The sequence below is a fragment of the Schistocerca nitens genome, chromosome 3, assembly GCF_023898315.1.
Source record: "Schistocerca nitens isolate TAMUIC-IGC-003100 chromosome 3, iqSchNite1.1, whole genome shotgun sequence".
Lineage (NCBI taxonomy): Eukaryota > Metazoa > Arthropoda > Insecta > Orthoptera > Acrididae > Schistocerca > Schistocerca nitens.
The window spans coordinates 700,813,478-700,957,656 of record NC_064616.1 but is presented as its reverse complement, the minus strand read 5'-3'; positions in this window follow the sequence as shown (position 1 = coordinate 700,957,656).

Here is a 144,179-nt window from a genome sequence, read left to right as displayed (position 1 = left end):
CCGTTGGGATACAGCACGGCGTTTCGTATTACCCTCCTGAACCCACCGATTCCATATTCTGCTAACAGTCTCAGTTGGATCTCGACCAACGCGAGCAGCAATGTCGCGATACGATAAACCGCAATCGCGATAGGCTACAATCCGACCTTTATCAAAGTCGGAAACGTGATGGTACGCATTTCTCCTCCTTACACGAGGCATCACAACAACGTTTCACCAGGCAACGCCAGTCAACTGCTGTTTGTGTATGAGAAATCGGTTGGAAATTTTCTTCATGTCAGCACGTTGTAGGTGTCGCCACCGGCGCCAGCCTTGTGTGAATGCTCTGAAAAGCTAACCATTTGCATATCACAGCATCTTCTTCCTGTCGGTTAAATTTCGCGTCTGTAGCACGTCATCTTCGTGGTGTAGCAATTTTAATGGGCAGTAGTGTAGTTGCGTTACACGCCGCCACGCTACACGCCACAATTCGGAGCCCTCCAGCGGCGGGAACGTCGACCGAGTGATATGCACGGCACGCAGTACCTCAACCGATACTGAGAACAGACCGCCTTTTTAGCTGAGTAACCAGGGTGGATGGCCGCCATGCAGGGGACCTTTTTTCGATCCCCAGTACTTCCAAGGATTTTTCTTTGGTGGGAGTACTGGTATCAGGGTGCATTCAGCCTCGTGATGCCAGCTATTTGATCGAGTATCAGCTGTTCCACGGTCTGGAAAGGCTGCGAAGCGGCGGGGAGAGCGATGTGCTGATCACATGCCATACCGCATCCGCATGACGCCTCAAGACGGAGGGTGACACGGCGACCGGTAGACATAAGTTGGGCCTCCACGACATGACAAGGAGCTCATTTATGTTGAGAATAGAATGAAAAATTCGGAGGCATGACTTTTCAGGCCGCCATCATATATTCAATGTCTCTCTCTCTCCTCGTCTTAAACACACGTATGCTACCCGGGAATGTAACAGTTCATTTCAGGCTCTCTGATTTCAAAGCTCCATATTTTTATTACGTTCTGGAGTGTAGTGGACACACAATTACTGCGGGCATTACCCTCCTTCGATTACCATTTGATCCTGAAGCGCTGGCAGACTTCCGCTTTACTCTATTTCTGGCTGGTCTAAGACATCTCCAACCATAATGTCTTTCCACTTATCAAGTATAACGACATTATCATATATTATTTGAAGAACAAGAAAGGAATGAGAAGCGCCTTATCTGATATGGTGTAAAGGAGGAATCACTTAACGCTATTTTGCTCTCCCATCTAGTCATATGAATAACAGACGCTGCTGTATAATAACACCACCTTAATTTGTAATAGTGGACACTAGAATCAAATGATGGCAGCATCTGATGACACCAGTTGTTCAGCAAACCTGCGTTAGCCAATACTCCTGACACTACGGATCTTCCAGATAACTTCTTCAATATGCCGCTACAGTATTCTCAGCAACGTAGTATGCCTGTAAGTTCATTAATTGTCCTGAAAGAATAAAAAACTTGTTAGTATGACTGATTAACTGAAAGAGAATAAGATGTAATCCGGACATATGTAAATACCATTGTTTCCGTAGGTTTTTGGAGAGGCCATACATAACAAAGTACATATTATTTGATTCTGCCTGTAGGTTTCATTACCAACGGTATTGTCGAAATTAAAGGAAGAAGGAAAAACCAGATTAAGGGAAATGACCAGTTGGGAAGGTACTGAAGCAACTTTTAGAGAAACTAGCTACAGGGTCTTGTAGTGTACACGCAACACTGAGGCTGATACGGTCAAAAGATACAAAGGATACCGAGGATACTACGGGTAACTCAAGTACTGATTGAGCAGATAGAAGACAGGAGAAAAGAGAAAGATGAAAACAGTAGTGGCGATAAAAAAAATAAAAAACACAAGGTCAAAAATAAATTCAGAAGGCAAACGCTCAAAACCGGTGGATAGTATATTGATGCGATAAGTGGAGAAATATCAGAATTTAAGAGAAATTTTAGATATGATATGATATACCAGAAGGTGCAATAACAGAGAAGGAAACCTAGAGCAAGTGTTCTCAATGGTGGCATTGAAATATCGTCTGAGGGAGGATATCAATACTTGTATGGCCAAGAGAATGGATTATGTGTGATTTTTTTAGAAACTGAAGAGACAATAGCTGCGGACAAAAAGGATCTAAGCTTTTAAGGTTTAGTTGCTATGAGCAATTAAGGTAATATGAAACGGAGAAGTTACACGTGATAATAATATTGCCGACGATCTGATTAAGGCATTGTGGGACAATGGCGTAAACACTTCGACTGCACTTGTCAAAAAGATTTATCAAAACGGTAAATGGCGAAACAGCCTATCAATGATCGCACTACTAAACATGCCATCAATCTTATTACACATACTGGGAATTTCTAAACGTTTGAGGAACAAGATAGAAGAGGCAATGGAAAAAGATTAAATTGGCGTTAGAAAATGGAGGGGACAAGAGATGCCAAAGAAATGTTGGATTAACTGGCCTGAAACAGGTTAAACAGTTAAAATACCTGAGAAGTCTCATGACAAAATTTCCTTATTGAGCCATTGATATCTGTTGCTGGATTACCGTTGCCAAAGAGACGATCAAAAAAAGAAAACCTGTACTAACTGGGATTATTCCTAAGGGTTTACACTAAGGAAATAATATAGAAATTTTTTAGAGAGCATTGATATGTGGCGTTGGAGGATACGAAAGGTAAAGTGGCAAAAAAAAAAAAAAAAGTTGTGGTGCTGAAACGAGCTGAAGAATGGATATAAAATTTGGAAAATATCATTGACAAAAAATCCAATTGGTTAGGTCACGTTTTGAGATGTAATTGTTTTCTACATAACTGTACAGAAGGCAACGTAGAAGGGAAAAGTACGGAAAAGCCTGTTCGACTGCTAACTTCGAGACCAAATGCAAGTAGTTGTAGCTGAAGAAAAAGACGAAGATTGAAATAAATGGGAAAGAATAACCATAATCAAAATCCGAGGTAAAATGGGTTAACCTTCCCAACCTTCCATGGATCTTAAAGCAGATACTACGCTGTTGATGATAATCGTCGGTATATCGACTGTACCAATCTCTATCTTCCTGTAACTGACGCCTCTTGTAGTCACTGTAAAACTTTGATAAGGCACATCTATTTACGTTCAGACACTATGTAAAATAATGATATTTGTCTCTACTTCATGCTATGCCTACCGAAAGGGGAAAGTGTAGTAAAAACGATTACCCTTGAAATTTTGGTACACCTGCGCTATATGTTCGCAAAGAGTGTTTAACACAAGAGGCGTTTTAAACTGCTTAGCACTGCACAAGAAAGTGAATTTGAGTTCGTTAAGGAAAACTGCAGCCGTGGTGAGGATGAATTACCTTCTCCTTTCCACGATCTTGGAGTAGCATAACTCAAATCTTATTTGGTTGTGTTAACATAGGTTCTGTGAGGTATCTCGAAAAAACCTGATCACAATAATTTCCATCAATAAGAACATGGTAGATTACTCATTCTCATACAGCAGCTGATTTAGTATTTACCTATGTTTCACTATCAACTAGACAATAATTATGAATTAAGTTTGAATAGCCTGAACTGCGAACGAGAGATTGTCTTGCGAATTAACTTGAAATGACGTCTGGATTACAATGAAAAAGTGAGTGCCACTCGAACATGGTCAGCATGAAAGGTGATGGTGTTGTCAGTTTGCCGTTATCTGTGCCCGCAAAACGCATCAGCGGCTGTACATTCACGTAGTTGGGTCGTAATAAATGTATCACTTTTTTGAGCCCTTTCACTGCTAGCTTCAGACGTCCTGTTGCGTAAATGCCGTGCACAGTGAAACAAATCACAAAAGGAAAACGAATCGCAACAGTTACGATTCAGACTGCAACCATCGTCGTGACTGGCACTTGAAGTAATACCCGATAAAACAACGATGAACAAAAATGAAATAGGAACAACCAACTTTCTTATTGATTATTGCTACCTAAGACGAGAATTAAATGCCACCCGCTTTTTTATTTTTCTCCAAGTAACAAAGAGATATGTGAAAAATTGTAGCCTCATGGTAACGTAGGATGTTATTTTTATTATTAACATTAGAAAATACGGTGGTATTGTAAACATTTAATCTCAGTGGAACTAATTCGTTTTCATCTTTTAGTCACTTCTAATGGCACTTTTACTACGGATATTAGTGCCCAAAACGTGAGCATAATCGGCAAGATAGGAAAATGGAATTTTGAAAAGAGAGCAATCACAGTAAATACCCATACACATTGTAGCTAGTTGACCTCTTTCGTCTGGGGAAAAAAGGAAGGAAGAAAGAGTGTAACGTTCCGACGGCGATAAGGTCATTAGAGATGGAGCTCAAGCTGAAAAGCAAATCGGTTGTGCCCCTTGGAAGGGATCCTTCCAGCATGCGCCTAACGCAATTTTGAGAAATAGCGGAAAAGCTATATATGGATAGCCGGACATGGATTTCAATCATCTGACCACTAGCCACATCATTCGGTTGTTGTTAAGCAGTGATCCTGGGGATCTCAGGCTCGAATGTAGGTTATAAATCTCCTATAATAGCGTGTTTATTATGTATAAACGATCCAGTGATATGTGTGTGACTGTGTGCTGCGGCTGTAAATTAAAAATGACTCGTTGACGAAAGAAGAGCGGCACGTTTCGTCACAGGCCCGAAAGCGTCACAGAAATGCTCAGCCAACTCCAGTGGCAGATGCTGCAAGAGAGAGGTTCTGAATCACGGTATAGTCTACTCTTAAAAATTCGAAAGTGTACATTCCTAGTAGAGTCAACCAGTATATTGCTTCCTCCTACGTATATCTTATGAAAAAGACCACGAAGATAGTATCAGAAAGTTTCGAGCCCACTCAGGGGCTTACCACAAATCGTTCTTCCCGCGAACCATTTGCTATTGGAACAGGAAATTTTCCAGTTCTACCGTCCCGCTCCGGCGCAATATGGACAAACGTTGTACACTGGTTTGAGGTTCGCTCAAATCTCAAAAAAAAGGTTTAAACTACCACTACCAATACTTAACCTGGGGAAATTACTACTTGTGCACGCAGAATTGTCAGAGAAATATGTTGAAGTAAGTGCGGAATACTGGATAGTACAAAGAAAGAAGAAAAAGAGGAAAACCGTTCTCATTAGTATTGAACTATTAGATATGATATTGTTATGATACAAAAGTGGTAAAATGAATTAACATTCTAACAATTTATATATGAAATGTCATAGGGTAGTGCAGTAGGGAAGACTGTTGTACTTAGAGGTTAGTGTATCTAGAAAAACACGATGTTTTTGGTAGGTACTTCAATCTAGTGGCTGATTTTAGAACCACGTGAAAGAATGGACACTAGATACCGCCATAAGCAGTTCAATCCATTTTCTATAGTTTGTGTTGTTGTTAGACAACGCAGCATTTGCGTATATTTTTTCGCGTTCTATACATTTTAGTGTTGCATTATACATGTGTTACAGTTATATGGAATACACTAAGTAGCTCATATAGGAGACCGCGCATAGGAAACTACTGCGGCCCATACCTGAGTACTGCCCGAGTGTTTGGGGTCCCCACCAGGTCAGATTAAAGGAAGAGATCAAAGGAGTTCACAGGCGAGCATCTAGATTTGTTACCGGTAGCTTCGATCACCACGCGAGTATTAGGGAATCTTCGGAGGTAAGACGTCCTTCTTGAGAAACACTATTCAGAAAATTTAGAGAACCGGAATTCGAAGCTGACTGCAGAACGATTCTACTGCCGTCAACGTACATTTCGCGTAAGGGCCCCGAAGATAAGATAAGAGCATTGAAGACATGTAAGAAGGCATATAGATAGTCGTTTTTCCCTCCCCCTATTTGCGAGTGGAGCAGGAAGGGAAATAACTAGTAGTGGTACAAGGTACCTTCCGCCATGCACCATAAGGTGGCTTGCAGAGTATGTATGTAGTTGTAGATGTAGAAGATTACATCACAAAAAAAGACATGGGCTGTATCACATTAATTACTGATCATCAGTCGCTGTCGTTCCATGGACGCCATGTCTGAAATTAATAAATACCTTAATCTCAAACAAGACAACTAGAGACGATGAAATACTTTCTGAGTTACTAAAATCATTGGATGCTGCAGTAACCGTATAATACTGAATGTAGTGGTAAAACACAAAAAGATCCTCATGATTTTCTGTATATCGTCACATTATCCCTTTTTTTTTGTAGTTTAAAGTAGGCCTAATGAAAATGTACAAAGATACCAAAAGAAATTGTCTTGTAACAAATCACGGAATTAACGTTGAAAAATAAGAGAAGCAAGATACACGATGATAATTTAATGAATGTAATAATGAAGAAGACACAGTACAGAAGTGAAGGAATCTTATACTACACAGGATGCAAAATTATCAAGTTTGCTTAACCAAAGACAAAGAAAATGCAGTATATACAGCGACGACGAAAATTTTCTTCGGCAAGAGAAAGATTCTGGTGGCTAACGATGACCTGGAATTAAAAAAACCAATGTCTAAAACAGTTCAAATGGCTCTGAGCACTACGGGACTTAACTTCTGTGGTCATCAGTCCCCTAGAACTTAGAACTACTTAACCTAACTAACCTAAGGACATCACAAACATCCATGCCCGAGGCAGGATTCGAACCTCCGACCGTAGCGGCCGCGCGGTTCCAGACTGTAGCGCCTAGAACCGCTCGGCCACGCCGGCCGGCTCTAAAACAGTCATGTAATGGTTATTATTATAGGAAAATGAAACGTGAACTACGAAAAATAAATAAGAGAATATGACTTCAGAAACACTTGAAACATATTGCAACATGCAGATATTTTAGGACAACTACAGTGATGAAATGTCTAATAGATCAGTTTTGCCGGCCGCTGTGACCGAGCGGTTCTAGGCTCTTCAGTCCGGATCCGCGTGACTGCTACGGTCGCAGGTTCGAATCCTGCCTCGGGCATGGATGTGTGTGATGTCCTTAGGTTAGTTAGGTTTAAGTAGTTCTAAGTTCTAGGGGACTGATGACCACAGATGTTAAGTCCCATAGTGCTCAGAGCCATTTTTTGTTAAGTCCCACAGTGCTCAGAGCCATTTGAACCGTTTTTTTTAGATCAGTTTTAATTTTATGGCAGCTATCCTTGGCAAACTGAAAGAAATCGGGACATTAACGTGCCAGAGGCGTGTATACATGAATTGTATTGATTATATACAAAAGAAATCAACAAAATTCAGAGATACGCGTTTTTGGCACGAAGGTCCTTACATGACAACAGAAGACCTCTTGATAAAGTGGTGACTTCGAAATGTAGAATGGCATAGTAAAAATGCTATAAAGCAGCAGACCGATTTTTGTATTAACGTTTCCAGATAGTTTTAAGTAGAGGGTTCGACAAAGAACTTGACTAGACCAGTGGTCTGATATATAAATGTGCCCCGAGAGATCCAGCTTGAGAGACTATTAAGAATCAAGTGATTGTTATAGAATGGAGTAGGGACTTTCGAGTTACAGGTGAGGCATAAAACCAACTCATTGGCGTAAGTACATTGAACATTAGGCGGACGGGCTACGGAGGCCAGCAGGCTGAAGGCTGCGCGGAAAACCTCCTGCCTCCAGGCTGCACAGTCAGAGGGGTCATCTCGCAGCCGCAACCGCAGCGGTCAAAACAGGAATCCTCCATCTCTCCAGGCGCCTCTCTCGTCTGCTGCTATTATATTATTCCGTTTTAACCCTAAGCTTGTTGTCATATTCGTATTCTCTCTAATTGGAAATAAATTATATTTTTTGTCATTAAATACCGAAGTTCTTGCGTTGCTAAGTTAGTAATCTGAAGTGGAAAACAGGACTAGTGCAGTCAAACAAATAGTAGTGTTGTTATTAGACTTTCTTATAAACACATTGAGCTACCTCAGGTATCTCTAGCAAGTGGGCGTTAGCGAATTATCAGAAAATCTAGGGTCCGCAGCTCTTATTCTGTTGGTTTAGTGGCGCTGCCTTATGATGACAGGATCCCGGTTTCCATCCCCGGCTGGTTCGGACATTTTCTTTGTTCGGGTACCGGGTGTCTGAGTTGTCCCAATTATTTCATTTTATCTTCATCGATGCGTAAGTCACCAAGTGACGTCAAATAGAAGACTTTAACCAGGCGGCCGAAAACCCCAGGCGGTGCTTCCCGGCCAATAACGCCATACGATAATTTTATAAAATCTGACGAATTTTTTTGGTTATATTAATCTCGAACGTAATGGATATTACGCTCATCAGGAATGGAGAAGAAAAGCGAATTAAATTGTTTGTACTTGATAAATCAGTTATTTTTATAAGATAGTAAAAACAGACGTGTAGTTGTGACAAGAAGACGTTAAAACGGATGCATGTTCAGGGACGAACTAAATTTCCTTCGCAAGCTCCAAGAATTTGAAGACGATACTTGACAGATAATGTCAAGAATAAGAACACATGCCCGCAGATGAATTTTCGTTTGAAACGAACAAACGTGTAAATGGTGTGTTCTATTCTACCACCACAAAGTACAAGAAACTATTGATCACGTTCTTTTACGGATGCAGCAACTCTTCGACACCTACGGTGTTCATAGTGAACAATTTGTGTAAGCGGCTATTAATAATAAAATCAACGTTATGTCCTTCTCACTTGACTGACCATTTCTGCCCACTTTCCGTTTCTAACCCGTTACATAAGGAAACATTTCTATACGGCTCCCCTGCATTCACAACTACAGTTTTGCACCTGGTGGCCAAAATTGGAACTAAATCTTTTTCCAGCGTAACTCGATTATGCATTAACACATTAGCATATGTACGAAGTTACGATAATGGCAGCCCACACTGGATCTCTATGAGTAGCTGCACTTTAAGTACAACATTGCGTTAGTAATTTATTGCGACTCTAGTAATAGTTACATATTTAATCGGATAACTAATTTAGTAGTGAAACCCAGTAACAACTTCTGATATAACAACAGAATGGACGCCGAAATTGTATTGCAGTATGTGAATATTTTACGGTTCACTTTTGTCTTAGCGCCAGATATTAGTACTGATTCCTCTTATAAATCTAGAGAGTAATAGAGTACCAGTAGATCACTGTGACGGTTTCAGTGAGCAGATGTGGATAGGGCATTGCATTGTTCTGTATGTATGTTCCTATTACACAGACACATTTCTACATCAGACATGTGTTTCAGTTCGAATGTTGTCTATAGAGCGCCCTCTGTAAGTTTAGGCAGCTTAGGAGAGAAATTTAGAAATATCTTATGCTGCTTACTCGTTTCAATTAAAGTTTCTAATGTGGAAACAATGAATCAAATGTTCTCTGTGATGTTTTCCGCAGAATTGGTCTTTAGTTTCTCACTGAAATTTCACACCGAAGGCATACAGCAAATATCATCGTTTCCACATTCTACCATAAAGTAAGGTAGTTCTGTTGTTAAAATTTGGAACATTCAGTGCGAAATCAAAGTTCAACAGCAGAGGAAACCATAAATGGTAACGTTGACGACCCCCTCAAATATCGTACATTGTATTTATTTATAATGAAGATGTAATTTTGCTCGTTGAAAGAATCGTAAAGCATGTACGGAAGTTATTTTGCCCTAGACCTATGGACCCTGACAGATAATTTCAGTAATATATCTATATTTAACGTATAGGTTCCTGGTCTTCATTTTAGTAATTTGTGCTTTAGCAAGTTACTTGCAGGCGATTTTCGTGCCAGTTATGACGGTGCAAATATAACGACAATACAACATCCAGTCCCCGAGCGGAGAAAATTCCCTACCCGTCCGGGAATCTAGACTGCGGTAGTTGACCTAGCGACTGAGACACCACTAGATTAAGACACAAAGGAATTACTGTCATTGGCTGTGAGAGCGTATCGATTGAAATCAATGGATAAGGTTGCAAATATGTGCTGGCCTGGGGTTCGAACCCAGGTCTCCTGCTTACTAAGTAGATGCACTAAACCCTTTTTTTCCTTTTCTTTTTGTACTTTTTTCGTTGTATTTGGCCGTAGTGGACGTAACATAATATCCGTTGAAATTCGTGGTTGATCCCTTCACACAGTTTTCTCATTACAGAAACGAGCCAGTTCTCTAACCGAACACGCTGAGCTACCGTGCCGGCGCCAGTGAGCACTCCGAACACAGTACTTATTGAAACTGCGCAGACTACCTCTAGCCCCCCTTCCGTCACACGTAAATTCTCAACTTACCCACACACTACGAATATAGTATCCCTTCCTCATTATCCTCATTACTCGCTGTTCCCGTAAGAGTTCGAGACTGATGTGCATATGCACAGAAGATATCATTGGTCATCTCGCCTTAATTATTTATATATACAGGGTGATTATAATTCAGGTTAAACTCTCAAATCGCTGTACAAATAACACCACTGGTTAGAATGACGCCAAATTGCAACTGAATATTATCGGAGAAGGGGAAAACGAATGGCAAAAGAAACAAACATAGTTACAAAATGTAGGAATATATGGCGCTCTAGGCATCATAATTGAATACTTTTGACGTTAAACAAACTGTACTGTTCAAATGTATCTGAGCTCCTAAGGGACCAAACTGCTGAGATCATCGGTTCCTAGACTTACACACTACTTAAACTAACTTATGCTAAGAACAACACACAACAAACTGTACTACTCAGTGTGCATGGGTGTACAGGTGTGATACTGTTTGTAACGTAAGCCCATCCACCACGGCAAGGTCATATCACATTGGATGGGAAAAATCGGTTTTTAATTATCCTGAGGCCAAATACCGCATAAAAAGCATCACTCATAGCGGTTTTTAATTGTTATGAGGCCAAAAACAGCATAAAAAGCACCAACCACATCGATTTTTAATTGTCCTGAGGCCAAAAACAACATAAAGCATCAATCAAAATCAAATCGGATTATTAATTTCCGTGTTACTGGCGCAAAACATGTTCAGTATGCTGTCCACCGTTTTCTATAAGTTGATATCGAGAAACAACATGTTCCACAACTGATCGAAGTGTTTCCGGTTCAAAATGGTTCAAATGGCTCTGAGCACTATGGGACTTAACATCTGAGGTCATCAGTCTCCTAGACTTAGAACTACTTAAACCTAACTAATCTAAGGACATCACACACATCCATGCCCGAGGCAGGATTCGAACCTGCGACCGTAGCGGTCTCGCGGTTCCAGACTGAAGCGCCTAGAGCCGCTCGGTCACACCGGCCGCTACAGTGTTTCCGGGATTACGTTCAGAATGTGTTGCACAATGCATGCCTTCAGTGCAGCTAAGTTTGAAATCGGAACACTGAACCCATCTTTCAGTTAGGCCCACAGCCAGGAGTCACACGGATTAAGATAGCTGATCGGGACGGCCAGATTGTCGAGAAATGGCGGCTGATAATTCTAGCGTTTCGGAAATGGCGTTTCAGCAGCTGCTTAACTGGATTTGCAATATGCAGAGGTGTGCCATCTTGCATAAAAGTGATCCCATACACACATAGACGCTGTTGGAGAGTTGGAATGACGTGGTTGCGCAAAAGACACTCATAGCGCTAACCAGTGACGGTACAGGTAACAGGACCGCAAGCACCTGTCTCTTCGAAAAAAATATGGCCCTATGATAAATGATGCCGCAAACCCATACCACACAGTGACCTTTTCTGGACGAAGTGGTACTGGTTGATTTTGTGTGGATTTTCCGTTGCCCATATTCGACAATTCTGTCTATTAACATATTCTGTCAAATGGAAGTGGGCTTCGTCTGTCCACAAAATCTTCCATGGCCAATCATTGTCCACTTCCATGCGAACAAGAAATTCTAAAGCAAAGGTCTCCTTTTCTGGCAGGCCAACAGGAAATAATTCTCGCACGTGCTTACTTTTGAATGGCTACCAAAGAAGGATATTTCGTAGGATTTTACGCACCGTGCTCACGGGTATGTCCAATGTTCGGGCAGTGCTCCGTACACTACATGTTTGCGCACCACCACTCGTCTGCTCCTGCATTACTATGGCCACTGTTTCCACTGACGCCGAATCAATTCGTTTCCTCTCTCTACCAGGTTGCACACCAAAACAACCCGTCTTTTCGAATTTCCGAATCATTTTCTCCAGACCCACGGCAGTCATCGGACCAACGCCTTTTCTCAAACCCTTCAGGGTCCGGAACTTCTGCAGAGCGACGTGTGCACAGTCATCATTCTTGTAATACGGCTTTACAAGCAGAGCGCGATCCTCCGTTGAGACAGTCATGGCGAATGTTGTAGACGCGAAAGGAGAAAAAGCCGTGTACCCGGAGTGCTTATACCAACTTCAGTGGATCGTGCGGAACACAGGTGTTTCCATTTACGTATCCTGACACATACAGCGCCATCTATTTATCAAATTTCATACTATTTTTTTTCTTCTGCCATTCGTTTTCCCCCTTCTCCGATAATATTCCGTTGCTATTTGTCGTCATTCTGAGCATATATATGGTTCCATAACGAAAACACTGAGTAGATTTCTTCTACTACATCACGGCTAGTCCGCATCGGTATCCTCGTGCAAGCGAGCAAGTTCTCAGTTTGTAATGTCCTTGCCGTAGACAGGAGATCAAGCTGATAATTCCGTTGTTTTCCCTGATTCTACATCTACATCTACATCCATACTCCGCAAGCCACCTGACGGCGTGTGACGGAGGGTACCTTGAGTACCTCTATCGGTTCTCCCTTCTATTCCACTCTCGTATTGTTCATGGAAAGAAGGATTGTCGGTATGCCTCTGTGTGGGCTCTAATCTCTCTGATTTTATCCTCATGGTCTCTTCGTGAGATATACGTAGGAGGGAGCAATATACTGCTTGACTCCTCGGTGAAGGTATGTTCTCGAAACTTCAACAAAATCCCGTACCGAGCTACTGTGCGTCTCTCCTGCAAAGTCTTCCACTGGAGTTTATCTATCATCTCCGTAACGCTTTCGCGATTACTAAATGATCCTGTAACGAAGCGCGCTGCTCTCCGTTGGATCTTCTCTACCTCTTATATCAACCCTATCTGCTACGGATCCCACACTGCTGAGCAGTATTCAAGCAGTGGGCGAACAAGTGTACTTTAACCTACTTCCTTTGTTTTCGGATTGCATTTCCTTAGGATTCTTCCAATGAATCTCAGTCTGGCATCTGCTTTACCGACGATCAACTTTATATGATCATTCCATTTTAAATCACTCCTAATGCGTACTCCCAGATAATTTATGGAATTAACTGCTTCCAGTTGCTGACCTGCTATATTGTAGCTAAATGATAAGGGATCTTTCTTTCTATGTATCCGCAGCACATTACACTTGTCTACATTGAGATTCATTTGCCATTTCCTGCACCATGCGTCAATTCGCTGCAGATCCTCTTACATTTCAGTACAATTTTCCATTGTTACAACCTCTCGATATACCACAGCATCATCCGCAAAAAGCCTCAGTGAACTTCCGATGTTATCCACAAGGTAATTTATGAATACTGTGAATAGCAACGGTCCTACGACACTCCCTTGCGGCACACCCGAAATCACTCTTACTTCGGAAGACTTGTCTCCATTGAGAATGACACGCTGCGTTCTGTTATCTAGGAACTCTTCAATCCAGTCACACAATTGGTCTGATAGTCCATATGCTCTTACTTTGTTCATTAAACGACTGTGGGGAACTGTATCGAACGCCTTGCGAAAGTCTTGACTACATGGGAACCCGTGTCTATGGCCCTCTGAGTCTCGTGGACGAATAGCGCGAGCTGGGTTTCACACGATCGTCTTTTTCGAAACCCATGCTGATTCCTACAGAGTAGATTTCTAGTCTCCAGATTCAGTGGAGTGCTGGTAGACGTTCTTGGCTCCGTGAAGGGGCGGCAGCACGTGGAGCAGCACGTGGGGGCAGGGAGCACGCAGCAGCGGGACACGTGTCGCCGTCGCGTTGGTCCAGCTGCCAGCTGCCGCCGCGCCTGCTTTTCCCTCCTCCTGCTGACGTCTGCGTCTGACGCCTCACATCTTGCGTCACTGGCGTTCCGTGCTCAGACGGTTCAGTTTCAGGGTCTGGCGTACAGTCACTTTCTTCGTGCCTGTAATTTCTTGTTGCCTTATTCTGTGGTACAGTTTATGACAGCATAAGACGGACTACGGTAAACAGAGATTGATAAAAACACTGTAGATTTGCATAAAAAGTTAACAAGACTGTATCCAAAAAATACGCTGAATATATAACTTATTATCCAATCCGGCAATGTGTATCGTTACTGGTGCTGGAAAGGATCGGAAGCAGCTGTTCTCATCAATAAAGGAAATATATTCCCTATACAGGGTGAAAAGTATTTAAACCGACAAACTCCGGGAGGTTGTAGGGGACATCAAAACAAATATTTTTCCCTGGCGTCATTTTTTCCCATGAGGAGTATTTAAACCGGTAGAGGAAGATTCCTCTGGCGACAAATTAATTAAACCAACAAAAAAGTCCAGAGGGGACATATCTGAGGATCGAGCAGGCCATGGTACAGGACCACCTCTGCCAATCCACGTTTCTGGGAACCGTCGGTCCAGGAATCGACGCACACGACGACTGAAATGTGCCGGCGCCCCGTCATGTTGGAACCACTTGCGTTGTCTTGTAGGGAGCGGGACGTTTTCCATCAATTCTGGCAATGCTCTGGCGAGAAAATTGTAATAGTGCCTGCCATTTAATGGCCTAGGCAGCAGATACCGCCCAGTTAAACAGTCCCCAACAACACCGACCCACAAATTAACGAAGTACCGCACTTGATGAGCGCTAGTAACTGTGGCATGTGGATTATCCTCACTCCAAACATGCGAATTGTGCATGTTGAAGACTCCATCACGACCGAAAGTTGCTTCATCGGTAAACAACACAGAGGATGGAAATGTAGGATGCATTTCACAGTATCCCAGGTACCACTGCGAAAACTGTGCTCTGGGTGGATAATCAACTGGTTCCAGGTTGTGGACACGCTGCAAGTGCAATGTACGTAACAATTGCTCTCGAAGGACTGTTCTTACATTCGTTTGATTCGTCCCCATGTTACGTGCAATTGCACGAGTGCTGATTGACGGATCCCGCTCCACATGCTGCAAGACAGCTTCCTCAAATTGCAACGTTCTTACCGTGCGATGGCGTCCTTGTCCAGGTAATCTGCTAAATGATCCAGTCTCACGCAGACGTTGGTACACAGCAGCAAAGGTCGTCTGATGCGGGATACGGCGATTAGGATATTGTTGTTGATAAACCCGCTGTGCAGCTCGTTCGTTGTGGTGCACTACGTAGTACGTACCAAGCATGTCAGTGTATTAACTCCATGTGTATCGCTCCATTAGTAAACAGAGACAATGCACTACTACACTGGTGGACAGCAGTTACCTATAACTGAAGAGCGTAATACGCCCTCCAACAACTAAAGATCATAATACGGCCTCTAACAACTGAAGAGCGTAATACGGACTCAACGGTTTAAATACGCCTCGTAGGAAAAAATATTTGTTTTGATGTCCCTTACAACCTCCCAAAGTTTGTCGGTTTAAATATTTTTCACCCTGTATGAGTCCATCATTATGAATATTTTGTGAATAAAAGCATATAGATCGCGTAATGTAAAGGGGTTGTTCTGTGATGATGTTTCGAAGTTTCGTGGATGATGGGTAAATCTATTAGTTTGAGGTAAGGGATCCTGGTCCGGAAACGACCGAGTCGGAGGTTATTAACGAAAATCGTTCTTATACTTATGACAATGGAATACATGTACCGGTACTGTTGTTGCTAAGGTTGTAGGGTAGGTAACTTTCAGAGGTGGTGGTATAGGCCAAAACAAGGAAAAAGGCGCCAATAAATACGGACTCCTAGAATGCGTACCTTAAGGGCTATGGGCACTTGTTCAGTAGAGGCGACGCTTCTGAGAGTAGCGAAGAATTACAGGTGCTCGTAGCTCTTACGGCATGAATTTCACACGCTACGTTTAGGAGATATTTTTGTCTTGTTCTGGTCCATACTATCATCTTTGAAAGTTATCTATCCCATAATCTTAGCAACAATAGTACCGGTAGATGTATTCCACTGTCAGAGGTATCAGGTTGAATTTGCTGATAATTTTCGACTCAATCGTTTCCAGACCAGAACCCCTGACGCAAATGTTTTCCCTTCTCTACCATCCCTGAAAGTTTGTAACATCATCACGGAACCACGATGTATTTCTTTATTTATTACTGCCACCATCAGATCTGTAATTAACGTAAGATTACAGAATCATAAAGACCGACAGGTGTCCTATACAACATCGAGCTACAAAAGACGAAAAATTAAAAAGTTAATTATTTTTACTTTTCACTCATCAAAACTTAGAACTTGTAAAATAAAGTTCAACGTCGGTGTCAAGAACATACACCTAACGACAACGACAATTGATAAATTGGCACATAAAATGATACAAAGATGTAAGCTCTAGCCGACAGGTGGTGCTAGTGTGAGGGACGTTGCCTTTAATTTTTTTGGTTTCATACTTATAAAAAGGTAGACAGTCTTTAAATTACAAACATTTTAATTCCAAATATAAAACACAATTGAAAGGAGAATAGTTGCAATTAATTGCTGCCATTTGAAAAGTTAATTTTATATACAACTATACTCATTTAATTAATGTAATTTGTATGTTTGTAATAAAAAGACTGTCTTGCTTTAAATATGCAGGAAAGGAAGGAAAGGAATTGAAGGCAACTTCATCCACACTGGCGTCACCTGTCGTCTAGAACTTATATCTGTGTATAATTTTTTGTACGAATTTGTCGGATGATGCCCCGATTACGTACAGTTTATCGATGCTGCACTGATGTTTGGTTTGCAGGATCTAAGTTTTCATGAAGAAATATTTAAAAATAATTAACTTTCTGAAGTTCAACCTTTTGTAGCTTGATGCCTGTCTCTTTTTATGTTCCGTTAATATTAATTACAGATCTGACGGCGGCACTAGCAGAAACGGCGTAATAAATAAAGAATACATTAAGCAATGTAGACGGTTTTATTCACAAAGCAGATATTCTCGTCAACTTGCGATTTCTTTTAAGATGATGTGCCTAGGGTGTATCGCCTAAGACTAAACCAGATTCAACTGCTGCATCAGGTGATCTGTTCATAAAGTCAGAGTTGTTACTTGATTCAACCATTCTGTTCATGTTTTTCCACGAACTTCTCGTTCCATTTCACGCCAATGCAGGGGTGGTCTCTCAAACATCTACATCTATACCAGCTACCTTTCGGTGTTTGCCGAAGAGTACTTCAAGTACCGCTGTCTACCCCCACCCGTTGCGTGTTCCAGTCGCAAATACACTCCTGGAAATGGAAAAAAGAACACATTGACACCGGTGTGTCAGACCCACCATACTTGCTCCGGACACTGCGAGAGGGCTGTACAAGCAATGATCACACGCACGGCACAGCGGACACACCAGGAACCGCGGTGTTGGCCGTCGAATGGCGCTAGCTGCGCAGCATTTGTGCACCGCCGCCGTCAGTGTCAGCCAGTTTGCCGTGGCATACGGAGCTCCATCGCAGTCTTTAACACTGGTAGCATGCCGCGACAGCGTGGACGTGAACCGTATGTGCAGTTGACGGACTTTGAGCGAGGGCGTATAGTGGGCATGCGGGAGGCCGGGTGGACGTACCGCCGAATTGCTCAACACGTGGGGCGTGAGGTCTCCACAGTACATCGATGTTGTCGCCAGTGGTCGGCGGAAGGTGCACGTGCCCGTCGACCTGGGACCGGACCGCAGCGACGCACGGATGCACGCCAAGACCGTAGGATCCTACGCAGTGCCGTAGGGGACCGCACCGCCACTTCCCAGCAAATTAGGGACACTGTTGCTCCTGGGGTATCGGCGAGGACCATTCGCAACCGTCTCCATGAAGCTGGGCTACGGTCCCGCACACCGTTAGGCCGTCTTCCGCTCACGCCCCAACATCGTGCAGCCCGCCTCCAGTGGTGTCGCGACAGGCGTGAATGGAGGGACGAATGGAGACGTGTCGTCTTCAGCGATGAGAGTCGCTTCTGCCTTGGTGCCAATGATGGTCGTATGCGTGTTTGGCGCCGTGCAGGTGAGCGCCACAATCAGGACTGCATACGACCGAGGCACACAGGGCCAACACCCGGCATCATGGTGTGGGGAGCGATCTCCTACACTGGCCGTACACCACTGGTGATCGTCGAAGGGACACTGAATAGTGCACGGTACATCCAAACCGTCATCGAACCCATCGTTCTACCATTCCTAGACCGGCAAGGGAACTTGCTGTTCCAACAGGACAATGCACGTCCGCATGTATCCCGTGCCACCCAACGTGCTCTAGAAGGTGTAAGTCAACTACCCTGGCCAGCAAGATCTCCGGATCTGTCCCCCATTGAGCATGTTTGGGACTGGATGAAGCGTCGTCTCACGCGGTCTGCACGTCCAGCACGAACGCTGGTCCAACTGAGGCGCCAGGTGGAAATGGCATGGCAAGCCGTTCCACAGGACTACATCCAGCATCTCTACGATCGTCTCCATGGGAGAATAGCAGCCTGCATTGCTGCGAAAGGTGGATATACACTGTACTAGTGCCGACATTGTGCATGCTCTGTTGCCTGTGTCTATGTGCCTGTGGTTCTGTCAGTGTGATCATGTGATGTATCTGACCCCAGGAATGTGTCAATAAAGTTTCCCCTTCCTGGGACAATGAATTCACGGTGTTCTTATTTCAATTTCCAGGAGTGTAGTCCGTGGGAAGAATGATTTTCGGTAAACCTGCACACGAACTCTAATCTCCCTCATTTTCTCTTCTTAGTCATTTGGCGAGAGGTGTGTGGGAGGCAGTAACATGTTGATCTGCTCTTCTTGGAACGAACACCCTCAGTTTCAGCAGTAAACGTCTATGGGATGCACTGCGCCTTTCTTGCAGCCTCTGCCACTGGGCTTTACTGAGCATCTCCATAACGCACTCCCTCAGCCCAAACGCTTCGTGACGAAAGACGCCACTTCTCGTTGGATCTTGGCAACAAATCCCATTTAGTAAGTGTCCCAGACTTATGATTAACAATCGAGAATTGTTTTGCAAAGATGAATTACATTTGCTATAATTCTCCCAACGAATCTCAGTCGGGCACCTGCTTTTACTGCTATTCGTTTATATGGTCATTTCACTTTTGGTTGTTCCGGGTAGTTCCTCCTAGCTATTTCACGGTAGTTACTCTTTTCATTGATTTACCCGCCCTGATAACCACGCACGTTGGCATGGCGCTTCCAGGATTCAGGAAGGCGCTCCAGCCCAGGATCAAATCCGACCGGTGGATCAAAGGGACAGTGTACTGGCCAACCGGGATTGATTTCTAGCCGATTCCCACATCGAGCTAAGTGAATACCGGGCTACTACCCATGCAAACACATAGAAACGTAAAGAAACGAGGTAGGACTAGGAAAAAGAAGAAACTGCTTCCATTGATCTGACGCCAATAGCGTAATCGAACTTCGTCTATTTATGCTTAATACTCTTCATTTACTATCGTTCAGGATAAACAGCACCACGGATCTTCCAGCATTATCCAGTTGATCATTAATATATATTTTGGACAATAACATCCCTATAACACTCCGTTGGAGTACTCCCGAAATTACCTTTACATTTCATGAGGTTTCTTTTCTTAGTAGTGGAGTGATCGCTGATTTTGACCCAGGTGACGGATTAGAACTGGATCCTGGAACCGGACTCTTTCTGTTTCAACATAGCCACGAGATTGCATTCACAGTGTTCCAACTCTCATATTACACTACTGGCCATTAAAATTGTAACACCACGAAGATGACGTGTTACAGACGCGAAATTTAATCGACAGGAAGAAGATGCTGTGATATGCAAATGATTAGCTTTTCAGAGCATTCGCACAAGGTTGGCGCCGGTGGCGACACCTACAACGTGCTGACATGAGGAAAGTTTCCAACCGATTTCTCATACACAAACAGCAGTTGACCGGCGTTGCCTGGCGAAACGTTGTTGTGATGCCTCGTGTAAGGAGGAGAAATGCGTACCATCACGTTTCCGACTTTGATAAAGGTCGGATTGTAGCCTATCGCGATTGCGGTTTATCGTATCGTGACAGTGCTGCTCGCGTTGGTCGAGATCCAATGAATGTTAGCAGAATATGGAATCGGTGGGTTCCGGAGGGTAATACGGAACGCCGTGCTGGATCTCAACGGCCTCGTATCACTAGCAGTCGAGGTGACAGGCATCTTATCCGCATGGCTGTAACGGATCGTTCAGCCACGTCTCGATCCCTGAGTCAACAGATGGGGACGTTTGCAAGACAACAATCATCTGCACGAACAGTTCGACGACGTTTGCAGCAGCATGGACTATCAGCTCGGAGCCCATGGCTGCGGTTACCCTTGACGCTGCATCACAGACAGGATCACCTGCGATGGTGTACTCAACGACGAACTTGGGTGCACAAACGTCAAAACGTCATTTTCTCGGATGAATCCAGGTTCTGTTTACAGCATCATGATGGTCGCATCCGTGTTTGGCGACACCGCGGTGAACACACATTGGAAACGTGTATTCGTCATCGTCATACTGGCGTATCACATGGCGTGATGATATGGGGTGCCGTTGGGTACACGTCTCGGTCAACTCTTTCTCGCATTGACGGCTCTTTGAACAGTGGACGTTACATTTCGGATGTGTTACGACCCGTGGCTCTACCCTTCATTCGATCCCTGCGAAACCCTACATTTCAGCAGGATAATGCACTTCGCATGCTGCAGGTCCTGTACGGGCCTTTCTGGATACAGAAAATGTTCAACTGCTGCCCCGGCCAGCACATTCTCCAGATGTCTCACCAATTGAAAACGTCTGGTCAATGGTGGCAGAGCAACTGGCTCATCACAATACGCCATTCACTACTCTTGATTAACTGTGGTATCGTGTTGAAGCTGCATGGGCAGCTGTACCTGTACACGCCATCCAAGCTCTGTTTGACTCAATGCCCAGGGGTATCAAGGCCGTTATTAGGGCCATAGGTAGTTGTTCTGGGTACTGATTTCTCAGGATCTATGCACCCAAATTGCGTGAAAATGTAATCACATGTCAGTTCTAGTATAATATAATTGTCCAATGAATACCCGTTTATCATCTGCATTTCTTCTTGGTGTAGCAGTTTTAATGGCCAGTAGTGTAATTTCGTCCCGCTGTTGCTAACTCCACACTGCGTCTCCCACAATGTTTGAGACTAGTACTACTGTCTTTTATCTTCTCAATGTTTCCGATTATCTGACCAGGGTTTACCATAACAGAGATATTTAAACTGACTAACCCTCTTTTACTAGCAAAGAAGTAAGGAATCAGACACGATATTCCTGAAGGAACTGCCCTGACACACGCCGGGATTCCAGTTTGGAGCCTGACTTATATAGAAATATGAAAGTAGATCAGATTTTGTCTGTACGGTTGCGTAATGCGACCTATATGTCACTTAAACTTGCTTTGATACTGGAAATTAAATCATCGAGCTGGGCTCAGTTCACTTCCTCGATGGAAGAATGTGAACTCGAATGAGGAAGCAACACCTTAGAGTTCTGTTACCACAACTGAGCGCCTGGAGAGTAAGCGAAGAGGAGGTATGTGTTCGTTAATTACCGGGAAAGAAAGCGAAGCGTACCAAGTGCTGCTGCACAAGCTATAGTGGAGCAGACAATGAGCGCTGTCATGGCGCTCGAGTGCGTAGGGGGCTTCACTGGAGACGTGAGAGCGCAGGTTCACTTAGAGTGGAAGATTGTCATCCAACATGACGATCCGTCTGCAGACACCCGAAGACTAACTTCATGTCAAGTGAAGAATTAGCTCGCGTATAATGGTTCACCATTATACCTTATATTTGTTATATTGACCTATAGAATGCATGTCCACGTACTCAACGTGTCTGTAAACTCACAGCAATCAACGATATTTATACTTTGGGTAGGTTTGCGAATCATATTTATACTTTGGGTAGATTTTCTGTTTTGATAATGACTTCGGAGATCTCAAATTATATGTGAAGCTCTCCGTAAATTCCTTTTTCTCTTTCAAATCATTTACTTGCAATAACTCCTAGTATTTCGCAGATGACTGATGTCTCAAGAGACTGAAAAGCATCTTACTACGCCTTCTTCATTTCTGATCCTTGTTCCACCTAAATGGTATCCTCAATGTTTGTTTTTTCTTTGCCATTATTATTACTTGTTGCACTATACATTTAAAATAGTACAGTAGGAAGTAAGGGCTTTCAATTTAGATGTCGTTGAGAAGTTATCACTGAGTTTAATTTCCTACTTATTTGCGGAGGAGTTTGTGTGACCACTCATTGTAGACTTCTCATACGACGTTATACAAGGTGATCGAGGAGGCATGGACAGTATTTAGGGATATGACAGAAACTATCGTTTAAAGCAAAAAAGTCTAGTAAACATGGGCTTTATAATGCATTCCTCAAGAGGTATGAGGACTTCCTCATCTTCGATACAGTGAAACAAATATCTTCTACCGCTAACTGTTTGCTTTCCATATTTCGAAAGGAAGTATTATGAACAAAAAGAAATAAAAAAGGAAAAAAAATTCTTAGGGAACATGGGTTCCAAAATGCTTACCTTAAAAGCTAAGAATAATTGACGAGAAGAAGAGATGTGTTCCACGGTAAGGAAGATGAACAAATGCTCATAGCTCTTAGTGTATGATCGTGAAACAGTGATTACTGGATAAGTTTTCTTGTTTTGATCCATACTAACTCGTCTCAAAATATGGAAAGCAAAGAGCTTCGGGTGGAAGAGATTATTTTCACAGTATCAAAGATGAAGAACTGCTTATGACTCTTAATGTATGCATTTTAAAGTATATGCTTAATATACTTTTTTGGTTCGAGCGGTCGCTCCTGTCACATTCCCGAATATTGACAATGCCTCCTGGGGCGCCCTGTGTGAAACATACAATGGTTGACATACAGTTCTAATTTTCTCTTATTCTGTGTTATATTACTGATTCTACTTTAATATGAGACTTGACATGGCCTGCCTTTCTCCAGTTGTATCATTTGCTACGAGCTATTTGCTGACTTCGAGACTTTTGATGGGACCTTGCCTCGCGACCACTTACGTCATCAGTCAGAGAAAATAGTTCTCAATAGCAAAAGAAATAAAAAAATCTTTAAATGTTTTTGTCAAACCTAAACAATCTATTTTGCTAACTATTGCTCGCACGAGGTAGTACAGCGCGAAAGCAAGATGTTACCACAGTACGCAACATTACTCAGCCGGTTCCTGCTCTGTGGCTCCCATTGTCTCCCAAGGGCGCTCACGTTTCTCACGTTTAGTAAGGCTTGAGTCTGAAACATCTAAGAGACCACCAGTTACAAGCATGACAAACGGATAACGAAGTAAATGGAAAGCAGAAACATGCTTAAGACACGAGAACTTTCGCACAATTCTTTTTATTTTCCTTTTTTTTAAGACACGAGAAACACGAGAAACTAGGCTCAGAAATACTGGGTACATACAGCCAAGTAGTTAGTTGTGAGAGATCACTAGTACAAGAATCACGAACTCTATACATGCGCCATATGCAAAAATCATGGTAGATAATATAAGCCTCTACATAAGATATGGATTTTTCAAAGGCTGAAAAATACGCTACACTCAGTAGTAATGGTGAATAATTTTGTCATTTTTTTAATGTTATAAAATTTCCTTCACATGTCTTTCTCAGAGCTCATTCACTGCAGGAAATTTCGCGACTAAAGGGTAAGGATATACAGGGTGAGTCACCTAACGTTACCGCTGAATGTATTTCGTAAACCACATCAAATACTGACGAACCGATTCCACAGACCGAACGTGAGTAGAGGGGCTAGTGTAATTGTTTAATACAAACCATACAAAAATGCACGGAAGTACGTTTTTTAACACAAACCTACGTTTTTTTTAAATGGAACCACGTTAGTTTTGTTAGCACATCTGAACATATAAACAAATACGTAATCAGTGCCGTTTGTTGCATTGTAAAATGTTAATTACATTCGGAGATATTGTAACCTAAAGTTGACGCTTGAAACCTCCGACGTTCAGTTGCGTGTTGTAACAAACACGGGCCACGGTCGGCGAGCAGCATCTGCAGGGACATGTTTACGATGACGACCGTGTTTACGAGTGTGGCTGTAGCGCACTGTTGTGGTTTGGTCTAGCTGTCGCAGTGTCCGCATGTAGCGCTTGCTGCTATTGTTATTCTGCATTCGTCTCCGCACGCAGACCAACTGTAGTACACCGTGTTACCAGACGTCTGTGATAGTGTAGTGTTGTAGGAACTGTGACCATGGTCTATTCGAACTCTGAAAAGGCGGAGATGATACTCATCTATGGCGAGTGTCGACGAAATGCAGCTGAAGCCTGCAGGGTGTATGCAGAACGGTACCCGGACAGAGAGCATCCAACGTGCCGCACATTAAAAACATTTAACGCCAACTGTATGCAACAGATATGGTCGTAGCACGCAAACGGGTCCGTAACAGGCCCGTCACAGGAGAAGCGGGTGCAGCTGGTGTGTTAGCTGCTGTTGCCATGAACCCACACATGAGTACACGGGACATTGCGAGAGTCGGTGGACTGAGTCAAAGTAGTGTCATGCGCATACTGCATCGTCACCGCTTTCACCCGTTTCATGTGTCGCTACATCAGCAATTACATGGTGATGACTTTAAAAATCGAGTGCAATTCTGTCAATGGGCATTAACAGAGAATGCGTTGCCGTTCTACCTGTTTACCGATGAAGCGGATTTCACAAACCACGGGGCAGTGAATCTACGGAACATGCATTACTGGTCCGTGGACAATCCTCGCTGGCTCAGACAGGTAGAGCGAAAGCGACCGTGGACTGTAAATGTATGGTGCGGAATCATTGGCGACCACCTCATTGGTCCTCACTTCATTGCAGGGGCCCAAACAGCTGCAACATACATCGCGTTTCCACAGAATTATCTGCCAACGTTGCTCAAAAATGTCCCACTGGAAACGCGTCGACGTATGTGGTATCAGCATGATGGTGCACCTGCACATTACGCAATTAACACTAGGCTGACCCTTGACAGGATGTTCGACGGGCGTTTCATAGGACGTGGAGGACGCATAAATTGGCCAGCCCGTTCTCCTGATCTTACACCTCTGGACTTCTTTCTGTGGGGTACGTTAAAGGAGAATGTGTACCGTATGAAACACCATATGAAACAACGTATTGTGGCAGCCTGCGGCGACATTACACCAGATGTACTGCGGCGTGTACGACATTCATTACGCCAGAGATAGCAATTGTGTGCAGCAAATGATGACCACCACATTGAACATCTATTGGCCTGACATGTCGGGACACACTCTATTCCACTCCGTAATTGAAAACGTAAACCACGTGTGTACGTGTACCTCACCCCTCATGGTAATGTACATGTGCGTCAGTGAAAAAGACCAATAAAAAGGTGTTAGCATGTGGACGTAATGTGCTGTTCCAGTCTCTTCTGTACCTAAGGTCCATCACCGTTCCCTTTGGATCCCTACGTAATTCGGTTCTCTCCGATACACACGATCTAACAGCGGAGGAGTGGTACTCAAGCGTCAACTTTAGGTAACAATATCTCCGGATGTAATTAACATTTTACAATGCAACAAACGGCACTGATTACGTATTTGTTTATATGTTCAGATGTGCTAACAAAACTAACGGGGTTCCATTAAAAAAAACGTAGGTTTGTGTTAAAAAACATACTTCCGTGCATTTTTTTTATGGTTTGTATTAACCAATTACACTAGCCCCTCTCCTCACGTTCGGTCTGTGGAATCGATTCGTCAGTATTTGATGTGGTTTACGAAATATATCCAGTGGTAATGTTAGGTGACTCACCCTGTATAGTTCACTGAAAATTTATAACTTATTACTATTACTATTATTATTATTATTATTAAAGTGAGAGCAATCCGGAAATATCATATATTTTTTATGAAATGATTATAAAAATAACGATTTCTTACTTTATTTATATTACAGCTACAGACGAGGTCTTGAACATCCTCGCTGTACGGGAAAATCTGTGGCGTGAGGTACTTCCACATGCTTTTTGTGAGGGGGTAACCACTGGAGGTCAGATCAAGGTTGTAAGGAGGATGATCAAACAATTCCTATTTTAAACTTATTAAAATGTCTTAATTTTTCGTGGTAATGCGTGCACAAACACTGTCGTGCAGCCATACATTGCTGAAACTCAGTGCACCTTCATAGGTTATTTACCATTTCGCTGTACACTGTTTAAGTTTCTGTTTTGACTCGTTTCATAAACTTAACTATTAGATGCCTTAATTCTCACAAACGAAAGTGACCGCTATCTTTTGCAGATAGAGCGTCCGGCGACATTTTGCAGTTTCGGTGTTGAACGCATACAAGCGAATTCCAAAGGTTACTGTTCTAACTCGATAATCACAAAATCTATGTATCACCAGCTGTAAGAATTTTATAGAGAAAAAAATCGTATCAGTTTATACATAGTAACAGGAACAGGAACGAGCCCTTCGTTTGCCTTTATAAGTTTATGTACCAATCAAGCACAAAACATGCGATAGCCCAGACTTTCGATTACCACGTTGTAAACAAGCGTTCGTGAAACCCGAGGAAGGGAGTCCGGTATCTCCATGGTTGTAAACTGTCGATTTCTGTAAGTTCACTTTTCGCACAAGTTGTCGGTGACTCCAGATGTTCGTTCATTCCATGCCTTATTGTCCACAACAGTTCGTCCGCCCCCTAACAGGCGGTTCATAGTCTCAGAGCACTGCCACACAATATTCTGTCAATAAACTGCACAAGTTTATCAGCGAATGTCAGCCGCATCTTTCATTCCACGGATACCGAATTACAGCACGCTCTTCAGAGTCTAGGAGATTTGCAAATGCAGTGTCAACTCCACGCCTTTCTCGCACATGGCATGGCCTACCTTACAATATCGTAGGTTACATATTGTTGCGTAACGTCTTTCCCGTGCTGTGTGCTGATGGAGCTCATTTATTCGCCCTTTTTAATTATATAATAATAGTTATAGTTGTTATTATCGTAGCTATTGTTACTTATCTTTAGATAATTCTGCGCAGTGGTATGCACGAATCGTATTGTGCTGAGTCATACAGTTTGCGTAGTGTGGAAAAACTATGTGTTCAAAGAGATATGTCTGCTCTGAATTTGGATAAATATAGTGAAAGGCATAGAGAAAGGCAAATATATTAATTATATCTCTATCTAAAAGTACCTCTGGAGTACAAAATCCTATTTGAATTCACATCACTTTACTCAAGCGATCATTATTCTTGTTTCACGGGACTAACTCTTGCTGGATGGTGTTTACTAGATTGTAATAAACAAACAAAATAAATATCTATTAGCAATTATCAGTTTACGTTGTAGCCTCTATCTCAAGTAATTCTTTGGAGGTCTTTCAGTATATATTTTGTAACCATAACGGCGCATAATAGGATGTCATTAATGCTATAGCTGGAAGCAGCTATAGTTTCACGAGTTTCTTGGGGGGAACGGCGGAATTTTCCCAAGTGGTATCAACTATACCATTACATCACTCTTCGTGAGCGAAACAGATAAAAAAGTAGCGTTTAAAAGGCGAGTGTACGACCCGAACTAACAAGGGGAGGCCGCCAATTGTGAAATTCAGATTCGATTCATACTGCGCATAATAAAAGCTCATGGCCAGAGGTGTAATGTGGCAAAGCTCCAAGATGCACTTCTCAGCCGTTGTCGAGAAAATCGACGGTTAAAAGAAACCGCTGCGGTCAAATACTCTCTATGACAGCGTATAAATTACAAAAAAATAATAAAAAAAATTGCATGTGGCGAGATTCGATCCCACGACCTTTGGATTACGAACCCGAGCGCTTACTAAACTATTAGTGAATTGCTAATGCATGTTGTTGAAGGCAGATTGCTCTCCAATTGTACCGCCTCCATTTTTCCGTTTGTTTAACAGGGTGTACCAAAGCTCTCACGTCCGCACCAATTTTCGACGATGTTATAAGTTGCGCTAGAGACCGCATCTACCTTCTTTCGAAGTTATCAGGCAACTACGCCGTTATGCGGCGGCTCGTTTCGGCCCATTCGACACCTGTCCTTCAAGAGTAACGAGCGAGTAACGGAGTTTATATTTCATACCTGCCACAGCAAATTTGTGTTCGTGGGGTCTCTATTCTAATTCGAATGTTTGACTTACGCTATATGTATTCGTTTCGGAATATCGTTTCTACGTCTTCCGTTAACTATACGTAGTTAACATTATGAGGACAATTAATAACATTTATGAAATACAACTTTGTTTGCGGAAAACATCATGATGTTCGAAGTCGCCAGTTTTTCCACGACAAACGACTTTCGACAAGTTATTATATGCATAATTGTTGCAACAGATTGCCGGGAATATATATATATATATATATATATATATATATATATATATATATATATATATATATGTGTGTGTGTGTGTGTGTGTGTATGTGTGTGTGTGTGTATGTATACACACATTTGAATTACAAAAAACAAATACTAAAAAAAAAAAAGAATGCATGGCGCGAGATTACGATCCCGAGCGCTTACCGCTGCGCCACGACGCTGTAGAAAACTATTAATCTTAGAGAGTATTTCACTGCAGCGGTTTCTTTTAACTGTCGATTTTCTCGACAATGGCTGAGAAGTGCGTCTTGGTGCTTTGCCACATTACACCTCTGGCCATGAGCATTTATTATGCGCAGTATGAATCGAATCTGAATTTCACAATTGGCGGCCTCCCCTTGTAAGTCTAAGTGACAAATCTGTGAGCATTGTTCAACGAATTGAGTGCAAGAGAGGGCGGGAAGGTAGTCATTACGTTACTGCCTTTCAACAGAATCAGAGCACCAACGCTCAGCGCGAATTACTATCTTCTTTTCCTTCATTTAGCAATAAAGCACAACAACTGTTACATAAAACTGACTTATTATATTATCCATTACAAGTTAACACGTTTCACACACCAACCCTGTCTCTTAAAGAACGATATTCAGAGGACAAAAAATTTTGTGTGAATGCAACATATTCCACAGAGTTTATTCGAAAATTTTCTAAATCCCTTATAAAAATTTGGGATAATAGATGGTAACGTGGTGTTAATAATTTGAGGAGGAACCTTTAGCCGAAGATGAGCTGTTTTCGCGCTAAAGAAAGAAAAATATGCAAGAACGTGTTCCACTCTAGCGGGTCTTATAGGTGGAAAAGCGATATGTATTTACCATGATGCTAGCGGCTTCTGTATTTGTAACTAAAACAAGTAATATGGTGACACTGCCAGTCTAAGTTACACTCTAAGCTTACAGCATTCATGTGTCACTTCGCAGACTTCGTTTATTTTGTCCACTGATGGTCTACATCCTATTTCACTACTGAAACAATATTGAATATTCAACACAGTAACTACAATGCTTATTTGATTCTAAATTTAATAATTACCACAGTAAATTACTTGCTATTCGGATAGCGGATATTGAACGATAGAACACATGGTGTTATAAGTTAGGATCATCTAAGCCAAAAACAGTAGATCCTCAGGCATATTTTTCTATTCAGACCATTTAGAAGTACCCTGAACAGACAACTGGCTGTTCTTTGTTCATGAAGTTGAGATCCTGGACTCGCATTCGGGAGAAGTGGGGACCAAAATTTTCATCCGCGCCAGGGAATCGAAATTTAGGTTTTCCTTGGCTTTCCAAATCCGATTACTATTAATGTCAGCGTGGTCCATTTGGAGATGACGCTTCCAAGTTCCTACCACGTCATTGTTTTAACCGAATTTCTGCTCCGAGTCCCGATTTATTATGGACTTTGTTCTGCATTTTGTATCGTATATTGTTTCACCACTTTTGGAAATGGAGTGCTTCTAACAGTCATAATTCAAGTCCCAGAACAAGAATCCAGATTCCAGGTTTAAATTTTCAGGGGCTCTACTCATTTCGTCCTGCGCACTTGTTCATCTGTGTTTATTGTATGCTTCTATTTATAATGCTGTCGTGTATCCAGACACCATAAAATTCCAGCAAGATTTACGAGAAAAGCTGCCTTTGTATTTCTTTAATCGAAAGTCAGTTTTAACGTCAGTATCTAAACTAAAAACGTGGAAAAATATGTCTATGAATAGATATTTTGCGTCACACAGGACTAATGTGTGCGGTAGACGAACGTCCCCGTTCTATATCACTTGAGAATGGTACACTTCCATGCTAAGATCCACGTGCTCCACACCTCGACACACATGGAAGAATTGTATTAGTCAAATTGCCGGCCGGAATGGCCGAGCGATTCTAGGCGCTTCAGTCTGGAACCGCGCGACCGCTACGGTCGCAGGTTCGAATCCTGCCTCGGGCATGGATGTGTGTGATGTCCTTAGGTTAGTTAGGTTTAAGTAGTTCTAAGTTCTAGGGGCCTGATGACCTCAGCAGTTAAGTCCCATAGTGCTCAGAGCCATTTGAACCATTTTTTTTATTAGTCAAATTCTTCACCTTTCAAAGTTGTTATAGCTCTCAGGAATGCGTCCGATGTCAGCACTAAGTCTTTTTTTTCCTTTAGTTTTATGAGTGCCAAACTCAGATGATAGGTTCGCCTCATTATTTACTGACAAGGGGAGGCCGCCAATTGTGAAATTCAGATTCGATTAATACTGCGCATAATAAAAGCTCATGGCCAGAGGTGGAATGTGGTAAAGCACCAAGATGCACTTCTCAGCCGTTGTCGAGAAAGTCGACAGTTAAAAGAAACCGTTGCGGTGAAATACTCTATACGTGGCGCAGCGTTAAGCGCTCGGGTTCGTAATCCGAAGGTCGCCGGATCAAATCTCGCGTCATGCAATTTTTTTTTGTTATTAGTTTTTTGTAATTAATATATATATATATATATATATATATATATATATATATATATATATATATATATATTGCATGGGGGCTTAATTATAAAAGAATGCAAATAATTTTAATTCTCAGTCGCTGTACTGTCCGATTACGAAGTCTCGTAAACGGTTGGCCCTGACTAGTATTATTACGCAATCTGACTGCATAGAACTACAACAAAGAATGAAATGGAAATTTTCATTAACACAATTAATTAATTAAGTCCCCAGCAACTATAAAACCTACGAAACCAAAGCACAAGTGTAACTGTTCTGTGTGTGGAAGTATGACTCAACGTACGCATCTGGCACGGTTCTTCTTCAATAACACACGAAATTTTAAATATCATTTATACTGAATTAATTAAAGAAAATAGAAATACCATAATTACTCAAGAAAACCAGAATTACACTCTAATACAAGACCACAAGCCAGATGCTTTGTTGGCTGAACCTATAATGACGCATTATTTAAGACACTGAAATAATGAAAAAAACACAGAATATTTTACCTTCATATATATTGACGAAAAGCACTCTGATCATTACAGTATTTCCATTCGAACCATCTGCTGTCTATCCCATCAAACAACTGCATAAAACATGGAACAAGCACTCCTTACTACAACATCTCGACAAGCACACTCCACCACGACCTCTCGACAGGAACTGACTACCACGAGTCCTCGACAAGCACTGCCCACTACGACATCTCAATAATCACTGCCAGTGGAGGCGGCGGAACAATACTCTCTAGCGCGATCTCTGGCGCTGTGGCTCAGTGTAGCCACCTTTCATATGCCCTTCCTCCACGGGCTAGAATTTGATGGTATTTTTGCCAGCATTGGTGGTGAAAATACCACCAAATTCGTCAAAAAAATACAGACAAAAATAAAAGATAATATTAATACGTAAATATCATATAACTAGATAAAATTTTGGCTTTGCACTGACCTTTCAATAACCTAATATATAAAATACAGTAAGCAATACAAATTCTTTCATACATGTGACTTTACATAATAGTTTACACAAGTATTATGTGGTTAAACAATTCAATCAATAGCGTCAGCAATGACGAATATGTGCAGGTAAGAGTCTCATAACTTTTCACAAACAGTAATACACAAAAAATCAGTTTATACAAATATTCACATAAACGTTTTCCATAGCTCAAGAATAAGCAGTTGACAGTTCCAGCAGTAGCACCCAGCAATGGTCAACAGGTGCAAATACCAACAAGTAACATTATTTCAGTAGAAACAGTCCATCAGTGGCACCCAGTAATGTTGAATAGGTGCAGACACCAACAAGTAACACCATTTCAGTATAAGCAGTTCCATTAGTGGCACCAGCAATGTTGAACAGGTGCAGATGTCAACAGGTGACATCTTTTCAGTAGAAGCAATCCATCAGTGGCACCCAGCAGTGTTGAGCAGGTGCAGACACCAACAAGTGACATCATTTCAGTAGAAGCAGTCCATCAGTGGCACCCAGCAATGTTGAGTAGGTGCAGACATCAACAAGTAACACGATTTCAGTATAAGCAGTTCCATCAGTGGCACCAGCAATGTTGAACAGGTGCAGACATCAACAAGTAACACCATTTCAGTATAAGTAGTTCCATTAGTGGCACCAGCAATGTTGAACAGGTGCAGATATCAACAGGTGACATCTTTTCAGTAGAAGCAATCCATCAGTGGCACCCAGCAGTGTTGAGCAGGTGCAGACACCAACAAGTGACATCATTTCAGTAGAAGCAGTCCATCAGTGGCACCCAGCAATGTTGAGTAGGTGCAGACATCAACAAGTAACACGATTTCAGTATAAGCAGTTCCATCAGTGGCACCAGCAATGTTGAACAGGTGCAGACATCAACAAGTAACACCATTTCAGTATAAGTAGTTCCATTAGTGGCACCAGCAATGTTGAACAGGTGCAGATATCAACAGGTGACATCTTTTCAGTAGAAGCAGTCCATCAGTGGCACCCAGCAAATGTAGAACACGTGCAGACAGCAAGAAGTAACACCATTTCAGTAGAAACAGTTCTATTACTGGCACCCAGCAATGTTGAACAAGTGCTGACCGCAGTCCATAATATTCACTTTCACTAATCACACTGTTCATCAGCAGAAATTAAACATGTCCTAGTGGCACCAATCATGTAGAAAAAGTACAAGTAACAGTCCATAATATTCCCTATCACTAATCACACAGTTCATCAGCAGAAATTAAACATGTCCTAGTGGCACCAATCATGTAGAAAAAGTACAAGTAACAGTCCATAATATTCCCTATCACTAATCACACAGTTCATCAGCAGAAATTAAACATGTCCTAGTGGCACCAATCATGTAGAAAAAGTACAAGTAACAGTCCATAATATTCCCTATCACTAATCACACAGTTCATCAGCAGAAATTAAACATGTCCAGGTGGCATCCACCATGTTGAAGAAGTGCAGGTAACAGTCCATAATATTCACCATCACTACTGAGACAGTTCAGTCATGAACAATAGTTTTAATGCACATACAATTTCTTTAACAAATTATTATCAATGCTCTTACACTAAACATACAAATCATAATAAACACACAAATGATATCAGGTAATTGTCACATTAACTATTACAGTACACAATAACAGTAAACCTATAATATTTATGGGTGTCAGTGCAAGCCACAACAAACAAGTAAAATAATATTTAGGAGATAGGTTGGGATCAGTTCTCTGGGATTATAAAAGGAAAACACACAAAACACACTCACTCATCTTTCATCCACATTTAGTGCTACTGTGTAGTTTAATAGTGTTAACTGTGTAAATGCAATTCTGTCAAAATTTTATGTTCATCATGTGTATCAAGTAGTAGTGGCAGCAATGTATAACAGTCAATAATAGTTAGTCAACGTCATAGTCATCATGTCAAGACCAATGTTTGCCAAGCCAGATCAAAATGTACGGTTGCTGAACAACTGTCAGTGAGCCAAGATATGCAATTACTTCCTCTCTCCAAAAAAAAGTATGTACTGCTTATTGATTTAACAAAGTGTGTGTAGACAATCTTCCTTCCACTTTAGTGTTCTAGTCTGCCATCTTCATCCTCCTTGTTCCATATAGACCAACAAAAAAATATGCTCCTCACTTACTTTACCTCTTATCCACCAAAACTGCAATAATCATCAGCATCACATAATCTCAATACTTCAATAATACCTCTTACGTCTACATATAAACCTTATCATGAATATCATTTACCTTTTCTCTTGTCCACCAAAATTCCAATAATCATCAACTTCACATAATCTCAATACCTCAATAATACCTATTCAATACGTCGATACATATAAACCTCAGCACCAATATCATTTCACTTCCATAACAACTCTTTCCTCTAGTCAGTCTCCTCGAACAAGTACAGAGAAAATCCTAGTGCAAACTTCAATTCAGCATCCCATACAATCCGAAGACACAGTGTCCACACACAACCTCTGTGTAATCCATCTGACCCAAATTTTCTACTCATTATAAATTATAAGATACATTTTGGTTCCTTGTCCATCATTAAATAAAAGAAATGCATACATGACCTCTAACAGACTTAGTTCGAATAACTCTCAGTAATTAAGTACGATTACGGAGTGTGAATGATCATAATATTTCACAGTGTGTACACCACTTCAAAAATTATGGCAAACAGAAGCAAACATGTGGAGTATTTCTTGTGTCAAGTATCACTTCCTATTTCAATTGCTCACGAAGAATGCCGTGTAATAACTGTCAATGGTCTAAACCTAATGTTGGTGTGTCGTGTCGTTAGCTTCCTTCCTATTAGCATAAATTTATACCGCTTTCATAAAACCTCCAGCTCATGTGGCTTCTATGAAGTTTCTCGTACTAATGTCGTTCGTCGAATTATAGCAGTTCATTTTCTTATCTTAAAAATATCAGGCACTGAGCGTAAGCAAAACATGCAGTAGCGAGTAAATATACCAGTAGAGAACAGAATGTCAACAAGTGGATGCAACACAATTCGTACAGCGAGGCTCTGCCAAGCAAACAATCTATAATTAACACCATAGTGTGGCCTAAACTCCATGTACGTACACCTCATATCAGCATTTCTATATATAGCAAATTAAAGAATAGTTATGAGAACAAACAGAAATGTGTAAATATGCAATCCATACGCAAAGCAGCAAATATGTATCTTACATAATAAACAGGTCATTAGCATCATATCAGCATAAGCAAATAAATGTTCGTGTGTCATCTTAATAAGTAAACATGAAGGCGCAAGCAGATAAATCACAAAGCATAACTTACATACATAACCATAGTCAGCACAATTAATCAGTTGACAATTACAATTTAAATAAATAAGCACAGCAGGCACATAATAAAAAAAAATACGACGTCAGTGAAAAAGCATAGCAGCCAAGCGATGCATAATATACACGAGTAACAAGCCTGTTCATTAATCAATCATTGTCAAAATCAGTAAATGTACGCAAGCACGTCGCTTCACAAGTAAATTCATAGAACATGAAATCTAGCACAAAGTATGAATCACGTAATCGCGAGCAGCAAATTACGCCTAAAGTACGTACCTAAGTGGAAATATGTTACCTAAAAAATAAACTCAATTAACAGTTACCTTTTTTAGTTTATTACTTTTTTCTTCGAAATTACATTCTTCCTGAAATTTTCTCGATAGCAAGTCGTCTTAACGTCGGACACGCACAGAATTTACCTGAAGGTCTTAAATATTTTATACAACCGTATCCTGAAAAATACTGAACGTTAATAACATAATTTATAAAGTCACCATAGCTTTATACAGAATTTAGTCGGAGAAATTAGACTGTGTATTTGTTTACGTCTGTCAGTGCATTCGCACTGAGCGCTCGATCAGCTGTAGACGCGTGACGTAGAAAGTGATTGTTTGCGGTCAACGACAGCCTTGTGCGGCGCGCAGCCTTCACTGTTGCTTTGAGTATGCGCCGCCGCCAGAACACAGCGCGGTATCCTTGCATTCTCCGCATGTTTACGTATAACTGTTGGTTTCTCGAAAGTATGTCATTCCACAAAAATTTTAACGTTAGATATGTGATGTATTCCCTTAGAGCGCCGAGATTTAAGAGTTTCTACTTCAACAGTGTTATCATGAATAATTTTGCGAATCCTATATGGACCGTTATAAAGCAGAAAAAATTTGCGACACAATCCCTTTCCTTTGTGAGACAAACGGTGGGACTTAATTAATACCTTTTGACCAACTGACAAAAAAATTTTAAACAACCAGGACGTTTCGCTGATTTCTCTCTTCTAGCAGCCGCAAATGTAATATTTCGTAGAGCCAGGTTGACAACTTCAGAATGCCGCAGTTTCCGTGTAGGCGGAAAAGAAACGATTTCAGAAATGCGATTTGTCGGTGCTTTATTTCTTACTATCAATAGAGGTGGTAAAGAAGTTGAATCATTAGGGAGTTCATTCAGAATGTTTTGAAAAATATGAAGATACTGATCCCAAGTTCCGTGATTCTGATGACAATAAAGACGACACAATTTATTAATTTCTTTCATCCATCTTTCTGAAGCGTTAGACTGAGGGTGAAAAAGTGAAATAAAAATTGGTTTAATCTTACGACGCCGTAGAGTACGAAGCCAAACTTTAGAGCGAAACTGTGATCCATTATCTGATATAACCTTATCAACATGACCAACTTCTTTAAGAAAATGTTTGATGAAAGCATTAGATACTGAACGAGCTGTTGCTTTGCGTAAAGGTGTAAAACACACATATTTTGATGTCAATTCCACTGCTACGAAAATGTACGCAAAACCATTAGTAGAACGAACCACTGGACCGAACAAATCGACTGCAGCCATCTCCTTTAATTTCGCTGGAATGATAGGAAACAACGGTGCTCTGTGAGAAATAATTGGCGGCTTAGCCTGTTGACATAGTTTTCATTTGGCAAGAACAGATCGAATACGTTTTTCCATATTACTGAAGTAGCAATTTTCTCGCAATTTATGAAAGCATATTCTGGGACCAAAGTGCGCATAACTGAAATGTGTGTACCAAATCAATTTATTGACCCACTCATCAGGAATACAAACTAACCAAACAGAGTTGTCGACCGATTTTCGTTTGAAAAGAATATCATTGCGAACTAAATAATACTGTCTGATCGCTACGCTTTCCTTTCTCCTCCACTTCTCCTTAATGTCCTTCCAGATTGGATCCTTGTTTTGCTCCTTAGCGATGTCCTGGAGCGAAGACGAAATAAAATTCTCAAACGCAACACCTTGAATGTACATCAAACAATAATGGTTTTCTTTGCAGTCCTCTTCAGCACTTTGTTTCAAACCCATAGGTGCACGTGATAAAGCATCAGCAACAATATTTGAAGATCCCTGTATGTAAACAATACTAAAATCAAATTCCTGTAGATACAACGCCCATCGTGACAATCTTCCATGAGTTAATTTTGTTGACATAAGAAATTCCAGAGCTCGATGATCGGTGTAAACCTTAGTATGTCTGCCAAACAAAAATGTGCGAAATTTTGTGAAAGTTCAAACAACAGCCAAAGCTTCAAGTTCCGTAATCGAATAATTCTTCTCTGATTTAGAGAGAACACGACTTCCAAATGCAATAGTCTTCTGTACTACAACGCCGTTTTCTTCTATCTCTTGAAATAAATGTGCACCTAGGCCTTTGTATGATGAGTCCGTCGCCAAACAAAAATCTTTAGATAAATCCGGATGTGAAAGAAGTGGAGCAGCAACTAAAGCATCACGAAGTTGTTCAAATTCTGACTGAGCTTCCTCATCCCAACACCAGTTAGATTTCTTTCCAGATAGTTCACATAAACGAGGTGTGGCCAAATTGTCCAATCTAACAAAGCGTCTAAGAAAATTACAGACACCAAGGAAACTACGAACATCACGTTTTGTGGTAGGAACAGCATAATTACGAATAGCGTCTAATTTTTCTGGATCAGGAAGAATACCTTCTGTAGAAATAATGTGACCAAGAAATTTCACCTGAGAACGACCAAATTCAGATTTTTCCAAGTTCACTGTCATGCCAACTCGTGCAAAAATACGTAATAATGAATCCAAAATTTTGTTATGCTCACTCCAAGAACGTTTAGCAATAAGAATATCGTCAACATATGAAGTAATATTGTCACGAAGATAAACAGGTAAAATTTCATTTAAACTACGAATGAATGCTGCAGAAGATACAGTAAGTCCAAACGGTAATTTCCGAAACTGGTAACAGTTACCAAAGGCTAAAAATGCAGTATATTTTCTACAATCAGGGTGGAGTTCTATTTGCCAAAAACTTGCGCGCATATCAATCGTGGATAAAACTTTAATTCCATGGAAATGTTGAAGAAGTTCATCTAAATTTTGTGGACGGTCAGTTTCAGGAATATGGAGCTGTATCATCCGACTCTCTGTCCCCATGTAAACTAAGATTTGTCAATTTATCTGAAATCTCCTCAACTCTTTCCGATAAGTCACCTATTTTTTCTTTCTGTTTATTTACGTCTTCCGTAAGTGTCGCGACTCGGGTTTCAGTATTAACACATTTGGTAGTTAACTGTTCATATTGTTGTGTTAGGTTATTTATTCTGTCATTTGGTACGGATTCCTCGATTCTCTCAAATATTTCTTCCTTATCGTGTGCACGTTGTAAATTTAACTCTGAAAATTTTTGTACTATCACGCGATCTCTTTCTTCCTGTTCTCTATCCTGTTCCTTTTGCCTAATCTCTACTGCAATTAATCTATTATTGTGAGAATTCAAAATCGGTTGTACTTCTTCTCTAATTTCTAGAATTCAAAATCGGTTGTACTTCTTCTCTAATTTCTTTCTTTAATTCATCTTTCATGTTTTTGAAACATGTCCCTATTCGTGAATCTAACCGTGTTTCCATTGTTTCCATCTCTGTTTTAATTGTTCCTATTTGTGATCCCACTGTTTTTAATTCAGATCCCAACTGTGATCCTAGTGAGTCTAACCGTGTTTCCATTGTTCCCATATCAGTTTCTAAACGTGTTGTCAAAGTTCCCATCTCTGTTTTAAATTCATATCTTTGTGAGTCTAACCGTGTTGCCAAAGTTCCCATCTGTGTTTTTAATTCAGATCCCAAATTTAATATTACACCCATCAACTGCTCCGTGTTAACCTGTCCGAAATTCCTTTCGCCCCTATCATTTCCCACAAAACCAGCTTCCTTCGTCATAGCTGTAAGGCTATCTGTGTTCGATACTATTACAGAATCTTCTGCCGTTAATCTCGGATTCTGTGAATTTTCTGATTGAGAAAAATTTTGAAATGGTTCCGGACTATTTTCCCGACTTATTAAATTGTTTTCCACTTCATTATTCATGATACTGTTTTCCTCTGTTGGCGAGTTCGCCATGTCAACACTTTCGTTATTCTGACTATTCATCATTTTTGCCTGTTTCATCGATCGCGTAATCATTTACAACACATACAAAACTCGTCACTATATGAAAATTACCCACAATGACTCCTCATCTCCAACAATACCATTCACACGAAATGTTTCCCTCAAACACGATTAACGAACAATTGAAATAATTGCACTAATTGTCAAACCCGTAGACAAGACAACAGAAATGAAATTTTACAAAAAAATACCATTTGAAGAATGACAATTACCATATCTACACATGCAATATAGACTACAATTACTAAACTACAAATTACAACAACAATACTACTGTCTACTATTTTTACAATCAGAAGAATTCCAAGGGACGATCCTGGCAGGGTCGCCACGTGCATGGGGGCTTAATTATAAAAGAATGCAAATAATTTTAATTCTCAGTCGCTGTACTGTCCGATTACGAAGTCTCGTAAACGGTTGGCCCTGACTAGTATTATTACGCAATCTGACTGCATAGAACTACAACAAAGAATGAAATGGAAAGTTTCATTAACACAATTAATTAATTAAGTCCCCAGCAACTATAAAACCTACGAAACCAAAGCACAAGTGTAACTGTTCTGTGTGTGGAAGTATGACTCAACGTACGCATCTGGCACGGTTCTTCTTCAATAACACACGAAATTTTAAATATCATTTATACTGAATTAATTAAAGAAAATAGAAATACCATAATTACTCAAGAAAACCAGAATTACACTCTAATACAAGACCACAAGCCAGACGCTTTGTTGGCTGAACCTATAATGACGCATTATTTAAGACACTGAAATAATGAAAAAAAACACAGAATATTTTACCTTCATATATATTGACGAAAAGCACTCTGATCATTACAGTATTTCCATTCGAACCATCTGCTGTCTATCCCATCAAACAACTGCATAAAACATGGAACAAGCACTCCTTACTACAACATCTCGACAAGCACACTCCACCACGACCTCTCGACAGGAACTGACTACCACGAGTCCTCGACAAGCACTGCCCACTACGACATCTCAATAATCACTGCCAGTGGAGGCGGCAGAACAATACTCTCTAGCGCGGTCTCTGGCGCTGTGGCTCAGTGTAGCCACCTCTCAATATATATATATATATATATATATATATATATATATATATATATATTTGAATTACAAAAAACTAATAACAAAAAAAATTGCATGACGCGAGATTCGATCCGGCGACCTTCGGATTACGAACCCGAGCGAATTGCTTATGCATGTTGGTGAAGGCAGATCGCTCTCCAATTGCACCGCCTCCATTTTTCCGTTTTTTTAACAGGGTGTACCAAAGCTCTCCCGTCCGCACTGATTTTCGACGATGTTATAAGTTGCGCTAGGGACCGCATCTACCTTCTTTCGAAGTTATCAGGCAACTATGCTGTTATGCGGCGGCTCGTTTCGGCCCATTCAACATCTGTCCTTCAAGTGTAACGAGCGAGTAACGGAGTTCATATTTCATACCTGCCGCAGCGAATTTGTGTTCGTGGGGTCTCTATTCTAATTCGAACGCTTGACTTACGCTATACGTATTCGTTTCGGAATATCGTTTCTACGTCTTCCGTTAACTACACTTGGTTAACATTATGAAGACAATTAATAACATTTATGAAATACAACTTTGTTTGCGGAAAACATAATGATATATATATATATATATATATATATATATATATATATATATATATATTTGAATTACAAGAAACAAATACTAAAAAAAATTTGCATGGTGCGAGATTCGATCCGGCGACCTTCAGATTACAAATCCGAGCGCTTACCAATGCACCACGACGCTGTGTAAAAGTGATAATCGTAGAGAGTATTTCACGACAACGGTTTCTTTTAACTGTCGATTTTCTCGACAATGGCTGAGAAGTGCATCTTCGTGCTTTGCCACATTACACCTCTGGCCATGAGCTTTTATTATGCCCAGTATGAATCGAATCTGAATTTCACAATTGGCGGCTTCCCCTTGTGAGTCAATTTCAGACAAAGTAATAATTTCCTTAGCTGCCTGTGTTTCTTGTGTCTCATTATAAACAAGGTAAATAAACTAGTTGTATCTGATTTGCGCCAGTTCTCTGTTGGCTCGACCACTAAACTTCCGTCTTGAAAATAATAGCCGGCCGGTGTGGCCGAGCGGTTCTAGGCGCTTCAGTCTGGAACCACGCGACCACTGCGGTCGCAGGTTCGAATCCTGCCTCGGGCATGGATGTGTGTGATGTCCTTAGGTTAGTTAGGTTTAAGTAGTTCTAAGTCCTAGGGGACTGATGACCTGAGATGTTGAGTCCCATAATGCTCAGAGCCATTTGAACCATTTTTGAAAATAATATAGGAGAGAAAATAGGCAAACAAAGCTGGCTATGCAAAACTTTGGATACAGCATCGACAAGAAATCCTACTAGAAGTAGAAGAAGAAGCCTTTAAGGTTAATGATTTTTTAGTGATTTCTGCTAACAAAACTGGAGACGTGTGTAGAAAAACGGAATTTATTTTTATGACTTTCTTTAATTAGTTGTTTGCAACATAATACTTTGCGGGAACTCTTCATTGAGAAATTAAGTATTTATTGTTCAAGAAAGTGTAATGAGTATAATATTTAGTGTCCATCATTTGATCTGTTATAGACAATTCTTTAAATACGTAAGACGCATCCACAATAATATCGAAAACATTTTTTCCCTTCAAAAAGTTTGTGCCTATAGTTAATTACAGTAGTAGAAAGAGAAAATAACAACAACAACCATATTTTACTTTTGCATTACGCAAAAAGTAATGACGTAAACCTTTAGATATGAATATTAAAAGCTATTTTCAAAACAAAAGAAAATCACACTTTTCTGTTAACCATTTATAATGCATAGAAAAATATTTTAGTGGCTGGTGCAATATGTAAGTGAATGTGGTTAATATTTTTCCTGCAATGGCAAACTACAAATGTGTGAATGACCAGCATGTAAATTTGGAGGTAGTCAGATGATGTATCTGCATATATTTAGTTTGTAATGCACTGACATGTTCCACGTCATAGTGAATTATCGTGCACGTGAGTCACTGGACAGTCAACAGACGAAGCCAGCATACGACACATTAGCTGCCATTTGCTCATTTTACCACATCTATCTTAGGCTTGGCATCGTCTAACAGCAAGTTTGATGTTTCTGGTGTAAGAAATTGAAGGTCGTCAGGAGATTGACATCTCCACAGAAAGACGCCAATGGACTATCTTAAACAAAACTGTTTGCTCTACCCTAAATTTTAATTTTCCTAAATTCACACTTTTTTTGTATATATACCAGAAATGCAAGTTCCCCGAGCAGAAGTGGTGGGCGTAGAGCTACTGGCTTCACCTGGAATTCAGCATGGATGTTGTTTAATGGGACTGAAGGATTTACTTGATTTTAGTCAGATTGTATAAGCAACTCTGGCCGATACAGGAAGGTATGCATTCAGATTTCTCTTAGTAGTTGTTACGTGTTTTTAAACATACGAATGTGAGCATTACAAAAGTTATTCCTACAAGGAACAATTTTATTACACTGCAGCTTCTGAACATTAATCTACCCCACCCACTCACTCACTTTATTACACTAAAGAGCACGTGATACATGTATAACGTCACTTCATGATAAAACTGAAGGGTAGAAACGTTTCGAAGGGATACGATGATAACACTAAACATGTAAGGATAGAACTCCATTTCTTAATCAGACGGAGCGGCTATAGACTTTGAAATCAAATGAGGTCACACTGACCGACGCTACGTTATGTCAAGATTTCCATCAGGTTCAGCTTTTTCGCTTTGTTGTGCAAAAGCAGGACATTACTACAGAACTATCAAAATTTATGTTTTCATTTATAACTCTGAAACCGTTCTGCCAAGAATCCATTAATATGACTCGCAAATAATTGTTTAAGCCGGAAGCTGGTTGGCTCCTTTTTTAAAACAAGTCCGAAAATAGTGCGTAGTCTATTTCTGTTCACACGTCTATGGACGTACCTTTAAAAAACCACCAAATACGTTAGGGCGTAGCTGACCATTGGATTATCGCTCAGTACTTTTTTCCCCCACAGCTCCTCGGGTAGCTAATACCTTCTGGAGTCTCAAGGGCCGGGCCCGTGCCTGACAGAAATAACGGAGTGTTATCAGTTGATTTATCTCAGTTTGGTGGTAACAATGGGTGGCTCTACTCTATTAGCGCGGATGCTTATAAATTGTGTACAAGGGCAGTCGAAATTAGCTAGTACGGTTTGGCTGTAGACATTTATCACGCCGGAGGCGCTCAACTAAGACGAATTGCGCGTCCGGCCGGCAATGCTCTCCGCCCACAAGATTGCCTCAGGGAATCGCTGCCCATAAACTCAGCATCCGCTGAAACGTTTCGGAGGCCACGCTTTGTTATCAGATTCATCTGCTTTAATTTCCTCTCCACCGTGAACCTTATGATTGATTGCGACAGTGTTCGAGATTCGACAAGATGAACAAAGGAAATACGGTGTTAAACAATTACTTTTAATTGGATCACTCTAGTGAAGTACTAATAGTTGTTTAGCTTCGTTGCAATACTGCAGGTGGGTTCAAGAAAACGTATCAATGCGATAGCTCGTAAACTAAACATCAGAACCACCCTACGCCACAATTAGTGCAATTATTCCTCTGACCAGTAATGGCTTAGTTGAGCATTTAGTACTTTCAATGCTGTCCTAACGGAATGTCACCTTTTCCCTGCCTTTCTAGATTGAGAAGCAAAGCAATAACGTCTACAGTCATCGGAGAAGTCGTTTGATAATCGAGTACGCTGACCTGATTCCAGAAGTATCCATTCCTACCACTCAATGAGCCAAAACCGCGGTCACACGGATACAGTTTCAACCAAGATGTTGTTGCTTAACCCATGATGAAGCGTTCGCTCTTCTGTTTGCTTCTTTCTACGAAGTGATTAAATATCACTGGTTCCTGGGTTATGCCATACGTAAATGTAAGGAAGGAGCATCACTACCAATTTCTTAACATGTCGTCCATACGAGATGCATCGCAATGGCGTGGAATGCTTCAGCTATCACGACTTATCTGAAATTTAGTATATTAAAGCGAATGTTATCAGTATGAACTAAAATACAGATATGTCTGTAACCAGATATTTTTATTTTACGATCCCATGACGCTTTTCGAAGTATTGATATCATGTGGAGTCGATAAAAATTAGTATAGCATGAATATTTATATTATATGAATGATTTTGAGAACAATATCAGACACTGTCCTAACGTTTTTACATAATCCTTTTCAAAAGTACATATACACTACACGCTTCATTACGTCAGTTGATTCTGTCCCACAGACACCCGTAACTTTTCAGTAATGGAGCCAAACGCACGTTCATTTTCATTTAGAATAATTCATGTACATATATAAATTATCTTAGAAGAAAGATTAAGAAAAGGCAAACCTACGTTTCTAGCATTTGTAGACTTAGAGAAAGCTTTTGACAACGTTAACTGGAATACTCTCTTTCAAATTCTGAAGGTGGCAGGGCTAAAATACAGGGAGCGAAAGGCTATTTACAATTTGTACAGAAACCAGATGGCAGTTATAAGAGTCGAGGGGCATGAAAGGGAAGCAGTGGTTGGGAAAGGAGTGAGACAGGGTTGTAGCCTCTCCCCGATGTTATTCAATCTGTATATTGAGCAAGCAGTAAAGGAAACAAAAGAAAAATTCGGAGTAGGTATTAAAATTCATGGAGAAGAAGTAAAAACTTTGAGGTTCGCCGATGACATCGTAATTCTGTCAGAGACAGCAAAGGACTTGGAAGAGCAGTTGAACGGAATGGACACTGTCTTGAAAGGAGGATATAAGATGAACATCAACAAAAGCAAAACGAGGATAATGGAATGTAGTCAAATTAAATCGGGTGATACTGAGGGGATTAGATTAGGAAATGAGACACTTAAAGCAGTACAGGAGTTTTTCTATTTAGGGAGTAAAATAACTGATGATGGTCGAAGTAGAGAGGATAGAAAATGTAGACTGGCAATGGCAAGGAAAGCGTTTCTAAAGAAGAGAAATTTGTTAACATCGAGTATAGATTTAAGTGTCAGGAAGTCGTTTCTGAAAGTATTTGTATGGAGTGTAGCCATGTATGGAAGTGAAACATGGACGATAACCAGTTTGGACAAGAAGAGAATAGAAGCTTTCGAAATGTGGTGCTACAGAAGAATGCTGAAGATAAGGTGGGTAGATCACGTAACTAATGAGGAGGTATTGAATAGGATTGGGGAGAAGAGAAGTTTGTGGCACAACTTGACTAGAAGAAGGGATCGGTTGGTAGGACATGTTTTGAGGCATCAAGGGATCACAAATTTAGCATTGGAGGGCAGCGTGGAGGGTAAAAATCGTAGAGGGAGACCAAGAGATGAATACACTAAGCAGATTCAGAAGGATGTAGGTTGCAGTAGGTACTGGGAGATGAAGAAGCTTGCACAGGATAGAGTAGCATGGAGAGCTGCATCAAACCAGTCTCAGGACTGAAGACCACAACAACAACCACAACATATATAAATAAACAGAATGGACTGTGTCTTCAAAGGAAGATATAAGATGAACATTAACAAAAGGAAAACGAGGATAATGGAATGTAGTCGAATAAAGTCGGGTGATGCTGAGGGAATTAGATTAGGAAATGAGACACTTAAAGTAGTAAATGAGTTTTGCTGTTTGGGGAGCAAAATAACTGATGATGGTCGAAGTAGAGAGGATATAAAATGTAGTCTGGCAATGGCAAGGAAAGCGTTTCTGAAGAAGAGAAATTTGTTAACATCGAATATAGGTTTAAGTGTCAGGAAGCCGTTTCTGAAAGTATTTGTATGGAGTGTAGCCACGTATGGAAGTGAAACATGGACGATAAATAGCTTGGACAAGAAGAGAATAGAAGCTTTCGAAATGTGATGCTACAGAAGAATGCTGAAGATTAGATGGGTAGATCACATAACTAATGAGGAGGTATTGAATAGAATTGGGGAGAAGAGGAGTTTGTGGCACAACTTGACAAGAAGAAGGGACCGGTTGCTAGGACATGTTCTGAGGCATCAGGGGATCACAAATTTAGCATTGGAGGGCAGCGTGGAGGGCAAAAATCGTAGAGGGAGACCAAGAGATGAATACACAAAGCAGATACAGAAGGATGTAGGTTGCAGTAAGTACTGGGAGATGAAGAAGCTTACACAGGATAGAGTAGCATGGAGAGCTGCATCAAACCAGTCTCAGGACTGAAGAACACAACAACATATAAATAAAAGATAACAATTAGAAACGAATACACAAAACAATAAGTAATCTTTAATAAATGTTCTAGAACCATCACATCTATGCATCTATGCCTGTAACCTGAGGATACTTTTCGTTATGCAGTAGAGTAAAATTATAGTTGTGTTCCCTTTTTTTTTTTTTTTGACGTAAGCCCACCTTTAACGTTTCATTGTTATTTGTCATTGTAACTGATATTTAACAACACATAAAATGGTATCTTACCGTGATTGTAGGCCTAATTGTGCAACAACCTGGGCATCCGGACTTGAACGTTGGCGACTATTTAATTTATGGTCGGACATTACACTACAGTCACACGGAACATATTTAAATTAATTGTCACTGAATTTGCCTATCGTCACCAATAATAAGGTTCCAAGGTTCAAATGGCTCTGAGCACTATGGGACTTAACAGCGGAGGTCATCAGTCCCCTAGAACTTAGAACTACTTAAACCTAAGTAACCTAAGAACAGCACACACATCCATGCCCGAGGCATGAAGCGCCTAGAACCGCTCGGCCACCGCGGCCGACCCACCAATAACAAGGCCTAGTGTTCTGTATACCTAACGAGGTCTTTGAACAGCCGATCATATCATTTCAAATAATTCCTATTCAGTTCATTTTTTTTGCCTATATTGTGATTTTAAAACCTGTACAACAGGCAGGCTGTCGGCAACATTCTACGCTGCTCTTCAGCCATAGAATAGACAATGAGAAAAAACAGAAAGAATACACATAAGTTACATAATGGCGGGTAATAAAACAGTAGACACATAAATACAAAAACACGGAGCCGTTCACACTCGACCATAATCCACACTACAAACTGTTGACACGACGCACTAACGCTGAAGATGTCGATGGCACATGTGAACAATGGAGTGTGATGGTGAACACTAAACACAAAACACGACGGCACACACGAGAAACGGATGGCGGTGATCTCCGGCGCGCTGATGTTCACGTAACGTGTGCGAGTCCGGGGATCTGCCAAGAGGGGGAGAAGGGTGGGGGGGAGGGAGATGGGAGTGCAAAGATGCCAATGGCAGAGGAGATGGGAGGAGGAGTAGAGGGACGGGGGAAGCCTGGGGGAGGAGTGGGAAGAAAGGGAGGAGGGAGGGAAGGAGGAGAGAAGGGTGGGAGAGTGCCCAAAGGAAAAAACACAGGGAGTGGAGGATCAAAGCTGATGGGAGGGGTAGATGGAGGGGAGGAGTGCATCATCAGGGAGGGGGAGCTGGCAGAAGCCACCTTGGGAGGGGGTAAGGAGGGTGGAGAGATGGAGACCGGGTGGGACGTGGGAATACAGGCGCGGCAGTGGGCGGGGGTGGGAGAGGATGGATGAGACAGGCGGGTGAGGAGGATCGAGTTTACGGGAGGTGTAGAGGATCCGTATCTGTTCGAGGAAAAGGAGGAGGTGCGGGAACGGAATTAGGTTGTACAGAATCCGCGTGGGGGAGGGGAGATGTATGCGATAGGCGAGGCGGAGAGCATGGCGTACAAGGATCTGAAGGGATTTATAAAAGGTAGGGGGTGGAGATCCAGGCAGTTTGGGCGTAACAGAGGATAGGGCGGATGAGGGATTTATAGGTGTGGAGTATGGTGGAGTCCAGACCCCACGTACGGCCAGAAAGGAGCTTGAGGAGACAGAGTTGGGAGCGTGCCTTGGCTTGGATTGTCTAGAGATGGGGGGTCCAGGAGAGGCGACGGTCGGGGGTGACGCCAAGGTACTTAAGGGTTGGGGTGAGGGCGATGGGATGGCCATAGATGGTTAGATAGAAATCGAGGAGGCGGAAGGAAGGGGTGGTTTTGCCTACAATGATCGCCTGGGTTTTGGAGGGATTGACCTTGAGCAACCACTGGTTGCACCAAGTGGTGAACCGGTCAAGATGGGATTGGAGAAGGTGTTGGGAACGCTGCAGGGTGGGGGCAAGGGCAAGGAAGGCGGTGTCATCGGCAAACTGGAGAAGGTGGACGGGGGGTGACGGCGGCGGCGGCATGTCCGCCGTATACAAAAGGTAAAGAAGGGGGGAGAGGACGGAGCCTTGCGGCACACCGGCGGAGGGGTAGAAGGTGTAGGAATCCATGTTATGGATGGTGATGTAGGAAGGATGGTGGGAGAGAAAGGAGCCGATCAGACGGACGTAGTTAATGGGAAGGGCGAAGGTTTGGAGCTTGAAGAGGAGACCGGAATGCCAGATGCGGTCATAGGTGCGTTCGAGGTCCAGGGAGAGGAAGATTGCGGAGCGACGGGAATTAAGCTCTTCGGAAAGGCGATGAGTGAGGTGAACGAGAAGGTCATTGGAAGAGAAGGATGGCCGAAAGCCACACTGGGTAACGGGAAGGAGGCGGTGCAGGCGGAGATGCTGGTGGATGCATCGAGTGAGGATGGATTCCAGGACCTTGCTGAAGACCGAGGTAAGGCTGATGGGACGGTAGGAGGAGATGGCGGATGGTGGTTTACCGGGTTTAAGGAACATCAGGATACGGGAGGTTTTCCACAGGTCGGAGTAGTAGCCGGTGGACAGGACTACATTTTATAGCCTGGCCAGGGTGGAGAGGAAAGAGACAGGAGCTTCATGAAGGTGGTGGTAGGTGACACGTTCGTGACCAGGAGTGGTGTTGCGTTTTGTGCGGAGTGTAGCAATGAGATCCTGTGTAGTGATAGGGGCATTGAGTTCCGTGTGTGCAATGTTGTCCAAGTACTTGAAACCAGGTGCAAGGGGAGGGACAGAGGTGTCAGTTCAATCGCGGACATCCGGGAAGAGGGAGTAATCGAACTGGGATTTGTCGGGGATGGAAAAGACATCGGAGATGTAGGAGGCAAAGTGATTGGCCTTATTAAGGGTGTCAGGGAAGGGGTGATCATCATGGAGAAGAGGATAGTAGGGGGAGGATTTTGTTCCGGTAAAGCGACGGAAGGCTGACCAGAACTTGGACGAGTTTATAGGTAGGGTAGCATTTAAACGGGTGCATGTCTGTCGCCAGTCCCGGCGTTTCTTAGCCTCGAGCAAGTTTCGGATGTGTCGCTGGAGTTGCCAGTGGCGTCGTAGTGTGTCCAGGTCACGCGTGTGGAGGAAGGCACGGTAGAGACGGTGGGATTCACGGAGGAGGAGGACGGCCTGTGGGGTTAAGGTAGGACGGTGGGGGTGGATGGCGACAGTAGGGACGTGGGCCTCCATGGCCTCAGACAAGGTCTGCTGGAGGGTGGCTATCGACCTGGGTGGAGAGGGTATCCCGGTAGGCATTACAGTAGGCACGGGAATAATCATGGACGTACTTCGGGGGAGGGTCATTACAAGGGTCGGGCAGGGGCGACGACCGTCTGAAATGGTGAGGAGGACAGGGAAATGGTCGCTACCAATGGGCTCCAGGACATCCACCGTTATGAAGCCAAGGAGGTTAGGGGAGGAGAGGATGACATCGGGAGTGAAGTTGGATTCGGGATGGGTGTGCTGGGGATTGGGGACGAGGTCGCCTTGAAAGGACGAGAGGAACCGATGCCACCGCCGTAACTGGGCGGCGGAACGACTATGGATGTTGAAGTCGGCAGCGATCACGTAGGAGGAGAAGGTACGGTCAATGTGGGAGAGGAAATCGAAAGGAATAGGGGCGTTAGGGTGGACATAGATGGTGGCTCAGGTGACGGTAAGGCCGGGGAAGAAGAGACTAAGGATCAGGTGTTCGGTGGGGTCGGGAAGGAGAGGTTGGAGCCGAACCGGGATCTGGCGGTGGTGACCAATGGCAACTCCGCCACGTGCAATCGGGAGGGGATTATCGGAGCGGTGAAGGAGGTAGGACGAAGTGTGAATGGTGTGGTGGGGTTTGAGGAAGGTTTCATTGAGGAGGAAGGCATCCATGCGGTGGGTGGCAAGGGTGTGCAGGAAGAGGTTCTTGTTGGTGGGAAGGGAGCGGATGTTGTTGAACAGGATACGTTGCTATCCCGCCATGACAAGGTTTTAGACGAGGGTGTCAAGACGGGAGAAGGTGAAATGGGCCTGGTTATGGGAGTAGGTGGCATACATTTTTAGGTAAAAGACGGAACGGGCGGCGAGGGATATCTGTTGGAGAGTGTGGGGGCGCTGAAAAGGGTGAACATTTTGGAGGACGATGGTAAGGCCTATTCAGTTCATTTAATCCAACACATAAATATACCCTGACATGATACTTCTTTGTGTATCCCTATGATATATCATGGCAGCGAATAATCCAATTATAATCAATAAATCTGCAAGCACACTTATTCTCTCACGCATTCGTGTCACCATATACAGGGTGGTCCATTGATAGTGACCGGACCAAATATCTCACGAAATAAGCATCAAACGAAAAAGATACAAAGAACGAAACTCGCCTAGCTTGAAGGGGGAAACCAGATGGCGCTATGGTTGTCCCGCTAGATGGCGCTGTCATAGGTCAAATGGATATCAACTGCATTTTTTAAAAATAGGAACCACATTTTTATTATATATTCGTGTAGTATGTAAAGAAATATGAATGTTTTAGTTGGACCACTTTTTTCGCTTTGTGATAAATGGCGCTGTAATAGTCACAAACGTATAAGTACGTGGTATCACTTAACATTCCTCCAGTGCGGACGGTATTTGCTTCGTGATACATTACCCGTGTTAAAATAGAGCGTTTACCAATTGCGGAAAAGGTCGATATCGTGTTGATGTATGGCTATTGTTATCAAAATGTATGCTACTCGGAATCCTGGACGACATCATCCAAGTGTCCTAACCGTTCGACGGATAGTTGCGTCATTTAAAGAAACAGGAAGTGTTCAGCCACATGTGAAACGTCCGTCACGACCTGCAACAAATGATGATGGCCAAGTAGGTGTTTTAGCTGCTGTCGCGGCTAATCCTCACATCAGTAGCAGTCAAATTGCGAAGGGAATCGGGAATCTCAAAAACTTCGGTGTTGAGAATGCTACATCAACATCGATTGCACCCGTACCATATTTCTATGCACCAGGAATTGCATGGCGACGACTTTGAACGTCGTGTACAGTTCTGCCAGTGGGCACAAAAGAAATTACGGGACGATGACAGATTTTTGCACGCGTTCAATTTAGCGACGAAGCGTCATTCACCAACAGCGGTAACGTAAACCGGCATAATGTGCGCTATTGGGCAACGGAAAATCCACGATGGCTGCGACAAGTGGAACATCAGCGACCTTGGCGGGTTAATGTATGGTGCGGCATTATGGGAGGAAGGATAATGGGCCCCCATTTTATCGATGGCAATCTAAATGGTGCAATGTATGCTAATTTCCTACGTAACGTTCTACCGATGTTACTACAAGATGTTTCTCTGCATGACAGAATGGCGATATACTTCCAACATGATGGATGTCCGGCACACAGGTCGCATGCGGTTGAAGCGGTATTGAATAGCATATTTCACGACAGGTGGATTGGTCGTCGAAGCACCATACCATGGCCCGCACGTTCACCGGATGTGACGTCCCGGGCTTTTTTTCTGTGGGGAAAGTTAAAGGATATTTGCTATCGTGATCCACCGACAACGCCTGACACCATGCGTCAGCGCATTGTCAATGCATGTGCCAACATTACGGAAGACGAACTACTCGCTGTTGAGAGGAATGTCTTTACACGTATTGCCAAATGCGTCGAGGTTGACGGACATCATTTTGAGCATTTATTGCATTAATGTGGTATTTACAGGTAATCACACTGTAACAGCATGCGTTCTCAGAAATGATTAGTTCACAAAGGTACATGTATCGCATTGGAACAACCGAAATAAAATGTTCCAACTTACCTACGTTCTGTATTTTAATTTAAAAAACCTACCTGTTACCAGCTGTTCGTCTAAAATTGTGAGCCATATGTTTGTGACTATTGCAGCGCCATCTGTCACAAAGCGAAAAAAGTGGTCCAACTAAAACATTCATATTTCTTTACGTACTACACGAATATGTAAAAAAATGGGGGTCCCTATTGAAAACAACGCAGTTGATATCCGTTTGACCTATGGCAGCGCCGTCTAGCGGGCCTACCATAGCGCCATCTGATTTCCCCCTTCAAGCTAGACAAGTTTCGTACTTTGTAGTTTTTTCGTTTAGCACTTATTTCGTGAGATATTTTGTCCGGTCACGATCAATGGACCATTCTGTATACCGTATGTGTTCTGGCCGGAGGCAGTTCGCTCCGAGCTCTTGTACGTGCAAGTGCTGAATAAACCTTCGTTAAGTGAAGTTAGTGTTCGTCATTCATCTAATTACACCTTCTTCTACGTGACATTATTCTGGTGGAGACGCTAGGTATCTGAACTTGTGATAGCGCACGTTATCGATGACACAGTGGTTCCGATCAGGCCACAACAGAGCCGCCGATTACGTGGCGAGAAACCCGAGTTCTATCTATAATCAACAGATCGCAATCTATCGGAGACAGAAGAAGAAGAGGACGTTACGATGACAGCAACTGTGTGCCACCACATGAGACATCCTTCCGGGTTATCTGGTGACGATGGCCAAGATCCAAACAATTGGCTGAAGGTATATGAGCGTATAGCCAAATTTAACAAATTAGATGGCACGGTGTGTTTGGCTAACGTATTTTTCTTCTTGAATGGCACTGCCAAGCAATGGTTTGAGAACAAAGAGGAGAAGTTCACAAGCTGGGAAGTATTCCAGGCGGAACTGCGCAAGTATTTCGGCGACACACAACGACAGAAGTGCAAGGCTGAAGATAAATTAAAGTGTAGGACACAGCGTCCAGGAGAAACGATAGCATCCTATATTCAAGACGTCTTGGAGCTGTGTAAAATAGTGGATCCTAGAATGAAGGGGGAAGATAAGGTTGCACATTTCATTGCGGACATGTATCAAGCCCTACTCCTGGAGGAGGTTCCGACAGCAGACGACTTCATAAAATGGTGCCAGTATATCGAGACGATGCATCAGAAAAGAATTACACTCAAGAAGTTAGAACGGCTTCCTAACGTCGTATCGTTGTGTGTGACCGAGGAAGCAACTGATTTCACAAGTGTTCTTCGTTAAATAGTGACAGAGGAAGTTCAGAAGGCACTTGGATTGCACAGCGAGCAAAAAACCGAGACGCTTTAAGAGGTCATAAGGGAAAAATGGAACAGACATTGAACTCAATCTCTCGTCCTTCATTTCCCTTTAAAAAGGTAGAAAAAAGTCGAGACTCAGGGGAAGTTACGTTCCTACAATGCCGCATAAGGATCCTGTCTGGGCACGCGCCAAGGAAGACTGACGTCTGGACGACCCAGGATAACCAACCAGTATGTTTCCACTGCGGACGACCGGGACATGTGGTGCACTATTGTCGAGAAAGACGGCGGATATTTGATTACGCCCGCGCCAGAAGACAACAGACCGATCTTAGCCGAGGTCAACTCCGGGACGACGAAGATGAACAAGAAGATGTGGGTGCAGGACGACATAAGTCACCATCGCCGCAAGCTAGCCATTGGAAAGGACGCTCCCCAACACGGTGATCAAGGTTCCAACGCCGTTTAGAAGCTCCTGCCGATCACCCAGCCGCCGCAACCTGGAAAACTAAAAGGTACGACCTTATTTGGAGGTGAGGTCGCCGAAGAGAAAAATCCTATGCCACGATCACTACAAAAATGATAGGAAACTACGTCGATATCCTCATGGGTGGCCGATCAGTCCAAGCTCTTGTGGACTCTGGAGCATCATTTTCAGTCATTTCGGAGAAGTACCGTCGCCAGTTGCAGAAAACCGTACATCTACATTTATATCTACATGACTACTCTGCAATTCACATTTAAGTGCTTGGCAGAGGGTTCGTCGAACCACAATCATACTATCTCTCTACCATTCCACTCCCGAACAGCGTGCGGGAAAAACGAACACCTAAACCTTTCTGTTCGAGCTCTGATTTCTCTTATTTTATTTTGATGATCATTCCTACCTACGTAGGTTGGGCTCAAAAAAATATTTTCGCATTCGGAAGAGAAAGTTGGTAACTGAAATTTCGTAAGTAGATCTCGCCGCGACGAAACACGTCTTTGCTTAAATGACTTACATCCCAATTCACATATCATATCTGCCACACTCTCTCCCCTATTACGTGATAATACAAAACGAGCTGCCCTTTTTTGCACCCTTTCGATGTCCTCCGTCAGTCCCACATGGTAAGGATCCCACACCGCGCAGCAATATTCTAACAGAGGACGAACGAGTGTAGTGTAAGCTGTCTCTTTAGTGGACTTGTTGCATCTTCTAAGTGTCCTGCCAATGAAACGCAACCTTTCGCTCGCCTTCCCCACAATATTATCTATGTGGTCTTTCCAACTGAAGTTGTTCGTAATTTTAACACCCAGGTACTTAGTTGAATTGACAGCCTTGACAATTGTACTATTTATCGAGTAATCGAATTCCAACGGATTTCTTTTGGAACTCATGTGGATCACCTCACACTTTTCGTTATTTAGCGTCAACTGCCACCTGCCACACCATACAGCAATCTTTTATAAATCGCTTTGCAACTGATACTGGTCTTCGGATGACCTTACTAGACGGTAAATTACAGCATCATCTGCGAACAACCTAAGAGAACTGCTCAGATTGTCACCCAGGTCATTTATATAGATCAGGAACAGCAGAGGTCCCAGGACGCTTCCCTGGGGAACACCTGATATCACTTCAGTTTTACTCGATGATTTGCCATTTATTACTACGAACTGCGACCTTCCTGATAGGAAATCACGAATACAGTCGCACAACTGAGACGATACCCCATAGGCCCGCAGCTTGATTAGAAGTCGCTTGTGAGGAACGGTGTCAAAAGCTTTCCGGAAATCTAGAAATACGGAATCAACTTGAGATCCCCTGTCGATTGCGGCCATTACTTCGTGCGAATAAAGAGCTAGCTGCGTTGCACAAGAACGATGTTTTCTGAAACCATGCTGATTACGTATCAATAGATCGTTCCCTTCGAAGTGATTCATAATGTTTGAATACAGTATATGCTCCAAAACCCTACTGCAAACCGACGTCAATGATATAGGTCTGTAGTTCGATGGATTACTCCTACTACCCTTCTTAAACACTGGTGCGACCTGCGCAATTTTCCAATCTGTAGGTACAGATCTATCGGTGAGCGAGCGGTTGTATATGATTGCTAAGTAGGGAGCTATTGTATCAGCGTAATCTGAAAGGAATGCCGTATTCGTCGACTACAAAACATCTCTGTGAAGGTGACTAATGGAAAATATGTAAAACCTACAGGAAGATGTGTCATTCGTGTGGGTATAAGTTGCCATACACAGTCCTTAGAATTCATCGTCTTACAAGAGTGTAGTCATGACGTCATTCTCGGATGGGACTTTTTGAAAGCTTCTCAGGCAATTATAGATTTTGGTCGCTCGAAGATTATGCTAGACGAGATGAGATACTGTGGACAGGAAGATGTGATTCCGAGTGTGTGGAGACTATGCATGCTGGATGAAGTGATCATTCCTGCAGTCAGCGCTAGAAAGGTAACTGTAATGTTTCACGCCATGCATCAACCTATGGATCTTGTAGTGGAATGTAAGAAAAGCATACTACTGAAGAATAACTTGGTCATCCCAGCCTCTGTCGTCTCGTTTAAGAACGGATTCGGTGAATTGTGGATAGTTAACTGTTGCCGAGAACAGCAGATCCTTCCAAGGCGCATGTGGGTACCAAACCCCGAGCCGTTAATTTCACAACAGCTGAACGTCATAGATCCTCCCATGCCGAGTCTGTGGGTGAAATTAGCGCTGCCACTACGAGTCAAGATCTTCTAGCTCGACTATCAGCAGATCTCACTAAGGAACAACAGAAGAAGCTACTTGCCATTCTTCAAGAGTTCTCTGAATGCTTCAATCAACAGAGCAAATTAGACAAATCGACGGTGAAGCACAGGATTAGCACTGGAGACCATCAACCAAAAAGCCAGAAAGCATACCGTGTGTCAGTAAAGAAACATCGAATAATTCGCGACGTGGTAGAGAAAATGATGAAGAATGACATCATTCAGCCTTCGCAGAGTCCATGGTCGTCACCAGTGGTTCTCGTCAGGGAGAAGGATGGCAGATGGCGCTTTTGTGTTGATTACAGGAAGCTTAATAAGATAACTAAAAAGGACGTTTACCCTCTTTCACGAGTTGACGATATACTAGATGGTCTGAAGGGGGCTAAGTTTTTCTCAACCATGGACATGTACTCGGGATACTGGCAAACCGAAGTAGATGAGGATGATCGTGAGAAAACTGCATTCATTACCCCTGAGGGCCTGTCTGAGTTTAAGGTAATGCCATTTGGCTTGTGTAATGCACCAGCAACTTTTGAACGGACGATGGATAATCTTCTAAATCACCTGAAGTCGACGATGTGTCTTTCTTATTTAGATGACATTATAGTGCTTGATGAACACATAAAAAGACTGAGGGCCGTTCTTAAGGGTCTCCAACAAGGCGGACTGAAGCTTAATCCAAGAAAGTGTCTCTTTGGAGCAAAAGAAATGAAAATACTTGGACACCTGGTATCAAAACGAAGGTGTGCGGTCAGACCCAGAAAACGTGAGATCTATCACGGAATTTCCTATTCCTAAAAGTATTAGAGATGTGAGAAGCTTCCTCGGATTATGTTCTTATTACCGTCGTTTTATTAAAGACTTTTGTATCAAAGCCAGGCCACTCCAAGAGTTGTTAAGAGCTGATGCTAAATTTATCTGGGGCGGTGCTCAACAAGATTCTTTCGATGTGTTGCGAAAAGCTCTGACCACTGACCCTGTACTTGGTCTGTATGATGAGAGAGCACCTGCAGAACTACACACAGATGCCAGTGGGTATTGGCTCGGTGCTATTCTGGTGCAAATTTCGGATGGAAAAGAGACGGTTATAGCCTATGCTTCTAGGACACTTACAAAAGCTGAGAGAAACTACTCAACTACAGAAAGAGAATGTCTTGCTGTGATCTGGGCCATGTCCAGATTTCGACAGTATCTCTATGGAAAGCCATTCACAGTTGTTACAGACCATCATTAACTTTGTTGTTTGACAGGTCTTAAGGATCCAACACGACGACTCTCCAGGTGGGCACTACGTCTTCATGAGTATGACATTACCATAGTGTACAAAAGTAGAAGAAAACACCAAGATGCCGTCTGTCTCTCAAGCAAGACCATCAAGACTGTGATGAAAATAGCGACTGTCTCGCTGCACTCCAGGGTCTCTCTGCTGAGCGGAAGAAGGACGAAAAGATATCTCAAATTATGCTTGCCTTAAATAGGTGAAAGGACCATTTAAGGTAGTTAATGAATTACTTTCCAAGAAAAACTTTGATCCGTTTGGAAAGAGGTGGCTACCAGTGATTCCTAAACACATTAGATGTTCTACAGAAATTCCATGACACACCTGAGGCCGGACATTTAGGATTTATTAATACACACGATAGGATCCGCAAGAGATTTTTCTGGCCAGGTTTATTTGGTAGTATCCCTCACTATGTGTCGCACTGTCGAGAGTCCGAGAGGAAAAAGGCAGTTCCTCAGAAACCACCCGGTCGACTCATACCAATTCCACCAGCCAAAACGCCTTTCCAGTGTGTCGGAATTGACCTGCTCGGACGATTTCAACGTCTGCTAGTGGATTATTGTTTGCACTGACTATCTGACACGCTATGCCAATACAAAAACCGCGAAAACAGCCGAAGCATTCGAGGTAGGCAAATTCATCGTAGAAGGCATTGAATTAAAACACGGTGCCCCAAGGTCGTTAATTACGGATCGAGGGAAAGTTTTTCAATCGAATCTTGTGATAGATAAACCGTCGGTGCAGCATTACTCATCACATGACGACTGCCTACCATCCGCAAACTAACAGGCTTACTAAACGCCTTAATAATAACTTGGCCGACATGCTATCAATGTTCGTCAATGTTGAGCAGAGCAACTGGGATGAGGTGCTACTTTTGTGATGTTTGCCTACAACACCGCCAAATAATACACCACAGGATTTACGCCATTTCTCCTGGTGCATGGGTGTGAGGCGACGTCACGATGGACACTGTGTTTCCGTTACATCCTGATGACATGGACGACGACTACATCGACCAGGCGTTAACCAGAGCTGAGGAAGCTCGGCAGTTAGCTCGACTCTGCACGCTGCAGGCTCAAGAAAACGATCGCCGAAGATATGACGCGAGCCACTGCCCTGTTGTCTACCAGCCTGGTGACCTCGTCTGGATCTTCACTCCTGTCCGGAAGGTTGGTCTCTCTGAGAAGCTCCTCAGGCGCTAATTCGGACCTTATAAGGTTGTAAGACAGTTGTCTGATGTTACTTATGAAGATGAAGACTTCAACCCCGACACAAGACGACGAAAGATCAGAGACACGGTCCACGTCCTTCGAATGAAGCCCCATAAGGATCCTGCAACCCAGGGTAAATTCGAAGCTCCAGCGTCAGTCAACAAGCGGAAATGTGACGAAGAGCGCAGCGGCATGGGACGTTCTAAGAAGATCACCGCCAGGGCGAACATCAGTCATCGGCAGGACCGATGACTCGTTCCCGAACTAGGAGGACGTAACACCGAGACGCTGTTCTCTTAAGGACGGAGCAATGTCGCAGAAGAAGCTGAGTAGCACAGTCACTGTAGTAGATACTAGACTGTTGCATGGAGGGAACTATAAAATTTTAATTTCTATATTCGGTACGAGTACATTCTAGAAGTATCCACAAATGTCAAGAATCATTGTAGTGGAATGTTCTGTAACTGTGTATGTACCGTATGTGTTCTAGCCGGAGGCAGTTCGCTCCACGCTCTTGTATGTGCAAGTCATGAATAAACCTTCGTTAAGTGAAGTCAGTTTTCGTCATTCATCTAATTACAACTCGTTATACTTACATCAAGACAAGTTCGATTCGGTAATTTTTGTCATCTGCAAGTGCTCCTGCAATGATGGTACAATTTCTAGTAATATTATACGATAAGACTTTATTACTTATGTTTGTGTCCATAGTTCTTTTTTTTATGTATGCCACAATACGTTATGCTACAATATTATATGGCTCATGTCTGTGTTAATGACAGGTTTGTTTATCCTCCAATCTAATCTAATCATCATCATTTCCTTGGGCCTTTGTCCCTCTACAACGCGGGGTCGGCCTTATTACCATGGTTTTGGCGATCTTAGTATTGGAGGGTGGCCAGATGTCCTTCCTGTCGCCACCCCGTACCCCCCCCCCCCCCCCCCGGACGGAATTAGTATATCCTAGCTGCATGCGTCTAGTGTAAGCCAAGAAATAGTGCGAACGTCTTTAAATGTCTGCGAGTCGTGTTACTGAGGCGGGACATGGGGACCAGCGCGGTATTCACCCAGCGGGATGTAGAAAACCGCATAAAAACACTTCCAGGCTGTTACCCAAATAGGAAAAACTCCTCTATTACTTTAAGTGTCTCGTTTCCTAATACAATTCACTTAGCATCACCTGATTTAATTCGAATACATTCCATTATCCTTGTTTTGCTCTTGATGATGTTCATCTTGCACCTTCCTTTCTAGACACTGTCCATTCCGTTCGACCTCTCTTCCAAGCCCTTTGCTGTCTCTGACAGAATTACAGTGCTATCGGCAAATCTCGAAGTTTTTATTTCTTCTCCCTGAACTCTTCCAACTTCAAAATTTACTTTTGTTTCCTTTACTGCTTGCTCAGTCTAAAGATTGAATAACATAGGGGGTAGGCTACAACCTTGTCTCACGCCCGTCTAAGCCCCTGCTTCCCTTTCATGATTCTTACAACTGCCGTCTGATTTCGGTACAAGCTGTAAATAGCCTTTCGCTCCCAGTATTGTACTCCTACTAGCTTCAAAATTTCAAAGAGAGTATTCCAGTCAACATTGTCAAAAGCTTTCTCTAGGTCTACAAATGCTAGGAATGTAGGTTTGCATTTCCTTAACCTATCTTCTATGATAAGTGGTAGGGTCAGTATTGCTTCGTGTGTTTCTACATTTCTTCGAAATCCAAACTGATCTTCCCACAGGTCGGCTTCTATCAGTTTTTTCATTGTTCTGTAAAGAATTCATGTTAGTATCTTGCAACCATGATTTATGAAACTAATAGCTCGATAATATTCACATTTGTCAGCACCCGCTTTCTCTGAGTTCTAACTGAATGTTGTCTACTCACGGGGCCTTGTTTCGACTTAGGTTCAAAAATGGCTCTGAGCAATATGGGACTTAACTTCTGAGGTCCTCAGTCCCTTAGAACTTAGTGCTACTTAAACCTAACTAACCTAAGGACATCACACACATCCATGCCCGAGGCAGGATTCGAACCTGCGACCGTAGCGGTCGCGCGGTTCCAGACTGTAGGCCTATAACCGCTCGGCCACTCCGGACGGCTCGACTTAGGTCTTTCAATGTTCTGTCTAATTCTTCTCGCAGTATCATATCTCCCATCTCATTTTCATCAACGTCCTCTTGAATTTCTATAATACTCCTCTCAAGTACATATCCCTTGAATAGATGTACTTCTTCCACCTTTCAGCTTTCCATTCTTCGTTTAGGACTGGTTTCCATCGGAGCTCTTGATATTCATACAGGTGGTTCTTCCTTCTCCAAAAGTCTCTTTAATATTTCTGTACGCTTTATCTATATTTACCCTACTGATATACGCTTCTAAAGCCTTACATTTGTCCTCTAGTCATTCCTGCTTAGCCATTTTCTGCTTCCTGTCAATCTCATGTTTTAGACGTTTGTATTCCCTTTCGCTTCCTTCATTTACTGCATTTTTATATTTTCTTCTTTTATCATTTAAGTTCAATATCTCTTATGTTACCCAAGGATTTCTACTAGGCCTCGTCTTTTACCCATTTGATGCTCATCTGCCTTCACTATTCCATCTCTCAAAGCTACCAGTTCTTCTTCTTCCGTAGTCTGTTCTCCCGTCTATACATTCTTTGCCTAATGCTCCCCGTGACACTCTCAACAACCTCGGGTTCTTGCAATTTATCCATGTCCCATCTCCTTAATTTCCTACCTTTTTGCAGTTTTTTCAGATCTAATCTACATAAATAATAAATTGTTGTCAGAGTCCACATCTGCCCCTGGAAATGTCTTATAATTTAAAATTTGGTTCCGAAATCTCTGTCTTACCATTATATAATCAATCTGAAACTTTCCAGTGTCTCTATGTCTCTTATTAGTATATAACCTTCTTTCATGATTCTTAAACCAAATGTTAGCGATGGTTAAATTATGCTCTATGCAAACTTCTACCAGGCGGTTTTCTCTTTCATTCCTTTTCCTAGTCCGTATTCACCTGCTACATTTCCTTCCCTTTCTTTTCCTACTATCGAATTCCAGCCCCCATCACTATTAAATTTTCGTCTCCCTTAACCATCTGCATAATTTATTTTACCTCATCATACATTTCTTCAATCTCTTCATTATCTGCGGAGATAGTTGGCTTATAAACTTGTACTACTGTGGTAGGTATGGGCTTCGTGTCTAGTTTGGCTACAGTAATGCGATCACTACGCTCTGCGTACTAGCTTATCCTCATTCCTATTTTCTCATTTACTATTAAACCTACACCTGCATTACTCCTAATTGATTTTGTATTTTCACCTGACCAGAAGTCCTTTCCTCCTGTTACCGAACTTCACTAATTCCCATTATACTTAACTTCAACCTATACATTTCCCTTTTTAAATTTTCCAACCTACCTGCCCAATTAATGGATTTAACATTCCACGTTCCGATCGGTAGAATGCGTTTTGTTTCGCCTGATAACAATATTCTTCTGAGTAGTTCCCGCCCGGAAGTCCGAATGTTGGACTATTTTACCGCTCGAATATTTTGCTCAAGAGGATGCCATCATCATTTAGTCATACAGTAGAGCTGCCCTTGAGAAAAATTACGGCTGTAGCTTCCACTTGTTTTCAGCCATTCGCAGTACCAGCACAGAAAGACCGTTTTTGTGATGTTACAAGGCCAGATAGGTCAGCCATCCAGACTGTTGCCGCAGCAACTACTAAGAAGACTGCTGCTCCTCTTCAGGTACCACTTTGGCCTCTTAACAGATACTCTTACGTTGTGGCTGAACCTATCTGTATCGTTGAGGCACATATGCCTCGCCACCAACGGCGAGGTCCACGTTCATTGGCGGAGGGTAAAATCAATATCTTCCTCAAAATTCTAATATGCATACGTGTTCGTTTTCCCCATTTTATATTTTTTGAAGATATTGATTTTACAATTTCTTCACAAAATATAAAATGGGGATTTTACAATATCTTCACAAAATATAAAATGGGGAAAACGAACACGTGTGCCCAAATAATGCACGTTAGAATTTTGAGGAATGAGCAACTGACAAAAGCTACATGCAAACGTATTAAGATTTTGTGTACAGTAAAGGTTTTAAGCCTTCAAAAAATTGTCTGCAAGCAAGATGCAGCTGGTCATTCAGTAAATTTCCGTCTATAAGCTGTAGATGTTTAAAGATCTCTAATTCTTCCTGAAAATCCAACTTGCTCCCTTTGACTTCTCTGTATAAAATAACTGTGTCTTCCAAATTTTTCTGGGTATGGTTAGCAATCGGTCAGGTTCGTCAAACGTAGAGTTATGTATATTCCCACCGTCAGTAATGTGACTCGACAGGGTAACGATGAAATTAACTTGGCACATTTTGACACTTGTTGGTGTTTAGTATGATCCGTAGTATGTAATTGTGGGTTAAGGTGGTCCAAGCAAGAGACGACGCGTCCTTCTCAGAGGCCTCAGCGCCATATGCATTGTCTGCTTTGGAGGCCTAGCGCTCCCAATTGGCGCCAGCTTGACCCAATATGGCACACAATAGCGCATGCAGTAGACGTGCCCTACACACTGTATCAGATGGCATTGACATTTATCAAGGCCTACAGCGATATGGTGCGTGAAAGCTGACCGTGAATGTTTCGCTAATAACTATCCAATTTATCTCTTTTAGTTTCATTGTCGTATCGCACAAATCGACTTATTCACCTGTTTGTCAACCCCATGTTATGTAAGTTTCCATTCCTCCCTCAGAGCATGTATCCTATTTTCAGTTTCTCTCTATCTGAGTAAGCAAAGAGAAGAGAACTTCTCACATTTCCTGTTAAATCCTAGTTTTTATTTTCAGCCCATATACTGTTTGTACCCGAAGTAGCTTCCTGGAGGAACATATATCTTATATGCACAAACAGCGTCTGACTTTCAGATACAAAATTCTGTTCCTATTACTACCTTCTCGTACAACTGTACCAAAGTTTTCAGAAAATTCTACAGTTATATGCTGTAACGGACATAAACGGAAGCTTTTGACTGGTATGATTCATTATCTTATTTTCACTCCAGTTGTTCGGGTGTGGTTTACGAGCGCTCTCCACTCGTATCTTGGCCGTGCGGTTCTGGGCGCTACAGTCTGGAGCCGAGCGACCGCTACGGTCGCAGGTTCGAATCCTGCCTCGGGCATGGATGTGTGTGATGTCCTTAGGTTAGTTAGGTTTAATTAGTTCTAAGTTCTAGGCGACTGATGACCTCAGAAGTTAAGTCGCATAGTGCTCAGAGCCATTTGAACCACTCGTATCTGTCCGTGCACCATTCTTTTCTCAGCTGACACCCCTTGTTCCTTTATCGTCCTTCACTTGATCCACTCATCTCTTCCTTGGTCTTATTACCGTTCTTCTACCAATCACATCTGCGTATAGCCATAGTTGCCTGGACCATTCGTTTGATATGGCCAAACCATCTCAGACGGGTCTTTGTCACTTTTGCTTTCAGTTTCGTGTACACTGCAGTTTCTTCCCTTGTTTTTTGTTTTTCATTTCTTACCCTACCCGTCTAGTTTTCGGTACCATAGTTCATAGGAACTTCATTTATGTGGCTTGCAGTTTCTTGTCGTCCTGTTAGGTAGTTGGGCAGGTTTCTAGACCATACGTTATTGCTGTAAACAACGACTGAGGAGGGTCTGTTTTCCTCTACGAGGCACCGTGGGGCAGAGGCCGCCCGGTCTGGCGGGCATGTCACTATGTGAGTAGAGTGGTGTTGCTTCTGACATACTCCCACCAGATTATGGAAATGTACTCACATCAGTTTAGTTATGCAGTGGACCTAAATTTCTGCAACGTATCGCCTACCTGCGACATCATTATGATCCACATGGTAAAACAGTTTGCTTTAAAACGCAAAGAAAATTCGGGAACGATAGTCGGTCTCGAAATGAACAGTTCCATGACTGTTTATTATAACACCATCTGCATTATTGATTCAAAATTACTTTTGTGAATTTTACCACTAAGGAAATTAGAAATTTAATTAGATATTTAACGGGAACAAAACTGTTTCGTAATAATTCTCTGTCAGTGTTGTAATCGTAATTACAGTGAATTCTTAGCACATTATTTACTCGTTTCGGGTCAAGTCTGCGTCTGTCGAAGATGAGGTTCCATGCCGACTAAAATATCTTCCGCTAGCCACATTTGAGACTAGAACACAACATTCGTCTAGCTAAATTATATATCTTGATGGCTCTGAGCACTATGGGACTTAACATCTATGGTCATCAGTCCCCTAGAACTTAGAACTACTTAAACCTAACTAACCTAAGGACATCACACAACACCCAGTCATCACGAGGCAGAGAAAATCCCTGACCCCGCCGGGAATCGAACCCGGGAACCCGGGCGCGGGAAGCGAGAACGCTACCGCGCGACCACGAGTTGCGGACATATATCTTGAAAAACAGACTACTGTTACGATTCAACCTCTGAAGTGGATGGTCGTCGTCACCACTATCCGTTAGGGTTGAATACGAATCAATCGGTATATTGAGTATGGCTTGGTGCACAGTATAGTCACCTCTAAAACAGACACTACAGTTTCTTGCAGGTGAGTGCGGCTGACATTCTCTCGGCGGCAGCAAAAAAACATTTACAGATATCACAAAAACAAAGTAAGATGTTATTGTCACGTTATAGTTTTGTTCTAGCTTACCTGTAACTGAGATTTCGTCATAGATTCGACATAAAGTATTTGACGTCTCACCTCTGTCAGAAAAGGACATCATTGTTAATATCTGAAGGACAGCCACAGAAATGTTACCATTCTGTACAGACGTCCGAATTAGGATTTTTCTCGTATATGAGACGGAGACAGCGCACTTTCAGCATTCGCAATTTCTAGTTAATTGACGGCAATACCTCAGCTGTACTGTACTCTCAAAACGCTAGTGACACTGAAACTGGCGTTTTGCAGTTAAGTACAATTTTCATTTGCTGCAAACGCAGCGTGGATTAGACGAGAAAACCAGGTGTATAGTAACCTTCAGGCACTACGTTAGTATGAATTTTCAATTTATCCACCCATAACAAAACATGCTGAACTGTAAGACACTTCTCGCCTTCAAGCACTTCTGTTGGGCCTTCGAATGGCTCTGAAAATGTCACGAGTGTTGTTATGCAACCAATAAGTTTTTCAGAGCCGCCCCTCTCCGCAAGAATTTCCGTGATTTTATCGCGTAGTCTAACGACAGAAGGCAGAAACTATTCCTTCTGACCTCCGTTTCTAGCTTCAGGCATCTAACGAAAATCTCTCTCAAATACCGCAACGACACCGTATTTCGCAACTGAGAATATATCCTTTCGAATCAAGTTCCGCCCTTGCACTCTCCTTCGTCTCTCGTTCACGCGCCATAATCCTGCAGCGGGCGACGGAGCGCCCATGGAGTAACTGGAGTAGACAGTCGGGCTATTCGAGCATGAGACGCTCGAACGAGCATCAAGGAAGTCGAATATCGTTACTCCCCACATCCAAAACGGCTGTGCTGACATCTGACGGACACTCACGGAACTACATGCATGCAGCAAGTCGAGCGAGCATAAACGCCTCTAGCAGACCGCTGCTCTGTATTTTCCAGCTTATTTTTCCTTTCAAATATTCAAATGTGTGTGAAATCTTATGGGACTTAACTGCTAAGGTCATCAGTCCCTAAGCTTACACACTACTTAACCTAAATTATCCTAAGGACAAACACACACACCCATGCCCGAAGGGGGACTCGAACCTCCGCCAGGACCAGCCGCACAGCGCCGGAGAACCCCTCGGCTAATCAAGCGCGGCGATTTTTTTCCCTTTCTTGTTCTGCCTGTTGAATGAAATTTCAACCGTTTTTTATTTATTTATAGTTATACCGTATTCTTTTACTTGGGCAGACTCTTCTGGACTTCCGTCTCTATCTCATCCAAATTTACTACGTCATCTGGAAATGTGGTTTGATGTCCTTATTGCTTTTCTGCTTCATTTCCTTCATAACTTCATCCATGACAGCGATAAAAACTAATGAGGAAAGAACACTGCCTTGTTGAACTACTTTAGTTATTTGGAACAAATCAGAATTCCCATTTGCTGTTTGTATGCAACTGCAGCAGCCTTTGTAAAGCATTTTAACTTTATGAATTACGCTTGTGGGTACATATCCCACCATTCTTCCGTTCTCCCATATGGCCTGCCATCGGAAACTATCAAACATTTTTTTCAAGATCTAAAAACAGAGGCATAAAGTATCCCAATGATTTTCTATCAATATTCTGAGTACCAGTATGGAATCTCTAGTTACGTGGTGTTCCCTGAATCTGTACTGCACTCCCTGTAATTGTGGTTCTGTTATTTTCCTCCAATATTTTCTCAAACATTTTCAGATCATGGAACAATAGGGGGAGTCCTCTATAACTGAAACATCGATTTCAACTTCCTTTTTTGGGATTATTATTGTAATTGAGTTTTAACTAGCAAGTTCGAATGACTGACTGGCATCAGGCTGTCATGAACTGATTCACTGTACACGGAACTTGAAGAACCTGAAAAGATTATAGGAATGTGGTCTGGAATGTCCAGGTCAACGTCCAAAAAACAAAAATATTTCATTTATTGTGTCCCACATGAACGCTACTGCTCTTCAAAATGGTTCAAATGGCTCTGAGCACTATGGGACTCAACTGCTGTGGTCATCAGTCCCCTAGAACTTAGAACTACTTAAACCTAACTAACCTAAGGACATCACACACATCCATGCCCGAGGCAGGATTCGAACCTGCGACCGTAGCAGTCGCGCGGTTCCGGACTGAGCGCCTAGAACCGCTAGACCACCGCAGCCGGCAGCAAGGGAAATGTCCAGGCGTTTCGTAGGGAAGCAAAGTGATGTTGTTCCGACATGGAGGAGACACAGAGAGACAGGAAATGCGATAATATGCCTCGCTCAGGCCGCCCAAGGGCTACTACTGCAGTGGATGATCGCTACCTACGGATTATGGCTCGGAGGAACCCTGACAGCAACACCGCCATGTTGAATAATGCTTTTCGTGCAGCCACAGGACGTCGTGTTACGACTCAAACTGTGCGCAATAGGCTGCATGATGCGAAACTTCACTCCCGACGTCCATGGTGAGGTCCATCTTTCCAACCACGTTACCATGCACCGCGGTACAGTTGGGTCTAACAACATGCCGAATAGACCGCTCAGGATTGGCATCACGTTCTCTTCACCGATGAGTGTCGCATATGTCTTCAACCAGACAGTCGTCGGAGACTTGTCTGGAGGCAACCCGCTCAGGCTGGACGCCTTAGACACACTGCTCAGCGAGTGCAGCAAGGTGGAGGTTCCCTGCTGTTTTGGGGTGACATGTGGGGCCTACGTACGCCGCTGGTGGTCATGGAAGGCGCCGTAACGGCTATACCATACGTGAATGCCATCCTCCGACCGACAGTGCACCATATAAGCAGCATATTGGCGAGGCATTCGTCTTCATGGACGACAATTCGCGCACCCATCGTGCACATTTTGTGAATGACTTCCTTCAGGATAACGACATTGCTCTACTAGAGTGGCCAGCATGTTCTCCAGACATGAACGTTATCGAACATGCCTGGAATAGATTGAAAAGGTCTGTTTACGGACGACGTGACCCACCAACCACTCTGAGGGATCTACGCCGTATCGCCAGTGAGGAGTGGGATAATCTCGACCAACAGTGCCTTGATGAACTTGTGTATAGTATGCCACGACGAATACAGGCATACATCAATGCAAGAGGATGTGCTACTGGGTATTAGAGGTACAGGTGTGTACAGCAGTCTGGACCACCACCTCTGATGGTCTCGCTGTATGGTGGTACAACATGCAATGTGTAGTTTTCATGAGCAATAAGAAGGGCGGGAATGATGTTTATGTTGATCTCTATTCCAATTTTCTGTACAGGTTCAGGAATTCTCGGAACCGAGGTGATGCAAAACATTTTTTGGTGTGTGTATGTACAGTACTGAGCCTGACACTGCTACACGGCGCTAATTAGACACTGCTAAACGGCGCTAATTACATAAACAGAAGTAACCTCATTTAATCCGAGCACAACGCCTGCCTGGCGCCTTGTGGTACTTCAGTAAGAGCATCTACGAGTGATAAGGAACGATTAGTGTTCAACTATAGTGTCTGTTTCGTCAGCCATAGTCAGAAAGCTGTGTCGAAATTTTTCAATTATTTCCCGCTCTTAAGAATCAGCACAGGACCATTCCCTCGTTAGACAAACAGAAAATTGCCAATAAAAGTTGCAAAACGGCACTATTACACCTCCCTCTCAATCCCTCTTGCCTTCCTCCCCTCTCTCTCTCTCTCTCTCTCTCTCCCTCTCTCTCTCTCTCTCTCCGTCTACTCCCTCCGCCTTCTCCTCCCTCCCTTGGCCGCTTGAATTTGCGCACGCAACGGCCTATTGGCTATCTTCAAAGCTAATTATCTCGGAAACGGAGCAACGTATCGCATTTTTTTCTTAACAGTTATTTCTCAGCACGACCTACCCTGCAACACTCTTACAAGCTTTCCAGACTGTTTCTGACCACCCTGTATGTGCATCTCGATGCTGGCCACAGAAAGTTTTGCTGTCAGCACCAGACTGAGGATCGAACCCGTTCCTACGAGTATTGATAATCCACGAACGGCGACGAGAACTCTTGTGTCATTACACGAGCACATTTTAAAAAACCCACTAAGTAAGACACTACTGATCATTAAAATTACATCATATAGGCTAGAGATGATGAAATTGTAATTAATGTGACTGTACAGTATTGTAAGAAGGATACATGATTAATTTTGTAGGTGATTTCGAGGTATACAAGATGCGAAATTTTGTAGCCAGAGCTGCCTCATCCGGCAGCAACAGTTGCTCTAACGCCAATGGGCAACGAGTAAAACGTAGCCTGGATGTCAGATACGTGAACGCCTTTCCATGCTACTACAACTCCATGCCACACAACATCAGTCGTACTGGTGGCATGCCAGTCTCTCGACAATCCAGTGATCAAATGTTTTCATAGAGACCGTGCTGTCTAGAATATCAGTAGAACACAGTCACTGTATCGATGTAAGTCAGGACAGCACGGACAACATGCCGTCTTGCATTACCTTGTCGATTGTCGAAGATGGGGCACAGCCGCCGACACCGACACGTCCTAAACGCAACGCCTGTTTCCCAAATTACCGGTTAAGCGAACGGTAGCTGATAGTGTGTTGTACCCAAAGGCACGCCATGCCATCACGCCAGGTACTGCGCCCGTATAACGATGACGAATGTAGTCTAGCAACGTTATTTCGCATTTCTCCTCGGAGCCTCCACGTATGGACGTATGGATACGTCCGTTGCGGTGTTGTACGCAGTACCGGGACTTGTCCGAAAAGACGACGTGGTACCCCCACTCCCGTGACCAGAGCTGGCGATGGGGACACCAATGTAGCAGCACCTGTGTCTGCTGCCGAGTCCGGGGAAGGCGCAACAATGGGCGCCGTGCTGACATTCCCTGCTGTTCCAGACGTCGGCAAACTGTGTGTGTGGATACTTGTCTGGCCGCAAAGAAGCCCATTTCCTGAGAACATACATCAAGTTGCTGTACGATTGCACGGTCGAGCGGATAAAATATCTGTCCTCTGGGGCACGTGGGGTCGTTGAGATACTGCATGTCGTTGAGTATGGACCAGGTAAACCCATCGATTTTATTTTCGCATAACAATTGTGAGATGGCGACCGACGCGAGCAGCAATTTCGTGACATGTTATATCGCAGTTGCGATAGGATAGCTAATTCCACATCTGATGGTAGATTGCCTGGTTGTTTCGGGAGAAGGGACCAAAGAGCTAGGTCATCGGTCCCATCGGATTAGGGAGGGATGGGGAAGGAAGTCGGCTGCGCCCTTTCAAAGGAATCATTTCGGAATTTGCGTGAAGCGATTTTGGGAAATCACGGAAAACCTAAATCAGGATGGTCGGACGCGGATTTGAACCGTCGTCCTCCCGAATGCGAGTCCAGTCCGCTAACCACTGAGCCGCCTCACTCGGTCTGAAGGTAAATGTCCAATCTTTTTACATGTTGCGTATCATAACGAACATTTAAATGGGGTTTATAAATTAGAGACATGTTGCATTATTTTATCTTGTATACAGAATGTAGATGGCTGTTACTCCTACCTTCTTTTTGCTTTTACGCTGAAATGCTAATCTTTCGAATAGCTGGGAATGTAGCATACATCATGTCCATTTGACGTTTTTTTCCATGCCGCTTTGATGCTGTTAGAATTTTAAAGCCCAGAAATGTATTTGCGTCTACTAAGGAACCTTGACGGTCAGTTTTGGTCGGTACAATACATAATGTGCATGGGAAACGTGGACACGTGTAGGCCTTTTCTGTATAGGGTGCCAGATTCCCAAATGAAGTTTTCCAGTAGCTCAATTGTAGAGTCTCGTACCGCAAGGAAGCTAGGGAGGGAATGTTGTTATGGGTGGCCAGCATCCTCTTTCTACAACACAGATGCACATGTGGATTAATACAGTTCTTTGTTTACATGAACTAGAAGTTTTACTTAACTGGGATGATGCCATGTGTTGTGGTACAAGCTCATCAGTAATAGACCTCTTGCAGGCAGTATCAATAATCTTGCTATTACAAACTGTAGTCTATAGTTACTGATCTGGACGCTGTGTACTGTTGTAGCCTATGATGCGAACTGAGCCCGCTCTGCGATTGTAATGACAGATGCCAAACTGGAATGAGAAAGGCAGTTAGACAGTGAGGCCCTCCGGTCACAGGCGGTGCCTAAACACATGCTGTCGAGAGGACGTTGGCAGCTTGTTGCTAGTTGGTGTGTCTCTGGCTTCTCTCGTGATAGGTGCGCTTGATCAAGCTCCTACTATCGATCTTCGCGCTACATCTTTGCCGACCGGAGTGCTGGCGATAGCTTACGCCAGCACATCAACAGACAAGGGCAACGTAATACCTCACTTAGTCATGGACAGTGAGTCTTCGACCGGTTCTCCACATCTATTTCTGCGTAATGAGGTGCCGCCAAAAGTAGTATCACACAACCCTCAGAGGGGGAATGCGTCAGACGCGGCCAACCGGTTCGGCTCGTATTTAGCAGGACACTTGTGTACAAATTAAACTGAAACGCTGTAAGATATATGAGATATATTGGTTCAACACCTACCCACTTGTCCCACTTTTGATTAAACCACTCCTAAATTTTATCCTGCGCAGTGCATAAGCTATCTCCATTCCAAATTTCATCCAAATCCGTTCAGCCGTTTCAGTGTGAAGGAGTAACAAACATACTAACACACATACTCACAAATTTTCGCATTTATATTATACAGGGTGTTCGGAAGTTCCCGTTACAAACTTCTAGGACTTGCAGAGGGGAGAGAGTTCATAAATTTTGAATAGGAATCTACGCCCGGGAACGAACCGTTTCCGTTCCACGAAAGTTGCAGTTCAGATGCTTAACTCATCTACCTGTGCTTGAGGAACTGCACTAGGCCTGACGCAGTACAATTATTATATAATAATTCGAAAGAAAAAGCAACGAAACATCCATTTATCACTTAATTACATTTGTTTGCATAAACACTTAAACACTGCATGTTTACTTTATTCCAAAACAGAAAAGAACCCAACAAACTGTACGTACAGAACAGTACTGATGCATCAAAACACCGGCACGATGTGGCGGCCACCAACATTGTTACAGACATTGTACACATCATCCTGTCTACTCTATTGCATACCAGAACTAGCAATTCTGAGGCTTTTCTCTTTCCATCAGCAGACATGGACGCGGTATGCATCTGCATTGAAACCGCCGTAGAACGGAAATGGTACGTTCCGGGCATGGCTTCCTGTTTAAAAGATTATGTATCCACTCCCCTCTACAAGTTCCAGCAGCTCCTTTCCTGGTACTTTTTTTCCGCTGTCGGACGGTTAGCTGGGCAGCAAGCGGCTCGCGCCGCAAGACTTCCAAGGGATAACTTTTGTGATGGCGCATATGCATGGATAGTAAGTTTCGGCGTTAACATTTTTTTGTAAATTACTGTTTAACGGCGGGTAACACCTTGGGGCACAGCTAGTGTGTCCAAAAAGTAAACGCTGAGCAACGAAAGCCCGTCTGGCGTAGCGACGAAGACATTTGGCTGGCGAGGAGACAACGTGTGTTCGATTCCTAATGCTTTTATTTATTTATTTTATTTATTTATTTATTTCATTTGTATTTTCTTCCGTTTCAGAACTGGTAGGAATTGGAAAGAATAACTAAATCAGTAACGTATAATAAAAAGGTAAGTAAATAAATTTCTCTTAAGGACTTGGGTTAGCAAAAGATTAAAATTTTAAACGTCGTTGTTTGAAAACGGTTCGAGTGAGAGTGCTGAGAAGACGAGTACTAGACGCAGGTTATGACATAAGGGAGAAAAACTAAATCTTGTCACAACATAAATAAAATAAGGTATTCAAATATAGCGTAATATTACATCGCAGCATCTAGAAAATTGTTGCCTAAAATTTTCCTATGTATATAAGAAACTAACGATTAATTTGGTCCTCGGAATATAGAAGAAGACAATTGATTAACCGACTTCTTGAAAAATGTTTAGGTCATTTACTCCAAATCTGGTAAATTAACAAAGTAAATTTACAAAACGTATCTTGAAAAAATTTTAGAACCATACATTGCTGATAAGAAGTTTTCTCTGACACTGAACTTCTGGGGTTGGCAAACTAATATCGTCATATATGATAGCATTTTCATCGATAGCGAGGGTCAACCGACCTACACGATAGGAGTTATACGGCCAACCTGCACATGTGTTGTCCAGCCATGTGATGTTTATTTTTATCGCCAAGTTTAAAATTTTATTTCGAGGCTTCAGAACTTCAATCTGCTTCTGCGATCCCAACGGGAATTTGATATTTGGTTTGTGGGGCGCTCAACTGCGCGGTCATCAGCGCACATACAAAGTCCCAATTCTTTCACAGTCCAATTTTTTTTCACAGTCCAATCTAGCCACTGTCACGAATGATGAGGATGATGATGAAATGATGAGGACAACACAAATACCCAGTCCCCGGGCAGAGAAAATCCCCAACCCGGCCGGGAATCGAACACCGAACCCTGTGTTGCAGAGGTAGCAACGCTAGCCACTAGACTACGAGCTGCGAACCCAACGGGAATTTGCAGATGCAATAATGATTCACTGCATAATTGATTATTAACTCTCAGCACCAATTTTTCAAGCAATATGCGTGGTATGCTTCAGAATTAATTGCCGAATAATAAATATTTTTAAATGTACACCAAGTCTGTTTTCCACCGAATATTCGAAAGGAATTATGTAACTGCGCTAAGATTTTGTTCTTTACATGTTCCTCGTTTCGAGAATGTATTTCAGTGGAGTGTTTATATGACAACTAACACCATCGACTTGCTCAGAAAGAAAATAGAACAGATGTAACTGAGTAAGTGAAAGAGTCATTTTAAAACGAGCAAGGATTAATTTTTCATTCGTTACTAATCCAAATCGTTTGAGAAATTTATTTGCGCACCTTGTTATTATTCCTTATTGTAGTACTTATCTGATTAGCCGTCCTATTCATACCAATTTCGAAACAGACAAAAATACGAAAGGAAAAAAAAATGAATGCAGTTGTGAGCCGAACACAAGTTCCCTGCTCCTCAACCAAATGCCTTCATCGCTACGCCAGCGGCCCTTTGGTTGTACAGTGTTTACCTCACGGGTATATAAGCAGCTGTAAAAACCGTTGATTTCCTAGATTTACAGGAAAATAAGCGTTTGCGGATCTCATATATTGTATGATGGTGACAAATTCTCAGTTTTGAATTACCTATCGACCTAGTCAATTTTGAGTCTTGAACTTTAGGGGTGTTGAGCTAAAATATCTTAGAGTGTTTCATTTTAGTCTGTACGCAAGCAACCTGCCAAATATGAGCCGAATCGGTTGGCCGTGTCTGCCTTCCCCTTGTCAGTGAAGGAAAATTTCCGGAGCTGACGTGTGGGGGTTGCCTCCATATCTGGAGATAACGGCGTATCCGCCAAGACGCTACTCCTCATTTTTGTGCCGGGTACTTCCTGCCTGCTGCTACAAAATTGTGTCGACGCTGCTTGCGTTTACTGATTTCCGCTCACAGACTGCTCTATGACATGTCTGTCAGCGCTAGTACAGTATTCATGGTGTTCACTTTGTGCATATATCACGGAATTCAGTGTAGTTGCGTTTATTAAATAAAAGGTCAGACCTTTCAGATTTACAGTGGCGATAACGAATAATGGACTGTGTGCATTTGGTACATCAACTCAGAACTTCTAAAATTCATATAACAATAAGGAAAAAGGAAAGCTACCAACAGCAGCACACAACTAGTCCAGTAACCTCAGGAACAAATCCGATCTAATTTCCATAAGAAATTTGGTATCCGCCACAGGGTTCCCAACACGCACAGAAACGTCAGAAGAAAGGACATTTTTCATGTAATTTCTCGAGAAGTACAACAATCGTTCTGTTTTCTCTTGGCTTCGTTCTGATACTGTTTATCTTTAACGTAGACCAGAATCCTTGCTGCAACCTAGTTTCTCTCCTAAAATTTGTGGTAGGTATTTTGTCTATTATACCATCAAAAATCGAGATCAGAAGTTATATATTCAGTCGTTTTACTTATGGGTACCCGCCCAATGTAGCTTGAGCCTACGTGTATATAAATACGACCGCAGCACCGTATTCTGTCTGTTTACATATCTCTGTGTTTGTATACGCACGGCTATAAAAGTTCCCTTGGCGCTTCATTGTATTCATAGTAAGGTAAATAAAAGTTTGTCAAATATTGTTTTTCAAAACAGGAGAATCAGTTTGACGTTTTCGTTTCGAAACAAGTGTGGCCAGTCACTATCCGTGGTTGACATCCAAATAATGCTATAAGTGCGTCCGTTTTGATTTTTGTATTATTGTATTTGAACAACTCATAGACGTGATGGTGAGCAGGCGACATTTAATTTGTTAACTTTTTTGTTATTTAGAAGAGCTGTGCAGCATTGATATTGATTAGCATATACTTCTATAAAATTTCGCTTGCACCTTCATTTATTAGGTACGTTTTATACCCACAGTTAAATGAGGTGACTCGATACAGCTGTCAGAAATTTGAAGAACTGCATGTTTACCATCAGCTGAACAAATCCACTGTTTACATTCTACCGGTTTCGGTCGTAGATCTTCACAAGAAGGAAAAAACTTACATAAAATGGATACGCAGTTCATCTTTCCATCTGATAAACTGAAAACCGTCAGAGTCATAATATGATTACAGAACCACGTACGCGTAACAGACCATGATTTTGATACCACTGCAAAATTAACTCTGGTATGGTTAGAAAGAACGATCATTACGGTAGTAATACCAGAACTACTGACTGCATGAGTAGATCTAATGCACAGCTTTTTCTTCCTGTGAAGGTGGTCGCTTCGACAGAAACCAGTAGGCAATAAATAATAAATTTGTGCAGCTGATGGCAAACATGCAAGTCTTTGTGTTACACAATTAGTTGAAAATACACTGAGGTGACAAAAGTCATGGGATACATCCTAATGTCGTATCGGACCTCATTCTGCCCAGCCTAGTACAGCAGCTCGACATGGCATGGGCTCAACAAGTCATTGGAACGCCCCTGCAGAAATATTGTGCCATGGTGCCTTACAGCAGTCCATAACTGCAAAAGTGTTGCCGGTGCAGGATTTTGTACACGAATGGCTTTGAATGGTCTCCAAGTAGTCGAATATAACCATTTCCAGTCAGTGAACGGTTCATTGAACTAGAGGGCCCAGTTCATTCCATGTGAACACAGCCCACACCATTCTGGAGCAACAACCAGCTTGCTCAGTGCCTTGTTGACAACTTCGGACCATAGCTTCGTGGTGTCTGCGCCACACTCTAACCATACAATCAGATTTAACAACTCAAATCGAGACTTATTTGATCAGGCCACGGTTTTCCAGTTGTCTAGGGTCCAACCGATATTATCAGAAACCCAGGAGAGGAGAGCAGGCGATGCCGTGCTTTCAGCAAAGGCACTCGCATCGGTCGTCTGCTGTCATAGCCCATTAACACCAGAATTCGCAGTACTGTCCAAACGGATATGTTCGTCGTACTTCCACGTTGGTTTCTGCGGTTATTGTGTTGCGGTTAAGTGTTGCTTGTGTGTTAGCATTGACAACACTACGCAAACGCCGTTGCTCTCGGTCGTTAAGTGAAGGCCGTCGGCCACTGTGTTGTCCGTGGTGAGAGGTAATGCCTGAAATGTGGTATTCTCGGTACATTCTTGACACTGTGGATTCGTAATATTGGTGGCCGTGCGGTTCTAGGCGCTTCAGTCTGGAACCGCGTGACCGCTACGGTCACAGGTTCGAATCCTGCATCGGGCATGGATGTGTGTGATGTCCTTAGGTTAGTTAGGTTTAAGTAGTTCTAAGTTCTAGGGGACTGACGACCACAGATGTTAAGCCCCATAGTGCTCAGATCCATTTGAACCATTTGATTCGTAATATTGATTTTCTTAACGATTTCCGAAACTGAATGTCCCATGCATCTAGCCCCAACTCTCATTCCGCGTTCAAAGTTTGTTAATTTCCGTCGTGCGGCCATACTCACGTCCGAAACCTTTCCACATGAATCACCTGAGTAGAGATGAGAGCTCCGCCAGTGAACTGCAGATTATTACCTTGTGTACGCGATACCACCGCCGTCTGTTCATATGCAATCACTATCCCATGACCCTTGTCACCTCATTGTATAGAAGAGTTAAGGTACATGTTCATTCCTTTTATTTTTAAATTTTTTAATAGCTTTGCGGTTTTATTCACGTAGAAAGTTATTGATTCGTTTTAAGGTATTAAAGTATAAGTAATGTAACTTTGTGCGGATGCGTTGTGTTTGTGGTATTATTATTGTTCACTTCTATCAGGGTTTTGTGTTGTTAAAACCCACCAACCACAAAAAGGGTACGCGAAAGTGCAGTATTGTATAGAAATAAGAAGAAAGTCAAGAGGAAAGTATCAGACAAAATGAAGGACCTATACTAAATTTTGTGAAAGTTTCTTTGGAGACGCCAAAACCCGCGCCAGGGCCATCAATCTGAATTCTTGGGACACTTTTCTAAATTGTAACTGATTAAAAATTATTGAAGATCTACCATGTCTACGTTAATGGCTATTTTTGCAATCGAGCATAAGGTACAAATTAACAAATTTTCTTCATTGCAAAAATAGGGAAGTGGCAAATTTAGAAATCGTACCAGGTGTCAGAAATTCACGCTACGCCACTACTTACTTGGTGAGGGTGAAAGTTACACATTTGAAATCGCGTCAACAGCAGACATCGCGATACTACTCGAAGTTAGGTGAAAGCGTAATGCTGGATTTTCCTAGGAACAGGAATTTTCGCCGCGCGAACGGGAGAAGGCCTTTTTTGCAGGCAGCGGCACATAACTCAATGCATCGCCCATTTATATTTTCCTACAAAGTAAAACCGCAAGCATGTTAACAATCCAGCCCATGGGCGCGGTGCTCAAATGGCTCTAAGCACTATGGGACTTAACATCTGAGGTCATCAGTCCCCTAGACTTAGAACTACTTGAACCTAACTAACCTAAGGGCATCACACACATCCATGCCCGAGGCAGGATTCGAACCTGCTACCGTAGCGGCAGCGCGGTTCCGGACTGAAGCGCCTAGAACTGCTCGGTCACAGCGGCCGGCTGCGTGCGGTGTGGAATAAAGTTCAAACAAGAGACTAAGAGTTATTTCATTAACAAGAGTGCTGTTACACCGGAGAGTACTGATGGCGCTCGTGGGGGAAAGAAAAGGAAACTCTTGGGTTTGCTGATAACTGAACATATAATAGACGATGAAGATGATGATTATTTGCTCCAATTTTATAAGAAGCACAGATAAACGGTCACCAATATGTTTCTGACATTGTCTGAATTAACAGCTCATCTTCCGCGGCAATGCAACTCACTTTTAGCTTTGCAGCACACTTTCTAGACATTTTGCACACGAACTTTACCTGAAAACGCCAACTCGTTCAGTTGGCCTGTCACTCCTTGAAACAGTAGCGCGCTACGCATTGCGCCCTCTTGGAAGACACCTTCATTATTTTGTGACTGTCGAGGGGACGACACTCTACGCTGGACGCATTACGTACTACGCAGCGCAAAATTCCTGCTCCTAGGTAAATCATGCTTAATAGGAATCACGGGCCCAAAAGCGTTACTGAAATCTGCAAACGAGGTTTCATAGCATAGCTGCGTTCAAAACATTTCGTAACTGTTTTCTGCTTTCTCTGTTTCATCAATTGAAGACCTCGTTACACAGATACGACAGAGGCAATACGGTTCAAGACAGTTTATATGTTCAAACTGCTTCCACCTACATTATAATAAGGCGTTTATATAGCTTCATTAACCAAGCCACCTACATAGCGTATGCGGTTGCCGCATAAGACGCTCTCCAGACTGCTTCCCCGCCTTTGCTGCATGCGTAAATGTAATAGCATGGGATCCTGAAACTGATATACCACAGAAATTAATCACAGAATGGCTCGTGAGTCAGCTATTTTTTCTGTTTCAAGCCAACACAGCTATCACTGTCAGTTATAAATTAAGCATTATACATTTGATTCCCAAAACATGGAGTTAATACAATGATATTTACTGTCATACGGAGGACAATAATTCCCAGTTGATAGTCAAGTGTCATTTTAAGTGGCCCGTTAGTGATTGTTAGGCATACTAACTATCCTTGCCGGCCGGAGTGGCCGAGCGGTTCTAGGCGCTACAGTCTGGAACCGCGCTACGGTCGCAGGTTCGAATCCTGCCTCGGCATGGATGTGTCTGATCTCCTTAGGTTAGTTAGGTTTAAGTAGTTCTAACTTCTAGGGGACTGATGACCTCAGCAGTTAAGTCCCATAGTGCTCGGAGTCATTTGAATCATCCTGATCAGTCCTATCATCAGTGTGTAATAGTCAGTACCTTTAGTTACATACCATTCGTATGTACGACCAATTCTTCAATTCTTAGTTATGGAATTCTTTACTGGGAATCAAATGGACACAATATGAACATAATAATCAAACTACATGCAAGAGCCGTAAGAATAATAAACAAAAATAACACTTGAGCTCATTGTAAGGAGCTGTTAAAAACACTGGCGATTTTAACTGGAGCGAGAGAATACAGATACATTTACCAAATAGCAGTTCACTTCAGAAATAACACTGATAATTACTGCATAGACAGCTCTGTCCATGACTATGGAACGAGATCTAGCCAGAACTTAACGTTTATCAAGAAAGAACAAACATAAAACTCAAAATAGAATTTTGTACCAGGGAATAAAACTTTATAATTGGCAAAGGAGATTAAAGAAATCCCTAAAATAAACTTACTTAAAATGTCGATTAAAAAGTATCTGTTAAACCAAACATTCTATACATTGAAAGATTACTTAAATAATGCAGAACAGGTAATTGGTAACGAAATGTAACAAATAATAATAACGGCAATAAAATATCTATCACTCCACAAAACGCTTTTGCACTGTATTTTTCCTCCTTTCTTCCGTTTTTCTGTAAAAACGTACGCCTTGATCTATGCAATATATAATACTAACACCTTATCCAACGTCTCACTCGTCATAGAGGATGCTGAACCAGTTTCTTAGGTCAGCAAATGGGAAGTTGCGCTGCACAAAATAGTTCTGACATCATCTGATAGTGTCTGTAGTGTTATGAAACATTATGTGTACAATGTTTGGATGAGAAATGAATGAACAATGCAACATTAGCCTTTTGTCATCATTAAATAACTTATTTGAAAACAGTATTGTATACTAGGGGTAAACCGAATCATACAACACAGTTTTTTTTAAGGAAAGAAAGAAAAAAAAAAACAAAGAGGCCTTTATCCTGGAGAGTGGAGGCTCCAGTCTTCATCAATTCATCCTGATGGAGGTCTTCAGTGGCTTCCGTAAATGGTTCCTACTACAATAAAGTGCCAAAGAAACTGGTAAAGGTATGCGTATTCAAATACAGAGATATGTAAACAGGCATAATCCGGCGCTGCAGTCGGCAACGCCTATATAAGTCAACAAATGTTTGACGCTGTTGTTAGATAGGTTACTGCTGCTACAATGGCAGGTTATAAAGATGTAAGTGAAATTGAACGTGGTGCTATAGTCGGAGCATGAGCGATGGGACACAACATCTACGAGGTAGCGCTGAAGTGGGAATTTCCCCTACCACCATTTTACGAGTGTACCGTGAATATCAGGAATCCGGTAAAACATCAAATATCCAACATCGCCGCGACCGGAAAAAGATCCTGCAAGAACGGGACCAACGACGACTGAAGAGAATCGTTCAACGTGACGGAAGTGCAGCCCTTCCGAAAATTGCTACAGATTTCAATACTGGCCATCAACAAGTGTCAGCGTGCGAACCATTCAACGAAACATCATCGATATGAGCTTTCGAAACCGAAGGCCCACTCGTGTACTCTTGATGACTGCACGGCACAAAGCTTTACGCCTCGCCTGGGCCCATCAACCGTGATATTGAACTGTTGATGGCTGGAAACATGCTTCCTGGTCGGACGAGTCTCGTTTCAAATTGTATCGAGCTGATGGGCGTATTCGGGTATGGAGACAACCTAATAAATGCATGGACCCTGCATGTCAGTAGGGGACTGTTCAAGCTGGTGGAGGCTCTGTAATGGTGTGGGGCTTGTGCAGTTGCAGTCATATGGCACTCCTGATACATCTAGAGACGACTCTGATAGGTGACATGTGAGTAAGCACCCTGTCTGATCACCTGCATCTATTCATGTCCATTATGCATTGCGACGGACTTGGTCAATTCCAGCAGGACAGTGCGACACCCCACTCGTCCAGAATTACCACAGAGTGGATCCAGGAAGACTCTTATGAGTTTAAACACCTCCGCTGACCACGAAACTCCCCAGATATGAACGTTATTGAGCATGTCTGAGATGCCTTGCAACGTGCTGTTCAGAAGAGATCTTACAGATTTATGGGCAGCCCTGCAAGACTGATGGTGTCAGTTCCTTCCAGTACTACTTCATAGGATTGGTCGAGCCCATGCCACGTCGTGTTGCGGCACTTCTGCGTGCTCGCGGGAGCCCTACACGATATTAGGTACGTGTACCAGTTTCTTTGGCTCCCCAGTGTATAAGGCCATGGCCAATAGGCTGTCCTATCCTTGTCATTCTAGACCTATAAGTCTGTAAATGTCTGTGTATGTGAACAGCTTTATTTTTGTTGTTCTTAAATTGTAATACTAAACGATGTCCAATACCTTTGTAAAAGACGTCTACTGCCGCTACTGCTACTACTCATGTTCGGAACTAGTTTTCTGAGTGTATTAAAAGCTGCCAGCTGGTAGCGTGTTCTCCAGGTAGATACATTTTTCCCTCGAAAACACAGCAAACAGTTTTGTTAGCGTTTAACTACACTGCTGGCCACCGTAAATGCAACACCAAGAAAGACAAGAGGTAGCACAACAAGATTTATTTTGTAGATAACATGTTGACCAAGTATCAAATGATTACGTTTACAGACGTCTGTGACATGTGGTTCCTGCCAGAATCAGTAGCCAGAGTAGCCGCCATTGTTGGAGATCACCGCTGCCACACGTCTCGGCATTGAGTCAAAGAGACGTTGGATGTGTTCCTGGGGTACAGCAGCCCAAGCAGCTTCCACACGTTGCCAAAGATCATCTGGTGTGGCAGCTGGGGATGTAATCTGTGTCACTCGTTGAGCAACCATGGACCATATGTTTTCTATCGGCGAAAGATCCGGAGAGCGAGCCGGGCAGGGAAGCAATTCAATCTGGTTATTGACGAAGAACCTTTGGACAATGCGTGCGACGTGTGGTCGCGCATTATCCTGTTGAAATATGGCTGTGGCCGAGCCCTGAAGGTAAGGAAGGACAACTGGCTCCAGCACCTCGGATATGTAGCGCCGGCTGTTTAAAGTACCGGCAATGCGTACTAGAGGCGTGCGAGAGTAATATCCAATACCGCCCCATACCATAATACCCGGTGCAAGACCAGTGTGGCGGTGCATAATGCAGCTGTCCCGCATCCTCTCTCCACGGTGTCTCCAAACTCGAATCCGACCATCGTGGTGCTGCAGACAGAAGCGTGCCTCGTCAGTAAAGACAACGTCATTCCATTCTGCCGTCCACATCCGTCTGTCATCACACCATTGGCGACGGAGACGTCTGTGGTTCTGCGTCAATGGTAGACGAAGCAATGGACGTCTTGCGGACAGACCACTCTGCTGTAAACGGCGTCGAATGGTACGCGCAGACACTGGATGATGCGTTACAGACGCAATGTGCTGTTCTATGGTTCGGGATGTCACTGAGCGATCCGTCACTGCCATGCGCACAATTTGCCTATCAGCACGTGCAGTGGTGCACCGAGGTGAATGCGATCGACCACGTCGGTCCGTCGTACCCTCCTGCATCCAACGGTCACATATCCGCATTACAGTTGTTTGGTTTCGTCCAACACGACTAGCGATTTCTCTGTATGATAATCCACCATCTCGGTAAGCCATTATCCTCCCTCTGTCGAACTCGGATGCTTGATCAAAAGATGTTCGCTGTTGTCTACGAGGCATAACTGATCGTCTTGTGAAACAACCACAAGGTAAACACACGTGCCGAACGTACACTAGTCGAAATCGCCAAGCCTTAAATGGAGCTATGAGGTGGCGCCACAGGCGGGCGTGATGTGCGTCTGCGCTGAAATTCTAATCAGTTGCATATCTCATCGCTGCAAACCCATGGTGTAAATTTCACTTGATTCGGATGCTTCCTTCAGGGTGTTGCATTTACGGTGGCCAGCAGTGTATATGTTACAACCTTCATTATATCGTTCTAAAGAAATAATTACTGGATGAAATAATTACTTGTCGTGATCTACGATTATCTGAAACCTTACAGTTTCTAAAGAGCACTATTTTCTGGTGCCCGTTTGGTCGGTACTTCTAAAAAAATAGTAAATCTGCTAAATAGGCATGAGAGTACCAGAGAAACCATTCCATCACGAAACAGGTTATCTTCTTAGTTGTCCTGTGGACTTGGCAATGGGTGGGTCAGTGGTGTGGTAGATAATACTAGTGACGTGATCCGCCCATTCCTGGACGCTGTCTCTATGTTCCAATACGTACAGCGTCCAGTTTGCTTGCCGTGCACCTATCTCGGTGGCTGTCTTTCGGGGACTGCTTTTTCTGATACGTATACCCAGATAGGGAAGTGGTCGCTGGAATGTAGATCACCGACAACATTCCAAAGAGCAGGGTGTGTGAGAGTTAAGGAATGTAAAGAAAGATCGATGGCAGAAAACGACACTAGCAGTACCGAAGTGCGTGCTCTGTTCCATATTCAGAAGACACGAATCTTCTACAAAAATATTTTTCCTGAGCTACTAGGCTGAGTTCCTCCACTTATGTCCTGAACACATTTACACTATATTGTAAAAAAAAAATGGGCCACCTCAGTGGCGAGGTTTAGTACTTTCTTTGCCGTTATCCTTCTGTCGAGGTGAGTTTGCTGCAACAGAAAGGTTCTTTTTTTTTTTTTTTGGTGGGTCTCATTGGTTCCCTGAGACACTTGTCAGTGTCAGTGTCATCTGTAGTATGTGCTTTTTCAGGTTCACTAGAAGTTCGGAGTGGTCTGATGCCTTTGGACTACATCGTTTCGCTCTACACCTCTCAACCACGCCGTTCTCCTTAGATGGAGAGGGTAGTGATTTTGGCGTTGTGACACACTGCTTAACTTCGGTCTGTTACCTGTGGAAACGAATTTGTAGTTTGAGGAGTTCATTTACCTGTTGTGATCTCTGATTGCGTGGCAGAGATAAGCCCCTTTAAGGCATCTCTGTCATTACAAGAGCACTTGGAAGGACAAGAGCCCTTCTCTTGCTTTTTAATTGTCAGAAACATATTTTAAGACATGATGAGTGTCCTGTTACTCAAGGTAATCTTTTTTGAGCTGAAACTCTTGGTGAGGTATCGTATACTCTTTTTGTTGACTGAATAACTCGCCACGATACTGCGAAAAGCAGCAGTGGAAACAAGAGTACACCCAAACAGAGCTCCACTTGCCTAGATAGGTCTTATACAAATGAAGTCCTGCAGATTCCCAGAGGTTCCTAGCGACTGTTTCACCACAACACCCATCCACTTCATCAGCACGGGGCATACGCTGAGGTTGAGTTGTTTTTTGCAGTGCTTTACACCGTCCGTCCAAGCGATCCGACCGGTTAAGCCAAGAGACAGAAAGTTCCACCACCGTGCCGCTCGGTGGTTGCTAAAGTATTCCCATAGAATAGGTGACAAAGAACTGGCGGCGCTTATTAGAACCTAGCTCAGAAGCTGTGGGTTTGCCAAAGCCACAGCCCTTGAGGTGCTCGCCATTTGGTGCGACGCGGGAGACTCAAGCTTATCGAATGATATGGACGCGACGAGCGTTACTGCTATGGAGCGGTATTTCTCTATGAATGGAGTTAGAAGTTTAATAAATTTTAGTTTACGCTTTGGACCATGAAATTTTTATTCTCATAAGAAGCACCTGATTTTACATTTGACATGCTACTGAAACCTGCAATTGTGGGGTACTTTTTCGGTTACGCTTAGCATCAAAGTTTTCATTTATCCTTCAGAAATGTTCCCTGCACACTTCACTAGACTCACGACATAAAAACAGACGATAGTGAGACTCGTACCATACTTCTCTGTGCATGGATTTTCTGCACTCTGTGATGTTGTCATCTGGTGTCGAAGTTCACACAGAGTCGTTGTAGCTGAAGATACATATACGCAGTGTTTTACAAACAAACGTAAAAAAAGTCACTTATCGTGAAATGAGGTGACCTTGTAGGCCAATAGTCCGTACGCCTTTTACGAGCGAGCCCTTTAAGGGGCAATTCATTGTTGAGAAATGCTGTTACATATTATCGCAATTGTGGAAGAAACCAACTTTCCAACATATCCTGGGATGCGATTCCTGTAACTTTATGTTACCAAAAAAAGGGCTATAGGCCTCTACTTGCTGAACAGTACAAAACACAAGATCCTTTGAGGAGTCTGTCTGGTGCTCGACTATGATATGTGGCTATTGTGACCTTCATATTCTTATGTTGTGGTTGTAACGCTAAACGTGAACGAAAATTATCACCCTCCATCTGTACTCCTAGAATGCATTCACGAAGCTCTATACGTTGTTGTTTATCACCATTGTGAAGGGCTTCTACAAGCTGAGTAGAGTGTGATTTGAAAAACCAAAACATCAAGACAGAGTAACGAACGAGAATAAAGGGAATCTTTGATCAATAGTGGATAATGATACTAAGCCTGCATGACGAAATTTGAGATTCCATTCACTTTTAGGTATGTTTCACCTAAAATTGCAAGTATGAAGTACAAGACGTAAGTCGGTGGGATCGGTATACTATGTGAAATTATTTATTTAAATTTCACACTTTTCCGGATTTTGCTGTAATACTTTGAAATAATATTTTTATTTTTAAAAGGAGTTAACTATCACATGAATTCCATTTGTTTTATTTCACCACAAATGACATGTATTTCGCACTTTACAATATTTTAGCTACGAAATTTTTCATAGTAACATGTTACCCCTTAAACCAAGAACTGTTATAATTTCTCAAAAGCAAATTCAATTTTTCATAAGAACACGCATATGAAGGAAAATATAAAATGTTTATTATTTTAGTAATGTGGCTTGCACCGCAACTTTTACAAAATTCTATTTCAAAATTATGTTGAATAATATATAATAATTTTTACTTTTATAAAATTTTACTAACGTCAAGAGTCGTGCTTCCTTTGTAATTGTTGACCCACATGTGCAGAGACCGAGGGAGGTGGCGCAGTGGTTAGCACACTGGACTCGCATTCGGGAGGACGACGGTTCAATCCCGTCTCCGGCCATCCTGATTTAGGTTTTCCGTGATTTCCCTAAAATCGCTTCAGGCAAATGCCGGGATGGTTCCTTTGAAAGGGCACGGCCGATTTCCTTCCCCATCCTTCCCTCACCCGAGCTTGCGCTCCGTCTCTAATGACCTCGTTGTCGACGGGACGTTAAACACTAATATCCTCCTCCTCACATGTGCAGAAAACTGTATACAAAAGTTTATTTGACCAGTTACCGGTTCTTGAATGATCTAGAACTTCATGCTGTAATATGTCGTTTGTCATACAGACCAAAAGTAGTTGTCTTCGTCATGGGCTCGAGTGGTACAACTTTTGTCTGGACGCAGAGTAGTAAGTCAGTTTTCGTGCCGTGGACAGAACGTGCGCCAAGTACGATTTATTGATAATGGAAAATGAAATTTGCATTGAAAATGCATTCGCAATGTTTATGAACTTATTAATTGATGACAGTTATTGGTATGAAATCTGAGTGTACTTGAAAGAAAACTCTGTTCAGCGCTGTGCAGAGAACTGATGCAAATATTTCATTTTTTTGCCCTGCCTGGATGGGAAATAAATTTCTGCTCATTACATCGTCCTATTTAAAACCGTTTTTTAACATTGCTGTTTCCCGTAACATATAAATACCCATTTACATAACTATATGACTAGCTGAAGAAATGCAATTAATTATCATCAAGTTTTGTTAGAATGACTTTTAAATTTACGTAGGGGGCTGCAATGTTAGAACAGAAGCATGGTGACTGGCTAACTCTCGGTTGGTACGGTGAGTGCATTTCTTTGGACTACGTGCAAAAGTCTGTTGAATGTGATTTACGCCTTGAACCCGAGGACGACCTGCGGATTTCCCCTGACATAAACAAACTGTGTCTTGAAACTGCAGGTGTCATCGGCGAATGCACTGAGCTTTAGAAGTTGCTGTGCTGTACTTTCGATGAAAATGACGCCCCACAGTTGTTAATGAATTGCACTTGTTGTTAATTGGAAGGCAAAAGTCTCTTTTTTTATCGGCATCTAGACTAGACACACATTAAGTTAATGAACGAGCGAGGAGCACCGGGCAAACACCTACTGGTAATCACATTAATTAGCAACTGACAGCTGTTGCTACGGCTTTTCGTTTAGTTTCGATACTTAAATTAAAATTTTCGCCAAGTTTCGATATTAATTCTTGTAGATAATATACTAATCAGTCACAACGTTATGACCTACTATTGATATAAATCCGTCCAGGCGACAGCAGCGTCACCTGACAAGGAATGACTGCTTGTCAGACACACGCGTAGTGCATGTAGTACCAGTGGGCGTGCTGTCTGTGTGTAGAATGGGGGAGGCGCACGATCTGCATTTGACTGAAAGCAGATTGTGAAGGCTCAGAGTATCGTACACTGGTTGCAGACCACGTACACTTCTTCATGACGATCATGTTTCCTGACAGCAGTGGCATTTTTCAACAAGACAATGCGCCATGTCACAAGGCCAGGAGTGTGATGGAGTGGTTTGAGGAACACAGTAGCGAGTTCCAATTGATGTGCTGCCCCCCCCCCCCTCCATCTTGCCAAACCTGAACCCGATTGATCAAACCTAGCGTGTGAGAGAATGTGGCCTCAGAGCTCATAATTCCCCCCCCCCCTCTCCCCGGAATTTACGGGCGTTAGATAACTTGTGCGTGGGGATGTGGTGCCAACACCCTCCAGCAACCTACCAAGGCCTCATTGCTTCCATGCCACGACGCGTCGCCGCTGTTATCCGTGCCAAAGGAGGACATATCGGCTATTAGGTAGGTGGTTATAATATTCTGGCTGATCGGTGTATAGTCTTGTCAGCTGGGTTAATCTTTTTGAAACACTGTGTATTGTTGCAATTTAGAACGGTAAGAAAGAGCTGCGCTCCGTAAACAGTAGCCACTGAGACAACCCATTATTTTTCACACTCATTTCGCACACTATTCTACACTCCTGGAAATTGAAATAAGAACACCGTGAATTCATTGTCCCAGGAAGGGGAAACTTTATTGACACATTCCTGGGGTCAGATACATCACATGATCACACTGACAGAACCACAGGCACATAGACACAGGCAACAGAGCATGCACAATGTCGGCACTAGTACAGTGTATATCCACCTTTCGCAGCAATGCAGGCTGCTATTCTCCCATGGAGACGATCGTAGAGATGCTGGATGTAGTCCTGTGGAACGGCTTGCCATGCCATTTCCACCTGGCGCCTCAGTTGGACCAGCGTTCGTGCTGGACGTGCAGACCGCGTGAGACGACGCTTCATCCAGTCCCAAACATGCTCAATGGGGGACAGATCCGGAGATCTTGCTGGCCAGGGTAGTTGACTTACACCTTCTAGAGCACGTTGGGTGGCACGGGATACATGCGGACGTGCATTGTCCTGTTGGAACAGCAAGTTCCCTTGCCGGTCTAGGAATGGTAGAACGATGGGTTCGATGACGGTTTGGATGTACCGTGCACTATTCAGTGTCCCCTCGACGATCACCAGTGGTGTACGGCCAGTGTAGGAGATCGCTCCCCACACCATGATGCCGGGTGTTGGCCCTGTGTGCCTCGGTCGTATGCAGTCCTGATTGTGGCGCTCACCTGCACGGCGCCAAACACGCATACGACCATCATTGGCACCAAGGCAGAAGCGACTCTCATCGCTGAAGACGACACGTCTCCATTCGTCCCACCATTCACGCCTGTCGCGACACCACTGGAGGCGGGCTGCACGATGTTGGGGCGTGAGCGGAAGACGGCCTAACGGTGTGCGGGACCGTAGCCCAGCTTCATGGAGACGGTTGCGAATGGTCCTCGCCGATACCCCAGGAGCAACAGTGTCCCTAATTTGCTGGGAAGTGGCGGCGCGGTTCCCTACGGCACTGCGTAGGATCCTACGGTCTTGGCGTGCATCCGTGCGTCGCTGCGGTCCGGTCCCAGGTCGACGGGCACGTGCACCTTCCGCCGACCACTGGCGACAACATCGATGTACTGTGGAGACCTCACGCCCCACGTGTTGAGCAATTCGGCGGTACGTCCACCCGGCCTCCCGCATGCCCACTATACGCCCTCGCTCAAAGTCCGTCAACTGCACATACGGTTCACGTCCACGCTGTCGCGGCATGCTACCAGTGTTAAAGACTTCGATGGAGCTCCGTATGCCACGGCAAACTGGCTGACACTGACGGAGGCGGTGCACAAATGCTGCGCAGCTAGCGCCATTCGACGGCCAACACCGCGGTTCCTGGTGTGTCCGCTGTGCCGTGCGTGTGATCATTGCTTGTACAGCCCTCTCGCAGTGTCCGGAGCAAGTATGGTGGGTCTGACACACCGGTGTCAATGTGTTCTTTTTTCCATTTCCAGGAGTGTATTTATTTCTTGTTCAACAGCCTGGGTGTGATTGTTGATTACTTAGATCCCAGGTATTTGAAACTTTTTACGTGTTCTGATTTCATAATTACCTACAATCTTCAATATTTCTGATATTACACACATGGACGATAATGCATTTGGTAGTCTGTTTAGCGGGGGACTTGGACTGGTCACGCAACATGAAGTCTCGGTTTAATGTCACTACATTCACTTCTTTGACAATATCTCAGAGAAAAAATTATGACAGTCAACCATGTAGAGCAGCTTACGCTGGAAACTTATGTTGGGGACGAGTGTATGATTGTGCCAAGTGTCTTATTACAACAGCCAGTCCAAACCATTTAAACCTGCCTAGAAAAATTTGCCTTGCGTCCTAATACTTCTGTTGATACCACAATTATTGTGTAAGTCTTGATACGATTGCAGGGTATATAAGAAAGTATACTATATTTTGAATGGTGCTAATATGGACCAAAACAACGAAGAAATGTTCAGTAGACATGAGCCGTACAATGCAAACCTGAAGAGCTACGAGCACAAGATACGTGTTTCACAGCAGTGAAGATTAGCAAGTGTCCATAGATCGTAAGTTAGACATTCTAGAGCCCATGTTTATCAAACTTTTTTTTTTATCCATACTACCACGTCTCGAAATACAGAATACTGTTTTGAACACCCTGTATTTCTAACTAAAAGTAAGATAACGTTTTGGGTTACCCTGTGATGGCCAAGTATTCAACACATTGTTGACATGTGATTAAGCGTGACGATTACAGAAAAAGATAAAACTACAATGTAGCCTACATATTAACCTCAAAAAAACTACTTCTACATCTATATTCTGAATATCAGTATGTTGCATGTGGCAATAGGAAAGATATCGGAACACTCTTTTAAATGGCTCTGAGCACTATGCGATCAACTTCTGAGGTCATCAGTCGCCTAGACCTTAGAACTAATTAAACCTATCTAACCTAAGGACATCACACACATCTATGCCCGAGGCAGGATTCGAACCTGCGACCGTAGCGGTCGTTCGGTTCCAGACTGTAGCGCCTAGAACCGCACGGCCACTCCGGCCGGCACACTCTTTTAACATTAACATTGGCAGCTGATAAATACCATGGTTATCCAGCGTAGGAAGGAGAAGAAGATGGGTACGTTGCGTGTTAGACAGTACTTTCTTATTGTTCCTTTTAGTAATGTTTTTTTCCTCATTCGTCTCACAGACGTGCGAAGAATACCTGTGTACTCTCTTCGTCTGTCAATTACTTTGTCTAAATTTGTTTTTAGATCCGGTCTGCCTTGAGTAAAATACAGTTTTCCCTTCTTCCATTGCCTAGGCACGTTCCCTGAAGTTACTGCATCATCAGTGGGCTTTTATTTTCTTTCTTAATAGCAAATGCTGTGGTTTTCCTGCTTTCTGTGCGTTTCGCATTAGAGTGTTTTTCCTTTCACAGTCTTTCACTTTTTTCTGGTCGCTTTTATCTTCACTGTGAAAACTGCGCTATTTAACTTTCACTGTCGCTGTTTACAAACTACGAATGAAAATAAAAGCCCACTGACAGTGTTGAAACTTTAGCGAAACATATCAGTGCAATAGAACAAAAGAAAAAAAGAACTCTGAGCACTATGCGACTCAAATTCTGAGGTCATCAGTCGCCTAGACCTTAGAACTAATTAAACCTAACTAACCTAAGGACATCACACACATCCATGCCCGAGGCAGGATTCGAACCTGCGACCGTAGCGGTCGCTCGGTTCCAGACTGTAGCGCCTAGAACCGCACGGCCACTCCGGCCGGCACACTCTTTTAACATTAACATTAATCGATTTCAGTCTCAGTAGTAATTTTAGAAAGTGTCTAAGTTATTTATCAGCTGTCACGCGTCTTTTTCCTTTTTATAATTTCTTGTCGTCGCATCGACAGGCGATACGGTACAATTTCTGCTGCTTTCTTGAGTATGTCATTTCAGATCCTTCAGGCAAAGAAGCTAAGACCATCTTGCACAACGTTACTCGTAACTACTCTAGTCAAATCTGGGTTCGCTGTCTGCATAAGTGAGAGGAACGAACAGTTTAATTACAGTGTTAAACAGGCCTGAGAAACGAAATCGGCTGAGGGTCTGCGACTCACAGCTGGCGAGGTTATCGTCATTAGCTGCTATCTGGCGGCCATATGTTGAACTACAGCACTCCGTTACAGAGATATGGGCCGAAACATTTACCTGTTTCTGTTAGCTCCTATAGTCATTCTTCACTCATTTAACCTCCGAGATACTGGTGTACAGGTATTAAGTGAGAAGTACATTACTCAAGAAACTGCCTGCGTCGCACTGAACTCTGAGGTAGGGAATTTTAGAAGAGAGTCACAAATTCAGATATTTAGAGTGAGTTGGACGCTGAATACTAAGCTGAGATTTCATTAATCGTCATAGTTCTAGACCTGGGAGTTTTCTAAAAATTCTGCTGGATTACAGATGGTAGATGATATGATTGTGTGTATGTCCTGCACCGTCCAACATAGAAAAACACCTTAGTCTAATTTTTCCACAAGCTATTTGATGTACACGAAGCACCATTTTTTATTTTTCTCTATAGACTTCATGTGAACTATGGTTCCCGAGGTGATACAGAAATTCTTAATCGAGGAAGGGCACGCCAAAGCATAAGTTATAGGTATCCGACGGCTGCGCCTGGTTAGCAAAAAATTCAGATTTCCAGCATACAATCATTAAAGATGCTTTAGTGAAGCGATTTTCTGCGTATCTTTCGTTGGCTTGGTTCTATTACACAATTCTTAATTCTATTACACAATTACAATGATTCTAATCACCGTTAAGCGATCTAATAGTAGCGTGGAACGTATTTAACTACAATTTCCCATTGTAAACATGTTAACATTTGCATGGATGATTTCAATTCTTTCAGATTTGTCTACCCCACGTATATACTTTCACCTATCTCAGCGTGACCATGTTAAGGAGTCTTGAAGGAAGAGGAAATCAGAAACTTCATTTGCAATAGAGAAGAAGAAGTTTGCAGAAGCATCCTTAACGTGAAATTCTTGTGCAGAAATCGTGTGTAATTGTATCGACTGTGATGTGACAAGCGATACTCCCAAATGCGTCTAACTCAACTGTTGCCACAACATCCGTGACACAGTTCCACTGTGACGGATTCCGACGGCCTGTTGCGTGAAATTTCTTGATCAGCGTGCGTACGCAAGACTAAATTTGCAATTCATGACCCTGACTGCAAAGTCCTCACCTTTCAGCTTTGTTACCTGGAATTCCTCTTGCTGACGAGAACGACCAGCAACCAATAAAGGTTGGCTGCACAAATGAATGTTCCTGAACAACAAAAATGGTTCAAATGGCTCTGAGCACTATGGGACTTAACATCTATGGTCATCAGTCCCCTAGAGCTTAGAACTACTTAAACCTAACTAACCTAAGGACATCACACAACACCCAGCCATCACGAGGTAGAGAAAATCTCTGACCCCGCCGGGAATCGAACCCGGGAACCCGGGCGTGGGAAGCGAGAACGCTACCGCACGACCACGAGATGCGGGCTCCTGAACAACAGCAACTCGTTTACGTCACCGTAGGGATATGTCGCACAACCATAAATACGTGCTCTGCAGCTTTTCTAACTGACATAACTCACGTCAGCAGCTTCCGCAAATTAAATGATAATTAAATTACTGTAATGTAGGAGGATCAACAGTGCCAGCCAACACGAAAATGTATGGATTTTTCTTCTTTAGGGCCAACAGCATCACAGATAATGTCATCTTTATTAGAAAGATGCACCAGAATAGCTGCTTGTAATAATTAATCTTTATTAACGACAGAATGTTTCGTCATTTATGGCCATTGCCAAGCACCTGCAAATACAATTTTGGTGAGACCGCGTATACATGTGAATGTCATTTATTTCAATGACACACTACTTTACTCACGTCAAATTAAACTAACGTTATTAACATTATACATATTTATTCTTCATGTCCACATATTGATTTCTTAACATAATCACCCTGGCGACTAACATATTTCTCTTAACGAGACAACAGTTTCTTGATACAGTCACTACAGAATGTTTGACTTCGTTGACGGAACAACAGCCTCACCCCTGCTTGCACCGCTTCATTACTATCAAAGCGAATTCCTCAAAGGTGTCTTTCAAGTTTTGAAAACAGATGAAAATCGGAAAAGCCCATGTCGGAACCGTATGGAGGGTGATTGATGACCGTGAACAAAAGACGCTGGATTGTTGCAGATGTTGCAGCGCTCGTGTGTGGTTTGGCATTGCCATGCTGAAGGATAGGGTGCTCCGTGTGTGGAAGAACACTTCGAATTCGAAACTCGATTACATAACGCTGTTTCTCACACACCGACATAGTTAAGTTACATCCTGCCATGTTACACGCTACAATTCGGGACTCTCTAGCAGCACAGGCCTGCATGTACGTAGGCATGACGATTAAAGCTGTAGAATGTTAACAATGGTTGTTTTATTTTAAAACATTTGAGAGTTTTCACATAAAAAATTCGGAGGCATTACTTTTTATCATGCCCTCATACCTCTACACATACTTTATACAATGTCCGGAAAAAATTAGTACACCCTTTTAGAGGTTTCCATTTCACTCAAGATTTATTGTTCCATCAGTTCATATGGAGTACATAAAACGATTACATTTACAGATCAGTAGCAAAAGCGGATCTGAGGCACCACGTGTCGACCTACGCCGAAACACTCATATTAGTACGTGGTGTAGCCTTCATGGGGAGCAGTGCAGGCGCTGACTATGGCACCTAGTGAATCGTACAGATGGCGATTAGTGTCCCGGAATACGTTATGATACGCCTGCTTAGCCTGTTCACGTAGTTCTGTAAGAGTTGTTGGCTAACGAGTCACGCAAGTCGCTTCTCGTCCCAAAATATCGCGCACCTGCCCGGCTGAAGACAAGTCCGGAGATTGTACTGGCTATAAAGAAGCAGCACGTCTTGCAGAGCACGTTGAGTTTCACTGGCAGCGTGTGGGCGAGCATTATCCTGTTGGAACAGCACATCATCTTCCTCTTACGAGAACCGCAAAACAATGTGTTTAATAACATTCTGCACGTAGCGCACGCTGGTTCGCGACCTCTCCAGAAACAACAAAAGTGAACTAGAGTTTTGGCTTATCGTAATACAGACCATAAGGACTGGGTTCGGCCCAGTGGTCTTGGACGACGTCACCAGTGAAGCCGTGCACGTCGATGCTGTAGCGTGAGTAAGAAACGGAATGGAGGTTCTTGTTGACTCGTCTGTGGTCACAAGTCCTTTTATCTGTGCTATGGTAGCTGTACGATCTGCCACTGCTACCCTTACAATACGTCGACCCTGACGAACGTCTATGCTACATGAACATCCAGAAGCTCGTCTGTGGGTGTGATAATGTTCGTGTGATCATTGATACAAGCATTGTTGCACAACTGACGCAGCGCGTTCAGCCAGCTTGTGTGGCAATTTTCCGAAAGGACCTTTCCGCCACTCGGCAGGCCACAGGTGACCCCTTTCAGACTCGGTTAGTTGGTTGTATTGCGTCTTCGTATCATGGTTTCCTGCTTGCTTCACACGTTTGCACCACACTTAGGCTTCTGGCTGTGCGCATCCCCTATTAAAGGGTAGAACAGGCGGCGCTCTGACAACTATGGTTCAAATGGCTCTGAGCACTATGCGACTTAACTTCTGAGGCCATCAGTCGCCTAGAACTTAGAACTACTTAAACCTAACTAACCTAAGGACATCACACACATCCATGCCCGAGGCAAATTCGAACCTGCGACCATAGTGGTCACGCGGTTCCAGACTGAAGCGCCTAGAACCGCACGGCCACACTGGCTGGCTCTGACAACTATGCCACTACGCTATCTGTTGGTGGACGACGCTTAAACCATTATAGGTACATCTAATGTCCTCAGGTGGCATATGCGGTCATCGGATCAAAATCGACTTCATCTTTCCGAGTGTACTTATCTTTTTTTTCTAGCAGTGTATATGCGCCGGATGCCAGTATTCACTGCATGACCTAGGGTTTTATTATCGATCTTTTGCGCTATTCCGATCTCGTATCCAACTAGGGAAAAACAACTGCCTATATAATTTTTACGTGTCTTAAAGGGAGACGGCATTATGGTTGCACTATCTTCTTTGAATATCGGCTCTCGGAATTGCCGCCACCACCAGGTAGTGCTGCTACGTTGCATATAGGTTAAGCCACTCTCTGAGAATAGGATCGCGCAATTCCACCAAATTGCGGGAATGCTGATGTCGGTGTTTTACCTGCTGTTCTAACACGTCCCACAGATTTTCTGAGATGTTCAAGTGAGGTGATTCTGCAGGCCAGTCGAGATGTAGTAGAGTAGGAGAGTGTTCAGAAAACTAGTCGTATAGTCTTCCATCCTGATGGACTTTGTTTTTGTCGTCCTTATGTGTATGGTGACAAATGGTTTCTTGTTAGGTGACCGACTCCAAATGTTCATTGCTTGCAGTCCCCGTCGCAATGTTCTCTAGCTTAAGGTTTGGGACGGACCTTCATTTAGTGCCTGCAGGTGTTCTTGTTGGGTGCAGATGCGATTGTGATTCACAAACCATTACATGCGTTTCCAGTCTTTCTCTGTTAGGATCTTTTTCCGACCACAATTCTGACGTCGTTTTCCATGACCACGTTGTTACATCATAGCTTGTAGACGCAATGAACAGTCCACAACGAAACACCAACACAGCTCAGGGAAAATTTAATTTAAGATCTATACGATCACGTATAGTACAGCACTTCCCCTCTACGTCCAGTGCTGGGGTGCTATTCCAATGTCGGAGAGCCCTGGTACTAGTGACAATATAAGGGGAGATGTGAATTGGAGTTTGTGTTGTGGAGGGTATTCGATTTGAGTAGTTTGTGCAGCTCTGTTCACCATAATGTTGTGGTGGTTTAATGGTCACCTGCTTCCACCTCACCACCGGTGTCTGTCGGCCATATCGTGCCTTATTTGTCCCATATTTCGACCTTTTTCGTCGACTACAGTTACATACATACCAGTCTCCCAGATACACGCCCACCTAGGACTAAGGATTTTTACAGCCTGTTGCTGCGCTGTGTTCCCCGGAATGTGATGGAGACCAAACATCCCTCCATCCAGTGGCCCATAGTGTGGACTACCGTCCACCAGCCCTTCCTCCCTACGAACGTCCGGGCACTGTGGTATCACATAGTCAACAGGAAATTTGCCACGAAGCAGCGCCTGCACAACATTGGCTTGTCAGAATCCCCTGTTTGTCTCCTTTGCCAGCAACTGGACACTGATGAACACCGTCTGACATGCGCCTCGTCGCAAGATGTATGGCGCTTCGTGCAGCAAATCATTGCCTGCTATCTCCGGGTGCCACCCGACACAATCGAACCTCGAATGTTTCTATACCCGGAGGACCGACATTTTCCCGCCGCCAAATGTCATGCTATTACGTGGGTCAAAGGATGGGCGGTCGCTTATCTCTTTCATGAGGGACCTAAATCCCGCCTCGACTTTTGGACCTATTTACGAACAGCCCATGCAGCTCTCGAAAACTCGCCACGATACCGAACATTATTTGCTAACTATCTTCGAGCGGTCTTTGTTAGACCTCCACTGAGTTGGGGGGTGCCTGGCTCCTCCCCTGGCGGTGTCTGAGTTTCCACCGCCTACGATCTATTCTACTTCTGACCTCCGCGGATGGGAGAGCGCGTCGCAGATTGCGCGGATTTTATATCTTTTTGCTTTTCCTTTTTCCTTTCTTTTTCTTTAACCAGAATTTATATTTCTTTTCTTTATCGCCGATGTGTTCCCATAATTTCATGATATTAGTGAATCTTACAAAAACACATGCAAATAAATAAATAACAACGCCTTCCACTACTGTTGATTCCTGTCTCCTATTTCCCTAAGCACCACAGGCTCGGTGGTGGTGGGGGGGACACTGTGGCCAGGCCTCCGGTTTCGACCCCTGCCCACTTTGGCCCCCGCGCCCCCACCGTCGCCTGTATATATATAAAAAAAAAAAAAAAAGATAGAGGAAAAAAAAAAAGGTCAGTAATGGTCAGCATATCTGCGTAATAAGCAGTTAGACCGGCGTTCGAGTCATGGCCGCAGTAAGAATTTTAATTCACTTCTTCAGCTTCCAATGTTATCGTAGATAAATTAGAGACTTAAATGTCTCAGGGAAAATTTAATTTAAGACCAACACATCCACTAACTTCACACAGTGTGGCCACGGGCACGGCCAATCATTGTTGTCCGTTTTTGCCATTTTGTCACGTCCTTACATTTATCCACATTTAAGTACAATGTCCGGTTGAAAAATAAATGTCTCACTGATCGTTACTGCCTTATGTTCACGTAGATTCAGTGCACACACGATCGAAGATGTGACTCGATCGCTGTGCCCTCCGTAGAGGTTTAACGTTTCATACGTGCACGGGAGCTGGAATGACCATTTTTTGTCCGGTGAGCTTCTCAAGAGGAGATTTTCTCCAAAGCTTTCAGTATTTCCTTATGGTTATCCAGCAAAGACAATTTACTGTAGACAACAGTATCCTCACCAAACAATCTCATATGCTGATTTGATAAATGGTCTTATTATGTTCCGTTTCGTGGCTGTTGATTATTCATCATTCAGTCTAGCCTGCTGCTTCAGTTTTTCAAATATCGATCGATTCAATAACATATCTGAGGAGATACTTCGTATGACAGAATCTTGGTCAGAAGTGGACAATTTGGTGCAGTGTCGAACGCTTTTCAGAAATCTAGGAAGATGGAATATTCCTAATGTTTGCAAGATGTCAGGAATGAACTAAGCAAGATGTGTTTCACCCGAGTGCTTTTTTTCTGAATCCGTGCCCATTCTTTGAGTGAAGCTCTTTCTCCTCCAGGAAAGTCGTACTATTTGAGCTCAGGATATGTTCACGTAGCCTACAACGGCCTGGCGCCAGCGATATTGGTCTGAAGTTGTATGCATCCCATCTTTTATCTTTTTGTGAACAGGAGTGACGCATTCTTATCGAGTCACTTGTAACTCTTAGCTGTGCAAGATATTCTTGATAACTGCAAGCTAAGACAGGGGCTAGAGGGGTTGGGCATAAATATGGAAACACCGCGAGAAACGCGTGAAATTCCAAAACCACTCATCGGTGATGCAAATAAATGCCCGTAACAGGAAAACGTGGTGCCGAAGACGTAAAACCTAGACTATAGAGCAATGGAAGAAAGTTATTTGGTAGGATGAGTCTGATTTCACACTGCTTCCGACTTCTGGCCGTGTTTAAGTCTAGCGTACGCCGTTCCAGATGCAGACTGCTTGCTGCCAAGAGTGACATATTGCGGGGTTCGGTGATAACTTGGCAAACATCCCAAGGGCTTCATGAGTACTCTGCCAGGTCGCATTTCTGCCAAGGACTAAGTGACCAATTTTGCTGACGAAGTCCATCACATGGTACAATGTTTGTTCCCCAGTGGTGAGGCTGTTTTCCAACACGAAACACAAAACACGTAGGAATTGTTTTGTGATCACACGGATGAATTGTCACATTTCCCCCGGGAATCAGAGTGTCCAGGCGTCAATAATATTGAGCCTTTGTGGTCTACTTTGGAGAGAACGATGCTTGATCGCTATCCACCTCCATTATCTTTATCTGAACTTATCGCTATTTTGTAGGATTCCCTTGAAAACCATAAAGGATGCGTATTTATCTCTTCCGAGACTGCTGGAAGCTGTTTTGAATGCTAACGATCTGTCTGCACCATATTAGGCATGGCAATGTGTCGTGTTTTTGGTGTTTTCACATTTTTGTCCACCCCATGTAACTCCGCAGCGCATTCCATGAAAATCTAACTCGAATTTCGTAACAGCTTCGTACCTTGTTCGCTTTAAGTGGGTGCTAAAGCCATTGTCTCCCAATCCTACGTCTTTGCGGAAACCAAACATCGCCATGTTAATATTATCATGTGTAAATACGTTTGTAAATGCGGTATTCAATATAGTTGTCTTGAAGTGAGATTGCATAGTTGGTTATAATCCCTTCAGTGATTCTGACGGCATGCCCCTCCAGACGGTAATCAAATGCCGTAACGCAGAGGTCGGAATGGTGGCCGGTCATGGATGAGCATAGTGTGCTGCTCTTAGCCTGCTCGGGAGATACTTTTTTCAATGAACCGGGAGACTAAAAATGATAAGTGATGCAAATTTCTTAGTTGCTCCGGCCTCGAACACTCCGTCACCAGGTTTTATACACTTTCGCACAATATCCAGCTCTTGCGTATACACCGAAATTGAACGAAACCACCCACAATTGAAATCTACAGTAAGTTAAGCTTAGAGTTAACACGATGGGACTAGTGTCTTTCCTCGATGGTCATTTTACGACATCAGATATCATTCTTAGTCTCCTAGTTCATTAATTATGGAAAGTATCTCCGCGAGCAGGCTCAAAGGAGCACGCTATGCTGACCCGTGACCGGCCTCCGTTTCGACCTCTGCCTTACGGCATTTGGTTACCGTCTGATGGGGCATGGGGTCAGCCCACCGTTATTCCAGCCGTTGCCAGCTTTCCAGACCTTGAAGCCGTTACTTCTTACTCAAATAATTTCTCAGCTGCCTCACGACGCTGAGCGTACTGATCCGAGTCTTGCCGCCAAACAAAAATCCCTTGCTTTACACGACAGCTGAACATGACAGTTGGTGGCGGTGGCCGCTCAGCAAGAGAGATACATATTTCGCGCACACGTGATCATCATCTTAAAGAATAATCAGCTATCGTCGAACATCTATTTTGTGCAAGTACTTAATTTTCGCAGTACAACTATCAGCTAAGCAGCAATGAATTTACCTCATGGCGCGAACAGTTTGATGTATCTAGGAATTTCTGTGGCTTAATCGAATATGTGAAATTTGATTTCTGCAATGTGTTAACGAACGCACACAAACAGAATCTTGGTAGACAGAATGCTTGTAACTAAGTGAAGAAACTCGTACCAACAAAATCTACGTGAATCATAGCTCTCTACGCTGCACTGCTAGAGGCGAAATTGTTTCTTAGTCAGCCAGTACGGCAGCCGTAAAGTTCTTCCGGGAAATTTCACTTTCCCACACAGGTGCTGTTTGCTCTTCAGTTTACAGACAGACTGTAGCACACGTCTTTCCATAGCTTGACGACGTCCACCACTACATTTACGCGCTCACAATATGACAACGATGAGGCGACAGTGGTTCAAATGGTTCTGAGCACTATGGGACTTAACATCTGAGGTCATCAGTCCCCTGACTAACCTAAGGACATCACACACATCCATGCCCGAGGCAGGATTCGAACCTGCGACCGGAGCAGTGGCGCGGTTCCGGACTGAAGCGCCTAGAACACCTCTGCCACCGCGGCCGGCGAGGCGACAGTGAATGAAGCAAATTGAACAATACTCCACTATGCTTTATGTCGTGAAAACAAGGGCCGTGGTGTAGGATACTGGTAGATAACGTGTCAAGTAACTAAAAAATTACATCCAATTGTTAAGCTTCAGTAGTTAAAGACAGAAACAATAGTACCCTTAATTACCGCGGACGAACACTAAATATCTATCACCTTTCAGCCGAGACAGTAACATAAGTAAATAAAGTAAATAGTAGTTACAGTCCTAGGCTATCAGTTCAGCGATATCCACAATAAGAAGCCACTGTATGGAAAAGTCAATTTAGGATCAGACTTCGCGTACCCATTTTTTACACAAAAGATATATCCAAAACAGAAAAATACAGGAATATGTAAGGGATATGTGTAATGCACAAAGTATGCGAAGAACAGAGTTCAGAGAGAAACGTTTTCAGTAACTTTTACTTTTATGAAAGCTTGATGTGCTGCCCAGTGGAGCTAAATCCGCGACAGGTGAATTATTATTCCAATATTTTCTTTTATTATAGTCTCTTGTTGAATTTGTCTTTACATGATATCCAGTTTCGTCCATATTTTGAACGTATCCAGATCTGTTGAAACAAATAAAACACATGCTAAAACTGATTTCAGATAAATAATCTGAATTACGAATATGTTAAATATAATAGCGTATACAATACACATTGTAATTGCAGAGTAACCCGTCAGTTTTACATCCTTTACGCAATCTTCGTTAAGTCGCTAATGTTTACCTTTATATAAATTGTAAGTCGGATGTGGCTGACTGACAGTAAGTTTATGAAATTAATACCGATGACAGTAGGTAAAATGTCTTTCTCCTGAATCTGTTTCTCCTCTGCTCATTTCATAGGTACTATTTTTCCAAAATGTCTACACATGTATTAGTAGTAATTTCCACTTTGCACTTTGTGTTTCACTTACGAAGGGCTCTCTTTAAGGTCTGACGTCATAATTTAGAAGTGGTAACTGCATTTTCATAGGTAACTACCTACCTCTCATAATGCGAAAGCATACTTCACTTAAAATTCAACAGGAAGCTAACCAACCGTAATTGGAGTAATATCTAATGCTACTATCAAAAAATGGGCAATATATTTAGAATATTCCTACAAAAAAGACGCAGTTCATCATTCCTTCCATCCAGTAACGAAGTTTTCAATCACAATAAAACTTACCAACGTACGTTTCCGAATTTCAGAAATGTATAAGATATACCGATCTTTGTCAAGATTCACCATCATCAGAAAGTGCTAGATATAACAAATGGCTTAAGGTACATAGCAAGGAGAACTTGGATGATACAGGCTTTATTACACAAATAAACAAATTCATCAATGTACACAAACTACTACACAAATACAGAACGTATGTAACCCCCCCCCCTTTTCTGACTATCTCCTGCTGTCCACCCTCTCCGTCCATCTCCACCTGGCCCACTCTCTGTCCAGCCTCTCCTCGCACTCTGCCCATCTGCTCTTTCCCTCTCTGTCCGTCTGCTGCTTCCCCCTCTTTTCATCTCCTCTGTTCTCTATCTTCTCCTCTCCTCTGCATCTCCTCCTCACCCCTCGTAGTACATCTCTTAGTCCCCCATCCCCTGTGCAACTCCTCCTCGCCTTCTATCTGTGCATCTCGGCCTCCCCCATCCCCTATCTGTGTCTGTCTCCTCCTTCCCCCACTCTGTCTGTCCATCTCCCCCTCTCTCCTTCTCTCTTCATGTTATCACCCCTATCCCAACAGGAGGTTGCTAGTTCTTACACGTATAGCACTTCTTTCCAGATAGTACGTAATATATGTGCCAAATCTGGTTGAAATCAATCCAGGAGTTTAGGAGGAGCTTTTTACCCATGGCTTTGCTTACGTACGCACATGCATACATATTTCACACGTATTTCTACATGTATTTCACGTTATCGCTCTGCAGTTTCGTTTTCACATAGCTGAATGTCAATGACGTCATATCCCAGGAACTATCTGTCGTACAATAATATAATTTTGCAGATACATCCAGTACTGTATTTGGATACTGTCTGTAACATGTGTCGCGAACAGTAAGAAACATAACATGCGTTTGAAAATACATAGTGTTATATTTCACATATAAGAACAAAAATTGCGAAGGACATATGTCAGTTATGCTTGAAAAATACAGAGATCACAAAAACATTTTTTATGCTACGATGCATTCATAAGTATAACATTGTACCAGAAACATACAAAAATGATATTACATTTAGAGTGATTATTATATGTAACCCTCTGTGACACAATTAGATCGCCGGCCGCTGGTGGCCGAGCGGTTCTGGCGCTACAGTCTGGAACCGCGCGACCGCTACGGTCGCAGGTTCGAATCCTGCCTCGGGCATGTATGTGTGTGTTGTCCTTAGGTTTGTTAGGTTTAAGTAGTTCTAAGTTCTAGGGGACTTATGACCTCAGCAGTTGAGTCCCATAGTGCTCAGAGCCATTTGAACAATTAGATCGCACACTCTTAATCAAGGAGTCTATAATATCATTTTGGTGAAGTGAACCTGCAATACACGCAGTTTACATTTGTAGAGCAGCTGCTGTCAGCTGGTTATTCATCACACCCACTGCTACTGTCATCACAGAGTTTGACTCGTTCCACATTATTACGAAATATCGTATTCATGATCGATGGAATTAGTATTAATCTAATCTAATCTAATCTAATCTAATCTAATGTCAGCTTCTTCATTGTTGCCTTCAGATGCCATACAAAGTTTGTTACAAAATGCCCTGTTGTCATGCATGATCAATTATTGCATCAAGTTTTGCAGGTCCGCAGTCTTGGATGGTGGTATTGGTAGCCTTTCACTGTATGCTGGTTTCAGTTCAATTTCCTGTGAAAATGGAAGGCTATTGGGAATGATGCTAGTCCTCCACGTACCTGAACATGTATCCCTGAATTTCACAGTTGGATATCTCTGCTCTATTTTGAACATTATCACTGTTTTAATTTGCTTTGGAGATTTGCTACGATTCAGAAAGCATGGGGCTAAAGTTGCTCTGAAATCAGTGAAAACACTATATTGCATTTCTTGTACATTAAATGGTGATGGATTTTGTCATGATCTTGATATTACTTCCATCCAGTCATTAGGAGATTCTGCTGCTTTCAGTTTTCTTTTCTGTGTTTCTGTGAGGGCAAAGTTTTGATCATTTGGAAGGTAGCTGTGTCCCTGCATTGGCAATAAGTACGTTATGCTACGAAATATTTTCAAGGCATGCACTAGAAAATATAAGAGGTACACCATTACATGTTTTTTTTCTATGCAGATACGCCATCACTTATTAGAATTAATGTTCAGAATCGTAATTCAAATCTTTCAGGCAGGCATATTACATTGATGTAACATCATTGGTTCACTTTTTCCCGTTGGCTTCGTGATAAAAAAACTCAGTCATTAGTTAGGGAGTGTACACCAAAAACATAATACCAGAGCTGCCTGAAATAAAAGATAGCATTGGATTTAATGTGTGGCAGCGGTAGGTTATATATATATATATATATATATATATATATATATATATATATATATATATATATATATATATATATATATATAACCTACCGCTGCCGCCACACATTAAATCCAATGCTGTGCTAACGCATATCACCTCATTAGTTTGGGCTTTCGCCTTGAATATTCACTTTGTTGTCTGACTGCTTCTGCTTTGAGAATGTGAAGCTCCTTCTCTGTTCTCAACTTCTCTTTGTCTTCCAGGGTCAAATCTGAATAGTTCAACGTCTCTTGCAACGAATCACAAAACGTGCATGTATCCGACCCTGGAAAGACTAACGCAATATTATGATTGGAGAACACACGCCAATACAGTTTGTAAGAAATACTCAGTTGATACTGTGCTAGAAACATTCTGTGCATCCTTTTCACTGACATATCTTCCGTTAGATATCTTACATTGGGATTGTATAGAAGCGAATAATGAGACTGCCGGACAGGAAATGATTTGGTGTGGAACGTGATAATATCTGTCAGTACTGACGTGTGTGCATTAGGCTGGTTGTCATGCTTGCCACGCATATCTTTGGGGGACGTGCCATGAACCACCAAAGACGTTTGAATTCTGCACGCATGTGCATGAGCTATACCATGAAAGCTTATAAATGCTTTCAGACAAACTGGCATATCCTTACTCTCTTACCTTACTTTGTATTTATAAGCAGCACAATGTTCTTTGCCGTTGGACTCTGCAGCACAGGGACGTCTTAGAAATACGAGATGCACATGCCAACTGAGAATCTTGATCATTTTTGTTTTCCAATGAACTAAACTAATGAAGGATATGCTCTCTTCCCTCATGTTCTATCTTCTCAAAACAGTGAAAGCGCGCAGCCTGAACATGAAATTACATTCGATGTGAGGTTATGTGATACTAATGCCATTGCGAAGTACAACACACATTTTTCAAATGAATAAGTATGTAAACGCAAACAATAGGGTGCAAATTGCACAATAAACGTATGGGAAATCGTCCTATTTCTTACCTGCAGTCAGCTCCTGTTACTCTGGTACAACACGGCCCACAGGGTTTGTACGTCCTACCCCAGCCACTTTCTTTTGACGTATCAGCTCTTTAGTATGTATCTTCCTCTTGTAACGTTAAGACCAGTCATAACCTTCAGGTTCTCCATCTGCTTTCATGATTACACACCCTTTCACAAGCAATGTAACGTCGAACGGGGCATATCTTTACAGAAAACACAACGTCTCTGTTGACAAGATTAGTTTGGGGCCTGCCACTGTACTGTAGCACCATGCAACGCGCTTTCACGCGAATGCAGCAATTGTCCATGACTAGTACTGTTTTTCCCGGAATCACGTTGAACATACGCTGTTTTTCCAGAATCGCCTATATTATAACCCTCGTTTTCTGTGGGACTAATGCCTTTTAGCTGACACAATATTATCATCATATGCATTCATATACACACTGCAAGATGGCAGCACTAATTCAGTTTACGCGATTTTGGGCTACAGCTGTTATTCCGAAAAGCCCTTCAATTATTCCAAGGAAAGCAGATTTACAAATAAATGAGAAGAAAACTAAGTACATGGTCGTGAGCAAGGCACTCAATGATGGTACCTCATCGATGACTGACGAAGTACCTTTTAAAGGAATAGATATATTTAAATATTGGATATTTTTAGCGAGCAGAATAGAATAGAAACTGAGATTAAGGTTAAGGATGGAAGAGGGAAATAGAGCATATTTTGGCTTACGGGACCTGCTGCGCAATAGTGCAGTTTAGATATGTTTGAAAATCAGACTTTACCAGAGTGTAATTCCCCCAATAGCTCTGTATGTCTCTGATACATTTACATTAAAGAAAACAGAGGAAAGAAAACCGCTAGTATTCGAGAGAAAGACATCCCCAAGAGGGACACCCAGTTACAAGAATGGAGGTTATTAAGAAACTAGAAACCGAAAGACCTATGCTCACTAGCTGATATTGTCCGAAAGATGAAGAAAAGAAAATTGATATGGGCAGGACACCTAATTAGGATGAAAGAGGAAAGACTACTACGAATTGCATTCTCGGGATCCGTGGAAGGCAAAAGGGGCCGAGAAAGGCCACAGACAAAATGGAAGAGTGATATCAATGGGATCCAGAGTAGATGGATCTCAGTAAAGGTGAACGGACGACGAAATCCAGGAATAGAAATAACTGGAGGAATGATGTAGGGAATGCGCATAGCCTCCCTGGCCAAAGCGACAATTGAGAAAGGAAGAAGAAGAAGAAGAAGAAGAAGAAGAGGAAGAAGAAGAAGAAGAGGAAGGAGATACTCATCCAGTGTTTGATAATGAGGCAGCTTAAAGACTTCAAACGAACTTTAAACATGGTTTCAAACTTTTCTAACCGTTTTCTGGCTTACATGCTTAACGTCAAATATTTGACACACTAATTCACTTTTAAAGTAATCACAAATTTGAAGCTCAGTTATTCAGGAGAGTTAGAGTCTTCAAAGAATCGAGGGTTTACTGATTACTTAGTATCTGGAAAGAAGTACTGCGGGATTAGAAACCATCTACATCCCATAAGAGTGGGAATGAAAAGCGTGTGACATTGAAGCATAACTCAGGAAAACCTGGAGCAATTTCAACGAAATGTGTTAGTTACGTTCCTTGTTATTTGTAAAAAAAATACTGTGGGAGTAAGATTTCTAGTACCAGTAGGGGTGGTCTTGTGAATGAAAGTAGGTGACGTAAAATGTTCCAAAGCTTTTGGTATTTATTTCCTGTATTTAGTTGACTTTGAATACTTTTTTTAAGTACGAGGTACTGTTTATTGTGTCAGCCAGCTTCGAGAACGAGCATTTTGTCAACGTGCATCCGGACCCAAGATTAAACAATCCGGCTGAATACTGCAGATAAATTTAACATCATCTCTCCGTAAAACAGCAGAAAATCAGATATATATGTGTGCAATATATGTGACATACGCATATGTACACCATCTCATCCTAAGCCCCCAGATAGATTGCAACAAAACTTGGTACGCACATTACTTACCATCTGGAAATAACTCCTGTGAGGGTAAAAACATCGAGTCACCCATTAGGGTGTAGGTGGGGCGACAACGGGGTGAGGTGCAGCAGAAGGGGAGAGGATGAGCTGGGCAAAGTTACGGGGCATGAGGAGATGAACAGACGGAGAAGGGAAAGGAGATTGACAAAACATGGGGAGAAGGTGATGGGCAGAGAGAGGGGGAGGACGAGATGTACAGAGAGAGAGAGGAGCAGAAGAGAGATAGAGAGAGGGCAGAGGAGGAGATGGACAGAGGGGGGGTGGGGGGCGGAAGACTGGAACAAATAAATACCAGGGCAATGCCTGTTTCTCAGGCAATCACGTCAAAAAATACGGCGGCTGATAGGACGGTGTGGCACCGAATGGAGAATTAAATAACGGTTTTCGGCATCTCTGTATATTCTCTATCTCTTTGGCCATACTGGTCATTTAACCGCATCTCAGGCCGAGAAACTCTAGGGCTCGACGAGGCGGCTACTTTCGTACCTGACATGCCACGCGGATTGCGACTGGCACACCCCATGTTTACAATTCTCGACTGCTGTCAAAAAAGCACTGTACAGTACCTTTCACGATTGCTATGTAGTTCTCCAATAGCTTCTCCTTTACTTCTGTTATTCTAGATAAGCATGTTCACTATCAATTGTGCAGCTGTATTCTGCTACATAGATAGAAACCAACATTAATTCACACAGTGTTTGTATATTAGACATTTGATGGACCACAGATATTGGTATCCGTACATTAATACTGCCATGTCAGTAAACTGTCACATAATTCCAAGCCGGCCGCGGTGGTCTAGCGGTTCTGGCGCTGCAGTCCGGAACCGCGGGACTGCTACGGTCGCAGGTTCGAATCCTGCCTCGGGCATGGGTGTGTGTGATGTCCTTAGGTTAGTTAGGTTTAAGTAGTTCTAAGTTCTAGGGGACTTATGACCTAAGATGTTGAGTCCCATAGTGCTCAGAGCCATTTGAACCATAATTCCAAACACCTCATATCTAATGGTTCAAATGGCTCTGAGCACTATGGGACTTAACTTCTGAGGTCATCAGTACCCTAGAACTTAGAACTACTTAAACCTAACTAACATAAGGACATCACACACATCCATGCCCGAGGCAGGATTCGAACCCGCGACCGTAGCAGCCGTGTTTTTCCGCACTGAAGCGCCTAGAACCGCTCGGCCACCGTGGCCGGCAGCTAAACTGTTCACCTCAGAATTCCCGGAACCATTTAAGATGTCGTAATCTGTTTTCCCCCTGATAAAATGTGAGAACGTTCTCAGTAAACGACGTAATCGGATTCTGAGAAGTGAGAGGACATTGTATTCGTCTACTTTAGAATTGCGGTACTAACAGCAGAAATTACTATAGTCCAATTTCCAAAAGGGAAGTTTATAACAACTTTCTCTATCTTTAATATAGCTATGAAAAGAGACTATCCGTCATTTAGTGAGAACTTTTTCACAATTCATTTGGATGACAACACAATCACGGACAATATGTTCAACGGTTCAGGCAATATCTCAGGTGAAAATCTTCGCTGAATCACACTGTAGGCCCTATATGACTTTATTTTGTGAAAATCTGCATCTTGGAAGAAAACTGATGTAAAGTCTATCACAAAAGGTCAGGACAGGTCTGCGATGACACCCAAATCCTATAGACGCGTTGGTCTTTATGTTTTGCCCCAAGTATTAAAGAATCTGAAGAATAATGCATATTACACGTCATAAGTAAGTATTAAGAATAGGCAAATGACTACAAGTGCAGTGGAATTTATATATGTATTAGTGATGAATATATATGATATAGACGGCTTCTACAACCTCTGGCTGCGCGGGATTAGCCGAACGGTCTCAGGCGCTGCAATCATGGACTGTTAGGCTGGTCCCGGCGGAGGTTCGAGTCCTCCCTCGGGCATGGGTGTGTGTGTTTGTCCTTAGGATAATTTAGGTTAAGTAGTGTGTAAGCTTAGGGACTGATGACCTTTGCAGTTAAGTCCCATAAGATTTCACACACATTTGAACATTTTTACAACCTCTGGTGCCCACATATTTTCTTTCTTTAGAGTGGCCAGAGTTTCAGTACAGCTACGTGAAAGGGCTAAGATACTGTTGCCATTGTAGACAAGCATATTTATGTGTCCAGCTTACGACTTAACATAAAGCTAATCACGAAAGTCTGTCTGCAGAGGGCCGCGTGTGGTACAGAGTTGTGGCGTGCAACAATGGAGCCTGTTTTACAGAAGTTATGTGATATTGCCAATACGCCCTGCTGGCCACTAATACTGCAACGCCATGAAGATGTCATGCAACGAAAGTCTAATTGGCATGAAGTGCACTACATTCTGGGATATGCAAATAGTTAGCACTACAACGCAACCACACGAAGTAGGCAGGAGTAATGCCATATTCATTCTGTGTGTATTGGTTATGTAAGGATTGTATGGTTTAGATACCGCAGTCCAGTGTGGTTTGTTTGTGAGAAAATCGTATTGTGGTTCAAATGGCTCTGAGCACTATGGGACTCAACTGCTGAGGTCATTAGGCCCCTAGAACTTAGAACTAGTTAAACCTAACTAACCTAAGGACATCACAAACATCCATGCCCGAGGCAGGATTCGAACCTGCGACCGTAGCGGTCTTGCGGTTCCAGACTGCAGCGCCTTTAACCGAATCGTATTGTGCCTCGCGTAACAAGCAGGAACATTTACCAACGCGTCGGAATACGACAGCTGCAGGATCGTAGCATACAGAGACTGCAGTTAATCCTTTCTCGGTATCGCTGCTCTCGTTGATCGGTATCCCACGACTGTCATAAGAGTACGGAACCGATGGGTTCAGATAGCGCCATATTCATCATCCTGGAGGATCTCAACGGCCCCACGCGCCGAGCGCCCGAGAGGACAGACATACGAGGGCGTGCTGAAAACTAACGTCTCTAAATTATTTATGTGAAAATTCTTAAAACTTTTTAAATAAAACCAGCTTTAGTAACATTCTACACCTTTATTCTTTATGTCTACATATTTATTTATCAAAATAGTCACTCTGGTGACGAGCACATTTCTCCCAACGGGAGACCAGTTTGTTGATTCCGTCACTGTATAATGTTTGATTTCGTTGACAGAAGCACAACCTTACATCTGCTTCCACCGCTCCACCATCATCGAAGTGAAGTGAAGTGTTCTTTAAGTTTTGGAAACAGATGAAAATCGGATGGGGCACAGTCGGGACTGTATTACGGAGAATGATCGCTGTCAGTGAACCCAAGGCGTCGGATTGGTGCAAACGTCGCAGAGCTCGTGTGGTCTGGCATTGTCATAATGAAGAAAAGTGTGCTCCATGTGTGGACGAAAACTTCGAATTCGTGCTTTCCGTTTTTCACTTACAGACATAATTACGTTATGCACCGTCATGTTACACTCTTCAGTTCGGAGCCCTCTCGCGGCATAGGGTTGCAACTTTCGTCAACGAAACTGGAAATTCGACAGAGTAATATACGTTACATGTAATTCCTCAACCGCTATTGAGAATAGAATAAAAAATTCGGAGGCATTACCTCTCAGCACGCCCTCGTATTGTTCATTCAATCGTCATGTGCTTGAATCAGGAAATGAGCTTCTCTGCAGCAAAATAAATATTGGCATGGACAATGCAGCGATGTATGGAGTACCATGGACTGACAGCACAGCGACCATTATTGCTGCTTCCCTTGTCTCGGCATCAGAGAGAAACAAGCCAACTGTGTTGCTCCGCCTTTTCAGACGAGCCCCATTTCTCCGTATAAAATGACGATGAGCATTTTCGTTTGTTGAGGCTTCGAAGACAACGAAAGTTGTCAGACTGAATTTTCATCTTCATTAGGGTGTACGATCTGGCGTGAAGGGCCACTCGACTCACAACACGATAGCCACTGTCTCGCATGACCGTTGATTTGGGCAGCAAGACTTACATTTCTGGTATGTCAAGGTCGGTGAATGAGCTCTATTTCGTGCAGAATTCCCCGTGACGACATCTTTTAGCGAGGTAAGGCAAAACCGCAGGTTGGTCGGGTTGCTCTGAGCTATCATGGCACAGAGGCTGTTCGACTGTTGCTCTAGCCAGCACGTTCTCTAGATCTCTCACCTCCTGAAGATACCTGGCTATGTGTTGCTATGAAACTGGTACGCCAACACACGACAACCACTCTGATTTATGAATTCTGGCATAGGTTAGGCAGCGTCATGTGACGTAGCCACATTTGTCATCCCCCTTCACTTCGAGCCATGTTAGAAACATTGTTTTGCCAGATGTGGCCCCTCTGTATATTAAATTTCGCATCCTGTATAGCCCAGTCACCTATAAATTTAATCACGTATTATTCTTGCTGCATTGTATACATACAAAAAGGAAAGTGGAAGCCCCGCAATCAAGCCCTGGAGACAACGCGATAGTCGGGCAAGATATTCAAAAGTAATGCGTCTTATGCTAGAAGGAGAACGGTGACCACAGTATCTATAGACAAGTGTTCTTTATTTGTCCTGTTAGGATCGCCGCATTTACTCATGTGAAGGGTCTATGGCCGGCCGCGGTGGCCGAGCGGTTCTAGGCGCTTCAGTCCAGATCCGCGCGACTGCTACGGCCGCAGGTTCGAATCCTGCCTCGGGCATGGATGTGTGTGATGTCCTTAGGTTAGTTAGGTTTAAGTAGTTCTAAGTTCTAGGGGACTGATGACCTCAGATGATAACTCCCATAGTGCTCAGAACCATTTGAACCATTTTTTGTTATTTTTCCTTAGTAAAGGGTCTTTCCCTTTGCGTCTTGCCTTGCCCAGCTACCTGCGTTTGGGGCATTCTGCTTGTGGACTCAAGAACTGTATTAGATTTGTTGATGGCAGTAGGTTTGGGGGCCTTTCGTGAATGGATGTAATATTATCTGCAGACAATTAGGCCGCAAGCCAACTTGACTAGACCACAGGAAAGCAGCTGAAAAATGTTCTGTGGAACATAGCTTGGAATTTTGTAGAATCCATGGCTTTTAGAGAATTGAAGTTTTCATGCAACTGTATTCTATGAAAGTTAGTTGAGAAATTTAGAAATTGATATGTGCAAAATTATTGATATTTCTGGTAAAATTGTCTTGAGGGGGGGAGAGGGGGGGGGGGGAGGGTGATGGACCTCTTGTCTCCTCCCTCACTCTCTGTTACGCGCTTGAGTACAAAAAGTTCTAGATGGCCTTAGTGGCATTACAGGCACCGTCTCGCCATCGGACCAGTAATATAGCAGTAAGCAATTCAAGAGTGTGCAAATAACCCGCTTGAACTAATTTAAATTGGCGGAAACAGCTCTCAGATAGCTGAATTAGTCCACTTGCGGTAATTAATAATTGCTGAGGGTTCAGTTGTTGGTGGGAAAATTAGAAAACAAATATGTGATCTGCATAATGTTAATATGAACGGGAATTCTAATAAGCCGGTTGTCCTACGCAACAGAAAGGGCAATGAAGTATTTAACATTGTGAAAGTTGTCAATAAACTCAAAAGAAGCCATTTCGTCTGCGTCAAGATGCTCTGTATTCCAAGTGTGCAGATGTCACTTCGTCCACAATGTATCAATATTTTCCTACTTGTCTTTACACCGACCCATACTTCAAGTAAGTCTACGATTCATTATATGTTTTCTCAACAAATCTGCTGTTGCTGAAATTATAACTTAGTTCAAGGGAGTACCGAGTGTGGTGCTATTCATCCCGCCCAACCTCCGCCTAGGATAAAATTTATCTTTACCTTTCGCAAACCATATCTTGTCCAGCCACACAGACTGACACAGCAGTTCAGTATCAGTCTAAAGAAAGCCAGAACATGTGTTGAGTGTTAACGAGTTGTAAGTGTACCCTGAGCCATTTGTCGTGCAACCTCAAGACTATTTTACTATTTGTCGCTATTCGAGTTTCAACTGAGTTTGTCAAATGGCTTCTGATTCTAAAAAGTCCCAGTAACGGTGTATCTGGAATCCGCAAGGTTTTACTTTGTGTTACCAAACAATGTCAAAAATTTGTAAGGATGTGAATATTTATGGTATTTGGGGTGTAATTGAACATTAGGTGCCTGACAGCAGAATAATATATATCTGCTTGATCAATCCCATTCTCTTGTGAGACGGTTTGTTACAGTTTTAGTCAGGAGTTTGTAAAGATGTGATAACAAACTAATGGCACGAGAAGATCCACTGCAGCATTTTCCTATTTCTCTAGTGACCTTCCAGAGTTGATATCATTTGTTTATTAGTGTCCTCACAGCTTCCAGTAGGTTCAATCTACCTAGTTTCAGCTTTTCATTTGTTATATCTTTCCCACGGGCTTTTTTTTTGTTTTTTAGTTGTTTAAGGGCGTTTTCAATTTCAGTAGTGAATACTTCCAGTGCTTCTTCCTGTGTATCATTCAGGATAATTTAAACTTCCTCTGACGGCCTCTCCATAGTCGCAGTATGGTACAAACCTCTATTAATTTTAGTAATACTGTGTCTATATGTGACTGTCTCTCCTTCGTTGTTCTTGAATTTCAAAATTTTAGATCTTCCTGTAGACATGCTGCTCTTTAAAATTCAAGCATGTCAGACAAAAATTATTCGTTCCCGGTAGACACCACTCTAATCGCTTCTAGCTTTGATAAAGAGCTCGGTTCGGTGAGGAAGAGAGCCCACAACTTTCTTCAGGTAGGCCATATAGAGTCGAATCCTCTCATTGAGCCGGCCGGAGTGGTCGAGCGGTTCTATGAGCTACAGTCTGCACCCACGCGACCGCTACGGTCGCAGGTTCGAATCCTGCCTCGGGCATGGATGTGTGTGGTGTCTTTAGGTTAGTTAGGTTTAAGTAGTTCTAAGTTCTAGGGGACTGATGACCTCAGAAGTTAAGTCCCATAGTGCTCAGAGCCATTTGAGCCTCTCATTGATGATTAGATCTCGCAGGGATTTTAAATCACGAGAATGTTAATTAAGACTTTCGCCCGCTGTTCCGAATTGTCAGAGACTTTTGTGATGGATTAAAATCAGGTGATTTAGTGGCCAGTCGATATGCGGTACGATGCCCGAATGTTAGTCAAATCAAGAATGTGTGCGTGCTGTCATCATGGTAAAGAGGTGTTCACACCTTACACATCATCAAGAGGCAAAAGGTAGGCCAATACCTGGTCACCGTAAGTGTTGCAATTCAAATCCTGATAACTGCCGTAAAGAACTCCATAATATCTAGTGATGATGTAGCAGAGTTCACATGTGATGTAATATAGGTAAAAGTAGGAATGGACGGTGGATCAAACATTATAATCAGTACCTTGTATAGCCCAGCTGCCTCAGAAGCTGTGGTGCCAGAGGGCGTCAGAGAAAACTTGCAGAATATCACGAGTAATTTTCCTGCTAATGTGATTCTAATAGGGCGAGATTTATAGTTACATATTACAGAATAGGAGAGTCATGCGATTAAAATTGATTCCAGCAATTTGGTTTCGTGTGAGATTATTGTGAATATCTTATTAGAAAATTGCTTCTATCAGATAGTTGGAGAACCGATTCTTGAAGGTAATGTCTTAGACCTCAATGTAACTAAGAGACATGGGCTCATGATACTATTCCTACTTTCAACTAGTGCACGAACGCCGAAATGGCAGATATTGAGGTAAATGGTCACAGAATTTTAAAAAATCAACTAGAACCGCTCAATAGTGGACATCGTCTAGATCAGCTGAGAATTAAATGTGACATATTGTACGTAAATAGGCAAAGAGATCCATTACTGTTCGATTACGCTATTTGGTAAAAATCTCTAGAGACAGCAACAACCGAAAAGAAACTAGGAGTAACCGCCTATAACGACCTTTGTTTTCATTATTATCATTTCATTCCGCCTCACCCCAGGTGCGTGGTGGTGGTGGTGGTGGTGCGGGGGGGGGGGGGGGTGCTGGGGGCTATCAGCGGTAACCTGCTCTCCAGCCAGTAGAAACTAACGGTAACTTAGACGCTAAAACAAAAAAAAAAAAAAAAAAGAAACAAAAAAAGAAAAAGAAACAAGGAGACATATGTACTATGAATTTAAAATTATTTGATAAGGTGACGTGAATGGAAGGAATATAAATAATATAATGCTGGCCTCATGAATTGTTTAGAAACAGTAATAAAAATGTGGAGAGACAGCACAGTTAACATTACTCGAGAAACACCTGAAGAACATTCAAAACACTTGAAAAAACTCTTGAAAAACACTGGACACGACAGAAGATACACCTACCATTTAAAACGGAGCACCATGTACTTTCACTAAAAATGTTGAAGGACCTGTCTTGGGACAGTACATTATAGATGAAAATAAAAGTGGATATAGAGGGAGATAGTAAGGTAGTGGTAATGAGAACCGAGGACTTCTAAGAGATGGAGACGAGAGAGGGATGACTGTTTGCGGATAAGGAGTAGGCGGTAAATGGCAGTGGGATCTGGATTAGAGAGGAAAAGGGGGTGGAGGGGTGACAAGGAAGGCTAAAAGAAGGTGGTGTGATATGGGAAGGAGGAGGAGGAGGAGCCCTTGGGAGGTTTATACAGCAGGGTGGATTCAGAGTTGGTAGGATGTGTGGATGTTGGAATGGAGTTCGTGGGCCAAGAGGAGGAGATGGTTGAAATTTGTTTGGGAGAGGATGTGGAGGGCATGCAGGTGAAGGGTAGGTGTATGTTTAGGTAGAAGCGCAGCAGTACACTAAGATTGGAAAGGAGAGGGGACACAATAGGATTGTTGGAGTCGAGTTTACAGATGATATAGATTATTCGGAGGTGTGTTGATGTGAATGTGGAGAGGTGGGAATTTTATGAGTTGCTAAAGAATCCTTGAGGGTGATGGTAAGTGGATGTAGAAAGTGAGGCAGAGAGCATGGCGTTAAGGGTCTGGAGGGACTTACAGAACTTAGGAGGGCTGCATATCTGTGCAACATTTGTATAGCAAAGGATAGGGTAGATCAGGAATTTGCACATGTGAAGGACAGTGGAGGGGTATAGTCCCCATGTTTGGGCAGTTTGTAGTTTAGTTTTTGTCTATTGTGCACTTTCTGTTGGATGATTAGCAACTGAAGTTTCACGATAGTTGCGAGTCAAAGGTTAGTTCAAGGTATTTTAATGTGTTAGTAAAATGGATGGAGGGGTTATAAATGGTGAGATAGGAGACATGGAGACAGAAGGTGCTGGTGGTGTGTCCTATAGTTATTGTCTGGGTTTTGAGGGGTAAATCTTAAGGAGCCATTGGTTACACCAAAAGGTAAATTGGTTGAGTGGGCTTTAGAGGGATCGTTGGGATTTCTGGAGCACAGGACAGAGGGCAAGGAAAGCATTGTCATCAGCATACTGAAGGATGTGAATGGGAAGAGATGGTTTGGTCATATCAGCAATGTGTAAGATGTGAAGGAGATGGGAGGGAACGGAACCTTAGGGCATTGCTGCAGTGGGGTGGAAAGTGCAGGAATTGGTGTTGTTAACAATGGTATAGGATGGGCATGCAATAAGGTGGACATAATAGACTGTAAGTGCACAAATCTGGAGTTTGAAAAGGAGACTGGAATGCCATATGCAGTCATATGCTTTCTCTAGATGAAAGGAAACAAAGATAGCGTATTTACAGTTGTTGGGTGGTAGGGGTAGGAGATGTGTTAAGTTCAGGAGCTGATCAGCAGCAAAGAAGGAGGGATAGAAGCCAGACTGAGTAACAGGAAGCAGATGGTGTTGGTGCAGGTGATTGGGGATGCATTGGGAGAGGATTCCATCACCTTTCTGAACAATGAGGTGAGGCAGATGGAGCAGTATTAGGAGTTTCAAGTGGGTCAGGGGGGGGGAGGGGTGTTTGGTTTGAGGAAATGTAGGATTTTTGAGGTTTCCCACAGGTTGGGATAATAGCCTGCGGAGAGTATAGTCAGCCGGCCGAAGTGGCCGCGCGGTTCTGGCGCTGCAGTCTGGAACCGCGAGACAGCTACGGTCGCAGGTTCGAATCCTGCCTCGGGCATGGATGTGTGTGATGTTCTTAGGTTAGTTAGGTTTAACTAGTTCTAAGTTCTAGGGGACTAATGACCTCAGCAGTTGAGTCCCATAGTGCTCAGAGCCATTTGAACCATTTTTTTGAGAGTATAGTGGTATACAAGGTTGGAAGGGTGATGAGGAAGGAGATAGGACATTCTTTGAGGCTGCAATAGGTAATACAGTTGTGAGCATGGGAAGTGTTGCGTTTTCTTTGAAGTACTTGTTTAATATCCTGCACTGCGACTGGGATGCTTAATTCTGTGCCTTGTACCATATTAAAATACTGGAATCTGGGAGCCAGGGGTGAGACTGAGTTCATGGACAGTAGAGGATTGGGAGTAGTCAAACTGAAGATTGTCAGATGTGGAGAAGTTGTTAGAGAGATAGGATGCAAAGTGATGGGCTTTGCTCAGGTCGTCAGATAAGGGAAGGTTGTTGTGAAGGATCATTTAGTAAGGGATGGGATGGGAGCCAGTAAGGTGGTGCAATGCTTTCCAGTACTTGAAAGCGCTAGCTGGAATTGTAGCATTGAGTCTGGCGCATGTCTGGCGCCAATTCTGGAGTTTTCTGGCAGTGAGTAAATTACTAATGTGTCTCTGTATTTTCCAGTGATATGTAAGAGTATCCCAGTCACATGTTTAGAGGGAAGAGCGATATAAGGGATGGGATTCACAGAGAAAGAGTGGTGGGTGAGTGGGGAGATGAGGATACATGGCTTTAATACAGCTATGGATGGAGATAGAATCTGACAAGGTCTGTTGCTGGAAAGCTGTGGCATTGGGGTATCATCAGGCTGCTCAAAGCTTAGGTAGGGGGGAGGGGGGGGGAGGCTTCCAGTCTGAGTGTCCATGGATTCCCAGTAGGCACTCTAGTTGGGATGGGAGCAGTTGTGGATAACTTTTGGATGGAGATTGTAATGGGCTGCATGGGGATGGGGTAGTGTGTACTCTGTGGTGAGGAGGACAGCTAGGTGGTCTCTTCCAATTGGACTGAGGACTTCTGCAGTGAGGCATTCAAGGAGGTTGGGAGATGCTAGGACGACATTGGGGGTGGTGTTGCTTTCAGTATAGGTGTGCTGTGTGATGGTGACAATGTCACTTTGGAGGGATTCGGTAAACTGACGCCACCACTGGACTTCTGCAGAGGAAGTACTATGGATGTCGAGATCAGTGGCAATAATATAGGTGGGAAAGATATTGTCAGTGTGAGTGAGGAAATCAGAAGGGATGGGATTATTAGGTGGGATGTAGATGGCAGCACAGGTAACAGTGAGGGTTTTGAAGAAGAGGCTAAGGATAAGGTGTTCGGTCAGATTACTGAGTAAGGGTTGTGTCCGATTGGGGATGTCCCTGTGATGGTCAACTGCTACTCCACCTCTGGCCGTGGGGAGAGTGCAGTGGAGGATATAGGGCGAAGTGCAGATGGTGTTGTGTGGTGTGGTGGGTGGAATGTTTCATTGAGGATGAAGGTGTCGATGTTGTCTTTGGACAAGGTATGATTAAAAAGGGGCCTGTTGGTGGGTAGGGACTAGACATAGAATGCTGTAGTGCTGTTGGGTGTCATGATGGGTGAAAACGAAGTGTACCTGATTTTGGGAGTGTGTGGCTTGGGTGTTCACGTGGAATACTGAGTGGGCAGCAAGGGAGACTTGCTGAAGGATTTGTGGTCGTTGGAAGGGATGGATTTTTGTAGGACGATGGTAAGAAAATGGATGATGTCCTCAGCGGAGGGGGCTGGGCGGAGGAAGTTGTTAGGATTGTGGGGTGGTTAATATGTTGGACAAGCATAGTCAATTCAGGTTCGGTGGGTGGGGGTTTGGCCTTGCACTTGGTGGAGTTATTAATGTGAGCATCATTGTAGTGTTGCAGGTTCGAAGGGGGCGGGGGGGGGGGGACCTAGGTTGGGACATTGCTTAAGGAAGTGGGACTGCTTACAGTGAGGCAGGTGGGAGGTTTCTTACAATCAGCAGTAAGATGGTCGTTACAGAGGAGGCAGTCTTGGCATCTACAGGATTGGAGAGGGCGAATTTGGAGGGTTCGATCTTGTGATGGGTGTTGTAGATGAGGGCTCCCTCTGTGAAAAGGAGATCGATGGTGGGGGCATGCTCTGTGAATACTCGCATGAGGAAGGTGGAACTAGGGTCTTTGTAGATACTGCAGGCGGTACAGATTTCTATGGAAGGCTTGGAATTGGGTTCAGCGACCACATCCTCTGCCGTGATCTCAGGGCCAAGCATTGTGATCACAGAAATAAGGGTGATAAGGGCGAAAGACCTAAATTGGAATGATCACATGAAACGAACTGTAGCAAAATGCTATGATGAGATTCATGGAACATTCTTAAGACAATGTACATGGTGTTCAGCGAACGAGTACCTGATTTCAAAACCAAATATCTCGAAAGTTAACATTGACAGGCAAGTGCAACAAACGGTAAGTTTACTGCGAGAGGTATAAAATGTTTATACAGAAGTTATGGAGAAATTTCGAAACATGTCGAAGAGCTGCTAACAGATAGCGCTGCAAACGCAATCGTAGTGCCTATAAATTGTACGCCGCAGCTGTGATCAGTTCCATCGTTGAAACGTGAAAGGAGGGTAGCGTACCGAAGAACTAGGCTGAAAGCATATATGCTATTGAACTATGGGTCTGTTTGGTACTGGATTATCACGGTTTGAAGCATAGTCCTATGGAAACACGGCGTAGTTTTCAGAGACGATTTAATGTTCCAAAACGATCCGATGGGAAAACTACTCGCCAAGCTTTTCGGCTAATTCTAACGGACAGGCAGCGTGGATGATGATGTAGCTGGGAATGTTGGTCCCATGTAAACTGTAGCTACTGTTGAAAATATCGCCGCGGCTTCTGCAGTTATTCAGCAAAATCTAGGCAAGTAATACGAAGAACTGCAGAAGAAATTATCTTGAAGCGTCCCAGCATGCAGAAAATACTGAGATAGAGCGTACACATGTCTTTATTCAAAATCCAAAGCCATCAGGTCACCCAAGTACGAGGGCTGATTTTGCGAACTATGTTCTAACAGTAATTGTCAATGAAGTATTTGATGTTAGCTGCATCTTATTCACAGACGAAGCAGACTTCAACGTGAATGAAAACGTGAGTAAACAAAACTGGCGATTTTGGTGTTCCGAAAATCCACATTTGTGTGAAGCGGAAGCACTGAATTCTCCTAAAGCTACTGTTTGGGCTAAGGTATGCAACACAGGCATTACTGACCCTAGTGAACATTACCTTCCAATTTTGGAACTCATGCAAGATGAATACTTTGTAAATGGAGCCATTCCGTTGGATTATTGCAAATTTACTGGCGCAGGGATGGATTGGCCTTCATATTCACCCGATCTGGAAGACACTGTCTACCAGAACCATCCCACCACTCTGGACGAACTTGACTCAGTAGTCTGTGTAGCAACTGAATCCATTGCCGTTGAGATACTAAAGGATGTTGTGATGTGTCAAAACGCACGGGTTACGTTCGCCCTTACTAGTGCTGAGCATCCTACACGATACCCGTGCGGGATTAGCCGAGCGGTCTTAGGCGCTGCAGTCATGGACTGTGCGGCTGATCCCGGCGGAGGTTCGAGTCCTCCCTCGGGCATGGGTGTGTGTGTTTGTCCTTAGGATAATTTAGGTTAAGTAGTGTGTAAGCGTAGGGACTGATGACCTTAGCAGTTAAGTCCCATAAGATTTCACACACATTTGAACATTTTTTTGAACATCCTACACGATAACTTAATAATAACAACTGGTGGTTACTGTAAATATAAGTGTACGATGTATTAAGAAAAAAAATATGTTGTAGATGAGCCGCGAACGTCGAAGAAAAAACAGGTGGTGAGCTCGCGCGACTTCAGCGATGCAACAACTCGCCTTCGCTGGGTCCAGAGATGCTGCATGAGCGACGCGCAGTAGCCGGCCGCTGTCGTAGAGAACAGACAGCAGCAACGAATAATTAATTAATGGTCAAAAGAAGAGGTTGAATTCCAGAGGTCTTAATACCGCTTTGCGGGACACAAGTATACGCTGGTATTCGTAAGGTTACATGATCAAAAGTTTATTGATTGAGTTGATCCACGATAAATATATAGAAGGGAGATATTCTAAACAGTTAAAACGATTTCATATATGGAAAGCGTGTCCTCAGTAAATGCAATTCGAATTGAATTTGTCGTAATTTATTACGGAACAGTCAACGATTATACCTATAACAAAGATTGGTAAATCGTTGGAGTACGTGACGTCGTGTTATTTAGATAGCAACGCTGGGTTAAGCGGAAAAAGATTTAGTGGATGCATAAACTATCTTAATCCATATGAATATCGGTCAAAGCGTCTTAATACAAACTGGTTATAGCACGACGATATATGGAATAGGAATTTTGGAAGTAATTATAAAAGTTACGAGTCTTTTCCAGAGATAATGTACTGCGTTGCGAGAATTTTGTTGTGTGGGAGAACAATTGCAAGCTAGATGTGACATGTATCTCGACATAATCTAAATAGGTACTGTATTTAAAAAGATTTGTTGCTTTGATTTGACCAGTAGTTCCGATAACGAGAGTTGTTATCTAAATTTGCCCATCTCGAAATGACTGCTTGATATTGCTGATCATTGTCATTAGAATGTTTGGATGTGTCTATTCGTAGTGTAATCATGTCATTGTTCGATCACGACGTTGTGTAAAGTAAGGGTGCTGCCTTTCATTATTCGATATTGGAGCCGGCAGCATAGTCATTGGTTGAGGCTGCCGCAGTAGTAATTATACTAAGGGTGATCTGTCTTCACTTTGTTCCTTGAGAGTGCGATTACGGTACGAGCTAGACTTCGAGTAGTCGCCAGGCGCTCCATTACGACAGGAATCTTCTAAAATCAGATAGCGATCCGCAGTCATATCATCGACTGTGAAATTAAAAAAAAACTGTACCTAGTTAAAGCTATATTGGTCAATTGGTTCGCCCGAGTATTTTGCGCGCCGGGAAGCCATACATTAACTGCATAGCGACATTGGTACAGTACGATCCATTGTCGTTGTTAGTTCGATCTTGGGTACTGCCAGTCGGCGCGTTACAATGTGATGGTAAATTTCATTGTTCGTTTGCGCCACCTCAGCATTGTGAGTAGTGGACATTTGGAAAATATTGCGATGTGATTGCAAAGACTGCATGCACAAGAGAAGTTTAATTCGGCACGGTGACACGGCATAAGTTGCACAACTTACAGCGCGATCAGTTAGCAGGTTTCCGAACTACTTCGTATCTTCTGTATAAAATTCTTAGATCTTTCACAATAAACATACCTTTCATTGCACTCGTCTTTCGAGCTTAGTTTCCGAGATACTTAATTTTCAAATCAGCAACTCCTTCGCTGGACACGCTGGAGGTCATGCAGGAGAGACGTTCATTAAAAAACACATGTTGGACCGATTCTTGAGTGTTGTGCATTGGTCTGGGAACCTTATATAGTAGAATTAACAGAAAAGATAGAGAAGATCCAATGAAGAGCGGCACGTATCGTCATAGGGTTATAGGATTATTTAGTAAGCGCAAGAACATTGCAGATATGCTCAACAGACTCCAGTAACCGTCGGTGTAGAGAGACGTTGTGTAGCATAGAGAAGGTTGCCATTGAAATTCCGAGGGGGTACATTCAAAGAAGAGTTTAGTAATATATTACTTTCACCCACATACGTCTCACGAAATGACCACGACGAAAATACTGGGGAAATTCGAGTGCATGCGGAAGTTTATCAACAGTCGTTCTTCCCACATACCATTCGCGAATGGAACAAAGAAGGGGCGAAACGGTAACAGTATGGTACCCTCCGCCACACACCGCAAGGAGTCTTGCGTAGTATAGAAGTAGATGCAGATGATCAGGGTAACGTAAATGAATGGTCTCAAGAAATAGTACGAGGAACACTTCCTAAACATAACGTAACCACCTCCTGCCTGACAGACAGCCACCACGCAATGCGGGTTCATCGCCACATTAGTCCGTCGGTATAGTCGACACCTTGTATCATTTGAAAAGAAGCAAAATCGCCTTTCGTCGGCCCACACTACACTTCTACAGTTTGTAACTGTCCAGTTTCTGTGTTGTATGGCTCACTAAAGACGTGCAGGGTTAGCAATGGATTTTTGCGAGGTACCATATTATAGATGTTCCTTTTCTGCAGTTCCCATCGGAATGATAACTCATAAACTGGTTGATATGAGCCTGCATACACTGACAACAGCAGTATCTGTCTGGTTTGAAATGTACTGTCATTGAAAAGGAGTGAGACTCTTCTACGCTCCCTGTCGGTTAGAATTTTTTAACAGCCACTCTTCTTAACTCATGATACGTGACTGTGAGTGGTACACCATTCACGTTTGACAGTCTACGTTGACACACCAACAAATCGGGAAAGTTCATGGGATCATCCATACACGTTAACTCCTTTCTGCCATTCTTTCACGTCTTCACGTGGACTCATCTTACTGCACTGATTCCACACAACCGGCTGGCACGTACACGCTGTTCCATTGACATGACTTACGACAGCGGCACAGTCACATGACCCACCTAATACCAGTTCGAGACCATCCTCAGTACTCTAAAGAACTAGTGTGCTCTTTTAGGGCGAGATTATTATTTTGTGAGCTTATATCTAAAGGAAATCTTATTCATCAATTAGTGAAACCACTCGAGTACGGTAGTACTTGGAGAACGGTGGTATCACTACTGCTACTTGTATTGGTGGTAGTAGTAGTAGTAGTAGTAATAGTAGTATAAGCAGCAGCAGCAGTACTACTAGTACTAGTAGCAGTAGAGATAATACTATCGGTAGTAACAGTGGTACCACAAAAGTAGTTGTACTCGTTGGGCCAAGGAGTAAGAGCATGGAGTGGAAGTAACAGCGAGAATCCAGTGTGTGGAAGTTTCCGTATTTACCACCACTTTTTTCGTTACGTACGAATCCATTGTAATGACAAAAACATTTAATGCCCAGTTTTAGTTATTTATTGAATAGGGTATACCTGTGAAAGAATAAATAATTAAATAGTAAGCATCTCTTCGTTCAATGGCTTGCACTTTTTTCAGTCTACATATAGAACTTCACATATGTGATTATTGTAACCCATTTTTATGTGATCTCCACTGATATTCCCAAAATTCGATAATCACAAATGCAGCGAAACAAAGTGGTTATTCAACACAGCATCAATGTGTATGACAATCCTTAGATGTACCTTTGATGACATAATGTATCCTCGTAATGCTTTTGTAGATGCAGTGGTGCTGTGCGCTCTTGCATTGTACTGAAATAATCGTAGGTCGAAGTCTTATCGTTAGTAGTCATCTGAGAAAAACAGGATGCAGTGTATTGTATACATACCTACAGAGCTTATGGTTTCTTGGAAAAGATCAATCCAATGATTCCTCTTGCACTAACTTTACATCAAACTCCTGTTTTATCATTGTACAAAGTCTCCGAAAGTGACTGGTGAGGATTTTTCGAAATTTTTCAGCGAGTCCACATACCCAGCCATTTACAGGGATGCTTCATTAGAAAGGAAGAGTATTTCCAGCATAATACCTAGTATGATATATTTCCGTTGGCTTGAAAGGTTTCAGTTTGTGTTTGTAAACAGCTGTGATAGCAGATTTTACTGTCTTCTTGGACATCTTTTCAAGGCCGCTCTTAATTGGTCTGCTTCGGCTTAAACCGACACATCACATGCGAAAGTCCGAGGAACGGGCCGCAGCGTATGGGTAGCTCGGAGCCCGCTTCCCCGGTATGCATGGTACGTGAAACACTCTGCACTTGTAACGTATGTCTACACGTGCCCCTACCGCAGGCAGTTGTCCTTTGTTGTTCCAGTTGGTCGTTGCGGTTTGGTATCTTTTGCAAAGAAGACGTCTCTAAACCATCAGTGTTGATGATATCGATTTGCGAAACATAAATCCTCGATAAAGTGTCTCCACTGTTTCGAAACTCTGTGATACAATAAGCATAAATGGAAGACAACCCAACAACGTGATTTCCGGCGGGTCAAGTTCTAAGCAAAGCAAGCGTCTTCCTAAACTACGCATATTTCGAAACAGGATTCATGATTGTGTACACACGGTATCAATCCGAGTCATTGCTCTACTGTGTGAATAAGTCAGTGATTACATTATGCTGCTGGATGCTTTACTGATCAATTACTTACACAAAGACTGAGAAGTCTATTTGTCTGCTGCCCAGTTGTATTGCCGAACAGCAGCATGTAGTGGATAGCTCATTCCGCGGGCTGCATTGCCGATTTGGGGAACGTGACCGTCGGCAGGTTGGCCAGCGTGCACCATCTGTGACTGCGCTGGAAAGCCGTCCCGCTACGGTAGGCCGGTCACGCACCACTTGAGCGTATCTTGCTTAACGACATCGTCCGTCTAAGATGAGTCCGTTTATGGACAAAGGGCGTCGGTTCCTGCGAGTGTGTTTCTTGTGTCTCTGGCTGCGTGGAGCACTCAAAGCTCGCTAGTTCAGCGCCTCCTTTCTCTACAGAACTGCAAACTGAGCGTTGTTATTAACTATTTTATCTTCAGAGTGATTTTCCGTGAAAACTGTCTTCATTTTAATGGAGCAGAATGTTAAAAATTGTCAGGGGCCTGTGATTGAAAGATATTATTCTCGAATTTCGAATCTAACAATCCCATTTACAAGGAAGGCGGGTGCAGACATGTTCATATTACTATCTATCTGTTTTACAGAAATACGCTTACACCAGAATAAACAAGGAAAATAAGTATCAGTTGACAGCCGTGGTCTCCACTCGTGGATATCACGTTTCACTTGTGTAACGATGTATCGTCTACGAACCGCCTCTACACGTGTTCTACGTTTCATCATCTAAACAAAATTCTGTACCACAAACAGATACAAAGCAAACTTAAATGACGTAAATCACAAATGCAAACAGTTATGTTTAGACAAACTATTTCACTTCGATATATTTATGATAATAGACGCCCACTGTATTACACAGATGAATATACAAAAATATCACATACATGAAGAACGTTCCAGAACAATATGAATCACCACTACTTTTTACTACTGTTACTCTCATTTCTGCGAAAATGTAACTTCATGTGTTAAGATATAATAAGACATGTTATCAGGCAATGAGCGTGAAACTAGAAGGACGTATGAAACCCTTTGCATTACGAGAATACAATTGTCATACTCCGTAGTGTTTATTGCGAAGGTTTCTATCCCTTGTGAATTATACTATAGGAATCATTAGTGGCGCAACACTAACCTAATATTTTACTTTCACGTCAGCTGATATCATCTTTTCTGCCGTTGTTATTCGTAAGTATTTCCTGCTACGAAGAGGATGCTATTACGAATGTGTATGCAAATTACTGGTTTTTCTTATATGATATTATGACTCGAATTGTCACAATAGCATTTTCTGAAGGTGCATAACAGTACCAAATATCAAAAAATTTAGTAATTCAGAATGAAAAGTTAATATATTTACAGAACAGTATATCAGTAAACTCCGGCAGTGATAAAAGCAGCTACAACCAGGGAATATCGTAATTAAGCGTTTGCTATGGTCTGACTTGCTGATACCAGAGCACAGAGGGAAAAAGCGGTGCTTTCATTAAAACGTAAATGGCGTTGCATCACTATGGTAAAGCGATTTTTTCAGTGTGGCTCATTGGCTAGTGTGAAATTTTCACTCGGATCCGAACTGTATTGTTAGACGTGTAACTATCGTTCCTTTGTTGTCTACATTGATGACAATTGTTATGAGAAAGAAGGGAAAGGCTCGATTCTGGTCTAGTAGTACTTGAGGGCCTACCGAGCATAAGGTCTCCATAAACAGAGTCACAAGACCTCACTCCATATTACAATGCGTAAATATTTGGAATAGGACATAGAAAATTGGCACAAAGGCAGGTGATAAGGAACTCGCAGGATCAAACTCCTCTCTCCTAGTTGAGCAAATACTGACGCTGAAATTTTCCTCCACCAACAGGTTTTCAATCGGTTACCTGTGAGACGGACGCTAGCTATCCTACAAGCATGTCTTGGCGACGACAGCTGGGGCTTGATGGGTGCAAGGGGGGGGGGGGGGGTGAGGGGATAGCCACGGCTGTTAGAAGCAAGCAGGTGGTTGCTATCGATACATCGTATGCTAAAAGGCCGCTACGTACACACTGAATTTGTTGCGGATATTGTGCCCTCACAGTAAATAAACTGATGTCGTTTCTGATGTCTCTCAGCAGAAACCAGCTGGTATAATTGTGTGCATACTGTTCAGATATCATGTTACAAATGAATTGAAATCATTTTGTATCTTGAGTCCACATGGTTACTGGCCCTTTTGGAATGTCGTTCTCTGGCTATAATACCCAACAGCTTAATTTTTTACTGAACAAATTCCTGGCTACTACTTCCACTGCTTCTCTCTGGCTTTCTCGACGTCGTTTCTAACGTGGTATATTCTTTAACTTTCCTATATCTGTCGTAATCTAGTGTAAGTTCATTTTTCGGTGGCTTTGAACATGTTCATAAAATTTTAATCTTCTTTTTATAATTTCTCCTGCCAGGTTCGAAAATTTCGCCGTTGCTTTACGGGATTTCAGTCAGCATCCTTCCTCCGTTTTTCCTGGAACCTGCGTTTTTCACATAAGGCTTCGTTCTTCCTTCAAAATGTTTTCGAGATCTTCTTTTTTGTTGAGAATTTAATCTTCGCTAACGCACAGAGCATCGAGTGGGATCACCATGTCGAAACGTCTAACTTATATATGTGTGAACATACACCTTTTGTTCGACATGTCGTGCGTTGTCTTATACGTTCTCCTGAGTTTGTATAATCTAATACTTTTCTTCCTTTTTTAGCCCCGTTGGTTTCACGATTTCACGGAGATACACACACACACACACACACACACACACACACACACATGTTGTTTGTGATCTCGATATTAAAAAATAACTGTTTACTTCTCACAAAATTTTAACCGAGATCCCCCGGCCCCAAATAAATATCCGAAAAACTTTATCGTTATACCTTTGAATATAAACAGAGGTTTAGGAGTCACTTGAATGCCAGGACAACTAAAAGCAGCGACCTTAATCACTCGCCGAGACAGATCGAAGGACTGTGTCCACAGCTAGTTCTGATATCAGTATCTGGCCGGCTGACGTCGTCATGCTGGTCTAATGTCATGGACTGCAGTGAGCAGGTCAAAGTGATATCCTCGATGTTCCAGTAACCTCTGAAAATCACACCTACATTAACGTACATTTAATGTTGTGCAAAGTTTCTTGCTTGTTAGATAGCATGTCCACAATTTACTAAAGTAAATGTTCAGTTTTCATAAAATTTTAACTCTTTAAATCATTAATTTTCCATAGCTTCCAAATTTATACGACTCTTTAATTTAGCTGTCTTGAATCCGTCTCAAAACCACCAAAAGATGGGAAAAATGAATGTTGTATAACGGTTTGTTTGAGTAATTCTCCATTTCAATGTTTCGCAAACCGTTATGATTTAAGTAGAATCTCATTGCAGCATAGTACGTGTCTGGTATTAATTGTCTTATTCAAAAGAAACTTTATTTTTTAAGCACTCTGATACGATGTGGGTGCAAAGTCACGCAACAAAGGCGTCTTATAGGAGTAAATTTGTTTGCTGACACGATTTTTGTCACTGAATCGCTTACATCCCTAGGAAACTGTATTCGCAAAGCGAAGTGAAACCGTTCAAAGTACTTTTGTTGTGATCGAATTCCCTGTCTTTATTGCTGATGAAGTTTGATCCCTAAAGAAAGGCGTAAAAACCACTAGTGATAAAATCTCACTTTATAACAGCAATGTGTCGATCACACTAAGCGGATGCGCAAGTACCATAACTTGAGACATCTCGGCAGTGGCCAGGGACGATTCTCTTCGGCACTTAAATAATTACATCTACGCATTTCAGTGCTTTCACCAGCATCAGAGTGTGTGGTACTATTAAATGATGTAAATCAGTAGAAAGTAGCTAAATGGGAATTGTAAAAAGTGAATAATAGCGCAAATAAACATAGAAACTTAAATCTACTCAAACAAAGCAAGATATTAAGAATTACAACTTGTATGAGACAATACCTCAAAGAGTACATGTAACTGTGTAATATCCACACAGTAAATACCCTCTACCACGCACCAATTAATCACATCCACATTCATTCACTTTGGAAAAGTTATCTGATCTGATTTTCTCGTAATATATGCGGCGACAGCTCGTCGACGCCAAAGTATTTTCTAGTGCGTTTATTCTTTGAAATAACAGAGATGCATATATGCATCATCCATGGTTGTTAGAGTGGTAACTAGGACAGCTTCTGGAGTATCTGTTGAGGGATTGACGTGTTTCTGAGAGATATATACTCTGCTTTTCTTCTCGCTAAAGCGAGCCAATTAACATTTGTGCCGCTAGCGGTTTGTTTTGAAGAGAAGGAGATTGTAAAAGGAAAATAATTAAGGCGTGGAATCACCGGAGATCTGGACATGTAATGGAGATGGATTTAATACACGATTTCCTCCATAAATAAGGTTTGTGACTCTTTTGTTCTGGAGTGACTGAACGAATGAGTTTTTTTCTGAATCATTTGTTGATCACGTTGGCCCTGTAATTAGTGGGGAAGTTTCAGCTGTGTCGAAGAGAGCCTGCAATCACTGAGTCTGTGTTAAATCGTCCAAAAAGTCTTCGTACACATCTGGAATTCGCAATCTTTCGTAAAAGGAACAAATTGTCCAAACGATTGATTCTCCCGACTGACTGCAGTGTTCAACAATAATAATAAATGTAAAGATCTCTTACAGCAAGCTAGCCTCTGATTACCAAGACGAAGGACTCCACCAAAGATTCTATTTGGCTGATTTTTTTACCTCTATACACGTAATGAAATCTTATCTTAAAAACTATACATAGATAAAGGAGAGAAAGAGAGAGAGAGCGAATGAAAGTAGAGATAATACTAATAATCCTCCATTAGTCTAATTTTTCGCCTGTCTTATCACGGATCAGCCAAGAACTGGGAGGGCCTTACTTTACTGTATAGACTTATGTGTGAAGGTGAAGGGATCTTACAGACAACAGATACACGTCTATACAGACAAGACATTACACAGAGATAGCGGCTGGCTGCATTCATCATCTATTCTTAGATAAAGAGACGGCAACTTATTATCCGAACATTTAAAAATGTTAAAACTGGAATGGCTAACTTGTATGGAACTCAAGTATTTAGAGTGATGCGTTACCCAGAAAGAAGTCGCAGCGTCTAGCATATGGAAGTAACTTATGTAACTCACCAGGAAGAACAATTCCGAATTGTAAGATACTTGCCGTTATTAATAATATAAATGAAACGAATTTAGCCAGAAATAAAGATAAACATCTGTTAAAGTAGATAATTCTGAACCATAGGAACAGACATAAAATAATTGTCAAGGAATATTGCAAACTGTCCAACTTAAAGAAGTTAATGGCCATAAGGACAAGTTATCCAACTTGTAGAACAGAAAAACCATAAAACACTGATGTGTGCCGTCTTCATAGAAATGAATTTGTGATAAACAACGCCACGGAGAACTGTAACATTGGAAACAACATATACTTCACGTTTACAATTAGGTACCGTATAGGTCAGTGTTACCAGTTATGTCCAGATCCGTAGTCTAAACGTTTGTGTAATGTCTTGTACCTGTTATATGGCGATAGTTTATTACACTCATGTGTATCTTTCCTGGTGTTGTAATTTTTATTAATGTTAACGTATATGAATGTGTAATAGTTCAGAAGCAAAGTGATAATTACGGCGTTACAACAGTGTGCAAACATGTAAGTAACCAAATATTCTACTATTGCAACAAACGAGATAACCACCAACTATTTTTACCTCGCGAACGTAATTCTAAGAATCTTAAGCCCACGATAGTTACTGTATTTCTTCGTAACTTCAATTTGCGTACGCGCCTGGTGTTCCGCTACCAGCATCACATGGCAGACATGTTGGTTGCCTGGGTCATTACAAAACCCGGCGAAGTGGCATAGGAATGGACACCGAATGTATATTTGAGAAAGTCGGCAATTTTCTGTAATCTTACCTAAGAAATCCCGAGGTAATAGGGAATACTGTCGACAGAATTTGCACATTCAACTGAGATGTCAAAAACTGTTTCGCTCTAGTTCTGACTTCTTAATAGCAACAGGAGGTGAAATACTACGATGGGTCACTTATCCAATTATCAGGACTGCGGTGTCATTACTTACATATGTCAATACAAGTAACATAAATTATACAGCGTTTTTATTCAAACTAACAGCGTATAGTGTCTTTTTCTTGTAAATGGAAGTAACAAAACGGATTTCAGACCGAAGAGGTACATTCAGAAATGTACGTCAACACTTCTGCCCAGCACACCGCGAAACAATTTGTAGATGAGCTGAGCTTTGAGCATTAAATTTTCATCTCTCGGAACAAAAATGTGGAATGTCGATGGAGAAACATTCCAGAAAATTGTACAATATGCTTTGACAGTTGGGGACCGAGCAAAGTTGGAAGCGATGCGGAAGGTCTGCCGTGTTTCAACAGCCGAGGTAGAAAGCTGCAACGAAAGAAAAGAGTTTCTTCACATATTCATACAAATCTGTGTTGGGAACCAAAAGCCGAACCAAGCATAATGAGCGTGAGGAGAACAAAGACAGAAACGTTTAATGAATTAGAAACGATAATTCTTTCTGTCGATTTGGCGAAAAATGTTGACAATATTGTTTCTTAAATACACTCAGTGCAGTACCTCAGAGTTCATAGTGACACCTAAAAGTAGTATGGGAGTGAGAAGGACGAAGTACTCAATTCCGGTTTCCTACATTGTTTCGCTGTGATGTATCGTATTACGGTAACTCCTTTCAACAGCCTCATGAAAGCCAAAGTAACATACGCCGAGATAAATAATCTCGGAATAGAGAATCATCTAAAATCGCTCAACAGAGGGAGATGATTAGGCTTGATCAACTGTTTCTACTGTTCTATGCAGATTATGCGAACGAACTCGCTACTCGCTTCCCTTGTAGCTGCAGCAACAAAGCGTTCAAGTGATTGAGAAAAGTCGTTTTGAAGAGGGGTCATTGGACAGGGTCACCTAACTATATTCATAAATCACTGTGGGCTACCTGTTTTAGATTCATGCAGTACGTTTTATACTCGGGCATTATGAACATTCTGCAGACCAAAAATGCTGTAGCCTACAGCAACAACTAAACCCTTTTCCGTTACTGTATTTACTGGACATTAGACATTAATACAGCTTAAATCGCCGGATCCTTGTATCTGGGAAGAATTAAAGTCTACAAGAAAATAAATTAAGTGGAAAGAATTGACACTTGAAGCTGCAGAAATTTAGCGCCTATAATACGAGGGCGCACTAAAAAGTAATGTGTCCGAACATTTTATGTGAAAACTCTTAAAGCGTTCTTTAAAAATTTTATTAACAATGTACATATTTAGTCTTCATATCTACATATTTATTTCTCAACATTGTCGCCCTGACGACGAACATATTGCTCTCAACGAGAGCTCAATTTGCTGATACCGTCACTGTAGAATGTTTGACTTTGTTGACGGAGCCACAACCTAACCTCTGCTTGCACCGCTTCATCACTATCAAAGTGAGGTCCTCGAAAGAATTCTTTAAGTTCTGGAAACAGGTGAAAATCAGATGCTGTCAAGTGGGGAATGATCGATGACAATAAACCCAGTGGATCGGATTGTTCCAGATGTCGCAGCGCTAGTGTGTGATCTGGCATTGTCATGCTGAAGCAGAGGGTACTCCATGTGTGGACGAACTTTACGAATTCGGAATTCGATTACACTACCAAGTTGCACACTACAATTTAGGGCCCTCCAGCTGCAGTAGGCTGCAAATATGTAGACATGAAGAATAAAGTGAAAGCTAATGCAAAATGTATCGTAACGTGAACTAGCCGTCTGAAAGTGAACCTTTCGGATGGAAACCGGAAACGGCGCTATTTAAATAAATAAATAGCATTTTAAGAAGTGGCTGGTTGCTGTTGTCTTCTCTGTAAGAATCAACCTGTGTTAAAAGTTTTCATATAAAAAATTTGGAGGCATAACTTTTCAGCACGCCCTTGTGGTATGCAGTCCCTCACAATTGATAATAACGCAAGAAAGTGTTTCACACGACATGAATTGTAGGATCATAGATACCCCGAGGAAGTTTTCGAGTATACCACCTGCAGTCGGTGACGACAGTATCCTAAGGCCGTGGCAGTAGTGAACGGCGTGCCCAATTCGGCAGAGTCAAACGGTGAAATCACGGTGATTTAGCCTAGCTGGGGTTGATCTTCTTGAGGTGGTTGTCCAAAGAGAAGCAACTACCGCCTGCTCGGCGGCCATCTTCTTAGTTCCCCAGGTAGCGTACTTCCGTTACCGCCACTTGTGGCAGTGCCGCTAAACCTACGATGTCCATGTTCTCTGCCATTCATGTGTTTTCGTCCATCATTGGAAAGGACATATGAAAAAAAAATCTCACTCTAGGAAAGAATGTGGATTCTAAAAGCGGCGATTTTGTAAACTCAGCTCGCTCCCTTCTTCTACGAGTTCAAAAATGGTTCAAATGGCTTTAAGCACTATGGGACTTAACATCTGAGGTTATCAGTCCCCTAGAACTTAGAATTATTTAAACCTAACTAACCGAAGGACATCACACACATCTATGGCCGAGGCAGGATTCGCGCGGTTCCAGACTGAAACGCGAAGAACCGCTCGGCCACCGCGGCCGGCTCGAACCCGGGTCACCTGCTTATTAGGCAGACATACTATCCACTACGCCGCATTGGCACAGTTTTTACGAGTTCCAGAGAGGAATAAATAACGGTGTCCTTATTGATACCATATTTCTTCATTTCTTGAGAGCATCCTAAAAAACAATTTCGAGCTATCACCTAGCAAACAAAATAGTAGCTTACGGAGCACCGGAGAAGACTTGTGACTAGGTGGACGACCTTTTCGTAAATAAAATTCAGGACGATGTCATTTAAAAGTAAAATCGTCAGATGGCAATTTAGTATACACAGAAAGCAGTAGATACTGGCGCGCAGGTTGATAGCGTATTCCTTGAGTTTCGAAAGGCACTGAATACAGTTCTGCATTGCCGCTTAGTAAACAAAATAAGGGCGTATAGAATATCAGACCAAATGTGTGGCTGGATTGAACAGTTTCCAGTAAACTGAACATAGCATGTCATCCTGAACAGAGATAAGTCTTCAGACGTAAACTAACTGTGTGTGTGCCCCAAGGAATGTTACAGAATCATTACTTTTCGCAATATATATAAAGGATCCTGTAGATAACGCCGTAAGTTCCATGAAGCTTTTCGTGGATGATGCTGTTCTTTTACAGAGAAGTCGCGACGCTAGAAAACGGTAGCGAAATGCAGGAAGATCTGCAGAGAATCGACCCTTGGTGCAGGGAGTGGCAACTGACCATCAACATAAACAAATGTAACGTATTGCGAATACGTAGACAGAAAGACCGTTTATTGCGTCACTACAAAATCGCTGAACAATCGCTGGAAGCAGTTACTTCTATAAAATATCTAGGGGAATGCGCACTAAGGGATCTGAAGTGGAACGACGATATAAAATCAATCATGAGTAGGTAGATGTCAGACTGAGACTCATTTGGATGAATCCTCAGGAAATGTACTACATCAACAAATGAAGTAGCTTTTAAACACACGTTGGATCAATACTTCAATATTGCTCGTGAGCAAGGGATGTGGTGTCACTGCCAGACACCACACTTGCTAGGTGGTAGCTTAAATCGGTCGCGGTCCATTAGTACATGTCAGACCCGCGTGTCGCCACTGTGTGATCGCAGACCGAGCGCCACCACACGGCAGGTCTCGAGAGACGTACGAGAACTCGCCCCAGTTGTACGACGACGTTGCTAGCGCCTATACGGACGAAGCCTTTGCTCTCATTTGCCGAGAGACAGTTAGAATAGCCTTCAGCTAAGTTAATGGCTACGACTTAGCAAGGCGCCATTAGCCTTAAACAGCTTGTATATAAAGAGTCACTTGTATCGCCACAATCTCCAGATGTCTCATCAAGAACGATGTATACAAGGAAGTATTAAAAGTTAAGTATATTTCAAAGATACGTATTTTCTTTATCACATTCATTAAGTCTCCTGTTTCAGACCTCACTCCATCCTTCGTGAGTTAGCGCGTGCATCTTGGCCGCCTCTTTCAATTAGTGTGCGTAGTGTTGGCAAGTCTGCCGATACAACAATTTTGGCGACGAGCGTCAAAACGGTCTTCGTTCTTCTTGCTTTGCTTACATTACTTGTGTCATGGCTTCGCCAGATGTACTGTCCGAATTTTATCGCTTGCAGAATCAGCAGACGCAGGCGTTATTGGATGCCCTTGGACAGCTCGTCCAGGGTCAACGTGCGCTGCCAAACGATGCGGCCGCCGCCGCTTCCTCGCTACCGCAGCCACAACACGCCGTTGCGCCATCCTTCCGTAATTTTGATTCAACCCACGAGACCTGGCAAGAATGGTCTCGACAGTTCGGCTTCCATCTAGCCGCCTACAGAATTCAAGGTAATGAGCGGCAGCCGTTTTTGCTTTCTTGTGTCGGTGTGTCCACCTACCGTGTGATAGTGAAATTGTTTCCCCGACGCGACATAGCAACTCTGTCCTACGAAGAAATTTTGTCTGCTTTAGATGCCTATTTCAGAGAAACAGTTAATGTAGTTGCAAAAAGGTATACGTTCTTTCGTACAAAACGTACGGCCAGTCAGACTAATAGGGAGTGGGTTGCAACATTGCAAGGACTTACTAGGGATTGTGATTTTCAATGTGAATGTGGACTTCCGTATTCAGATACTATGGTGCGTGATGCAATAGCACAGAACGTTTCTGATGTTCGCATACGGGAACAGATTTTGAAACTAGTTAATCCCTCCCTTCAACAAGTGATGGACATATTGGATAGGCAAGACACACTTGACTTTGCTCACGAATCATTTGAAACTTCGCCAGCAGTGTGTCACATTAACCGGCCCGCCGGGCGCGCAGCATGGGACGTTAAACGGCCCTCGCGCACGTCCGAGCAGCTGCAGCCTAGCTCGCAAACACGTGTGCCGCGTAAGCATGCCAATGCAGTTCTAAAATCATGCCCGCGGTGTGCAACTAGACATTCGCGTGAAAATTGCCCGTCACGCCAAGCTATTTGCTTTTACTGTCATAAGAAAGGACATGTTCAAAGTGTTTGCCAGAAAAAGCTAAGATCAGACAATCAAAACCATTCCAGGCCCTTTGCTACACGCCGGAATCGAACCAGGGACAATCAGGCTCGTGGACCTTCGCCCATGGACATTCATGTCGTTAATTCCACCCCGTCCAGTGCCACTTTATCTAACAGTGACTGTGTTCGTCCCACAAAATGTGTGCGTCGACGTCGCCGGAACTCCTGTAAAGTCGCAAGTGCTTCTGTACCTGTATCAGTTCACATTGCACGTGAAAGTCGCTCTTGTCGTCAGCAGGACAATAAACTTTTTGTAGACTTAGACTTTGGAAGCAAAGTGATACCATTCCAGCTCGATACCGGAGCTGCAGTTTCATTGCTCAATCAAGACACGTACAAACAACTGGGCAAACCTCCGTTGCGTGCCGCAAATGTTCAGCTTAATAGTTATTTAGGACAGCCGATACCTGTGTTAGGACAGTGCAGCCTTCTTGCCACATACAAGGGACAAACAAAACTTGTGTCTTTTTACGTTCTTCGTTCTTCTACGGCAGTGAACTTGTTTGGTTTAGATTTATTTCAGTTGTTTAACATGTCTATCGTAAATCAGGTCCTATCAGTGAATCAGACTGTGCCTTCCGCCAGTGTTGCTAGTCTTTGTGAAGAATTTGCAGACATTTTTGCGCCGGGCCTTGGTTGCGCTAAGAACTATGCAGCACATTTGGAACTGAAAGAGAACGCGTAACCGAAATTTTTCAGAGCGCGCAATGTTCCCCACGCATTGCGTGATGAGGTCGCAAGAACATTACACGATTTAGAATCTCAAGGTGTAATTGAATGTGTGCAGGCTTCTCTCTGGGCCTCACCCTTAGTAATTTTGCCAAAACCTTCCGGAAAATTGAGACTTTGCGTGGACTTCAAGGCAACTGTGTATCCACAACTTGTGACTGCAACTTTTCCTTTGCCCCGCCCGGAGGATCTTTTTGATACACTGTGCCCGGGTAAATACTTTTCGAAATTGGACCTAGCAGATGCGTACTTGCAAATACCAGTGGCCGAAGAATCCCAGCGCGTCTTGGTGGTTAACACGCATCTTGGATTGTACCGATTCAAAAGACTGCCATTCGGGTGTGCATCCGCCCCTGCATTGTTTCAGCAATATTTACAAACTGTTTGTGCGTCGGTCCCTACTGCTGCGAACTATCCGGATGATGTTGTGCTCTCCGGCAAGACCGAAGACGAACATTTAGAAAATCTACGAACATTATTTCAGGTCTTGCGACAAAATGGTCTTCGATTGAGGAAGGACAAATGTGTGTTTTTGGCTCGTGACTTACCGTATCTGGGCCATGTAATCAATGCCCAAGGCATACATCCGAGTCCGGAGCACCTCCGTGCCATACAGGACTTGCCTTCGCCACAAAACTTGAAACAGCTCCGGAGTGTGTTGGGAAAAATTAATTACTATGCCAGGTTTGTGCCGCACGCTTCTTCCATTTCAGCTCCGCTTCATCGCTTACGCCGTAAAGGTGTTCCATTCGTCTGGACGACGGAATGCGAACGCGCCTTTCGCCAGTTGAAATCGGCGTTGCTTTCAAATACTTGCCTTACGCCATTCGATCCCCAGAAACCCCTTTTGTTGATGGTCGATGCATCGGAATTCGGGATCGGTGCTGTGCTTGCGCACAAAGATGGATCGCATGATCGTCCTATTGCCTTTGCGTCCAAATTGCTGTCGTCGGCGCAAAGAAATTATTCACAGATCGAGAAAGAAGCTTTGGCGCTCGTGTTTGGTGTTACTAAGTTCCATGATTTCTTGTATGGTCGTCACTTTACCATCATCACCGACCACAAACCTTTGACATCGCTTTTTCATCCGAACAAGCCTGTACCTCCACGTACAGCGCAGAAATTCATTCGCTGGTCTCTTTTCCTCTCGCAGTACCGCTACGATATCTTGTATCGGTCCACTGCTAAGCACGGAAACGCTGATGCGTTGTCCCGTTTGCCTGTTGCTGAGGATAAAGCATTCGATTCTTCCGAACTTGCTTGCATGTTCATTGATTCGGAAACCGATGACGTGGTCGAATCGTTTCCGATTGATTTTCGTCGTGTAGCTACAGCCACAGCTGCTGACCCTGTCCTTGCTACTGTTTTGCGTTTTGTTGCTACGCAATGGCCCTTGTCAAAGTCACGGATCGAGGATCCGTTGGTTCGCCGATTTTTTGCTCACAAGGAGAGTCTTTTTGTACGACGTGGTGTTTTGTTGTTGCGTTCGGAAAATGATCAATCCAGAGTCGTGGTCCCACGTTCGTTACAGTCCTCTGTCTTAGGGCTTCTTCACCAAGGACATTGGGGTATAGTGCGCACGAAACAACTTGCTCGTCAGCACTGTACTTGGTTCGGAATCGATGCTGCGATTACGAATATGTGGTCTTCTTGCTTGGCGTGTGCCGAACAACAATCCGCCCCGCCGCGGAAATTCTTTGCATGGCCGACAGCCACTTCCCCTTGGCAACGCTTGCACATCGATTTTGCTGGTCCGTTCTGGAATGCTCGATGGTTGGTTGTGGTGGATTCCTTCAGTAATTTTCCTTTTGTTGTCCGGATATCTTCCACGACGTTATATGCCACCATCCAAGCGTTGTCCGCTATCTTTTGCATTGAAGGTCTTCCACAGACTATTGTTTCAGACAATGGCCCACAATTCATGTCCGCAGAATTTCAGTCATTCTGCAAGGCCAATGGTATTCAACATCTGACATACGCGCCGTTTTCGCCTCAGTCAAACGGTGCCGCTGAACGGTTGGTCCGGACTTTCAAGTCACAGATGTTGAAGTTGAAAGAGTCGCATTCTCGGGAGGACGCATTGTTGCTCTTTTTGTCTTCGTATCGCTCTCAGCCCCGCGATGGTCGCTCGCCGGCTGAGTTGCTCCATGGTCGTTCTCATCGAACCTTGATGTCTTTGCTGCATCCGCCGCATCAGGTTCCAGTGCAGCGGCAGACTCCTGCTTTTGCTCCTGGCGACGTTGTCTATTATCGCCACTATCGAGGTTCACGGCGTTGGCTCGCAGGGCGCGTTCTTCGCTGCCTCGGCCGCGCGATGTATTTGGTTTTGGGGGCCTCTGGTGAGGTGCGTCGGCATCTCAATCAGCTGCGCCTCTGTCGTCGATTGGGTTCTGCCGCTCCCCGTCTGCTTTCAGCGACGGTGCCGTCCGGTCAGCGCCCTGGGGACCCATCTACTGGCTCGCCTCATCCCCAGGTGTTACCGACGCTGCCTTCCATTTTGCCTCATGGCGACGCGCCGCCGCCGCCGCCGCCGCCGCCGCCGCCGCCTGTTCTCCCGCCGGCGCCGCCCGCAGTGGACGCGTCGCTGCAACCGCCTGGCGCCTCCCTGGGTCACGCGCTGCCGCTCGCTTCCCGTGACCAGCTGTCATCCGCCATGGAACTCTTGCCCGCTCCGGACCCGATGTCGTCATCGCGCGTCGGATACCCCGACGCAATGGAGGTCGATCCTTCGGCCCCTCCTGTCTCATTACGGGCGCATACACCGCATGTTGACGTGCACCCTGGACTAGGTTTTCAGGCGTTTCCTAGCTCCCCTCGGACCGAATGGCCGGGTGCGGGTGGCACAGCCTCGCCTGTTGTTAGGCTCCCCACCACATCGCATACGTCAACATGGGGTCCTCCCCACGGCGGGCGGAAGCCTTATAACACGACCGTTCGCCGATTTGCGGGGGAGGAATGTGGTGTCACTGCCAGACACCACACTTGCTAGGTGGTAGCTTAAATCGGCCGCGGTCCATTAGTACATGTCGGACCCGCGTGTCGCCACTGTGTGATCGCAGACCGAGCGCCACCACACGGCAGGTCTCGAGAGACGTACGAGAACTCGCCCCAGTTGTACGACGACGTTGCTAGCGCCTATACGGACGAAGCCTTTGCTCTCATTTGCCGAGAGACAGTTAGAATAGCCTTCAGCTAAGTTAATGGCTACGACTTAGCAAGGCGCCATTAGCCTTAAATAGCTTGTATATAAAGAGTCACTTGTATCGCCACAATCTCCAGATGTCTCATCAAGAACGATGTATACAAGGAAGTATTAAAAGTTAAGTATATTTCAAAGATACGTATTTTCTTTATCACATTCATTAAGTCTCCTGTTTCAGACCTCACTCCATCCTTCGTGAGTTAGCGCGTGCATCTTGGCCGCCTCTTTCAATTAGTGTGCGTAGTGTTGGCAAGTCTGCCGACACAACAAGGGATCCGTACCGGATAGAACAGGAAGAGCAAATAGAGAATATCCAAGAAAGAGCAGCACGTTTCGTTGCAGTTTCATTTAGTAAGTGCGAAAGCGTCATGGAGATGCTCTGTCAACTCTAGTGGTAGCCGCTGCAAGAGAGGCAATCGATATCACTTTATGGTTTACTGTTAAAGTTGCGAGAGGGTAAATTTCTAGATCAGTCAACCAACATATTGCTTCCTCTTACATGTATATTCGGAAACGACCATGAAGATAAAATAAGACGTTCGAGCCCACATGGAGGCTTACCAGCAATAGTTCTTCCGGCAAACAATATGAGACTGAAATAGGAGACGGGGGGAGTGACACTGGCAAACAAAGTACCCTCCGCCACACATTGTAAGGCGGCCTGCGTGTTATAGATGCTGATGTAGAGGAATCTTTATGCATGTGTGCATGGTGGCGCTGTGCTCAACACGCTACATTCGCTTTAGGTAAAATGGTGATTGAAATTCTGTCTGGCCTTCCATATTTGTGTTTATGTGGTTTCCCCTAAATCGCATAAGGTAAATACGTAGGTGGTTCTTTAAAACTGAGACGATCAGTTTCTCTACTCATTCATCTCCAACACGAGCTGGTGCTCCATCTATAATGATCCAGTTGTCGACGGTGCGCTAAACTCAAATCTTCCTTTCTTCGCGCCCTAAGGGACTAGTGTAGAACAGTTAGTGCTGACGATATGTGCAGATGATCGAATGGACAAAGTCGCCAGTTTTATGAGACTATTCTCGAATAAAGCTGTTATACTGGACGTCAGGAGAAAACTGAAACATTGGTTAGAATGTTATGCAGTGGGCAAAGTAGTCATGTTTTAAGAAGGAACTCCAGGCTGTTAAACCAAGTTTTGGCTCTATGGAGCGTCGAAGTTTGAGGATTATGTTTACTATTTTAATAACTAATGCAAATCCTCTAGCGATTCACGTAAAACAAATACACCTCTTGATCCCACCGAACATCTTGGTATTATTAATGTGTTGTCAAATCGGTAATTTTCCAACGGAAACCCATACATGAAAATTTATGGTGATAGGTGAGCTTTTTATATTTTGTCAAGGGATGCCGAAAGTACGTCACAAATGCAGTACACTACGAAACGATTATAGAGTCTACATCGGCTGTGAAGATACTGATGCATCTGGTGAAATCAGTGTAGCTGGCACCCAGTATTCATTCATGAGATAAAGTTGTCCTCTGGTATTACAGGAACTGCATAAACCATAGTATTAATATTTTCCGAGAAATAATCTTGTGGGATTAGAGCTGAAGGAGGAGGAAGATACTAGTGTTTATCGTCTCGTCGACAAAGGGGTCATTAGAGACGGGTTATAAGCTCGGATTAGGAAAGGATGGGGAAGGAAATCGGCCTTGCTCTGTCAAAGGAACCATCACGGCATTTGTCTGATTCGATTTAGGGAAATCACGGAAAACCTAATTCCGGATGGCAGGACGCGGGTTTGAACCGTCGTCCTCCCGAATGCGAGACCAGTGTGTTAACCACTGCGCCTCCTCGCTCGATAAGAGCTGGAGACTGTCGTTGCCATAGGAGAGGTCTCTCTCTCTCTCTAGCAGTCCATCAAACTGGATATGTAGCGTTCGAGTGGTTCCGCATAGAATAACACTGAATTGAACTTTTCGACCTCTCTTAGTCTTCTCTTATTTGGAATACGCTTCCATAATGGTACACCAATACTGCCATTGCTATCAGATTTGGTGTATTCAAGCAGGATATCGGTCATTTAGATACTTGTGTTGTGGTGT